The sequence below is a fragment of the Xenopus laevis genome, chromosome 2S (genome assembly GCF_017654675.1).
Source record: "Xenopus laevis strain J_2021 chromosome 2S, Xenopus_laevis_v10.1, whole genome shotgun sequence".
Lineage (NCBI taxonomy): Eukaryota > Metazoa > Chordata > Amphibia > Anura > Pipidae > Xenopus > Xenopus laevis.
In genome coordinates this window covers 125821926-125966104 of record NC_054374.1, presented here as the reverse complement: position 1 = coordinate 125966104, position 144179 = coordinate 125821926, and the positions used below count along the sequence as shown (strand labels likewise).

General features: G+C 38.8%; 3 protein-coding genes and 1 pseudogene across 4 annotated transcripts; 3 read left to right on the top strand and 1 right to left on the bottom strand.

Annotated features, from left to right (window-relative positions):
- The first annotated feature begins 26324 nt into the window (after window positions 1–26324).
- On the top strand, window positions 26325–65575 carry rubcnl.S (RUN and cysteine rich domain containing beclin 1 interacting protein like S homeolog). 2 transcript variants are annotated; one of them, XM_018249958.2, is made up of 16 exons: window positions 26325–26515; window positions 39371–39455; window positions 41463–41565; window positions 42730–43323; window positions 44165–44250; window positions 44513–44720; window positions 45787–46131; window positions 47963–48023; window positions 48114–48246; window positions 49545–49681; window positions 51378–51442; window positions 53181–53419; window positions 54031–54092; window positions 55148–55301; window positions 57084–57174; window positions 64391–65575. In XM_018249958.2, the coding sequence occupies exons 3-16, from the start codon at window positions 41493–41495 to the stop codon at window positions 64525–64527; spliced, it is 2385 nt and encodes a 794-aa protein (XP_018105447.1). In that variant the 5' UTR covers window positions 26325–26515; window positions 39371–39455; window positions 41463–41492; the 3' UTR covers window positions 64528–65575. The 2 variants fall into 2 exon arrangements, with proteins under 2 accessions (XP_018105447.1, XP_018105449.1); XM_018249960.2 differs by having other exon boundaries at window positions 26326–26515; window positions 45787–46020.
- Window positions 65576–80624: 15049 nt separating this feature from the next.
- Window positions 80625–109323, top strand: lcp1.S (lymphocyte cytosolic protein 1 (L-plastin) S homeolog). The gene is given in 16 exon segments (NM_001086750.1): window positions 80625–80679; window positions 86808–86897; window positions 89549–89712; window positions 91788–91917; window positions 92832–92964; window positions 95420–95501; window positions 97660–97825; window positions 98135–98277; window positions 100840–100935; window positions 103322–103517; window positions 104299–104377; window positions 104602–104716; window positions 105583–105716; window positions 106367–106490; window positions 106936–107060; window positions 108845–109323. Coding segments are annotated over 15 exon segments (1884 nt in total). The 5' UTR covers window positions 80625–80679; window positions 86808–86830; the 3' UTR covers window positions 108975–109323.
- On the bottom strand, window positions 95699–97167 carry LOC108709799 (annotated as a pseudogene).
- A 10552-nt stretch (window positions 109324–119875) lies between the features above and the next one.
- Window positions 119876–140633, top strand: cpb2.S (carboxypeptidase B2 S homeolog). The gene is made up of 11 exons (XM_018249956.2): window positions 119876–120012; window positions 124995–125070; window positions 125338–125462; window positions 125559–125667; window positions 127325–127426; window positions 127521–127625; window positions 128746–128859; window positions 131613–131703; window positions 133272–133474; window positions 138003–138087; window positions 140309–140633. The coding sequence occupies exons 1-11, from the start codon at window positions 119942–119944 to the stop codon at window positions 140491–140493; spliced, it is 1266 nt and encodes a 421-aa protein (XP_018105445.1). The 5' UTR covers window positions 119876–119941; the 3' UTR covers window positions 140494–140633.
- The last annotated feature ends 3546 nt before the right edge of the window (window positions 140634–144179 follow it).

Below are 144179 nucleotides of genomic sequence, written 5' to 3'. Positions count from 1 at the left end.
AGGGCTCGCAAACCTTCAGAAGGATTTATTTCTATCAGGTTTGGAATCCTTCTTAACCTGAAAGGGCTGAGGCTTAGTCTTCCAGGATTGCCTCTGAAAATTTCTGCCTGGGCGGTAAGCTTTGACATCTTTAAATGAAGGTCTGTTACCCCTGAAAGTTGTTCTTCTCTCTTTCTTATCTTGGGGTAGAAAGGCTGATTTGCCAGCCGACGCCTTAGAGATAATATTCTCCAATTTTGGACCAAAAAGAAGATCTCCTTCAAAGGGGAGGGAGCAAAGGTTATGCTTAGATGGTGTATCAGCAAACCAATGTCTGAGCCATAGGGATCTACGAGCTGCCACCACCAGACTCATATCCTTAGCCGCCAACTTGAGGATATCCATAGAAGCTTCAGCACAAAAATCATTTACTAATTGAATCTCATGAAGGGAATTTAGAATTTCCTCTCTGCTGACCTTTTGCTGTAAGGCTTCAACAACGTTATTTAACCAGATCTTATTAGCTCTAGCTAAGGAGGTAATAGCCACACACGGTTTACAAATAGATCCTGAAACACTATAGGCTTTTTTAAGGATGGAGTCCTGCCGTCTTTCCATAGGATCCTTTAGGGAGACCCCTTCATCTACAGGCAAGGTTGTTCTTCTTGCCACCCTGGTGATCGAAGCGTCAACCTTAGGGGGTAATACCCATTGTTTAACTTGATCCTCAGGAAAAGGATACATCTTTTTCATCCTTTTAGACAGAAAAAATCTTTTATCAGGAACATCCCATTCAGATTTAATTGTGGCTTTGACAACATCATGAATATGAAAGACACTGCTTTTTTTGGAAGATTTGAACATCAGGTCTGGTTGGGAAGAAGGTTCACAAGGAACATCCAAATTAAGGGTTTTCCTCATGGCCAGAATTAAAGGCTCTATGAAAGATGTATTAAACAACTCATCATCTGAATCCACTTCCCCTTCCTCTTGTGAATCAGAGGAGACACTATCGTCAGGAATGTGAACAGCTAAATCTGCTGTAGCATATGAAGTGGATGGTTGATTGGCAGAAACTTTAGCAAGTACATTATCTGTAACTTTTTCAACCATGTCAGACATAGATTTATTAAAGGAATCCTTCATCCATGACATGAAACTCAGAAGACTGGGAGGTATTATTTTGATCAAAACAGCTCTGACAAACTTTTTTATCCTGAAGTGCAGGCAAAGAGCAGAAAATACATTCCTTTCTACAAGACTTCTCCCTCCCACGATCATCATCTCTTCTTCTATCAGAATGCCTATGATGTGGACTCCTTAAAATAAACAAAAATATTCATAATGAATACCAAACATATGAAAAGTGCAACAGCACTCAGATAGGGGGAGACCCCTTTGCAACTCACCCACTGGCAGCGGATCTAGATCATCTAGAACTCATGGGTCAGCTAAAACATAAGCAGAATACACCCATAAGTAAAGGTAATACATACCAAACATCCCCAGAAGGCAGATTACTTACTGCAGTTGTGGAGGCAAATAGTAGCAGGCTCAGGGCATAAACAGCCAAAACAGCGTCTGGATAACAGGCAGCAAGATGGGGAACACAGACGCTGATTTAAAAACGCTGGCGCCAAAACACAGCGTGATGACGTCACCGGCGCGTATCCAAGCAACGCGTCCAGGAAGAGCTCTGCAACCGTCTTACTGCGCATGCGCCTAACGGCTTCGCGTCTTACTGCAGCTATGGGCAACGAAAGGCCATTATCTCCTAATGGAGATCTCTCCTAAAGACAAGGCTCCGGAGACTTTGAGGCAAACCCCCTCTGGTGCCAGTAAAAGGTGATAAAACACTTCCTTCACTTCCTTCGTCGAGGACAGGAAAGAGAATGGAGGTGAGGGGGGGAGGCATGGAATTTATTAGCTCATTTCCTGTCCTTCAGGTGTCGAGAGGGATTAACCCATTAGTGTCCACTGCCATGTGAAGTACAGGAAATTAAATGTTAACTTAGAAGGCAAAATAATACAACAGACCAAACAAAACTTCCCATTTAAATGGGCAAAGCATTCAATAAAATATCTGGGAGTGAAGTTGAGTGGAGAGTTGGATAGAGCATATGTAGATAATTTTATACCTTTATTAGATGCTTTGCAACATACAATAGATAATTGGAAAAATATTAAAATATCTTGGTTCGGTAGAATCCAAGCCATAAAAATGGTACTAATGCCAAAAGCATTGTACCTTCTTCAGGTGCTCCCGGTGGAAATACCTAACTCCTTTTTCTTAGCAATTAAATCTATGTTTTCCAGATTTATATGGAATGGCAAGAAACCGAGGCTAAAATATGATCTACTAACTGCCCCTAAAGAAAAGGGGGGTTTGAAAGTACCGGACCCATATCTGTATTATGTGGCTATCCACCTGGTTCGGATATTAGGGTGGGCAAGGAAGAGTGGGGAAAAAAAGGATTGGTGTATACTAGAACAAAGTTGGGGAAATCTCCCATTAGAATGTGTATTATGGGAAGATTGGGGTGGAAAGACTAAGCTGCTACAGGACCCGCATTTACTAATCACGCCGACTCTTAAAATATGGCATAAAAACAAGCAGCGTTTGAATCTGACAAAGACACCATATATACTACAGCCATTAATAGGTAACCGGAATTTTCCCCCGAGTTTGGAAAAAGGGGCTTTTGAGAGATGGGGGAGAAAGGATGCAAATCTGACTAGAATGGGTGAATTTATTAGGTCAGGAAAAGCGATCTCACTTCTTGACTTTACTTCTTCTTTAAAGAGATACTGACACTAGAAATTAACCTTTTTTCTGAAATATTCAAGTAATCCTTCACTGTTCTCTTCTCAGGAATATGTCTCTCTACATGCAGACTTGTGTTAGGGCCAGGGCTGCCATTAGAAATTACAGGGCCCCGTACAACAAAATTTTTGGGGCCCCCTTTGCCCCGCCCACCCTCACACCCAAGCCCCACCCCATGCCCCACCCCATATCCCACCCACTCCACATCACAGTTAAAAGACCACACAGACATCAGCTCCTAAAAAAGTAACCCCCCACACACACAAGTTATAAAAAGCTATTGATGGGCAGGGCCCCCTTATAAGTTTAAAAAATTGGGGCCCCAAAAAAAATTTAAAAAAATGTTTTAAATTTTAATTTAAAAACATTGGTGGCAGGGGCCCCCTTACAAGTTAAAAAAAATTGGGGCCCTCAAAAAACTTTAAAAAAACATTGGTGGCAGGGGCCTATAGAATATTAAAATAATACATTGGTGGCCAGGAGATTAAAAAAAAAACACACACACAAACTGGTGTTCAGTAGAATTGAACTCAAGGCTTCAGGACTTCAACTTCGCCTCCTTTCTTGACTTTGGATCTTTTTGCCACTTCAGGACTTTAATTTCGGCTCCTTTCGTGACTTCGGGTCTTTTCGCCGCTTCAGGACTTCAATTTCGCCTGCTTTCATGACTTCGAGTCTTTTCGCCGCTTCGGAACTTCGGCTTCGGCTGTTTCCGTGACTCCGGGTCTTTTTGCCGCTTCGGGACTTTGGCTGTTCGGCTTTTAGGCACGTCCACATTCTACAACCTGGGAAATGCCCGCACGGCTCGGGCACTCGTAAAGGGGGCCTGGCTCTTTCAAAAATGCAGCACTGCCGGGCCCCCCCAGGACACTTGTCCCCCCTGTCCCCCCCTGATGGCGGCCCTGGTTATGGCTGATCATTTTGAAAAATAGTTAGCTCTAATGTCTAGTCAGAGGAAGCCCAATCCCATTCCTCAATCCCTGCATGAAGAGAGACAGATTTTATAACTTTATCTGGAGCGCTGGTTCTTGTATCAACACTATATGACCAAGAGTATCTGGATACCCCCTCTAAAAATTTAATAGAGGCAATGTCGGCAACAAAACTATTTGTCAGGAGTATGGGATTTGTAGTGGGTAAACATATATACACAAACCTAACATAACATGCAAGTCTGTATGCCAGAATTGGTATACATTTCAATTGTACAGCAACTTCTCTCATTTTATAGTATGCTTGCCACTTTATACCATGTGCTGATGGTCAAAGTACAACCAGGGTGATTTGCATGTGTTTTTGCTGCTTTGCCTACTAAAAGTATCAAAAACAGCCAGTAGATGTCACCCTGTCGGTAGTTGTTGACAAATTATTTCAGTGCAATTGAGAAGAAGATTCTTTAAATTGAAAACCTTTCTGCATTTGGCAGGGTTGTACATGCCAGATCTTCCAACGTATCTGTATTGGAAACAGACCACTACTGATTTCATGCACAGTAGGGTGCATATGTGGATATCACCGATATACTGTAACAAATTTCTGCCCACAAATCTCTGCCCACTTATATTACATCACTGATCCCCTTCATTCATTTCATGGACCTGGAGAAATAGTGTTAACTCTAGTGGGAGATGAGCACACACATACTGTATAACTGTACATACACTGTACATTAGTTGCGACACATGAAGGGATGTCTACATGTACAACTCTAGAGGACCACTGTTAATTCTAGGGATTATTTGCATCTATGTATCTTGTACTTTGCACCTTGTCCCTTATTCAGCAGAGCAGAAGCATCTAGTGTTGTGCATCAATGCACAGTTATAGAGAAGGGTGTAGCACTGTAATGGATGTGGTTTTGCCTGCATTTTGGTGTTGCACTTGTGTTTGCATTTGAAAATTAGTCTTTCATATATTTGAATGTTTGCACATCAGTTTTAGCTCAATTTTTTGACCAACCATTAACATTACAGATGCTTTGCATAATTTACTTTTTAAATGCGGTCATTATATTGTGTAGTTATACGAGGCCTATCCTCTTAATAGGCAGCATGAGAACTGTTTTGCTGCAGTTAGTTATGAAACTTGCATCCATTTCCTCTGTCTTTTAAAACTGACGCTTTGAATGGACCAATATTGGCTGCCCGTATAGTCCTGAGAAGAACTACAGTATGTGTGCTGACCAAGGCTATACCATACACTGACCCTGAGGAGCTTATATGTACTGCATTTCTGTTTGATTCTGACCATGCCTGCCTTGGTCTTTCCTATGAATCCAGTCTTGAGACCTTGCTGCCTTTTATGTTGACCTTTGTTTTTGCTTGTCATGTAATTTATCTGTGTGTATGATCTTTTTGTCTGTGATGGGAGCATACTGCAGTTTCCAGAGCAAAGATGGCTTCTACAGGCAGAAGAATATGAGAAGCAGAGAGGGCTGATGAACATAGACAACGACATATTTGATATGCTGGCTCTTGGAATACACAATATGCAGTGTATTTATTGTTTGTGGCATAAGAGTCAAACTCATTTAGAACTTTGCATTTGGAATCTAATGCAATTCTACCAAATCAGAGGGGGTTACACAGAATTTACTGGTTATTTATAGACAAAGGAGAGCTGGCTTCTGTGGGGAGGCCAACCTAAGCAGGAGATAGAGAAGAGGGGGGTTCTGATAATTCAGAAAGACTGGTTCCCCATCTGAATGAGAGTACATTACTTTATAAAGTAGACATACCTAGCCTTACCCAAACTCTCTTCAAAACCTAGAATTGTCAGTTGGATTTAAGAACAGTCAGAGGGCCACATGATGAACATAACTGATGTATATGCTGAAAATACCAGCTCTTTTTTTGTAAAATAATATATCTTTTGTACCCAACAATCCTGGACTTGCAAACTTTAAAGGAAAAAACTTTTTTTCTCAAAATGCACACGTTAATAGTGCTGCTCCAGCAGACTTCTGCACTGAAATCCATTTCTAAAAAGAGCAAGCAGATTCTTTATATTTAATTCTGAAATCTGACATGGGTGTCCTCAGTCAAGTGATTTGATAAAATTCAGTCATTCTTTACTGCTGCACTATAAAGCTCCCCATAGACGCGGCGATTCTTCTTGCCGAACGACCGATTTTAGGGAAGCCCGACCAATCCTTCGAAATTATCGTGCGGTTAGTGGTATTCGAACGATCGTACATCTTACGATTTTTCGGCCGACATCTGTCAGGAAATTGATCGGCCAGCTCAAAAAATCTTTGTCGGTCCAAGTGCAATCTATCTATTTTTGCAGGGCCAAGCAGGCAGCTCCCCCTTTGTTTTCCTGCCAAATTGGTCTTTTTAGTTGATGGTCAATTCGTACGATCGTACGATCGTTCTGAGAAGATCGTGGTCTCACGATCAGGATCTGATCTATTAAAAATTTCAACATCTATGGCCAGCTATAGTTGTAAAGCTATCACCCCTCTCCCCCCTTCAGAACAATGTGAAGGTAAACAGATAACAGCTCCCTGACACCTGAAATTACTAGGTGTAGATATGCTAATAGCATAATCAGCCATTAACTAACTGCATTTGGTTTGAACTGATTTGATTGTGTGAATGGGGTAGCTGTTCCCTTATCTCTGAACCATGCAACATGGGTAAATAAAGGTAACAATAAAGATAAATGAAGGACCATGTGGCTTGACACATGCTGCAATGGATAAATCAAATTTGCATTCATTCTGCTTGTTGTGTTTTCGTCTCTATGTCCGGATGTGGTTTATTTGTATTGGAGGAGCCAGACAGAGATGCAGCTCCACATTTTCAGTCCTTGTGGGCTCTGGTTTATCCATAGTCCTCTGTGTGCAGTGAACAATAACCACCTTTTAGCCATACTTGCCCAAATACCCTGACCATAAAAACATTAAAGATCAAAAGATCACGTCCTAATTAGCATTACATTGCCTACACTTGCACAAGCATTATACCACAATCTTTCTTTTCCTGTGCCACCATGCTGCTTGTCTCCCCGTGACTAGCTAAAACTCCTGTAAAAAAATATTAAAGATGTGCATTCCACAGTACAAATGTACAGCCATCTTTGATTTTCTCCCTGTCTGGACTGTGGGTTCTGAAGTGAAAATTGGGACTGTGCCACAGCAATTGGGACAGTTTGGAGGTATAGGTAGTTAGTTGAAAGTCCTACTGTAAAGGAGAAGACATAGAGAAAGTAACATTGAGTGAGATTGACATGGGGAAAAGAGACTGACAAGTGGGGAGGGAGGGAGGAAGCTAGATTACAGGAGCAGAGAATGGACATAAGTAAGGGCAGAGTCTGTTATATGCTAGAGTACATTACATAGGAAATTAAGGAGAGAGTGGACAAGAGGAAGCAAAGGCATCAAGCACCAAGAAGCAAAGTTATAGTAGATAAGGACAGAAAGGAGGCAGAGACAGACAAAAAGAAAAAGAGTGGCGACAGAGAAGAGAAAATTCTACATTAATAAAGAAGAAATCAAGAAGATAGAAACAGGAAAAGGAGAGGAAAATGTAGAAGGACCAGAGGTTGAAAGGTAGGAGAGGCACCTACACCCATCACTGGCAGATGCAATTAATTCATCTCAGGCTGAGATGGGTGGGTGATGTGTGCGCTGATGTATTTAGTGGATCCTTGAGTTGAGGTTCTCAGGTGAGCCCCAGATACCTCAGTCAGACACTACTCCCGTCTTGCCCCATATCTCTGTGTATAAATAAATCCCATTATCGTTTCTCATTTGTAATGTTCTGGAGGAAAATACACTAATCTTTTTCTTGTTTCATGTGTGATTAACACAATACAATGTGACTTCTGTCTAAAGTGCCTTATAGTCAGCATGTGACTGACAGTTTCAATTAGTCCAGTGAAGACATATTTATGTCTTGCCAGTCATGACCTAAAGGCAAGTAAAAATAAGACCACATGTTTAAGCTTGGAGACTATTACATTTTTCTTTTTTCTTTTCATTCAAGAACTGTGTTCATTTGGGAGTGGTGACTCAATAGGATATGGCAAATGGGTAATTTTGACTGATGCACTTTAATACTGTAACTGAGAAAATTAAACTGAATTTCTGAACCTCTAACAACTAACTATCAAAGGAAGAAATACAATGGGCCCATGTCCCACAATCATCTAATGCCAATAAATACAGGTGCATTTTCTACTAATATTCAGAGGCCATGGGCTGCTTTCAATCAGTAGGACTCTGTACAGATTTATATGTGGATATAAATCATATTTGCATCACAAATTGTGGGTTAATTGGTTATAGTTAGCTGTTTGCCAATTATCATATTAAATGGTACATTTTTAATGTTTCCATTAATAGTAAGGATTGTGCCCAATCAACTATGCCTGCGTCGGTCCCATAGCTTTGTGCCACTTCTTTCTACTTTCATGACAGATCCCATCAGGATATCACCACATTATTCTGGTTAAAGGACCAGTAACATGATTTTTTTTAATTCGTTAGTATAGAACGAAAAAAAAAAACACAAAGACAAATGAAAGTTTGAAATCGCTAAGTCTTTATTAAGAAATAACTTATTTATTTATATATTTTTTATTTTCATAATGAAAGTTGACATCATTTGTGTGTGCACACCGGGAACACCCCGGGGCACAGTTAGCATTGTCACAGATAGTACTGATAAATACACAAGGTAAACATAAATGCATATCCAGCACATTGTCAACCAAAAAGAAAAATAATAAAAATAACAGAAAAAAAAAATAAGAATAAAAAACATGAATGCAAGTTATTCACTAAAGAGTATAAGAGCAGATGGTTAGAACAGTATGGCCACACATCACTAGCTAGCAACAGAGAGGTCTAAGTCAACAGGCCTTGGGAAATATGTCGGTAGGAGAGCCAGAGAGACCAGGTTTTATTATAAGCCTTGGATTGGCCGGTTTCGATACTTGTAAGTCTTTCCATTAACAGTAGATTGTCCAGCCTCTTTTTTACCTCTTGTATGTCCAGGGTGTTAGTTTTCCAGGCTTTCGCTATTGTTTGCTTAGCTGCAGAAAAAATATATGTGATCAGTCGCCTGGAGTATTTATTGCCACTTGGAATATGCTTATTTAGTAGGGCCTCAGCCGGGTTTTTAGGGAGAGTGATACCCGTAACACTATTAATAAGAGTATATACCCTAATCCAGAAACGGGTAGCCACAGGGCAGTTCCACCACGTGTGGAGGAATGAGCCGGTTTGGTTACAAGCTCTGAAGCATAACTTGGAGGATGTAGGATACCATCGTGCAATCTTCTCTGGGACCAGGTACCATTGGTGTAGCACCTTCTGCGAGGTCTCCTGTATTAGGACGTTAACCGAACACTTAATAGTATTTTTAAAGATGTCTGACCAAGTATCCTCATCCAGACAGAGCCTTAGATCCTTCTCCCAGTATTGGACGAACGTCAGGTCTTTTATGGGAGTGATATGGATTATATTGTCGTATAGGTACGATAGTGCACCTTTAGTGGAGACTAAGTGTAGGCAAAGTCGTTCGAAAGCTGTCGGAGGCGGGAAAGTAGTACCCACTCGTATAGATTTTATGAAGTGCTCAATCTGGTGGTATCGTAGCCATTCCCTCTGGGGAGCTTTGTATGTATCCTGAAGTTGGGAAAACGATAGCAGTTTCTTAGTACGAGTGAGGGAGTAGATTGTCGACAGATGAGATTGGTCCCACCAAGCGAAGGCTACAGATGACTTACCAGGGGGGAAGTCTTCATTATTAAGGAAAGAGGTAGCAGGTTTATGTGGAGAATATAAGCCATAGGTATCCTTGGTGTGGGCCCACACTTTCATTGAATGTGCCACTATAGGGTTAGTCAACAGATTATTAGTAGAGTTTGTAATCCACAGTATATTACGCAAATTAACGTCCTGAAGGGAATGTTGTTCAATATGAACCCAAAGTGGGGTATCGTGTGTTTGATGCCAAGAGGCTATTTGAGACAGTTGAGCGGCAAAAAAGTAACATTTTAAATTTGGGATTCCAAGGCCTCCTTTGTAGCGACTGCGGCAAGCCGTAGTGAAATTCAATCTGGCTCTCCTGCCGCCCCATACAAACTTATTAAAAGCCTTCTGTAAAGTATCCATCAAACCTTTTGGAGGGTAGGTTGGCAGAGTAGGGAAAACATACAAAAGGAGTGGGAGAGCAGACATTTTCATAGCCGTAACTCTCCCTAGCCAAGACAGATTAAGTTTACCCCACGATGTTATCAAGGCTAAAATTTTACGACCAATTTTAGTATAATTGTCCGAGACTAGAGTTGAATAGTGGGAAGATATCTGTGTCCCTAAATATTTAATGGTTTTCGGCTGCCAATGGAACCCAAAATTGATTTCCAGGAGCTTCCTATGATGGTCAGGGAGGCTAATATTCAGAGCCTCTGATTTAGAGGAGTTCACCACCAGGCCGGACAGTTTAGCATATGAGGAGAGCGTATCATACAGAAAGGGTAGAGAAGACATGGGTTTGGTCAGGGTTAAAATAATATCATCCGCATACAGGGCGCATTTATATTCTGTCTCCCCCACCGTCACCCCCAAAATTTGGTTATTGGCCCTAATAGCCTGTGCAAGCGGTTCAATCGTCAAGGCGAACAGCAGGGGGGACAGGGGACATCCCTGCTGAGTGCCTCTCAGAATAGGAAACTCTGTGGAACTGAAACCCATATAGTTGACTCTAGCTCAGGGATCCCCAACCTTTTGAAGCCGTGAGCAACATTCAGAAGTAAAAGGAGTTGGGGAGCAACACTAGCATGAAAAATGTTCTTGGGGTACCAAATAAGTGCTGTGATTGGCCATTTAGTAGCCCCTATGTGGATTGTCAGCCTACATTGAGACTCTGTTTGGCAGTACACCTGGTTTTTATACAACTAAAACTTGCCTCCAAGCCCAGAATACAAAAATAAGCTCCTGCTTTAAGGCCACTGAGAGCAACATCCAAGGGGTTGGAGAGCAACATGTTGCTCACGAGCTACTGGTTGGGGACCACTGCTCTAGCTCTACGGCGGCAGTAAAGTGCCGAGATGACTCGGGAAAAGGAAGGGGGGAAATTCCAATCAACTATGCCTGCGTCGGTCCCATAGCTTTGTGCCACTTCTTTTCTACTTTCATGACAGATCCCATCAGGATATCACCACATTATTCTGGTTAAAGGACCAGTAACATGATTTTTTTTTAATTCGTTAGTATAGAACGAAAAAAAAAAACACAAAGACAAATGAAAGTTTGAAATCGCTAAGTCTTTATTAAGAAATAACTTACCAAAGCTCTGCTTGCGCTCCTCTTCAGAAAAAGCGATCCATTGTGCAGTGCTCGCTTTCTCCTCCCTGCATTCCTTATAGGATATAGCCAGGGAAGAGAAATCGAGCGCCGCACGATAGATTGTCGCCCTGACGCCTTTTCTGAAGAGGAGCGCAAGTGGAGTTTCGGTCGTTATTTCTTAATAAAGACTTAGTGATTTCAAAGTTTCATTTTGTACACATGTCTTTGTGTTTTTTTTTCGTTGTAAACTAACAAATTTAAAAAATTTGATGTTACTAGTCCTTTAAGAATAATCGTTTAAGAGGCTGTTAGATCAGAACTCTCCTCTAAGAATACGGGGATGTTCGGGGAAGCACCAAGCTAACAGCGCTCATGTTTTCAAAAAAAAAAAAATTGTTAAAAAATGGAGGGTGCCCCCACTAGGAAGTGCTAGGAAACATGTATCTTAAAGAAAAACTAAGTTGGGACCACTGAACAATTCGTTGTTGTTACCTCAAAGGTGTCAAGGTGAGTTTCTACACTTCCAGTGTTAACAGAAAAAATTTAATTTTTTTCCTACAGCTCAGTGTCCAAATATTGATTTCACCTGATTCGTTAAACACTAATAAAGTTAGTTATCTGATCAACTACCAATAATACTATAGTTTGGTATACAAGTACAGGGAACCCAGTATTGGTTTTTATCTCATATACAATGAGTTAGCAGCAATCTTTGCTGATTGCAAAATAGACCTGTAGTTTTTTAATGTTTAAATATGTTTTAGTATCAACAAATATCCATATAAATGTACAATAGGCAATGTGCTGTCATTCTATGTATATAATGAGTATAGGAATTGCAGCCATATTATGCATATAAAGTCAGAACAGAGAATGCTCACATAGGGAATGGCACACTTATGAGATGTATGACCAAGTACAACATCCCCTTTCAAAATCAAAATGCAGAGTATTTTTTCCATAAAGTTGAACTGGGGAAATTACATTTGTGAATATAAAAAGTATGTGGGATATTAACATGGAAAATATAATGTAGATAATGCTAAGCTGGCTGCTGCGTCTTTATACTGGTAGTTTTCTAGCTGTGATATATTTATTTTTGGAGAAAAATTGCCATGATGCACAAAATTAATTGGCTTAATCACCCCTGGGGAAAAAATGCAAATGTTTGTCAGTGCATATTTAATACACCAAATCATATTATGCTCTGGGTCCATTTGCCGCTGTAACTCCTGCTCCACGCTTAAAAATCTGTGCCAGAGCAGGTCAAAGGGGAGCAGCATCTCTAATGCTCTTAAAAGGATAATTCAACCCCCCCACTATAAAACCCCCTACCCTACATAGTCCCCCCTTCCTGTTCCCCCCGCACAGGTGATACCTGTAAATGCCCCTTATCACGTGTGCGGGGGGGGGAGCAGGGAGGGGGGGACTATGTAGGGTAGGGGTTTTTATAGAGGGGGGTTGAATTCTCCTTTAAAGTTACAAGAGGAACTTTTTGATGCCCCTTGTAACTGGCCACTCGCTGCCGCTGGAGGCACGGTTCTCACCATGCTTTTGGTAAACCAATAACATCCTGGCAAATTTTTGTTTTTGGAAAACATTGTATCACTATACCCAAGGTACACACAAGAGGTCATTTATTTACCTAAGTGCAGTGTGCAAAGTGCAATTTTATATGTAATTTGCCATGTTTTTTTTACCCAGAATTCATTTTTTTTCTCACAATTGCTGCATTCAACACTTTGATATATTCAAATTCTGTACCATCCCAAACCAGCTATTATGAGGGACAATCTGTGCCATTAAGATGCCCCCAGCAGCTCAGTGCTTTGGAAAATAAAATGTGCAGATCTGGAGGAATGCTCAAGAAAAAAAGAAATAGTAGGACTACCATAGAATATCAGCTCCGACTCTGCAAATATGCACAAGATCTCACTCTAATAGCTCTCCCTGAAAACTCTGCAGCCCACTATTATTGACAGGATTCACAGAATCCCCAAACCTGCACCCAAAAGGCCCCATGAGACATTATTCTTAGAATTCATTTTTATCATACTAAAAAAGATCTTCTGTGAGTCACGAGGTGACAAAAATTTCTCCTCAGTCTTATGACAAAATCCAAATTTTCTCAGACCTATCAGCGATCACCCTAACTGAACAACAAGAATTAAACGTAAAGGAGAACTAAAACCTAAAAATGAATATGGCTAGATATGCCTTATTTTAAATATTGAACTTATTGAACAAGCCTAAAGGTTCAGCAGTAGTAATAGTATTAGTAGTAACGATCCGGGACTTCAAAGTAGTCATAGGAGTTTTCCATCTTGGATTTTGTTAGGAGCAGTTGTGTAACTAGATATTACTGGGCCCCACAGCAAATTAATTTTAGAGACACCAACATATCCAGAGGTTGTCCTTTTTTACCAATATAAATTGAACTTGCTCATTAATTAGGGCCTCATGGGGCCCCCTGTACCTCCTGGGCCCCCCTGCTACCGCAGGGTCTGCTTCCTCTGTAGTTACGCCCCTGGTTAGGAGTGTCTGTGACACGCACATGCTCAGTGTGTTTTAAACAACTGTTGAGAAGCTAAGCTTAGGGGTCATTTCAAATCATCAAGCAGAAAATGAGATTTGCCTGTCCAATGAGCTGATCCTATAGGACTAAGTATTAAATCCTGATTTTAATTATACTGGTTTCTGAGCTGTCATATACTAATAATCATTTACTAATTGGCCTCAGCCTTATTATAAAGATTCAGTATATAGTGAGTCGCTCCCTAAGCTCAGTAACTGATGGCAGCACAGAGCATGTGCAGTGAATCAGTAAAGAAGATGGGGAGCTACTGGGGCATATTAGGAGGATCTTTACTGCTAAAGGGCTCAGGGCCGGATTTAAAAACTGTGTGCCCCTAAATCACTCAGGCCCCCATCCCTCCTCCTGGTGGGGGGATGGGGATAAGAGGGGGTTAGTGGCAGGGGGCCAACCCCAATCCAATCCAACTCTTGAGGAAGCAGATCCTTTGGTCTCAACCCCCTATACCCTACTCCACCCCTGCATCTGCTTCCTCTAAAGTTATCCCAGTGATTTGGTTCTAAGGGGTTAAATTTTGTCCATCATTAGAAAAAGAACCTTTGAAAATTCCCTTCATTGTTATGATTAATTAATGAGTTAATCATTTAAAAACGCTAGAATAAATAACCATTCTGAGTCAGATATTAAAATGAAACTGTGTTTACTTCTTCTTTTACTGCATAATCATAAGAAGTGGAATTTTGAGGGGAGGTTAATCAACCTTTAAAAACTTGAGGTTTGGTTTTAGTGTCCCACATGCTAAGGATTTTAAGATATTGCCGTTTAGATTTTCCTTAATACTAATTTCACTTTTGGATGATTAATGCGAGTCTTTGTTGAGAGGGGTTTGAGTTGTAGATGATGGGATGATATGAACTTTACTTATTTATAAGCATAGAGCTAATTTATGAATGAAAGTCTAAAGCCCTAAAATGCACACAAACTGTTTTTTTTTCTTTTTGTCTGTGATGCTGAAAAATGCTTCAGCCATATTAAGTGGTGTTGCATTAGGCCAACTGATAATGATAGGAAAGAATATGAATTGAAGGGGTCTGTATACTACAGAAGTTGTCTTTTTTGCTTTTGGTGCTTAAACCCCCCTTAATCCGAATAATCATCATAATATAGCTTTAGAAAAACATGTTTTGACAGTATCATACTATTTATTTTGATTAATTGATTTTTCCCATAGACTTCTGTTGAGTTTTCATGCAATAAAGTATGAGATAAATGTTTCGCTTTGAATTGCATCTGACCGAAAATGCGGTACTGATTACTGCGGGGAGACATCATGTGTGGCTCTAACACTGCACCAGAGTTATATACCCAGGGCTGCCATCAGAAATCACGGGGCCCTGTACAACACAGATTTGTGAGGCTCCGTCCAACACCACAGGCACTATAGTAGTGGCACTAGCCGTCTATTTAACCAGACACTTCAGTCAGTCAAATGTGCATCATATCAAGCTTTACACCATAACAGAGACCAAGTTCTTTGGCCACTGGTTTAAATAATGTTTTATATTGAGAAGATATTAAAATAGTTTAGAAGCAGGACTGGCAAACAGAAACAGAGCTGCTAATAAATGGGGGGCCAGAACACAGAAGACTTTAAGTGAAGTAAAAGTCTTATTCACACACATACACACTGGTAGAATTTGTCTATATATCTTGGTCAGCTTAGCAATGTTTTGGTGTGGGCCCATGTGTGGCTCTAACACTGCACCAGAGCCATATACCCAGGGCTGCCATCAGAAATCACGGGGCCCTGTACAACACAAATTTGTGAGGCCCCACCCAACACCACAGGCCCCACCCTAGACCCCACACACCCTTACACCATAATAAAAAAGTCACACAAACATGGGCACTAAAAACCTATTGGTGGTCAGGGTCTTCCCCCTACAAGGTAAAAAAAAATACATTGTTGGCCAGCCCCCCTTCCCTTACAAGTTAAAAAAACTATTGTTGGTCAAGGGCCCCATAGAATTTTTTTTAAAAAAAAATTGATGGCCAGAGGACACATAGAAAATTTGAAAAAAAGATTGGTGGTTCCCCTTCTCATCTCACGCACACACCGAATCATGTAACTCTGGCAGCAGCTGTCAGAGGAAACGGAAAGAATCAATAGAGATCTCCATCACCATTAAGGGGCCCTTGGGCACTTGTTCGTGCCCTGCTTGACGGTAAAACGTCAGAGTGAGAGCGTCCCCTTGGGACACCCATGCCTATTTGTGTATATACTTAAGTCTCACCAACAAAACTTTGTGATTTAAGCCACTTTTAAGCAAAGACATTTTGCTATTTTCATACTGGTATTTTTTTCTAATGAATATTTTGATCAGTGGCGGAACTACCGGGGGAGCAGGGGGTGCGAGCGGGCCAGGGCCCGCACCCCCTCAGGGCCCCCCCGGCAGTCCATTCGCTGCTGAAAATATGGCCAAATGCGGCGGTACGGAGGGGGTGGGGCCCGGCTGCGCGTCACGCTCCAGGGCCCGCCCCCCTCAATGAACGCTACTGATTTTGATGGCCAGTATACATATATATGGTGCCTGTAGGGACCTCATAATGAAAATTGTGCATATGATGAGGATGCAGAAATAATAAAGTGGAGGGATGCCACTATAAATGCAACACCTAAAACAGTGTTTACATTGTGTTACAATATTTGGCAACAGGGCTTTTTAGACATCCAGATAACTATCAGCTAAATTTCCCTTCAGAACATTGCACATATGAAAGAATACAGTTTATGTGCGTCCATCACTCTGATAGTGTTGAAACACGGTTATTCCACAATACCATTGTTACTTAATGCATGTCACATTGTAGTGTCTAAAGTTATGGGGAATTCTGCTTTGACATGCCAGTAAAGGTGCTTGGAGTGTGTGAGCAAAGCTATATCAGTGTAAGGAATTGAGATTTAATGAGTTCTAATACAGGTGATGCTCTGTACACCTCCTGTCACATGTTTTGTTTGCTATTCATCATGTATGGGGTTATTTACTAAAACTCGTTTTTTATCATATATGATATGATAAAAAACGATATGATAAAAAACAAGCTTTAGTAAATAACCCCATACATGATGAATAGCAAACAAAACATGTGACAGGAGGTGTACAGAGCATCACCTGTACACTCGACCATCCACAATTCTCATCCACAAACTTGCCTAATTTTCTTATAATTAAACTCGAGTTTTTATGAATATCTGGATTTTTTGAGTTTATAGGCATACAAACCTAGAATACCTCGGATGAATAAAGTTTTCGAGCAAACACCAGCAAACGCCCCAAAACGACCAAAATTTGTGAAAGTTAAATACATCTTCAAATGGTTAAAGGGACAGCTGCCTTTGACTTTTACATGAATTGGACAGGTTTTAGATGGAGTAATTTCTGATTTGAACTTTAAGCAGCTTCAGGACACAATACATCTTGAACATTTTGAGATTTTTTGTGAAAAAAAACTTGAATTTTTAGGGGCACATTTACTTAGCTCAAGTGACGGGATAGAATTAAAAATAACTTGGTATTTCGAAGTATTTTTTTGGCTACTTCGACCATCGAATTGGCTACTTCGAATCGAACGATTTTCTTTAAAAAAAACTTCAACCACCTACTTCGCCACCTAAAACCTACCGAGCATCAATGTTAGCCTATGGGGAAGGTCCCCATAGGCTTTCCTAGCTTTTTTTGATCGAAGGAAAATCGTTCGATCGATGGATTAAAATCCTTTGAATCCTTTGATTTACCGAATAGCGGTAAATCCTTCGACTTCGATATTCGAAGTCGAAGGATTTTACTTAGACGGTCGAATATCGAGGGTTAATTAACTCTCGATATTCGACCCTAAGTAAATGTGACCTTAAGAAAAAACAAAAAAATTTGTTTTAATAAATTACCTCCAAATTTTAGTTTAGTTTTCACTCTTTATAATCCCCTCTTTTAATAATCTACCCTTCTATCTAGTACCAGATAAAGCCTCTTGATAATACATTTCATTAATTCAGTTTAATGACCCCTTTTTCAATTAATTGCTTAATTACCACATCAAAAAATACCTTTGTGGGAGTTTGCTACTTTTGTGAAAACATTTCCATCATCCGTCTTATAAACCAAGCAAGGCTATTGCATTCTGGTTAAAAAAATTACAATTTACCATTTTGTAAAACAATATAATTCTAGCGGTACCTGCCGTGAATTCAGAATCTGCATTACGATTTCTGATACTTTTCATTGTGTCTGGTGCTGATGCATAAACTGAGTGGCCTGATCCATTACTTCCAATGGCCAGACTTGGGCTGTGTTCACATGGGATGGTCTTAGCATTCACAATATTATTGCATTATTGATCATTTATGGTAGATGTATGTCCATGTTATATCAGGGCTGGAACTAGGGGTAGGCAGCAGGGCAAGTGCCCAGGACGCAAAGCTTTAGTGGCACCTACCTCCTCTATCTGCCTGCCTACCCCAATCACTCCACTCCAACCCCCAGGCCCAGATTCAATTTAAGATGCAATTCAATTTAGAAAAACGTATCTCACAGTGTATCACGTACAAACTCTATTGAAGTCTATGGGAAAAACTGGAACTGAATTTGGAGAAAAGTTTTTTTTATCCTCAAATTGAATCTCATGAGTTTTTACATAATAAACTATGAGATAACTTTTTCTCACTGAATTGAATCTGGCCCATTAAGTGGTAAGTTGCCTTTTTTTAATCCAAAATTCATTTGAAAAGGAGGCTACTGTGTATGGAAGGGCCTTTTACATGTTTACATGTTTTAAACAATATGTGCTCTGTTGCAGGGTGTGAAATGTACAGTATATGCAACACTTTTTGTAATGGTGTTTGAAAATCTTATTCCATATGATGTATCTGAAGCTTGTTTATTGCTTCTATCTTACACTGCTATTGGGACGTGCATTCTGACTAATTTCCTACTTTTACTTACAAATGTTGCCAGAATTTTCATGTACCCACACAGCTTCAAAGAAAACCAGCAATACACAGAGCTAGGATACTTCCTCATATCTAACAGTGGTTTTTGCTTTCTTTCCAAACATACATTAAAACTATTGCACAAATGGTCGCCTAAAGAATTTGCACCAACAAAAATTGTCCATTCTGCAAAGACATCACCTTACTCAATGTTTTAGAGACAATGAGTGTCATGTACCTCTGTTGCAGAGGATCTGCACCTGTTGTGTGCAAAGTGCAAGCTTCAACACAATAGCCATATTGTTTCCCACAATCCAGCCTTTTTTCCAGAGATGTTGCAGTTGCAAGGGGGGGCTGCAACCAGAGCTGTTAAGTTACCCAATTTTGGGCTATGTCCCCAGTCACTCTTAAGCATTCCCCCAATTTCTGGCGATTTCCAACGATTTGTTGGCAAAAATATGATGTGCACATGTGCAGAATAATTTGAGAGGTTGTTCGCATGCGTGTGACGTCATTTCCACTGACATCACATCCACTGACATCACTGATTTGACCCACTGACCCTGGTGGCCCCAAAAGCCACTTTTAAAGGAGAAGGAAACCCTTTTAGCGCAAAACCCCTCCCCCCCCTCCTTCCTCCCCCCCAGGCAAATGCCCTTAACTTGTTAGTCACCCCTCCGTGCAGGTCCTCTCTTTCCGAGTTCATGGGTGCCATCTTCGTCCGAGCGCTCTTCTTCCTATAGTGATCGGCGTTTGGCAGGGCATTAGCAGTAGGAGGCATTTGCCGGTTGGATCTACTGTGCCCGAATTTTCACTAAGTTTCCGATTTCTTTTTTCATGACTTCCGGCGCATGCGAAGTAGATCCAACCGGCAAATGCCTCCTACTGCGCATGTGCCGCCAAATACAGGAAGAATAGCGATCGGACGAAGATGGTGCCCGTGAACTCGGCCCATAAACTAAAAGAGAAGATGCAGTTGCAAAGGCACAGCAGAAAGCACTTCCCTTATTTTTTTTTTTCCTCTTCTTTCTTGATATATATAATATTCTATTTTAAAAAGTGTAAATGCTGAATATATATGACAGAAGGGAAATCAGGAAGCTGCTTTAGGCAGGAGCCACATGGACTGCTAAGTCAACCAAACCAGCTCATGTTACACAACACTTTAAAGACACAGGACATTATTATAAGGACCTATTTATAAAGCACCAACATATTCTGCAGCTCTGTGCAATAAATGTGTGTATACATTGAACATACAGATTACATACGAAAGGCATCATTCCCATCAGTCTCGACCAAACACACTAATACTAGGGCTGGTTTAATCAGGAGTCAGTTACCCAGCATGCATGCTCTTACAATATGTAAGGTTAGGAGAAGAGAGGCAATGAATCCACTGCCCCACTGCTCCCATTAATTATTTTGGGTACTGCGGATTTTGGAATGAAATCCAAAGTGTCACATTTCAGCACAGAAATTTAGAGATTTTCATTTTCTTTAGGCTAGGGCCAGACAGTTGCGGAGGAACGCAGGCCAAGAATCCACTCCCAAGCTGCTCCTCCTCTCCTGCTCTGCCTGCACCCAGAACATAGGAACAAAGAAAACAGGTGGACAAAAAACAAGTGGACACCCTTTTACTTGTCCAGTAATAAACACTGTTTTTCCAAGGTCCCTCACCTTGATTACTAATAAAAACCCTGACACCCCCAAAATATGGACTGGCATTCAACAACCAATGGCTTCTCTAAGCAACTGAGTGAGGGTCTAAAATAAAGATAACTGGTGCCTACAAAACAAGGGAAGACTATAAAAAGATTGCAAAAACTCTTCCAGCTCACAGTTTTCTCTGTCTGTTATGTCATTAAGAAATTGCAGTTAAGTGGAAGTCAAGGCAAGATCCGGAAGATCTTTTAGAACCTTTACAGAGATCTGATCATATGCTGGCCAGAAAGGCAAAAACCCTCATATTACTGCAAAGGGCCTACGGGAGGTTTTTGTTGCAAAGGAGTGGTTGCATCATTGAATGCTGCAGTGTTGCTTTCACAAACATGGGGGCAAATTCACTAAGCGCCGAAGCATTTAACGCTATCGTGAATTCGCCAGCGTTGGGCATTTTCGTTACTTCGCCGATTCACTAACGGACGTTGGCTGTCAGGGCTCAGCAGAACAGCTCCGGGTTGAGCTGACGTCACCACGCGAATTGGCCGGTGTCTCTGCGCCAGCGCCTGTTGTTTGCGCGGACGCGTGTTCTGCTGCGCGCGCGTTCTAACGCCTGTGCACGTTCTGGCGTGCACGCAAGCATGCGTGCTGAGGTTAAAAGGACGCTCATGCCTAGGCTCAATGCGAGGTGATCGTCTCTACTGACACTGATTATCCCTGGATCTCTGTGATTGATACTTCTGATTTCGACCTTGGCTTCTCCTGACTACTCTGCTCGTTTATTCCCAAATCGGCTCCAGCTTTCTGATTGTCTCAAGTGTATGACCCGGCTTGTTCCTGACTTCGTCTCTTCATTTGCAGATAAGTGCTGAGTCCTTAGTCACAAACTGTTATTTCTGCGGGCTCAAGCGGCACTCCTGCTATTCCTTATCTGGGACCGTCCTGTACCAAGCCTCAGGCGCAGCTCAGTGGAAAGCGTGGGGGAGGCTTATACCTTCAGACTCGCCCTGATACCTGACATTGGCGTAACTTCGCTAGTGTTACTTCGCACCCTTACGCCTGGCGAATTTGCGCAATGGACGTAACTACACAAATTCAGTAACGTGCGCATTGTTCTGAATGCTACCTTTTACGCCAGACTTCCTTCGCCACCTCAAACCAGGCGAAGCGCAATAGAGTAGATAGGAATTGCTTCAAAAAAAGTTAAAATTTTTTATAAGTCCCAAAAAACGCTAGCGTTTTTTCTTTATTATGGTCTGATAGGCTGAAAAAGATCGAAAAATTTTTTGGGGCTCCCCTCCTTCCCCCCTACATTTCCTAACATATGGCAACTTAACTATACAGTGGGCACATGTGTAGGGCAAAATAAAAATGTTATTTGCTGTTTTGAAGGTTTCCCAGGCTTGTGTAGTGATGCTACATATACCTCCATTGTAACTTGAATTTGGCGCCGTATGCAAATTAACCATCGCTAGCGTAACTTCGCTTTGCTTGGCGGATTAACGCTAGCGCAACCTTATGCTACCCCTGAGCACAACTTCGGATTTTAGTGAATTTGTGGAGCGCAACTATGAATCTTAGTGAATGTCCCACATGATCTTTATGGAAGAGTAATGAGGAAGAACCAGTGCCGGGCCAACCCGGGCAGGCGCCCCAGGCAGCCTGGCCCGGTAAAGCGCCCAATGCCCGAGTACGCATGCGCGAAAAAATACGAGTGCGCATGCGCACTTCCGGTTTTTCGCGCATGCGCACTTGCGCAAACGCGCACACGCATACGCCGGCCAGAACAGGGACCGGACTAGGGGGATAGCAGAGACAGAGAAGGTGCGTGCCTGGCGCCCCTCCAGCTTTGCGCCCTAGGCACGTGCCTTCTCTGCCTACCCCTAGTTCCGGCCCTGGGAAGAACCTTTAAACATCAATGTCCAAGGAAACAAATACTGCAGACTGTTGTAGTCAGAATATCCAATAGTCTTTTGCTTCAATCACTAAAGATTTTTTTGGAGAAAAAAATAGGAGCAACATTTAGTAAAAAAACCATAGGACAGTAAGACTAATGGTGAGCAAGGTTTACAAAAGATTGTTAGGATCTTATATGATGTTCAAAAGCTTAGTTTAGGAACCACAACCTGTTTGTTTGTTCCACAAGGTTGATTACCAGCAACCTAGAAGCTGTTCGCACATATCCATGTGAAATCCATATGTGTGAAACATCCCTGTGTGGCATTAGCCTCAAAGGGAATAACAAATGTTTATGGTTCACTTTGATGCATTCCTACACTGGTCATATTGTTGTTTTGGAGTCAGGAAGAATTTTTGCTATCCCTCCTTTATGCAATCTAGAGATAGTAATCTTTTTTTTTTTTACTCTGGATCAAAGAAAGCCTGGCATCATGTGAGTGAGGAATTGAATTCATGTGTTTCTCCCCCCCCCCAAAGAACTGGCAGTGTTAGCGATAACAGTAAGAAAACACTAATAAATTGCTTTAAATGTCAAAAGAATAAATAAAAAACCTTAGGTCCCTTTGGGTATAGAATGTATATCTCGTTACACATTAAAATGTACCCTTTTTGTTTCCCAAATAATTACTTTATAATAAGATCATTCAGGATCAGAATTTGGTTGCCAGTTGTCAGTGCTATATAGATATATAAGGGGTGTTAGTATGTGGAAGCCATATGGACTCCTAACTGATATCTATTTAAGCTATTAAGGGGAGAATTAAGGGAAAATGTATCAGTGTGAAATTAGAGGCATTCACAGTAAAAATGTTTGCTCTTATATTCGATGCAATTTTTAGAGGCATATATATATCAGTGAGGAAAAATTAGAGTTCACTATGGATCACATCAGCTCTTTGTTGAGGCCCTTAATACACTTAACTTAAAAATAAAATGAAGTTAGATTACACAGGTATGGGACCTGGGGTTTTCCAGATAATGGGTCTTTCAGTAATTTGGATCTTCATACGTTAAGTCTACTAGAAAATCATGTAAACATTTAATAAACCCAATAACCTGAGTTTCCAAGGATTTATAATATCTTAGTTTGGATCAAGTACAAGGTATATATATTTGCACTTCCGGCAAACTACCTGGCTATATGGCAAGTCAGTACCGCTCCTGGTAACTTTAAGAGCCGTATTTCCAGTCATTAAACCAGAAATTTGGCTCTTCAAGTGCAGAGAGAGCAATTGCGCTCTCTGCACTAGCGATGCAGCCCCCTCTGGACCCGCTCCTGTGCAAAAAAAGCAAGTGAGAGGAAGCGGTATTGCAGGAGCAAGAGGCAAAGAATCGACCCCTGAATACATGGAATACCTGACTCATGGAAATCAGATGCTAATAATTCATACTAACAGATAATGATGTTTATAGGAATTACAAACATTATGCCACAGATTAGTCTTATCAGCAGAGCAGCAGATACTTATCTGCCCCGGAACAAGGCAAATGTTCCACTGCATGCCTGGGATGATAACAAGAGGGCATTTCAGCACCCAGAGAAACCAATGACAGTTCATGTTTGAGACAAAAATATAGCAGATCTTCTCTCTACCCCTTTCTCCACAGTGTCACCCGTCACTTTCTCTTCTCACTGCAATATTACAACAGCATGGGCCCCAAGCACTGTTTTCGATCTCCTGCAAGGTCCCACCACTGTCCACCATCTTGCTATCAGCAGTAACAGGCAGAGGTTGCTTGCCTTTCATTAATGGAAAGGGACTATGTAGACAGCAGTCACTAGACTAGAGGGATGAAGAGCAACTTTGAGCTTTCTTAAAGGAAAACAGCAGGGGGCACATTAATCTGGTTTTGCTATAATATCAGGACTGTCCTGCAAAAGTTGGGAGGCATGCTAAGGATTTCAGGGACTGACTGTAGTGTGCTTTATTGAGCATGCCAAACCAGGCCAGACCCTGTCTCCTCTGCTGCCCTAGTGCAGGGTCCCTATAGGAGCAGGGCCCTATTGTGTCCAATTGGTCCTATAGGCCTAAGGCTGGCCTTGAGTAGGGTTTTCAAAATTCCGATGATACATGGGAACTTGGCAGTTTTGTGTGAAAGTCCATATACTTGCCAATACTGCCTTTCTCAGGTTATGGACATTGTACTGATGTATCACAGAGGCAAAAGGCTGTAGTGTAGTGATTTGAGGAGAAAATTTTCGACCAGAGATGACCCTACACACACAGATTAGTGCTATAACACTGGTGAATGCACTGAATAATATCAATATTGCACTAGGTTCTGAACAAGTGCAAGGTACTGTTTTATTATTACAGAGATATCAATTACACAAAAATAAGTATTAAAAATTTAATTATTTGCTTACAATGGATTTAATTTTAGATAGCCTTTCTGTAATTGAGTGTTCTCATATTACATTTCAGAGATCCCAGAGCAGCAGTCGGTGTTCCATTTCATCCCAGTGGTGTTCAGTCGGACTGAGGGCTTTGTGTAATCACATTTTTTCTATTTTCAGCTCAGCAAACTAATTCTGTCGGGGCATCAATGCACACATGGCCATTGTTGTGCGGATACAGGAAACGGATTTCCACAAACTTTTGTCTCTAAGCAGGAAGCACAGAATTCCTCTAAATGATTTCATGGCTCCTAATCTCACCATACATACATAGCTCCAGATCATTATTCCTTCATTAAAACTAGAGATGCAACTCCCCTTTTTTTAAAATAAAAAATTTGGCAAATATAAAGTCTTCCACAAAGGATTTGGCCAAGTCCCAAACAAAACAATAGTATCATGAATAAAAATGCCAATTTCTGTAGTAATGCATAAAAATTAAATTTCGGAGGTTTCGGATTTGATTCTGCCAGCCACTTGGATTTGGTAAATTCTGCAAAGTCTCAAATCCAGCATGTTGTGCATTTCTGATAACAGCCCATTACAGTTGTAATGATTGTTGTTGCATCGTAATGTGTCTAATTACAATTTAATTCATTGTCAGTCACATGTGTGCAAACAGTCCCACACAGCCGGCAGAGCAAGGAGAAAGGGGGTCAGGGCCGGATTTACATAGTGGGCGTCCCTAGGCCCACTGCCATTCATCACCCCCGTCCCCTCCCCTTTATTCGTAGAAATTTTCATGGAGAATATATCTCCTGCGCATCCCCAGTGTTTTTGAACCGATGTGGGTGTGGTTGGGCAGCATGCCACCCCCATAAAATCCTGCCGCCCTAGGCCCGGGCCTAGGTGGCCTTTCCACAAATCCGGGCCTGAAGGGGACTGGACTAGAGGTAGGAAGCAGAGAAGGTATCCTGGCTTTGGTGCATCCCTACTTTATAATACACAAGAGCCATTTATATCCTGTAAATTATATCCTTATAAACAGTGAGTTCTGATGTCATCACTTATAAACGGTGAGTTCTGATGTCATTTCTGTCACATGACTCACTGAAATTTGTGTATTATTATAAATAAAGTACCCCCAGTTGTAAAATATGAGGATATTAGAAGTTACCTCGGAGTTCCATGACCTGTATAAAAACACTCGGCCTTCGGCCTTTTGTTTTTATATGGTCACGAAGCTCCTCGGTAACTTATAATATCCTTATATTTTACAAGATTAGGTACTTTATTCACTATATAAACAGTGCTTAGTGATGTCATCGGGTATAATCAGAGCTTAGTGATGTCATTTCTGTCACATGACTTACTGAAACTTGTGTAGTATAATAAATGACCTGTATAAAAACACTCGGCCAAAGACGGGGATGGAAGTCCTCCTTAACTTATAATATCCTTACATTTTACAAGAGGGGGTGCTTTATTGACTATATAATCGGTGCTCTGTTATGTAATTTCTGCCTCATCACTCAATAATAAAGTACTGCATTTATTTCATGTTGAGGTAAGCAACACGCCCAATTCTTCAGGTACAAAATGATGCATAAGTAAACACATCTTATAAAGTTCATTCCTCATAGAAATCGTCTGCCTGCGACCAGGCAGCCCGTGAACCCAATGCAAACTAAAAGACAACCCCAGCAGCAGCTGCTTTACCTTCCAGCGGGGCGGGGCCATGGGGGCGTGTCGGCCAGTTTTGAGGCGGGTTATATAACCTATAGTATAGTGCCGCCGGTTACAGAGGAATGTGATCTCACATACGAATTTAAGGCTCCAGTCTCTTTCAACGGGATACCGAGCTATAGTCTACTGTTGTAAATGTGGCACCTGCCGGAGTATGTACGGAGAAGCCGCCGGAGACCAGCCCCTGTGCGGTAAGTATAATAACAATCCAATAGAAAGCCCGTCCCTTTATTTATGCTTCTTGACACCTAGGCGTTGGGGAGGTATAAGGTCAGTGGCACGCGTTCTACTTATATAAAGGGGTGTTTGGGCACTTGCACAAGTTGTACAGGGGGGGGGTCACTGGACACTTGTATATGGGGAGTGTTGTAGGTCCCTCCAGCTAACTGCAACTGAATTTTTTTTGACCCCCCCCCCTCCATGTATATCTTTTAAGGCTCTTTCGTTCGGTGGGTTTGAAAATGTGCAACCCCGCCGCGGTCTCTTGGATTGGTACGCCCCTCTGCATCAGGCCCACGATCCAGGGTTTAGTTACCTGTAGTCTGCTCGCTGTCTGCAGCACTAATATAAAAATGAGTCTTAAAAGCCACCGTCCTGGATGCTAAACCTTTGGGAAGGAGCCAGATTCCTTGTGATTTGCAGATTATTTGCTTGGGCAGCCGTGAGGGAGGCGCAGAGCTTGTTCAGTAGGAGCCGCCGGGGGTGGGGTAGGGATTCTGAGCCTTCAGTTTAACTAACACCCTGTACCACAGCAGAGAAAAAATAAGGCATGAAAACAAACTATCGCTTTTATTTATAAACCTGCGCACACAGTACTTGTATCAGGAAGGAGACTGCAAACCGGTAGCAGTTTAAAGGAGAAGTTTACCTATTCATGTAGTTGCTGCATAGGGTTGTCATCTTAAACTACACCTCTAACTGCAATTAAAAAAAAAAAAATATTCAGTGGTTTTTACGTTCTTTTGATCTTCTGTTTGACACTTTATAATTGCTATCTGGTGGCCCTAGCCGTAGAGCAGAAAACGGAAAGCTTTTCCGAAGAGCTAACACTCACATTTTGCAATGCACTGGGTTAAAGGAGTTGTTAACCTTCCAAACATCTTTTTAAGGTCCGTTGTTTTCAGATAGTTTACCAAAAACAAATACTTTTTTCAATCGAAGTTTAAAGGGGTGGTTCACCTTTGCGTTAAAGGATCAGTAATGTCAAAAAAAAAATTGTTTGTATACATATTAAACTTTAAAATCGCAAAGTCTTTATTTAGAAATAACTCACTGAATTTGGTGATCCCATCGTACGGCGCTTGATTTCTAAATAAAGACTTTTCCATTTTAAAGTTTATTATGTGTTGGTGTTTTTTTTCATAGTATACCAACTAATCTTTTAAAAAAACATTTTGATGTTACTGGTCCTTTAACTTATAGTATATTGTAGAATGGCTAATTTTAAGCAACTTTTCAATTGGCTGTCCTTTTTTTATGTATAGTTTTTATTATTTGCCTTCTTCTTCAGACTCTTTCAAATAGGGGTCACGGACTCCATCAAAAAACAAATGCTCTGTAAGGCTTCACATGTATTGTTATTGCTACTTTTTATTGTTCATCTTTCTATGCAGGCCCTCTTCTATTCATATTTCAGTCTCTTATTCAAATCAGTGCATGGTTGCTAGGGTAATTTGGACCCTAGCCACTAGATTGCTAAAATTGTTTACTGGAGAGATACTGAATAAATATCTTAACTCAAAAACTACAAATAATAAAACATGAAAACAAATTGCAAAATGTCTTAGAATAATACTCATTACACCATACTAAAAGTTAATTTAAAGACAACACATCCCATTAAATGTTTCAGGCTGGCAGCTCCATTAGGGTGAAACTGGCTAAAAGGAGCCAAAAAGCCCTTCACAATGCTAGCTATGCAGCATGAAGCCTTCTGAAAACAGAAGGGATCTACATGACTCATGCTACACACATAGCACTGCCTAAATACTACACACATAGCACTGCCTAAATACCGATTTTAACTCTCACTTATGGACATAAAGCATTGATTTGCATGTCTCAGATAATGCCTTATGTGAGAGTTAAAGTCTCATTTTTGCTATTAAGACAGTTCTATGTGTGTAGCATGAAGCATGTAAAGACCTGTCTACATAAGTCTTTCCACTGCAATACACAATTTGATACATTTCTCAGCAGCATCTGTGCAATATTAACTATTGTATCAGAACGGTTGCCTTTAAAGGAACAGTAAACCAAAAAATGAAAGTGTTTTAAAGGAATGACAATATAATGTACTGTTGCCCTGCACTGGTTGCTTCAGAAACACTACTATAGTTTACAAGCTGCTGTGTAGCCATGGGGGCAACCATTCAAGCACAGGATATACAGTAGATAACAGAACAAATAAGTTCTGAAGAATCTCATTGTATACTACAGAACTTATTGGTTATCTGTTGTGTATCCTTGCGCCTTTTTTCCAGCTTGAATGGCTGCCCCTATGGCTACACAGCAGCTTGTTTATATAAATTATAGTAGAGCTTCTGAAGCAAACACACCAGTTTTTGTAGTGCAGGGCAACAGTACATTACATTGTCACACATATAAAACAATATATTGGTGTTAGTAATGTGCGGACCGGCGTGTTCCGGCCGACTTCACACGCTTCGCGGGCGGAGGGCGAGTGTGGGTTGATCTCTTCTCTAAAAGCAGCCCAGAAGCGCGGGTGTGAGCACAGGCTAAGGGAGGGCGGGTTTGGTTAGGGTCGGTGCAGGTCAGGGAAATCCCGACCCACACATCACTAATTGGTGTAACTATTCCTTTAATGTAATGCTTAGATTTTGTAGTTGAACTTCCCCTTTAAAGCAGCCATTGGCGATAATAGGAGTGCTTGTAGTGAAAGTAGTTATTACTGGGGTATAAGAATCAAGGTGTAGTGCTAGGTGTAGTACAAGAATCTAAATGTTAACCTGTAGGACACCCCATTGGAAAATGTTGGTTTATGTGCTCCCAGGTAGCTGCAGCATAAGGTAAGGTACTCACGTCAGACACACGCAGGAGCAGGGAGTTCTATGTTTGTACTTGTGGTGCAGGTACTAAGGCACCACTGTGGCTAACTGCAGGTACATTTTATTTTTGTCTTAAATGCACAGCAGCTCAGTCTAAGCACAATGCACATTTGTGCATGCCCTACAGTGTCCAGAAGACTAAAGCTAATGCTCATTCATTATCAGGATTTTGTTACACACAACACACCAGGTTGATTAAAATTCCTTTTGCATGTTGCTCATTGGTTACCCACAATCCATTATTGTTTAATTTCCTTCTTTTGGTTACTTTGTCACTTGCTTTACATTGCCCCTTGCTTCAATGATTGCTTTGTTGCTGTCAGTGTTAAAAACTGGTATGTAATTGTGGTTTGAAACTGCCACAAATAGATGCTTGGCAGTATTCGATATTTATGTAAATAGTTGAGGAAATCGGGAGGGAAATAAGTAAAGACACATTTAAATTGTTTTCCTACCACACCCAATACAACCTTGGTTTGTAATTAGTGACATGTTTTGCTTTACTGAACAAAAGTAAATGAAAACAACCTTTGACTTTCATTTGCACTAAATGAAATTATCTGTTGGTATAGAATAGATGTATTCTGGTTACATTTGTGAAGCTTATATGACACTTTATAAGTAGCAGTGTCCAGATTATGGCACTTACAGCTGCATGTGGTATGGCTATCAGGGGTCACTAACTCAGTCTCTCACACCTTGCACACAGGTTAGACTAACACAACAGCACCCAAAGATCAACCAACACCCACAAAGTTCATGCAAAGAACATGCTGCCACCAATCTTGACTCCAGACTTAAGATACACCTTCAATTGCTAAACAACAAACACTTGATTCCACAGCCACTAAAGGGTTAACAAGCATTTCAATCCAGCATGCAGAGGGCTAAGGCTTACAGTAACACACTTATTCAATCTTATATTTAATATTATAAAAGGCATAACGGAGCATATGTACAAAATATGTTACAAAAAGGGACATACATTAAAATATGGTAAAGTTTATAAAATAAAAAGGAAAACATGGAGAACCTATACTTAGCTCCAAATATAGAATTTTCTGGTCCTGTAGGCAAGGGGAAACAAACAGGATAAACCTCCACGCTGCATTCTGCGTCTGCATCCGACAGTCTTGTCTGATAAACGCTGCAACAAGACCCGACATTTGTATTTCTTACCTTATTTTCCGTCGCATCCGATTTGACGCCTGCATTTTGGCGCAGCATGTCGGATCCGCCAGAAACACCCTGAAGTCACCCATGTAGTTCTACCCTTACATCTATTGCCACCTTTTAGAGTAGAATTTAATTATCCTACCGCACACCTGTAGTTCACCAATCCTGCAAGCTGGTGGTGCGTTCCTTCCGTTGACCCGGCTCGGTCCCTTAGCAACCAATGTGTAAAAGAAACGGATCCACACACACACCGATTAGTGCAGTCGGGGATTATCCCCTTTTATTCAGCCACCAAACATCAACGTTTCGGGGGGGAACACCCACCCTTCATCCTGATGAAGGGTGGGTGTTCCCCCCCGAAACGTTGATGTTTGGTGGCTGAATAAGGTGTTCCCCCCCCCCCCCGAAACGTTGATGTTTGGTGGCTGAATAAAAGGGGATAATCCCCGACTGCACTAATCGGTGTGTGTGTGGATCCGTTTCTTTTACACCTTTTAGAGTAGGGCATCACAGGTTGTGATCCCTCGTTAACTGTTGCTGTTCGTGGCAGAATGTGTTTTCATGATACCTTGGCCTGCTTTATTAACTCTTACAGGCCTGTATCATGACAAGCAGTATATAGGGACAATGTTCATATTCCTACAGATAGCCCATGTTTGGCAAATTACATTGTGTCTCCTCCTCTACTGGCCATCTGGTTGTTGGCCTACAGGGTCGTCTTCTCTAGGTGATATTGTATGTACAGAATGCTCTGGACCTCGGGTTTTCTGGATATGGGCTCTTTGTGTAATTTGCATTTAATTACTTAATTAGAATCTTCATACCTTAAGTAAAAAAAAAAAAAAAAGCATAACTTAAGTCAACTAAAAAAAAAAAAATAATAATTTAATGGGCAAATCAACCCCAAAATAAAAAAATGCCTAAGAAAACGTTATTCTAAGCAACTTTGCAATATATACGTGCTCATTACAAATTTTCTATGGTTTTTAAGTTATTTGTGTATGTATCGTTATTGAAAGCAGTGTTTGTCTGTCCCTTTCTATTCTCTGCCCTGATGTCTAAAGGTGCCCATACATGGAGAGATCCGCTCGTTTGGCGATGTCGCAAAACGAGCGGATCTCCCTCCGATATGCCCACCATGAGGTGGGCAATATCGGGCTGATCCGATCGTGGGCCCTAGGGCCCAACGATCGGATCCTAGCGAACGCAAACGGGCGGTCGGATCGCGGGCCCACATCAACGAACAGATGCGGCCGCGATCCGATGGGATTTTTAATCCCATCCGATCGAGATCTGGCCGACTTTCGGCCAGATCTCGATCGGGGAAGCCCGTCGGGGGCCCCCATACACAGGCCAATAAGCTGCCGACTCGGTCTGTCGGCAGCTTTTATCGGCCCGTGTATGGCCACCTTAAAACCTGCCTTTGCTGGGGAACCAAGACTTGCAGCATTGTTTAAAAAGTAACAACTGGACGTTAAGCCAATGCTGCTTTCAATTGTTTTTACAAATAACTTTAAAAGCACTGAAAAATTGTAATGAATGTATATTGGAAAGTTGCTTAAAATTATTTTTTATTTTATTAGACAAATGTTTATTTTGAGGTTGACTTGCCCGTTAAACATTAACCATTAGGATTGTTTTGCATGCATTAAAAATTTCATTATATCTTGGTTAGAATGGAGTACAGGGTGCTATTTTGTTGCAGAGAAAAAGGAAATAATTTTTTAAAATTTTAATTATTTGATTAAAATGGAGTCTATGGGAAATGGCCTTCCCATAATTCAGAGCTTTGTGGATAATGGTTTTCTGGATAACAGATACGACACCTGTACCTGATTTGGCACAATCATCCAGTTATTTGCAGCCTGTGTTAAAATCTTTAGCTGTGCCATAGGCTTGCTGTAATAATGGAACAACTTGGGAGCCCAAGTGTCATTTGAACAGAGCAGTCAGTTGTTGGAGAAAACATTATCATTAATGTTATAAAGTAGTAGTGGCAGGGTTAATCACCATTTTCTCACTAATAATAAGAAAGCACACCCAGAAGGAGAATGTACTGAACTGCTGTCGGAACCACTGATCTCTCGTGGGCACTTGAATCATATGCTGATGAGTAGTTATTGGCATTATTAAAACTGCAAGGAGTTGCCCTGCTGCTCCATATCCTGTGTGCCAGTGAAGTTTTTCGTACCTAGTTCTTGGCTGTACATGCACAAATGGGTGCTGGTGTGTGGCTGGGCTGCTCCCTAAGATCAGTGGCTTAGAAATAACAAACTGCAATCACCTGTCACAAGACTGCTTAGCTCACCTGTTCCAGCAAGGATCAAAAACAAGTGAACACACACTGCAAACAGAGACGGTACAGAGTTGATTGAGTTCATATGCTCTGGAGCTTTTTTCATAACGCTTTTGTACCTAAGGCATCCTTTCATTGCAAGCAGTTTCCCCGTATTTCTTTTTCTATCCTGACTACAGTGAATCATTGACGGAATGTTGCTGGAAGCAAACTTGATGGTATCAGCTAGTTGATGCCTCTTTAACTTACATTGGCATGTGGGTCTGCTGGTTTGCCATAGTTGAAAGGCTGCTGATAGTTTCCAACTTTTGTCTAATGTCTGAAATAAATAAACACTGAAAAGTACAGCCTGCAAGTAAAACTGAGGCCCAAACAAGATATTGTATCCTTTTGGATATAACTTCTATGGCCAGTCGTATGGTACCTGTCTATTTAGGGCAGTGTCTTTTGGGATGTTTTTGTCATCTGCAGTAAGTCACTAGTTTCCTTCAACAGTGGTAATGTGACTCGCAGGTGGAAAACAAGTGTTGCTTCCACTTTGCAAAATTGCTTCACAAAATTTGGTCTACTTACAACAACCATATGTTATCCCATTGTCCATTCATGTTACTGCCATTGGGAAAGAAACCAGGGCCATTCTGTCACTCACAGTAACGCAAATTTAACGTGGACAACAAAGCATCCTGTATGCCATTGCCATTACCCAATGGGCCGATTGGTCTGATACTGTGGCTAGTTGGCCAGTGTGTGTGGCTTTCTGTTTCAATGTATTTCTAGTTGTTGTCTCTAAAGAACACCATAATGTTTATGATCTCGCCATGTGACACCCTTTGAAACAATATGTTTTTTACCAGTTATTTTAATAGCACCTACATGTTATGTTCTTTCACCTCCAACGGCCAAGAATCTCATGCATGCTCTAATCATATCCCGACTAGATTACTGTAACTTTCTACTTAACTGGCCTCCCTAACTCCTATCTCTCCCTTCTACAATCAGTATTAAATACTGCTGCCAGAATTCTCTTCCTCTCATCCAAAAGGACATATGCTCCTCCACTGCTGAAGTCCTTATCACGGCTTCCTATAAAACAAAGAATAACTTATAAATGCCTCCTCATAACCTTTCAAAGCCCTTCACTCCTCTGCACCTAACTACATCTCATCTCTTGTCTCTCTATATGTTCCTGGCCGAATCCTTCGCTCCTCTCAGTGCAACCACTTGGTTGTACCCCCCACTACTACTGCTGTTTCCCACATCAAACCCTTCTGTCTTACTGCACCTTATATTTGGAATGCCATTCCTGAATCCTCATTCAATGACTTTATAACTAAACTCAAAGACTACCTCTGGGAGCACCTGGATAACACTTGAACTGGGAACTGCAACTTATGTGGCAGTGTCACACACTGTAACCTACATGACGTTAATTCCCCTCCGAATTAAGTTACCCTCCTATTTAGACTGTAAGCCCTACAGGGTAGAGTCCTCCATCCTTTTGTCTCCTTGATACTGTTCACTGAATCTGTATTGTAATTATATTATATATTTGTGAATTGTATTTCTAATTATTTATTGTTATAATTACTTATTGTTACTTGTTAATGCAGTGACTGACCCCTTGTTTGTTACTACTAACTTATTGTTTTGCTGCAAAGTGCTTTGATCTCAAGGAGTGCTATACCAATAAAAACATGCAAAAAAAAAAAAATGCAAAATAATATATCAAGACCCTGTTCACAGTAAGCCCTCCATGATTAAATCATGATGAGATTTTTGGATTGTGTGTGTGTGTGTGTATATGTGTGTATATGTATATGTGTGTATATATATATATATATATACATACATACATACATACATACATACATACATACATACATACATACGTACAAGCTGCACACCTCGAGTGTAGATAAAGAGACCTGGGTGCTCAAGTAAATTTTTGAATTTGTATTTCTCGTAAAAGATTGTTATAGGTTCTGCTTACTGGATACATTTTCTGGGAGAGTCGTAGTGAGAGCTCTACAACATTCCATCTTTATACTTTTTCATTTAGTTGCAAAACACACTTGACTTCTATCTGTAAGGGAACCTTACCCTGGTGGTCTAGCAGGCAGCGGGGTCCAATGCCGCTCCTTCGGCATGGACGTCCGCTGCGCCTCTATGGTGCGCGTCGGCGCACTTCCTGGTTTATGCTCCGGCGTGATGCAGAGGTGTGAAATTCAAACAGTATAAAAGGAGAATTTAGTGTTCTGCTAACTGCTCGTTGTTAGGTTCAATTTGCCTTGTTCCTGGGTGCTTTTTACGTGTATTCTGATTGATCTACTGTGTTTTGACCATTGCCTGCCTGTTTGACTCTTCTGACCTCTCCAATCCTGACCTTGCCTGTTTGTGACTTTGTTGATCTCTCCAATCCTGAACCCTTAGCCTGTCCTCCGACTATTCTACGATCTCTAATCCTGATTCTGGCCTGTCTGACTATTCTAACTGCTTGTGCTGGCCTGGCCTGCTTGTTCCTGGTGGTGTTCTTCCATCAGTATCCTGGTGACACGATCGTGCCCCTTTGCTAGTCCAGAACCGTTAGCTTTGCTCCTCTCTCTGTTGAGACCTGGCGGCATCTGATTAGCCGAGGGCTCCTCCCGAGGTGAAAGGCGGCGGTTAAAGGCAGAAGTGAGAGCCGAGACAAGGGAGCTTAGCTTGGGTTCTGGATATAGGGTGCCGAACATGATACTATCTTAACCAGGGTTTAGTGATTTATTTAATGTGTGGCATTAAACAAAAGATTCTTCAGATTCTTTGATAGTTATATTAGTAAGTAGGGACACATGAGAGGCACAAGATGGAATACTACCAGACCCTAATGTACCTGTTTCACAGTACAGAGTGTATTTTGCTGGTGCTTGGTAGTGTATTTTGTGTTTTATAGTAAGTCAATCACAGTAAATAGCTGTGTTGTAAGAATGCTGCAGAAGCAGTCCCATGCTATATGAATAACCTTGTGACCAGTGTCGGACTGGGATGCCTGGGGCCCACCAGAAAACCTTTCCAAATTTTCCTTTTTTTCTTCACGTTTCTTCTTTCTTTTTCTTCTTTCTTTATCATTTTAATTACTTCTCCTTACATCATCATCCATTCTTCCCTCCATTTCCTCTTTTCTCTCTTAGAAATATGGGTAATGGCTGTGGTATAGACATACAAGGCAAATAATTGGGTGAGCAGAAGGGCCCACTTATATCTGGGCCCACCTGGAGTCTTCCTGGTATCCCAGTGGGCCAGTCCGACACTGCTTATGACATCTGAACCATTTTCCTTCGGCTTTATATAAGGAAATGAGATGCCACAAATTTTGTAATTTGTATATTTCCAGTACTGTTGTTGTTACTGAATTTTGAGGCATTCCTGCCCAGCATTGTTGTAGGGCTAGCTATGCAGTTGTATAAACAACTGATCCTCTATTCATAAAAAGGGTACTTTTATATCTAAAAAAGTTTATTCATTTGTGTTCATAATAATCACAAAACAATAGTCTACAGGTCATTAAATGGGTGAATACACCAGGCATACAGGTTTACATACAAAAATATAACCAGCACCAGAGAGAGAGAGTGGCTTACCCAAAAGAGCTTGTTCTAGTTGCCTATAATTTACAGTGGAGATATTTACAGGCACAACACAGTTACCTTCCCTAAATACTATGGACTATTTTACAGAATCCATGCCACCTGGAAACGACAGAATTTTTTTTTCGGTGTGTATTTCTCTTATTCTCTTGGGCTTTGAGCCAGTCTGGGCTCACTTGCACCTCCCAATAAGCTAGCTATTCATCACAGGAAAGGGTTGTTAGTATTTATCATCCCCCTGTTAGTATTGTTAGTATTTATCATCCCCCTGTTTTTGAGAAACCCTTGCATTTGTTGGCCATGTCCTCAACTTTAGTTTGGGAAACTTGCCAAAACCGTATACCGGGAATCTCTGGATTTTTTGTAGCTAGTGGGGACATTAAAACACATGCAGTACTATAATCTCCGAGTGACCTTTGTGTTCACAATTGGCACCTTACCTGTTGAAATGTTTGACAAGTTAGTTTGATACTGGGTCTAGATGGCCCTTGTGCACAGTTTAAACAGCCTTTTCCATGTGATATCTGCTCAGGCTCATGTAGATAAAGATTGGACAATGTGAAAAATCTGTGTAGCTAAAGCTACCTACACTGTATATGGTACAAACAAGTTTTCAGTATGCGCGTTGAGTCCCCTTTCTTGCTCATGAGTGTTGGCCTCCTAAAGAGTAAATGGTTCCATTACTGGCCCAATTAGCTTGTATGATCTACATGGCCAATAGCAGCCTGTTAAGATATTTAGCAGCCCCATACTAGTTTGGTGGTGTTAGCGGATACTGTTCTAAGGTAAACTTTGCCCATTTCAATAATATAATCTTACAAAGTGTTTTAATATCGTTCTTTCTGAAATACCTTTAGGCTATTGCCACATGATGAAGTCTCTGCAGGCCAAGAATCTGCTCCTACTATAAGAAAGAGGCATTGTTCTAACTACGACTTCTTCTATAGATACTGTCTGACATTAGCAGGTTTTTATTTGCAGAAGTAAACTCTCTATTTACCATGTAACTGATATAGTGTAGGTTGCTTTGTTTTCTGCAGATACGTTGTTTACTTATTGTTAAGTTGTTTTAGACATGTCCATAAGAAAAGTGACACAACTAAAGCAACAATAGCTTTGGAGGTTATTTGCAGACACCACAGTCCTAATTGGCAACTCCTGTAAAGGGGACATCTTCTCTAGCTGCTGTCTCAAATTCTTGCCCTATTGCTAGGCCTTCATCCTTTTCATCTCTGCTCCTTCCTGAGTCCAGTATACCAGAATTCTGCCAGCACCAGCTCCATATGAAGGAAGCAGACAAAGCCAATCACTGAATAGTGGATGGTATGCCCACAATTCTCTAGGACAGAACTTGCTTGAAAAGTGCAAGAATAATGTAGCTATGCCTTTCAAGTTATAAGTGCTCCCCTCTCTTGTTCAGGAAGTGTGCCTACCGCTCATTTTAAAAAAAATTGGTTGCAGAGGAGTGAGGAACTTTGCACAGCTTAGAATTTAGCATACTACATACAGATAAACTGATGCAAACATCATTTAGGGTCAGTCCACACAAGCAGATTCGGGGAGATTAGTAGTCTTTCTATAGCAGCTCTGGGAAGTGGGGTCACAGACTCTGTAACTGTCCAAAATTATACATTAGATCATACATGTATCTTTGTCCCTGCTGAGCAAAATCCCTGAGTTTCATTAAAGGCAGCTGTTAGAATTGATACAATAGTTGCCAAAATGCCACAGATATTGCTGAGAAATGTATCATTTAATGTAGCAAATTGTAACCGTTCATAATCTGCTCCTGGATCACTGAGCTGCCGGACTGAAACTCTAGACACGATCATTAATCTTTAATTTCAATAAAAACCGTACAAATAAAAAATGGAAAATAATTGAAAAAAGCAGGTGAACATTCTGAAAATAACTGATCTGAAAAAAAGTGTTTTGAATGTGAATACTTTGTGAACTAGTTCTTTTTTGGACTTCTTTCCAGTGATCTAAACAGTGCTTAGCAGGCGTGACATGGTACATAAATTACAGCTTTGGAAATATCCGCTCAGTGGTTATTGATTTAAAGAAGCAGTAATGCCAAAAATTTAAAGGGTTTTAAAGTAATAAAAATATCATGTACTGTTGCCCTACAATGGTGAAACTGAACTGTTTGCTTCAGAAACACTACTATAGTTTATATAAACGAGCTGCGTTGTAGCAAAGGTGGATATTAAGAAAGGGTTAAATGACACAGGGTATATTGTCGATAACCAATAATACCATTATGTTCTACAGCAGTGATCCCCAACCAGTAGCTTGTGAGCAACATGTTACTCAGTGTCCTCAAAGCAGGTGCTTGTTTTTGAATTCCAGGCTAGCATGAAAACTAAGTATAGTGCCAAGTAGAGCCTCCTGTAGGTTGCCAGTCCACATAGGGGGCTACCAAACCGCTAATCACAGCTGTTATTTGGCACCCAATGGACGTTTTCATGCTTGTGTTGCTCCCCAACTCTCTTAACATTTGAATGCGGCTCACGGGTAAAACAGGTTGGGGGACTCCTGTTCAACAGAGTTTATCTGCTGTGTAACCTGAGCCTTTTCTCCTTTGAATGGCTGCCTCCATTGCTACACAGTAACTTATTTATATAAACAATAGTAGTGTTTCTGAAGCAAACACAGCAGTTTTACCAGTGCAGGGCACCACTGCATAATATTTTTATTACTTTAATAATACATTCATACATTAATTTTTTTGATGTTACTGTCCCATTGCAAGAAATGTATGTTAAGAAGGGTATGAATAGTGTCAGGAATTGACAAATGCAAATATTTCATACATGATTACATTCTATAGGAACAATTTATTTAATTCTTCAGCTGTGACATTCACACCTTTTATTTTAGGTAATTGTTTGTCATGTCCCTTCATGCCCTTGCGTTGACTGTGTATTCAAGAGATAAAACTGAAGACTGAGAAGATGCCAGAAAGGTAAGGAAAGGCAATTTTTTTCAGTCTTTATATTTTAGTAAAATATCATAGATACTGTGATATAACATTCTCTGAAACTGAGCTTTATTGAAAGCATTTTTAGGTAATTGTGTGGTTTAATTATACTGGATCAAGGAATATTATCTCATACAGTATACAAAAATTGGGAGTCCACATCTGATTTAAATTTAGTTAAGCCCAAGGGACTCGCCCCAGTTCACAGGCGATGAACATATAGAAAATTCCTTTTATCCAAAGATAGCTGTCCCAAGGCTTTTTTTCATAAACATTTTTCTTTATTAAATTAGCATTAAAATTCAAATACAATCAGACCCCACCAGGCCCACCTTACGCGTTTCGCACCATCCGGCGCTTAGTCATAGGTGTATCTGTAAACAGCATAGCCTCTGCGGGATTTATACCCTATCAATCCCTCCCATTTTCCTTAAAACCAATCAAATTCTATGAGGGATTAACCCTATTTTGTTAATTGCTTACCAAACTTGCCTGTATGAGGTGTTTGTATTCCTTTACATATATCACTGTTTGTAAATTCAAATGTTATTTAAATATAATAATAATTATAAAGTACGTACAGCATATATCACAACAAAACAGTGTAATTACCAAAAATCAATTGCACTCACTTCTTTTGCACTTATTATTCATAAACCATCAATGGCTTCCTCTTTAGTCTAGATAACCCCATCTTAAACCCCTAAACCTTGTTAACCCTTTCAAGTATAGCAGGTAACATCGAATTCATGGTTGAGTCCTAAGGGCAAACGTGTGCCCAGATGGAATATCCATCCATTTTGGTTTAGGGGTTTAAGATGGGGTTATCTAGACTAAAGAGGAAGCCATTGATGGTTTATGAATAATAAGTGCAAAAGAAGTGAGTGCAATTGATTTTTGGTAATTACACTGTTTTGTTGTGATATATGCTGTACGTACTTTATAATTATTATATTTAAATAACATTTGAATTTACAAACCGTGATATATGTAAAGGAATACAAACACCTCATACAGGCAAGTTTGGTAAGCAATTAACAAAATAGGGTTAATCCCTCATAGAATTTGATTGGTTTTAAGGAAAATGGGAGGGATTGATAGGGTATAAATCCCGCAGAGGCTATGCTGTTTACAGATACACCTATGACTAAGCGCCGGATGGTGCGAAACGCTTAAGGTGGGCCTGGTGGGGTCTGTTTGTATTTGAATTTTAATGCTAATTTAATAAAGAAAAAATTTTATGAAAAAAAGCCTTGGGACAGCTATCTTTGGATAAAAGGAATTTTCTAAATCTCTATCATAGCCAGTGTGCCATGGCAATAGCAGTACTGTAGGCACAGTAGGTTAGAACCTTATTGAAGCTATTCCATATTTGGACCTTGTGATGCAGATTTGTAGGTTACCTGTTAATCCCACTGCACAATGGGTTCCTTCTTATCTGTGAACTACTAGTGTGAAGGACCGATCATCTTCAATTTCCACATTTAGTAATGAGCACTATTATTTCCCTGTGTGACTATAGTCTACCAATTCTATCTTCCAATATTATTGCTAAATACCACAGTTCTGCCATTCCCAAGAGCAGATTCTGTGTTACTAAAGCACAGCAGCCATAGGAGTTTTTTTTTTTATTGGGAGCTTGGCCAATTTAAGAGAACACTGTTAGCATTTCAGTAGTCTTGTGCTTTATTGCATAATCATAAAGTGACATAAACTGCCAATGCAGATAGAAGTAGAACAAAACCAAAACATTGTTTATAGTGCACAACATTGTACCTGCAAATTTCATATCTTTATGGATCTCTTTTAAAAACATGTACAAATGAGTTTCTTAGAATCTACCGTTGAATAGGTTTCATAACTGACATAATTTTATGTGTGTGTGACTCCTCGTCCTTCAGACAAGTGATTAACATATTTTCTTGAAACACCCTGAAGTCACACAAACATTGTACCAAATATAGAAAGATTTAAATTCTGTTTTCTTTTCAGTTAACACTCCTCAGTAACATCTGCACAGAGATGAAGACCATGGATATTCCAAGTTCTCCCTTCAACATTCTCCCAAGAATGGCATCAGTTCAATTTCCTTCAGGTATGGCTTCTTCTCTATTGATTTTTTTTAAGCCAGCATGTGGATATGTAGATGTTAAGAGCTTTCCTCAACAGACATGCCATCATGAACTGCATATACCCAATGTAGGGAATCAGAAGTTATTTGTTGATCTAGCCCCCCTAAACACAAGACTTCATTGCTACAACCTCATATAAAGACTTGCGCTATTCTGACACTAAGTGGGTTATTTATTAAAGTCTGATTTTTTTTTTTCTGGTGGGACATTTAAAGGGAAAACACAATTTTTTCATAGGGGAAAAAAACTAGAATTTTTGAAGATATATCGAACCCCGATGGTGTTAAGTCTGAATAAAACTCCAACTCCGACCAGCCGAATTCATGTAGAAGTCAATGGCAGATGTCCCGTTGACATTTTGAAGATATACTGATCTGCACTGGGTTTCATTCAATAATCCAAAGAGTTTGTGGTTTCGGGCAACAAATACGAAAAAGTCATATGATTCAGTTTTGTACACAATTTTATAGAATCTTCATGCAAATTTGGTTGGGGTGGTTTTCAGAAAATAGTGAGAAGACTTCAGATTTAGATAAATAACCCCAAAAAGGCTTTTATTAAAGGTAGAATTTTAGTGGTTTTGGAGGTTTTTTCGAACCACGACAAATTCATTAAATCTAAAACCCCAACTTTCATTGAATTTATTAAAAGTTCTGATTAAAAAAAAAAAAAAAAAAGTATGAACAAAAAAGTTTTTTTTTTTTTTTTTTAAAACAAAAAATCCGAAATACCACGAACAGCTATAACAATTTGAGTTTTTTGGACAATTTGAAAAAAAAAAATCATAAAACTTCTAACGTTCTGATTTAAAAATGGCCCAACAGGATCAGTGCTCTTCCCACTGACTTATACTGCACCTCAATAACAACTTTTACTTGACAAAGTTTGGCATGAAGGGCTTTCATGTTTTTTTTTTTCACTTGATAAATCTTGTATTTTTTTATTTTATTTTTTTTAAAAAAAAAAGGAAAACCATAATTTTATTATTTGTGGAAAAAATTTCAATTTGGTTTTTAGTAAATGGGCCTCATAGACTGTTTCTAGAATGTCATTTATCAATAATTGTATATTATGAAGAATAACAATTCTAAACGCAATACAAGAGTGTGGTTTATTCTTTCTTACAGATGAATTGCCCAGACCAGCAGTGATAGGATTATCAGGGAGTTGTGGCTCATACCCAGACAGTGCTACAGCAATCAAGGAAATTCTATCTTCTGTTTTAAACATCCCTAGTAGTATAAAATCTATATCTGCAGATCCACAGGATGACAGTGATCTAGAGGACTGGGAAGACAGCACTAGTGGTGACTTGAATGATGACTCTGACAGTGATTCTGACTGTGATCAATTTACTTGTAGTCTACTAAAGGACATGCAGTTTAAAAGGTCCAACATATCGTGGGACAACCTGCAGACAGAGGGTACTGAAGCTGTGCCAACTGATCTAATCACTGTGCCATCACATGTTGCTGCTGCGAATGCACTTCAAAATCTGCCTGATAAAACTCCACAAGTGAACTTTTCTGGTCAACAAAAGGATGCACGAAGATTTTCTTCACCAAATATTTCAAGCCTCCGTTTTGATCAAAGCACGATTAATTGTACATCTGCCATACCGGATTTGCCCATTAGTGTTGCTGTGTCAGGTGCTGACCTGTGCAGTAACGATGTTCAACTGTTACGTCGAAGGTCACAGTCCTTTTCCAGTATTCTAAAAGGTAATCACAACTTCTGTCTGTTTTTGTAATAGAGAAGATTTATGGTTTTTTTATATAAATGGTAATAAATACTATGATAATGTTAATAATTGGGGTAATAAATGTATAAACATGCCAGTTTTACCAGTGCAGCACAACAGTACATTCCATTTTAATTGCTTTAGGATACTTATTTTTTGTGTTACTGTTCCTTTAAAGGTGTTGGCAGATGGGGAGATTAGTTGCCCAGCTACAAATCTTCTCTACTGCGCGCGACTATTCTCCGCAAATGCCTTCTTGCCGGCAAGAATACGAATCGCTGGCAGGATGGCAAGAATCGCTTTGGATTTCCGAAGTCCCCAAAGATTCCTTGTGAGGCACCTTCGGAAATCCAAAGCGATTTGTATGCCATCCCACTGGCGATTTGTATTCTTGCCGGCGGGAAGGCATTTGGGGAGATTAGTCGCCCAAAGTAGAGCAGATATGTCGCTGGGCAACTAATCTTCCCTTCTGCCACCACCCTAAATCGCTGGGGTGTGCCAAATGTTGTGTACCCTTCAGTGATTATAATCACTTATCTGATACTCTGTGCCAGTTACCAGAAAACCGCACTAGCCCTAGGTAATTCTGTAGAAGCAGTCAACATTTGTCACCCCCCCCCCCCCCAGTGATTTCACCTTTTGTTTTGCTTTGAGGCTCTTTTTTTAAATAGGTGTTGCTCAGCTTCAAATTACTGTAAAGCTTTAGAAAAGCTGCATTAATGTTGCAGTGCCTTGATCACATCGACTTTTGTGTCACTTATCAGATTGCTTATTTACTTAAATTGTTGCACAGTTGCTCTTAACTGTTGTTTGTCTTTCAGCTCTAGATACGTCATTGACTGCAAGTACAGAAATACTGAACCAATCAACAGAAAATACATTTGAACCTACAGTGAACCTCGAAAATGTAATTTCTCTTCTAACTAGAGCTCATTTGTTTGAGCACATTAACCTACAGCAACCGCTCAAGTAGAAATAATAAAAGCAAACTTTGCCTGCTGGCTGTGGCACACTGCTATCGAACCATTCTGAACGTTGTAAATGAGCCAAGTTGTGTGCTAAGTGCTTCAGATTATTATAACCTTTTCTTTACATTTGTTTCTTTAACATTCATTAACTACTATAAATATTCTCAAACATTTTATTACCACTTCAATTTCTCCCCCAAGGAAAACGCTCATTTCTTGGTAGCGGACATATTTATATCAGTTGTCGAGAACCTGAAAAGCGGAATACAGAGCATGCATTATGAGCAGTTGATTGCGGATAGTAGAGCTGGGTGTTTGCACTCGTGTAAAAATCGCACCATGGACCTTGTCACCCCCAGACAGAAAAAACTTTCAGAATCTGCAGCATCTTTTGACAGCGGATATGAGGGTAAACATCAGTTTTAATGTGAATATTACCCTGACTATTCGGCTGAAACCCCTGAATCCTTCACGAAATTCAGTGAATACCGAACCGAATCCAAATTTGCATTTGCAAATTAGGGATGGGAAGGGGAAACCATTTTTTTACTACTTTGTTTTGTGACAGAAAGCCATGCGATTTCCCTCCCCGCCCCTAATTTGCACATGCAAATTAGCATTTGGTTCGACCTGGCAGAAGGATTCGACCGGATCCGAATCATGCTGAAAAAGACAGAATCCTGGCTAAATCCTGAACTGAATCCTGGATTCGGTGCATTCCTACTATTTATATTATTGGTATGGATTAGTTACTCGATATTATGGGGCAGATTTATCAAGGGTCGAATAGTAAATTCGAATTTTCACATTTCAAAATTCACATGCTTAAATTTTAAGACCCCTATTCGAATGTAAATTCTTATGTGGGATTTATCACATCTCGACCATGGAAACAGTCCTAATTCGAATATTCGCCACCTAAAACCTGCTAAGTTCATGTACAAGTCAATGACAGAAGTCTGTTGAGCCGAATGGAGATGTTAATATTTTTTTAAGAAGAAAATATGATTCGAGTTTTCGGGTTGGAACCATTCAATCGAATATTAGACATTTCAATTTTTTCTTAAATAACCTCCCAGTCAAATTGTGAGTATATTCGAATTAAAAAAAGTTAAATTACAGTGGGCACAGACTGTTTGATCACTGCAGTTCTTCCTGGGAGGTCCTAACAAATTTAAAATGGAGTGTGTCTTAGTCAAACTTTGCTTTTGTTTATGGTTACTCTTGCTGGCAGCTGTTCAACCCTCTGACGTTTTCCAATGTACTGCATGGCTTTCCCGTGCCATTATTGAGGTAGGATGCTGCACAAGATGATATGCTGGCTGAGACAAGCAAGACAAAACTGCTTTGAAAATAAATAAATAAATAACTTGGTAGTGTAAGGAAATTTTAGACATAATTACTGTTATTTATGTTGGTAAAAATTGGCATTGTAGGAATATATGTAATTCTCTCCTATTCTGTGTGTTCTTTAGGTTTATTTGCAATGCAGCACAATTTTCCTCCAGATTCCTTTACAGAACACAGCTCTAAGCTTTTTTGTGAATGGCCAAGCTTTACAGATACCGCAGTAGAAGAACTTGAACACCCTGCTCTATGGCACCATTCCTGTATGGATTATAGTTTAGAACCTGACTCTAAACATAGAGCTTTTTGGCAGAACCCCCCTGTTGATATGAGCACTACACACAATTCAAATCATGCTGCAGGTTCGCAAAATCCTCCTAGTGATGTTGTAGAAGAAAATACTGCTGATGATAATACCAAATGTTGCTTGGCATGTGAAGGCTGTAACGAATTTGACGAATTTGTTATTATTGGTAATTTTCTAATCTTTTCAAAAAGGTTGTTTAATGCGAAAAATGTTAACATATAAATATACATGTATGTCTGTTTCATAATGATGCCAAGCACAGAGAACATACAATTTCAGAATTATTATTTTTTTTTTTTTTTTTACAGACTGGCAACAAACTTTTTCTCACATAGTTGCAAGGGGTGTCGCCAAGTGGCCTGCAGGGATATGCAGTAATATGGGTTTAAATCCTTTCTGTAATTCGCTGGTACAGGTATGGGACCTGTTATCTGGAAACCGGTTATTCAGAAAGCTCTGAATTGCGGAAAGGCAGGCTTCCATAGACTCCATTTTATCCAAATAATCTGATTTTTTTTTTTTAAATTTTCTCTAATACTAAAACAGTACCTTGTACATGAACCAATCTAAGATATAATTAATGCTTATTGGAAGCAGAACCAGCCTGTTGGGTTTATTAAATGTTTACAGGATTTTCTAGTAGACTAGAAGATCCAAATTACTGAAAGATGGGATAACAGGTCCCATACCTGTAGTGGCAAATTTCCAAGCACGCAATAATCCCCTGGGAGGAAAATAGAAGGCACATTCATTTACTTCCATTTAACCAAACATATTCACTAAACAGATCACATGTTTGGCTCAGACAATATGTTAAAGGGACTCTGTCATGGGAAAACATGTTTTTTTCAAAACGTATCAGTTAATAGTAATGCTCCAGCAGAATTCTGCACTGTAATCCATTTTTCAAAAGAGCAGATTTTTTTTTTTATATTCAATTTTGAAATCTGACATGGGGCTAGACATATTGTCAGTTTCCCAGCTGCCCCCAGTCATGTGGCTTGTGCTCTGATAAACTTCAGTCACTCTTTAGTGCTGTAATGCAAGTTGGAGTGATATCACCCACCAGCAGCCTAAAGCTGGCCATAGACGCAAAGATCCGATCGTACGAATCGTGGATTCGTACGATTTTCGGACCATGTGTGGAGAGTCCCGACATTTGTCGGAGATCGGTCGATCGGACAGGTTAGAAAATTTCTGTCGCCTGCCGATAATATCTCTGCGTGTATTGCCGATCGTACGATTTTCAGTGGGAGACTGTCACTAGTGTTGTCAGACATAAGTATCGTACGATTGCTGTCAGGGGCAGAACATTGGGTGATCTGTTCTTATTTGATCGGAATGGTAGACTTTGATCTGAATGGTTAGTGGGGGGTCGGGAGATGGGAAAGTCCGATCGTACGCATCTTTGCGTCTATGGCCAGCTTAAAAACAATGGGAAGGTAACCAGATAGCAGCTCCCTAACACAAGATAACCGCTCCCTGGTAGTTCTAAAAACAACACTCAATAGTAAAAGCCACCCCACTGAGACTAGTTCAGTTACATTAAGGCTATGTCTACACCATGACTAGGGCAGCTGGGAAACTGACAATATGTCTATACCCATGTCAGATTTCAAAATTTAATATAAAAAATCTGTTTGCTCTTTTGAGAATTGGATTTCAGTGCAGAAATCTGCTGGAGTAACACTATTAACTGATGCATTTTGGGAAAAAGAATGACATGACCGTATCCCTTTAACAGGCATTTCCCCTCTGGATATTTTTCATTCCATGTTATGGTTTGAGTCACACTTATCCAATAAAGGTAGCTTTAACCTGCCTTTGTTCTGTTTCTGTGAATATGGAAAACATGGAAATTCTATAAGGCAAAATACACTGGTAAAACGTAATATTTTTATAGTCTAGCCTTCTTGCTAGATTTCCATTATTGTCGTGTCATAGTGAATATGGTTTATAAAGTTGTACAAACTGTATCTTTCCTCTTCTTCCTGCAGAAATGGTAGATGACAAATACCCTGGGGAAGCTGCTATGGAATCGGTTGACAAGACTGATCGGTACGCGCATGTCTCTGTGTACGTAAGAATATATTTTAATTGTCAACAATGTGCAAGTTACTGAAAATGCAGTTTATGTTTGTTTCTCAGGGAGAACCCTGCTCCAGGCTCCAACTCTGCAGAACAAACACTGAAAAAGCTTTACAGGGGTTTCCGTCGGCAGTGGCTTCAGTATGAAGCAGAAATTGCACTGGTTGACCCACCTGCCCTAAATACAGAGAATGTAAGTATGGCAAGATTGATGTGACATTGTTGACATGAATTTTTGCAAAAAAAGTGATTTATAATACCCCTGATATTAACTATCACCGTTTTAATCTTGCTACAGCTTTATAAAATGTATACATTTTGCATCCAACAAACTACAAACGGTTTATTGCTTTCATCTTTGGCCCAATTATTTCACAACTAATTTTTTTTGAGAATGCCTCAACAGTGAAAAGATAACCTCTACAAAAAATCTAAAAAAAATAATGTTCTGTTAAACGAACAATAACCCCAAAGAATAAGTGTTTTAAAATAACTCAAATGTACTGTTGCTATACAGAAAGTCTACTATAGTTTTTATAGATAGGCTGCTGTGTAGCCATGGGGCAGCCATTCAAGCTAAATAAGGAGTAGAGGCACAGGCTTCTTCGCACATATCGGATAAGCTTATAATTGAATACAATGGGATTTGCCTCTGTTCTCTACTATGTAACCTTTGCTTTGAATGGCTGCCCCCATGGCTACACAGCAGCTTATTTAAATAAACTATATTGGTGTTTCTAATGCAAACACACCAGTTGTACCAGTGCACGGCAACACTATGTTTTATTATAATTCATTTAAAACAATAAAAGAATTGTGGTTTTCTTTTAATGCATAATTTCTGGTGCCTTGAAGGCATAATAGATTCGAAAATGTTTACTAAGAGTATGTTTTGTGGAGTTCACGGGCACCATCTATTTCTCTTTGGTAATCTTCGGGAAGTAAGTGCGTATGGTCAGTTGGGAGCAACTTTCGCGACTGCACATGCGACAAAACTCACGGAAATTGCCGAAGTGCCTTGAGAAGACCCGAAGATTACTGAAGTGGCTAAAGATGGCCCCCATGAGCTCCACTGGACAGAATCTGCACCGAGGGGTATGTTAAGAATTAGGGGCATTTGCCCAGGACATCAGCTAGGCTGGGGGGGGGGAGAAGGGAGGGGGTCTATGAAGTGAAGGGGTTTTTCAAAGTTAGGGTTTTCTTCTCCTTTTAAATGGCAACTTTGCTTTAACTTTTACTTTTTGTGAGAGTTGATTTCCCTCAAGAAGCCAACAGGGAAAATGACCCAACAGTCCATTATTTAGCATTTCTGGTGCCGGCATTATCTACAGTAGTTCTGACAATATTAAATAGAATTATTGTTCAGCAGGTTTGATCATAGCTGCTAAAGGATGAGCCCTTTCTGTGACCATGAATACTGCTATTGACTATTGTGGTGAAACCTAATGTGGCTTTCTTTTTTTTTTTTTTAATTAATTAATTTTTTTACAGACTAAAGACTTTTTGCCAGAAGAGTTTGAGTCGAGTTTGACTTTGACAGAGGAGATAAGAAAGTTTAGGATGAGGGAAGCAGAAGAATGGGCCCCACCTCGCTTTCAGATAATAAATACCATTCACCCTTCCCCTAAGTAAGTAATAGTAATATGCTGTGTCCAGTTTGCTCACTGTTTTTCTTTTTAAATCTATAATTTGCCGCTGCTTTAAGGGTAATGTCATACGCCATTATTTGCAGACTTAAAGCAAAGGCATGTTTCAAAACAAATTAGACTGTAACAGGTTCATACACAGGGTGGTTTTTGCCGTGTGGTGGATGTTTGTGTTCTTTAATGCAACAGTGCAGGAGTTAATAGATTTCAGTCCCACTCATGGGAGTGCATTTACATTTTGAATTCAGATAATATTGGACAGAAGTATAGCATATTGCAATAGCAGAGGAGCCACTTTCTTGCAAGTAGCCTCGCTCATGTTTGCATATCTCTTGGTAATGTTTTGTCCATGTCCAAAACTAGCAGGTTTGTAGGCCAACAGACTTTCTGCTCGGCAAATCTTAAAATTGACACTGGCAGCTGAGTGTAACTTGACATCATTGCTAAAATGCTAAATACAGACAGGGTAGTTAATGGAATGTAAACTAGCCCCTTCGAAAAAATGTCGATGGGGCCTCTCTGACACCCAGTTCTGTCTAAACAAACAAAACAAAAGTAGCGTGATTTATGCATATATTATATATGTTATGAAAGTGTATTTCTGTGTCATCCTGTAGGTAGTGGGCATAATGAAAGTCCTTTGCAAATGAAACACGGGACACTAATTATTTTCATTAAGACATCCATACCTAAAGGTGTTTAAAGGAAAACTATACCCCCCAAACAATGTAGGTCTCTATAAAAAGATATTGCATAAAACAGCTCATATGTAAAATCCTGCTTCATGTAAATAAACCATTTTCATAATAATACACTTTTCTAGTAGTATGTGCCATTCGGTAATCATAAATAGAAAATTGCCATTTTAAAAAATAAGGGCCGCCCCCTGGGATCGTAGGATTCACTGTACTCGCACACAAACCAAACAAACCATACATGTTAGGTCACATGAGCCAATTAACAGACAGTTGTGTCTTTTGCTTCAGTTAGAGTTTAAGTATTTCTGGTCAGGTGATCTCTGAGACAGCACAGAGACCATCACGAAATGGTGGCTCAAGGCAAGAGATGTAAAAGGGCAAGATTTACTTAATTATATATTCCAGTTTGCTGAGATTCTTTAATATGCCACTTAATATATGAACTATCTGTTGCTTAAGTGTTCATTTTGTGGGTATAGTTTTCCTTTAAATATCTGAGCGGTCAATCAAATATTATCTGTCCCACCTCTAAGGGAATGCTGCAGTGCATAGTGGGAGTTCTGACGCCTATAAAAGGCTGGAGTGATGTGAAAGCATTTGTAAAGCACAAGTTGGAAGTGCTGGTTCTAACAAGTGTTGCTGTATGATGTAAATATCATTTTTTTTTTGTAACAGTCTGCAAGTCTTTGAACGGTTAAATAAGTGTCTTGCTTAAAGTTTTTTTAATGGAGATCTGGAAAATTAAATAAACCTCTGATTTTGCTCAACTAGCATGGTTGAAAATAATTTGGAATTATTTCTTAGGGAGAAGGGTCCCCTTTAATAATTGTCTCAAAATGGCGCAGTCTGCAATTCAGTACTTCAAGAAAAAGTTTTGACTTGGCTACCACTTAATGGGTTTTATTGAGTGTATTTGAGTGTTATGCTGCTTTTCTTTGAAAGTATTGCAACTAAATATAAATCTTCTGTTTTGATTTCAGGAGAGATGTAATTGTAGCATCCCAAAATAACATGTGCACTGGCTGTGGAACAAAGGTAGAGCCAAGTAAGTATGATTGCCCATTATTAATGCTTGGGTTTTTGAAAATTAACTGATTTTTCCTGTAGTTTGGGGAGGGTAAAGTTGTTTCTGATGTGTGTGTTTTCTGCATGGGTGCAGGTCTGTGAGACGGCTTATGCAGGTCTTTAGCTTCTGGTATAATACTCTGCATGGATTGGCCAAGTGGGCATTTAATAATCTTGCGTATAAACACTTTAAATATTGAGTAGAAGGCCAAATACATGACGTTAGTTTTAAAATAATGGTATATTTCCCTTCAAAGAGAAATTGCCTCAAAATGTGGAGGTATTGAATTCAACATTTTAAAGAAATTTTATTACATTGAGGGGAGGGGGGGCATTTTTTGCTTTCATTTTGGAGAATTCGTGATTTCCTATTGCATGAAGAAAAGCCTTTTTCTCCAGTCTTGCGACCACGTCAACAACATGCTTCAGTAAAACGCCGGCCCTGTTGTGCTTTTAGGGATATTCTAAGAATTCTAGAAACCTCATGACTACGTACTGACATAGGCCGGGTGACTTGTTGTATCTTCACATTCTACCACTAGGGGTATATCAATTATTTTATAGTACACACGTTTCAGTGAGTTGTGTGAAACAAATATGATTACTGTTCTGTTATGATGAGATTCACTTAATTTTTGCCATTAGCCGTTGGCAATGTATGAAATGCCCCAAGTAGCTGGCGGGGTACAATGAAATCCTTTCCTAAGCCCTGCTGGCTTACTTCCTGTGTGTTATAATTGTGTTCCCTGCTGGTGACTCTATAAACATGCATAGCAAGGTGCTGTCGTATGTATGTAGTACTATTACCACATGGAACCCATTTACTTGTGTAAATCGCCAGGTCAATGGTGTAGGAAAACAGGGAAGCAATCGTACAAGACCATCATCATTTATGTAGTGCATGCAAGTTATACAGCAGTTTACATTCATCTATCAGAAACAGGGCTTTTTTAATCATTTAAAGGGATACTGTCATGGGAAAACCTATTTTTTCCCCCCAAAATGCATCAGTTAATAGTACTGCTCCAGCACTGAAATCTGTTTTATTAAAAGAGTAAACCCATTTTTGTTATATTTATTTTGAAATCTGGCATGGGGCTAAACATATTGTCGGTTTCCCAGGTGTCCTCAGATCATGTGACTTTTGCTTTGATAAACTTCAGTCTCTTTACTGCTGCACTGCAAGTTGGAGTGATATTACCCCCTTCCTTCTCCCCAACCAGCAGCCCATCAGCAGAACAATGAGCAGCTAACCATATAAGCACCTTCTTGACACCTCTGCTGAAGTAGATTTGAGAATAGCACCCAAGCAGGAAAAACTGTTTTCCTGCTTGGGTGCTTTTCTCGTGTCTACCACTAGATGGGACTAAAGAGCAAGGCCTACGTCATGGTAAAATACAATGGGAAGGGAAGAAACAATAGCTGTTCCATCCTGAAATGCTGGCTCCTTGTCAAAGCTCAGAATTGGGCACAGTGCCCTAAGATGGCTTCCTACACACCAATATTACATTATACATTTGTTGGTCCAAGAATAACATTTTAAATGGTATATTATTTGCTGTGTAAACGGTGTAATTTAGAAATAAAAAGTAAACTGGAAAAAAAGTTGAATCCCTTCAACAAACCGGGGTTTCAGAATAGAAATATGATCAGAGGGCCCCGCTGTGCAAGCGCATACAATCAAATGCAATGTATGTTAATGCAATTTGTATTTTCAGGGTACAATAATAGGCTGCGGTATTGTGAATATCTTGGAAAGTATTTCTGCGACTGCTGTCACAGCAACTCTTTGAGTTTTATACCTGCTCAGATTCTGTTGAAATTCAACTTCGGCAAATACCACGTCAGCAACTTCTCGAAAAATGTTGTGGATAGTATATGGCAGAGCCACAAATTCAACGTTCTTACTGAAAACCCTGAAATCTACAAGAAAGTCAAAGATCTAAACAAAATTAAAGTAAGTTCTGGGCTTTTATTTATTTATTTTTTTAAAGAGAAGGAAAGTCTGTTTGCATTTAGGGGTGCCAAATGTAAGTCACCCAAAAATTATTGTATTGACTTACCTGAACCGGCCCTGGGTTTTTCTAGCGAGCACAACGGAGAGATCTTCTTCAGTCTTCTTCTTACTTCAAATTTCCACGGGCAAATGCATGCGCAGTAGAACGAAATAGCCGATTTTAGTTAAAGGTCAGCTTTTCATTCTACTGTGCATGGGCAACCGCTCGAAGAAAGAATAAGCAGGAATAAACAATCTGGGGAGTAACTAGGAACTGCCCTGTTACATTGCCCATGGGCTGTTTGCTCTCCACACTGAATCATCTATTGGTCTTGCAGTTTGCAGAGAGAGAGAGCGAGACAGATATTTAGCGGGCAGAGCTTACAAGCGCATACTTTAATGAAACAAAGCTTTTTTTTTTTTTTTTTTAACTTAGCTAAACCACTAAATGACCTGCACACCTCTAGTTACAAGAAAAGTGTGTAGTCAGTCTGGGTTCTAGAGTAGAAACTCTCTATTCAATCAGAGAGGAGAAATGGAAGTTTTCCTGATGTGCTTTTGTTCCCCCCCAGGAACTGCAGGAGAGACTGATTTCTATCAAGAGGCTTCTGTGTATTTGTAGATTTGCGAGAAGGTAATGCACCTTTTAACAACTTCTGATCTTTGTATGAGTAATTTGTGTAACTATTATTTATTATTCTAGTAATTCAGTCTAACTTATAATCAAACCAGTTCTTCTAGCAGTCCTTCACTATTGTTGTGCAAGTTGAATGGTCTATGATATAGACCATTGTATTCTGACAATTTTAAGTAGTTTTTTAATTTTTTTGTGCAATGCAACTGGAAGGCCTAGAACAGGGATCCCCAACCTCTTTTACTTGTGGGCCACATTCAATTGTAAAAGAGTTGGGGAGCAACACAAACATGCAAAAAGTTCCACATATGGGCTGTGATTGACCATTGATAGAGCCTATGCGGACTTGCAGCCTATAGGCTGTTTGGCAATACACATGGGGTTTAAGCAACTAAATCTTGCCTTTAAGCCAGGAATTTAAAAATAATCACCTACTTTAAGGCTACTGGGAGCAACATGTTGCTCATGAGCCACTGGTGGGGATCACTGGCATAGAGTTTTAACTGCATCTTCTATCTAGGGCTTAATTACCATAGCTACCATGGAGTAGCTAATAGTTCTATAGGGCCTTAATAGAAAGACAAAGATAAAATGAATCGTTTTTTGCGACCACAAGAATTTTCTGTTATAAAGAGGCAAAATAGGAAGACTAGTCATTTACCTTAGGTCCATCTACTGACTGTTTATTTAATAAAGAACTTCCCATTTTATAATGACTTGCAGAGAAGTTTGAAACACACTTGTTATACAATGATTTGGCGCCAGTAGATACTGCTTTACTTCTGTATACGCTAGAAACGAACATAATGGTCTCATTCTAGCACCTAGCTAACTGTCCCCCTGAGATTATCGGTTGTTAAATTTTTCTGAAAATGAACTGCTTAGTATTTGAATATGTGTCTGCCCATTTGCTGCTGCTGGAGCTATTTATTCCCAGCACCAGAAGGACCAAACTTTTTTTCATAATCCCAGGTCCAAAGTATTTTGCAATGACTTCATAAGATTTGGTGATAATGTAAAGGAAATGAAGTGGTTTTCTCATCTGATCCATACAGCTTGCTAAAGGAATTTAAAGACATCCCCTCTCACCTGACTGAAGAGCTCGATCTGTTCACATTAAGTGACCTGTTTAATGTTAAACAGAAGCTGCTTCTTCCAGCCCTTCGGGAGCTTATGGCCACCTCTGTCACTCATGTTGCTAATTGTGAGGTATGTGGGATGGAAAACAAAACTTGGTTCCATTTGATACCAGGGGGTTGTGTGTGAGTGTGGATGCATGTTTCTCTTCCAGAGATCTGTGGGACACATGGGGTATAGCATCCACCACCAGGAGGCAGGAATTTGTACATCCCTATTGTAAAGTATGTAGGAAATAATGTAGCCCTTAGTATAAACTATAAGGAGAGTAGAATTTAACATGCAGGTCTGTGACCAAGGAACCTGTCTACACAAGGCTGGAAGGAAACAAGTGTGATGATGTGCTTCTACAGTGATGTTTATACAACACTATATTTTATTGATTCATCACAAACTGCTTATTTATAAACAGTGATGCAAATTTGGTGAATTTTCTCTCTTGTAAGGATTTTACTGGCAAGTGAGTAACTGAACAGTTCAGTAAACTAGAGTTGTATGTGAAAAACAGATATATGTATATTCATACAACTTTAGTTAGATGCAAACATCAATTCTGTATGGGATATTTCCTACTTCACTATATTAGTCAGATTAGTGATGATTGGGCATTTGAAGACTCACACTAGATTTACAGTTGTGTTCAGAATAAAAGCAGTGTGTTTAAAAACAAAAAAAAGCGAATAAAGTTCAAATATCTTATAATAGCTTTTATTTCCACACACACAAATGCATTGGGAACACTGCACATTCTATTCCAGATCAAACAAATCAAATTTGTGTTATTCCTTTAGTGAAAGTGGAGAAAAGGGATTATTAGGCTGTTCAAAAAAAAAAAAAATAGCAGTGTCTGCATTCTTCTTTACAACTCAAACATTCACTGTATGAACTGAAAAATCTTTCAAGATTTCACTTTCCTTTGAATGACTGAACTAATATTTAGTTGTATAATCAGTGTTTCTGAGAACTGCTGCACATCTGTGTTACATGGAGTCCACCAACTTCTGGCACCTGTTACATTCCACAATTCTTCTGCCTTTCTTGGTTTTGTCTCAGAAACTGCATTGTTGATGTCACCCCACACATTTTCTATTGGATAAGGTCTGGGGATTTGGCTGGTCACTTCATAACGTCAACTGGTGTGTTTGGGGTCATTGTCTTGTTGATGTATTGAAACTGATCCATGTTCACATAGGCTTCTTCTAATTGTAACAGTATCACAGGTAACTTAGACCTTCTTTGATCTTCCTGGAGTTGATCATTGGCCGAGTCTTCTTCTATGCATTAGAATGATTGCTTTATCGTTTTCTTCCACGTCTTTCAGGTTTTGGTTACCATGTTAAAGCATTTGAGATATTTTCTGCACTTTATTATTACTCTGCTTTTCAGAGAGAAATGCACTATAACCAGCATGCACAACATTTGCTCCTTCCTTCCTTAAATAAGGGCCGTAATTAGGGTTGCCATCTTTTCTGGAAAAGAATACCGGCCTTCCTATATATTTAACTTTTTTCCCTATTAATAACATTGGGATCAGCCATCACTTTTACCGGCCAGATGGCAACCCTAGCCGTAATTGACCCCTGTTTTTTCACAGAATGAATGACCTCACTAATTGAACTCCACACGTATATTATTTGGAACAAGCCTCAATTCATGATTCAATTACACAATCAACAGTATGCCATGACTGTTCATTTTCTATTACTCTGCTATACCTACTAGTAAATTATTTGCCATGTAGAAATATAATTTTAACGAAAAATAGTGATTGATCAGGTTAGTGATGTCGAATTGCTATTATTCTGAACACTGTAAGTGTTAATATTGTAATTCATTGGTTGTTTTTATTTACAGCTGTGTCAAGCAAAGGGTTTTATTTGTGAGTTTTGCCATAGCCCTGATGTCCTCTTTCCCTTCCAGATGGAAATGTGTAGAAGATGTGAGGGTAAGTTTCTCTAACACATGCACCGTGTACCCCCCTAGAGAGCCAGTTGTAATGTTGTGGGTGATGCCTGATTGGTAAGTTACCCAGTGAGCCATTACAATTGCTTGGTTAAAGGCAGGTTCAATTCTAGCCAGTAACTTTTATCCTTTTCTGAAGCATAGCTTCTCAGTTTCTCATCTTGTGAGGTGCACCCAAATGAATGCAATTTGATTACCTTTGTACTGGAATGGTATGTTCAAAATGCAGTCACGCAACTTGCCCTGGGATGAGACAATAGGATATATGCTACAATTTCAGTTTATTTCTTGCCCTTTGCTGGTGTCCCAGATATCTCCAGCTGTGACTTTTCTTGACCTAAGGTCATGAATGTTATATATATATATATATATATATATATATATATATATATATATATATATATATACAATATCAAAACAGGGGGGTTGTGGGAGCACTCTAAAAGGCTTTAAAGTATATATAAGTATAATAAATGCTATTGCATATGTACCCAAAACAGGGGTTATTTTGTTACAAAGTTATGATCATAAAATTGATAAGCCACCATACCACGTCAAGGTAAACCCCGAATGGCGGTCCCTAACTTGTTTTATATTTTATGTGCATTTTAGCATTACCTGTAATCAATGTCCGTTGAACGCTGTTTTTTCACTAAGGGCTAAATCCTCCCCAGCCAGCAATCAGGCTTTTAAAGGAGAGATATTCCCAAAACAAACGCCCAATTTTAAAAGCATAGGATCACCACTAGTTTAAAGGGGGGGTATGGGGTGCTACAACCACTGAAGCTATGCCACAGCTCCTGGCTAAATATACAATATCAAAACAGGGGGGTTGTGGGAGCACTCTAAAAGGCTTTAAAGTATATATAAGTATAATAAATGCTATTGCATATGTACCCAAAACAGGGGTTATTTTGTTACAAAGTTATGATCATAAAATTGATAAGCCACCATACCACGTCAAGGTAAACCCCGAATGGCGGTCCCTAACTTGTTTTATATTTTATGTGCATTTTAGCATTACCTGTAATCAATGTCCGTTGAACGCTGTTTTTTCACTAAGGGCTAAATCCTCCCCAGCCAGCAATCAGGCTTTTAAAGGAGAGATATTCCCAAAACAAACGCCCAATTTTAAAAGCATAGGATCACCACTAGTTTAAAGGGGGGGTATGGGGTGCTACAACCACTGAAGCTATGCCACAGCTCCTGGCTAAATATACAATATCAAAACAGGGGGGTTGTGGGAGCACTCTAAAAGGCTTTAAAGTATATATAAGTATAATAAATGCTATTGCATATGTACCCAAAACAGGGGTTATTTTGTTACAAAGTTATGATCATAAAATTGATAAGCCACCATACCACGTCAAGGTAAACCCCGAATGGCGGTCCCTAACTTGTTTTATATTTTATGTGCATTTTAGCATTACCTGTAATCAATGTCCGTTGAACGCTGTTTTTTCACTAAGGGCTAAATCCTCCCCAGCCAGCAATCAGGCTTTTAAAGGAGAGATATTCCCAAAACAAACGCCCAATTTTAAAAGCATAGGATCACCACTAGTTTAAAGGGGGGGTATGGGGTGCTACAACCACTGAAGCTATGCCACAGCTCCTGGCTAAATATACAATATCAAAACAGGGGGGTTGTGGGAGCACTCTAAAAGGCTTTAAAGTATATATAAGTATAATAAATGCTATTGCATATGTACCCAAAACAGGGGTTATTTTGTTACAAAGTTATGATCATAAAATTGATAAGCCACCATACCACGTCAAGGTAAACCCCGAATGGCGGTCCCTAACTTGTTTTATATTTTATGTGCATTTTAGCATTACCTGTAATCAATGTCCGTTGAACGCTGTTTTTTCACTAAGGGCTAAATCCTCCCCAGCCAGCAATCAGGCTTTTAAAGGAGAGATATTCCCAAAACAAACGCCCAATTTTAAAAGCATAGGATCACCACTAGTTTAAAGGGGGGGTATGGGGTGCTACAACCACTGAAGCTATGCCACAGCTCCTGGCTAAATATACAATATCAAAACAGGGGGGTTGTGGGAGCACTCTAAAAGGCTTTAAAGTATATATAAGTATAATAAATGCTATTGCATATGTACCCAAAACAGGGGTTATTTTGTTACAAAGTTATGATCATAAAATTGATAAGCCACCATACCACGTCAAGGTAAACCCCGAATGGCGGTCCCTAACTTGTTTTATATTTTATGTGCATTTTAGCATTACCTGTAATCAATGTCCGTTGAACGCTGTTTTTTCACTAAGGGCTAAATCCTCCCCAGCCAGCAATCAGGCTTTTAAAGGAGAGATATTCCCAAAACAAACGCCCAATTTTAAAAGCATAGGATCACCACTAGTTTAAAGGGGGGGTATGGGGTGCTACAACCACTGAAGCTATGCCACAGCTCCTGGCTAAATATACAATATCAAAACAGGGGGGTTGTGGGAGCACTCTAAAAGGCTTTAAAGTATATATAAGTATAATAAATGCTATTGCATATGTACCCAAAACAGGGGTTATTTTGTTACAAAGTTATGATCATAAAATTGATAAGCCACCATACCACGTCAAGGTAAACCCCGAATGGCGGTCCCTAACTTGTTTTATATTTTATGTGCATTTTAGCATTACCTGTAATCAATGTCCGTTGAACGCTGTTTTTTCACTAAGGGCTAAATCCTCCCCAGCCAGCAATCAGGCTTTTAAAGGAGAGATATTCCCAAAACAAACGCCCAATTTTAAAAGCATAGGATCACCACTAGTTTAAAGGGGGGGTATGGGGTGCTACAACCACTGAAGCTATGCCACAGCTCCTGGCTAAATATACAATATCAAAACAGGGGGGTTGTGGGAGCACTCTAAAAGGCTTTAAAGTATATATAAGTATAATAAATGCTATTGCATATGTACCCAAAACAGGGGTTATTTTGTTACAAAGTTATGATCATAAAATTGATAAGCCACCATACCACGTCAAGGTAAACCCCGAATGGCGGTCCCTAACTTGTTTTATATTTTATGTGCATTTTAGCATTACCTGTAATCAATGTCCGTTGAACGCTGTTTTTTCACTAAGGGCTAAATCCTCCCCAGCCAGCAATCAGGCTTTTAAAGGAGAGATATTCCCAAAACAAACGCCCAATTTTAAAAGCATAGGATCACCACTAGTTTAAAGGGGGGGTATGGGGTGCTACAACCACTGAAGCTATGCCACAGCTCCTGGCTAAATATACAATATCAAAACAGGGGGGTTGTGGGAGCACTCTAAAAGGCTTTAAAGTATATATAAGTATAATAAATGCTATTGCATATGTACCCAAAACAGGGGTTATTTTGTTACAAAGTTATGATCATAAAATTGATAAGCCACCATACCACGTCAAGGTAAACCCCGAATGGCGGTCCCTAACTTGTTTTATATTTTATGTGCATTTTAGCATTACCTGTAATCAATGTCCGTTGAACGCTGTTTTTTCACTAAGGGCTAAATCCTCCCCAGCCAGCAATCAGGCTTTTAAAGGAGAGATATTCCCCAAAACAAACGCCCAATTTTAAAAGCATAGGATCACCACTAGTTTAAAGGGGGGGTATGGGGTGCTACAACCACTGAAGCTATGCCACAGCTCCTGGCTAAATATACAATATCAAAACAGGGGGGTTGTGGGAGCACTCTAAAAGGCTTTAAAGTATATATAAGTATAATAAATGCTATTGCATATGTACCCAAAACAGGGGTTATTTTGTTACAAAGTTATGATCATAAAATTGATAAGCCACCATACCACGTCAAGGTAAACCCCGAATGGCGGTCCCTAACTTGTTTTATATTTTATGTGCATTTTAGCATTACCTGTAATCAATGTCCGTTGAACGCTGTTTTTTCACTAAGGGCTAATAGCATTTATTATACTTATATATATACTTTAAAGCCTTTAGAGTGCTCCCACAACCCCCCTGTTTTGATATTGTATATTTAGCCAGGAGCTGTGGCATAGCTTCAGTGGTTGTAGCACCCCATACCCCCCTTTAAACTAGTGGTGATCCTATGCTTTTAAAATTGGGCGTTTGTTTTGGGAATATCTCTCCTTTAAAAGCCCGATTGCTGGCTGGGGAGGATTTAGCCTTTAGTGAAAAAACAGCGTTCAACGGACATTGATTACAGGTAATGCTAAAATGCACATAAAACATAAAACAAGTTAGGGACCGCCATTCGGGGTTTACCTTGACGTGGTATGGTGGCTTATCAATTTTATGATCATAACTTTGTAACAAAATAACCCCTGTTTTGGGTACATATGCAATAGCATTTATTATACTTATATATATACTTTAAAGCCTTTAGAGTGCTCCCACAACCCCCCTGTTTTGATATTGTATATTTAGCCAGGAGCTGTGGCATAGCTTCAGTGGTTGTAGCACCCCATACCCCCCCTTTAAACTAGTGGTGATCCTATGCTTTTAAAATTGGGCGTTTGTTTTGGGAATATCTCTCCTTTAAAAGCCCGATTGCTGGCTGGGGAGGATTTAGCCTTTAGTGAAAAAACAGCGTTCAACGGACATTGATTACAGGTAATGCTAAAATGCACATAAAACATAAAACAAGTTAGGGACCGCCATTCGGGGTTTACCTTGACGTGGTATGGTGGCTTATCAATTTTATGATCATAACTTTGTAACAAAATAACCCCTGTTTTGGGTACATATGCAATAGCATTTATTATACTTATATATATACTTTAAAGCCTTTAGAGTGCTCCCACAACCCCCCTGTTTTGATATTGTATATTTAGCCAGGAGCTGTGGCATAGCTTCAGTGGTTGTAGCACCCCATACCCCCCCTTTAAACTAGTGGTGATCCTATGCTTTTAAAATTGGGCGTTTGTTTTGGGAATATCTCTCCTTTAAAAGCCCGATTGCTGGCTGGGGAGGATTTAGCCTTTAGTGAAAAAACAGCGTTCAACGGACATTGATTACAGGTAATGCTAAAATGCACATAAAACATAAAACAAGTTAGGGACCGCCATTCGGGGTTTACCTTGACGTGGTATGGTGGCTTATCAATTTTATGATCATAACTTTGTAACAAAATAACCCCTGTTTTGGGTACATATGCAATAGCATTTATTATACTTATATATATACTTTAAAGCCTTTAGAGTGCTCCCACAACCCCCCTGTTTTGATATTATATATATATATATATATATATAGTGTTTTTTATATGTTGTTAGTCTTGTAGGATTAAGTAGATGGACTGTATGGCAATACTACTTGTTAGGACCACTAGATATGACTCGCTATATTCAGATTCCAATATGATGGGCCAGTGCTGTCCAACTTCTGTGGTACTGAGGGCCAAAATTTTACTGGCCTATGTGGTGGAGGACCGATAATAGAAGTCAGCATTGGCCACTCCCCCTTTTAAACCACACCCACTGTAAACCATACTCCTGTTACCACAAGAACTTTTAAGATCATATCCACATTAACGGTGGTAGCACACCAAAAAACCAAATGGTTGGTGCTCACTGCAGGGAAATCCCTCATCACTCATATGTGAAAAATTGAAGTCGTGTTAAAACATACCATAGTTCCATATGCCGCATCCTCCCCTGTGGATAATACAACAACCCCCCAACACATGATTAAACACCTTAGGGGTCCTTAACAACAATTTCCAAATGCTAACAAACCCCTAACAGGCTTACATTCCATAGGTAGCGTAGGGCAAGCAGAGAATGGAACAAGATGAGGTAGAGCACACTCTTAAATCACTTTCCGTGTAATAGCCTGGTGCACAGTGTAGAGAGCATGGCAACCCCTTAAGTGTCAGTAAAGTAGAGATACAGTGGCACACAAGGCAATTGAAATGCAGGGTTACCCCATTCTATTTATTTTTGTGCGGACATGCAACGTTTTGGGGCAAACCCCTTTATCAAGCAGAGAATGGCACACACAAGCAGCACTGGGCAAGCAGAGAATGGCACACACAAGCAGCACTGGGCAAGCTGAGAATGGCGCACACAAGCAGCACTGGGCAAGCAGAGAATGGCACACACAAGCAGCACTGGGCAAGCAGAGAATGGCACACACAAGCAGCACTGGGCAAGCAGAGAATGGCACACACAAGCCGCACTGGGCAAGCAGAGAATGGCACACACAAGCAGCACTGAGTAAGCAGAGAATGGCACACACAAGCAGCACTGGGCAAGCAGAGAATAACACACACAAGCAGCACTGGGTAAGCAGAGAATGGCACACACAGGGAGGGAAGGCAGAACAGAGCAGGAAACAGGGAAAGCTCTCATTCTAATATGTACTACATACAGTGACACAGTGCTGGTGCACCATTAGCATTTTGAATAAAGTGTGAACAGGTGAACAATGTGGGCAGTTTCAGTCTGGATCTCAGGTGTGAACAGTACAGGCCTTTAGGATATAAACAATAGAGGTGTTACAGGTAGGGGGGATCACAGGTGTGAACAATACAGGGGATTAGTCTGAATTTGAGGTTTAAACAATGCAGGGGCCAGTTTCTCTGTAGTGATACCTTTTTAAAGTTTACATATGGTAAACAGACACAGCATGTGGGGGCCACCGAAGGGGGGGGGCACGGGCCGCGGGCCGCCAGTTGGACAGCCCTGGGCCATATGGTGGAAATAGCAGGAAGTGAACTGTAGCTGCTGCTTCTCTGCACTTTCTTAACGGATACACTGACACATGGGCAATCTGCAAACTGACTGATGGACAATGGTTGGTTAATGGTTGATGGTCAGCCTGCTATACACTTTCTGAAAATGATACAAAACAGACATTCCATCCATACACGTACCAATGTATTAATAGCTAATGTTGAGATATGATCATATTAGCTGTAATAGATTGCAATGGTGTTTCTATGGAAAGTAAAGCTGCACACGTGTCTGTCTACAGTATTCAATATTGGGGTTTGTCACACTTCATGTGAATCTGCACATCATGCCATGTGGATAGGCACAGCTTTCCAGAATGTGGAATTCTCTTCCCCTGGATTCATTTTTATTTTAATATCGTCCTGCCAAATATTTTGAGGCTTTTTTTCATATTTCATTTAATTTGAATGTTGTTAATGCTGTAATAAGTATAGATAGCGGTGTGTGCAAGCACCCCTTTATATCTGTTGCCTGTTTCTCTCTTGTCTAGTTTGCAAAACCTGCTATCACAAGAAATGCTTCTACACCGGGGATTGCCCTAAGTGCTGCAGAATGGAAAGGAGAAAAGCCCTAAAGAGAAGTCCGTCGCCAAGTCTACAGCAGAGTGAAAGGAAACCAGTGCAATGATGTGTTGCTGCAGGGTTTTTATACCTCAATCTGTATATTATGCACAGTTTATTTAAGAAATCAACAGAATTTTTGTAAGCTCCTTTTATTTTGTAGAAGTTTTAGGGTTTATTTTTTTTATTCATATTTTAACAGCCTTTTTTAATGTCTCAGATGCTGAATATTTTTAAGAATGACCACTAGCTTATACTTTTATCACCTACCAGCTCTGCTAGTACTGCCTGATTCTACTGGATACTACACCATAAGGATTAGGGCATCTGAGTAGAACTAAATCCTAAAATCATTTTTTTTAAAGTTTTCAATGTTACACGCAGAGTGGGGAATTGGAAAAATCTAAACTTCTGCTTTGCTTCTGAACTGCACTGATTATATAGGCGTTTTACCAAAGGTCTCCCCACCTGTTACGTTTTCTAATCATTTAAGTCAGGTGACCATATGAGACCATTGGGACATCCATTCACGTGACCCACTATTCATGTTGCAAACTTCACACCTTTTGCACTTCTTTCCTATATTAACTTCCAAGAGACTGTCATAGCTGCCCGCTGCTCTGACTTCATGGGATCTGGTCCAAGCAATAATTTAGGAAGTTATCTTATTTGACCCCTTCTGACATTATACTGACTCAGTCAATGACATGACTTGGGAAGGCACTTTAATTTCCTTGTACCTGATCTAAAGGAGCACACATGAAGCAAGTGAAGCAGCAGCAGTGATACTCTAATGGAAGCTTACAGCAGCCACCGGGCAGCATAGGAAACTATTATCATATCTGTCTAACCTTTGTTTAAAAAATAATCTTTGTTTTCTGTGGGGTTTTTTTTACATTTGTATTTGCACTTTGACTTGTCTTGTGCCAAATCACCATGACATCACCTATATTTTTTTTTACATGGATGCCCCAAGTATTTACAGTAGAAGAGGGTTTCCCCAACTATATTTATGTAGGAACATTCTTATTTTTCATTAGTTGTTTTTTTTTTTCTTTAAACAAATGTCCTAGTTTTGCAGCTTTGCATTATTAAAATAAAGAATGCAAAGAAAATGTCTGGACTTCTGGATGTTGTGTATTACATTTATAATAATGAATTCCTTTAAAAAAAATCAAGGAAGAAAGAACAAGCTGTTTTGCATTTGCATATCTTACCCAAGGGATAAAATGGATTCCCTTATCGAGAAAGCTCTAAGTTACAGCTCTAAGCTCTAAGAGTCGATGATCCTTTATCCAGAGAATCCCAGGTCCCAAGTATTCTGCATAATTGATCCCATACCTGTATTTGGTGCAGAGATCATACATGGGATTGAAGCAATTGAGGCAAGTTTACACTGCTCTGGTTGTCCCAAAGGAAGGTCACAAGTGTGACTGGTGTACTGGATCTGTTGTGAGATACACTTAGGGGGTTATTTACTAAACTCCAAATGCAAAAATTACGAAAAAATGTATTTATTCTTTTACAAAATCAGAATTTATTAAACCCAGAGGATGGGAAAAGTCAGAATCTGAAAATCCTGCATCTCCGACCTGTTGAGTTTGCATATAAGTCAATGGGAGAAGTCCCAATGATTTTTTGATGTGCGCTGGGGTTTCGTGCAATACCCCAAAGTTTTCTGCATTTTTGGGTGAAATTCTGAAAAAATCCTGAAAATCAGATTTTTTTTTATTTATTTTTTTCCTGCAAAGCAAATTTTCGGGAAAATATAATAATAAATGAGCATAAAAACCCGAGTGGGTTTGATTGGAGTTTGTAGCAGAAAATAAAGGACAGAAAATAAATTAGGACTTTGATAAATAACCCCCTTAATATTTGCCCCCATACCGTGCTTATTTGTTTGAAGGAGTACTTCATGTTCTACTGCAAGCTTTAGTTTTAGCAGTTGCTTTGTGTCTCTTGCATCAAGGCTCTTGAAAGAAAATAAAGCTTATCACGTAATTGGGTTTGAATTGTAGAATATAATGCCCGGATAAGCACATCAGCTTTTTTTTCCTGATGACCTGAGCTTAGGGGCCAACTCACACTTTACTGTGTATATACAATATAAAATTCAGAATAAAAGGCTTAAAGGACCAGTAACATCAAAAATTTTTACAAAAAAATTTGTTACAATACAACGAAAAAATACATCAAGACCAAGTAAAATTTAAAATAGAAAATCCTTTATTAAGATATAACTTACAGAAACTCCACTTCCTGTCTTCTACAGAAACGGCGAAAGGGCGACCATCCATGCTGCTGTGCTTGATTGCTCTTCTCTGGCTCTTCACTGACAGCGTGTCGATCTCCTCCAGCTCTTCAGAAGGCCGCAGCGGTGTTATTATGCCTGTCCCCACTGTAACATAGCAGACCGCCAGCATACCAGGGTAACCCAGAACCCCTTGCCCCTGCATTATTTTAACCCTCCTGGCACCGAGAATATTCCTTCTGCCTGCTGCTGTGGGCTGTTGGGGAGACGCGCAATCAATGTATGGACCAGTAAAGGGAGCAGCGTTTCTTCAGAGTCGGAAGGTGAACCAGCTGCCCGGCATGTTTGAATGGCAGACCCCTGTCCAATGCTATCCGGCTCTCTCCGCACATCCCCAAGGCGAACTGCTGTCTTTGCGATGGCAATCACCTAGCAGCCTAGTTCCCTCTGCAGCTCCCGCCTCTCGTTTCCGGGTTCCTCCCGAGCGGTTACATCAGTAACAAAACCGGAGTGATTCCAGCACCAAAAGGAGAGCGTTGCACACAATAAGGAAGCCCGAGAGGGGCAAAAGGTTGAGGATCGTATAACCTCCACTCTGGAGGAATCAGGAAACGAGTGGCAGGAGTCTTGGCGCTGCTAGGTGATTGGAGCCATCGTGAAGGCAGCAGTTCGCCTTGGGGATGCGTTCACAAACGCGCCGGCCAGCTGGTTCACTTTCCGAAGGCAGGCTCTGCAGAGATGCAGCTCTTGCGCGTCTCCACAGCAGCAGGCAGAAGGAATCCTCCCGGTGCCAGGAGGGTTGAAATAATGCAGGGGCAGGGGGTTCTGGGTTACCCTGGTATGCTGGCGGTCTGCTATGTTACAGTGGGGACAGGCATAATAACACCGCTGCGGCCTTCTGAAGAGCTGGAGGAGATCGACACGCTGTCAGTGAAGAGCCAGAGAAGAGCAATCAAGCACAGCAGCATGGATGGTCGCCCTTTCGCCGTTTCTGTTGAAGACAGGAAGTGGAGTTTCTGTAAGTTATATCTTAATAAAGGATTTGCTATTTTAAATTTTAATTGGTCTTGATGTTTTTTTTCGTTGTATTGTAACGAATATTTTTGTAAAAATTTTTGATGTTACTGGTCCTTTAAATTTACATTACATAGCAGATATAACCTCATTTTTTTTTTTTTTTTGCTGATGATTTCCCTCAACGCTTTAGCTTAGCTTCTCAATCGCAACACTGAGCATGTGCAGTGCCACTGGCATTCAAAGATGTGGAGCTGCTGTGATTAAACTTGCATGCATGTTTTATTTCTTTATAAGGCTGCTGAAATTCTGGGCTGGAGGAGAAAGTTTTCAATATAGACTGCAGCATTTACTTTTGTAGGCTTTGGGTTTTTTTTGGTTAAGTATGTCAATCTAGAAGAGTGTTTGTTTGTGATTAGGGTAAATAAAGTCTGTGGCTGAAATCAAATTTGTCAAAAGGTTCCTTAACATAGACTAGCATTGACTAGGAGATATAGGCTTCAGTAATAGTGATCAGCAAGCTGACCCTAACCTCTGCCAGTCCAACTTGACACACTACAATTCCTTAAATAACCTGCACCTGCAATCACCAAAGAAAGCTGGGAGGGGGAGCCACAAATATAAATTCAATGTGGCAGGAGTCTTAGACCAGGGCAGTTTTTCAGAGACCGCTGAAGAAGAAAAGCAGTGTGGAGGATCCTGATCCTCTACCCAGTAAAGAGTCAGTCCAAAGCATTCCAACCTATGCACTCTCCTGACTGGAATCTTGCAGCACATTACATGTTGGGTATTGAGAGAGCCCTCTACAAAGCTGACCCTGGCCATATTTAATGCTGCACGCAGGACTTTCTGGGAGAGATGCTATTGTAGGGAGATATGTGGACTACAGAGAGCCAGAACAGCATGAAGTGATCCGTTTCCATATAGTTGTTCCACAAGTATCTCTATATATTTGTAAACAGACTTTTTAGGATGTGCTCTAACCCCTCAGCTAATAATTTTAATACAATGAGGTAACACACAGAAATCCTTCTTATGATCAATCACCCTATAACTGGGTGAGTCCAGGTGCAAATGCCCCGGCCAGTTGCTTAAATTGTTACTCTCATAGGCATTCACTTCAGGTTACCGCTCCACAACTCTGGCTCGGGTGCGATGCCCCGAACCCGTAGCTTAGGGAGGCCTGGCCGACAATTGCTTCACAAGTGTATCTATCTGACTCAAGAAGGTTTTATAACAGGTTGGTGAGCAGCATCGGAACATCAATGGGAGATTGCGGATGCCAAAGATTTTCTTGCCAGGCCGAATAGCGAAGTCCTTCACTGTACAGTGGTCCTCTGCAGCAATCACACGCTAGAGACAAGGAAGAAACTCTGAAACTAGAGACAAGGAAGAAAATGTTTTGTACTAGCACGCTGTACCTTGTATATGAGTATATTTGTGGTTTCCTATATTATTCCTTTTTAAAAATTATATATAATATGGATAAAGCCAATGGCACATGGCGATACTTTGGGTGTTTGTGTTGCTGCAATTTCTAGTAAGTGGTCACCTAAATTCCCAAAGCAGCCCCCTTACATACAGTATGACTGTACATTGCCTGACAAGGCTGAAATCACAGTATTGTAACCTGATAAATTGTAGTGAGACAATTCCTGACAATAGTGACAAAAGTGGTTGTCATGATGATTTACACATACAGTTGTGTTCAGAATAATAGCAGTCCAACATCACTTACCTCATCAATCACTGGTTTTGGTAGAACATACATTTCTACATGGCAAATCATTTACTAGTAGGTGTAGTGTAGAGTAATAGAAAACCCACAGACCCAACAGTCATGACATGCTGCTGATTCTGTGTAATTGAATCATTAATTGAGGCTTGTTCCAAATAATATCTTGTTCCAAATAATATCTTGTTCCAAATAATAGCAGTGTTCAATTAGTGAGATCATTCATTCTGTGAAAAAACAGGTGTCAACTAGTGATGGGAGAATTTATTCGCCGGGAGCGAATTTGCAGCAAATTTGCCCGTTTCACCGCCAGCTAATAAATTCGCAAATTTGACGGCCGTTTTATGAATTTTCCACCGGTTTCACGAATTTCACAGGAAATTCACAAAATTCATGCAAAACGGGACAAATTCGCCAATTAATAGTGTCAATTATGGCCCTTATTTAAGGAAGGAAAGAGCAAATGTTGTGCATGCTGGTTATAGTGCATTTCTCTCTGAAAATGGGTTGTTCCAGAGGGGAAAACATATAAAGAAGTGCAGAAAATGACAGGCTGCTCAGCTAAAATGATCTCAAATGCCTTAAAATTGCAACAAAAACCTGAAAGATGTGGAAGAAAACAGAAAACTACCATTAGAATGGATAGAAGAATAGCCATTGTGATAATGTTACATCTTTGAAGTGCCTTTTGAAAAACCCTTTAAAATGGAATTACTGCTATACTGACCCATACTAAAATCAGTAGAAACTTCAGCATTTACAGTACTTATAATGAATACCACAAGTTTAAATATGAAATAAAGCAAGGATCCAATTCCACCCCAGCCCAGTATTACTTACCCCTCCCAACATCCCAACCAGGTTTAGTGCAGACTTCCTATTCTGTCCCTCCCTTTGGACTGGTGGCAGGAAGATCATTCAATGCTGTTGCCCTACAGTCTATAGAAGGACTGTACAGCCTATAGAAGGATTATACAGCCCATATAAGGATTGTACAGCCTATAGAAGGATTGTATAGCCTATAGAAGGATTATACAGCCCATAGAAGGATTATACAGCCCATAGAAGGATTGTACAGTCTATAGAAGGATTGTGCAGTCTATAGAAGGATTGTATAGCCTATAGAAGGATTATACAGCCCATAGAAGGATTATATAGCCCATAGAAGGATTATACAGCCCATAGAAGGATTATACAGCCCATATAAGGATTGTACAGCCCATAGAAGGATTGTACAGCCCATAGAAGGATTGTATAGCCTATAGAAGGACTGTACAGCCCACAGCAGTTTTGGGGCATTTTTCAAATAACAGGTCGCAAACTTTCATTACAATATAGAAACATTCCAACAGATTATAGGAATGTATTTGTATGAATTAACAAATGTTGCATCCATATCAAATCACTGACTGTAGCAATAGGGAAAAGCTGTGCTCACCACAAGCTTGTAACCACAAAATTCATACAGTATGGACACTCACCCATTATCAATATATTTATGACAGACATTTTATACATAAAGTTACCATAAAAATGTCCTTCTCTTTAAACAAATCAGCCATTATTTGTCCATATATTGAAATATATTTAAGATGGCCAACTACATCACTGCCATCTCTGCTCACACCACAAATGATTTTCCTTCAGCTGTTGAGACTGAATATACTGTGATATACTGCAAACAAATCTCTGCCATTACTGAGGTTCTCCTAGTGCTGTGCTTTCCTTGGGAAGCTGCTCATTCCCTCCAGAGTCTAGCAGTGACAAAACACATGAGCCCCCCATACCCCATTATCATTATCACTGATTTATAAAACACAATCTATTTATGCTGTACTTTTTAAATAAAATTAAAACAAACAAGAATGACAATCAAGGAGGATTAAAGGGCTTGCATGCACTTACAAGCTAAAGGGAGGGAAACAACGACAAGGGTTATGCCCCTGAGTGCTTGTACCCTTTCACGCTACTTGTTGCCAGTAAATATGAATTGTGCTATAGGCCATAAAATAACTGGAAATGTAGAATTTTTTACTGCTGTAGAGTTTAATTCAAAAAGGCATGTAGTTAGACACAGTTACAGCAGGAAAAATAAGCACTAAACATGTCAATGTTTTTCTCAGTAAATATATTTCTAATGGGGCTATTGACATGAAATTTACACCAGGGGGCCCATTTACTAAGGGTCGAAGTGAATTTTTGAATTAAAAAAACTTTGAATTTTGAAATAATTTTTGGGTACTTCAACTGTCGAATAGGCCAAATTCGACTTCAATTCGAATTGAAAATACTTCACAAATTCGACCATACGAAAATCGAAGTACTGTCTCTTTTAAAAAACTTCGACTTTGACACTTCACCTACCGAATTGCAATGTTAGCCTATGGGGACCAGTCTTTTCCTTGTTTCAAAGTGTTTCCTTGTAGGGCATTATAAGAACTCTATTTTCTAAGATTCCCTGGACTAGTGTAATGGAATGGAATGTAAATGTGTAATGTATTTGCTGCAACATATACGTTCATGTAACTTTATAATTTCCCGGCATATGCAAATTAGCCAACGCTAGCACATCTTCGGTTTAAATTGCTGAAGCAACGCTAGCGAAACTTCGCCAGCGGTCGGCGCCCTGGACGCAACTTTGTTTTTTTAGTAAATTAGCATTGTCCTATCAAATTTACGCTGGGCAAAGTGTTATGATGGCTGAGAACCCGTCGCTGGCGAATTTTTCGCCGGTTTGTAAACTTGCCCCCTAGTCTCAAGGTGGCCATAAATGGCTAGAAAAAGCTACCGATATCTGTGCATCCTTGCTGACATCCTCCAGCAAGGTTTTTCTATGTTAGGGATGGAAGGAGACAGAATTGAAACTGCACAGCAAGTGAGTAATTGAGCAAGTGATAAAGGAGTAGACTATACCATTGAACTTAATATGCTGTAGCAAAGCCATACATTAACGCCTAATGAAGACCAAATTAGGTGGCCTTATTCGTACAGAAACGACTTTTTATTACAACTATTGGTTGAGGTCTGACAAAGCTCTTTAGCGAAAGCGGTCTAAGGGGCCGGGGGTTTGTGGCTTTTTAGGGTTACTTAGCCTCTCTAAACATCTAGGGCAAGTTAAATACCAAGGCCACAGCCCCGGTTACCCTGTCCTGCCTTATCTTTGTGGTGTCCCAGGATCTAGAAAAAAATCAGGCAGCTAGTTTACGGGACAACTCCACCATCTATTTTTGCAATTTCTATTAACTATCTGATGGATTGTGACTACAGATTTTTTTAACCCACTCTCAATTATGGTCATTTTTATACTATTTAATTAGCCAATGAATTATCTAGGTCATACACATTCATTTATTGCACTGCACTTTATTTGATAATCAATTGTGAGCTCTGAAATAGTAAGTGAAATATCCTAATTTTTTTTTGTATAAAATTACTTAATGAATTATACTCAATTAGCTAATTCCTGGATGAATTTGTGAAGTATTACTAATTTATAGATGAATTTAGCTTCATAGAAATTGATTATTCTTATCAATTTTTTCAGGATAACTTAACTAGTAGAACAATAACTGCACTAGCACTTTATTTCAACTGCACAGCACTTTATTTTTTTATATAGGTATGGTTGAACACTTATTAGTACTTTCTTTTAAACCTGGTAATTATATAACAGTAACTATTGGCAGGGTTTCTTTTTCTATCTAAATTTCTTGCAAGCATAAATTAATGGTAGTGTATATATATATATATATATATATATATATATATATATATATATCTCTCCCTTTATCGGCACGCACCACTCTATGCAATAGTTACCGGGTGCTCACCAAAAATCCTCATATTCCACCAGATGAAAGCACTCACGGGTCAGTCATATGAATAAAAGTAGCAAACTTTATTCCAACAACCACATCCAGTGGGATCGAAACGCGTAGATATGTGGTTGTTGGAATAAAGTTTGCTACTTTTATTCATATGACTGACCCGTGAGTGCTTTCATCTGGTGGAATATATATATATATATATATATATATATATACTGTTGCTAGCAGCTGAGTGCTCGGTGACGCACACGGACATGGGTTGCCTATCAACGGTACGACGCCGCTCACTGTGGGTTTCCAGTGTATTTCCGGCCCATCTATACAGGGCATAGGACGGGTAGCTCCCTAAACATCAGAATAATGTGACGGAGTGGGGTAACAGTAGGACGCACCCTGTGTATAAGCAGAACTCTCCCATACAAAGGGGCACACCTAACATGGATAACAACATTTGCCTTTGTATCCACATGTATATACTGCTTTGCATAACAAATGATGAGTGACAGGCATCGTATACAGGTGTCTTGGAGCCATTTTTTACACTATTTAAACCCCCAAACACTTGTGCACTGCTTTTCTTTCCCTGACGAAGGCTCCTGTGCGGAGCCGAAACGTTGGATCACCAATAAATCTCCACTTTCATTTGAATTATTGACTTGATGTATTTCCTTGGAGTGCTGTCAATCCCTGCATTTTGTCTACATACTTCTCAGACTAGAACCCAGGTTTCTTCATACTAATGGTTGTGCATTCCATTATGTTTGATTTTATATATATATATATATATCTATATCTATATATATATATATATATATAGAGTTCATGGGTTGAGTTTGTGGGTGAATTGAACAATGCGGCATCCCCCATCAGGTTCACGATGCATAAGAGCGCACATAGCATTGACTTCTTAGATGTAACGGTGTACAAGGATCCAAGTACTAACCGGTTGCACACAAAAATATTCCGTAAGCCCACGGATAGAAATTCCCTTTTGCACTTTTCCAGTAGTCATCCACGTCACCTATTGAACTCCTTACCCAGGTCACAAATGATCAGGGTAGTTCGTATCACAAGTAAGGAGGAGGAAAAACGTGAGGCCTTGGATGTGATGGCCAAGCATTTCCTGGAAAGAGGGTACCCTTACAAGCTCATTTTGGACACAAGGGAGTGGGCGGAGACATTAGACCGTGAGGCTATGCTAAAAGGGTCTGTACGGGTCAAAAACACTAGAGATGATGTCCTTAACTATATGACTGTGTATGATGCGCGCACACCAGTGATCAAAAAATCTATTTTACAGCACTGGCCCATTGTGAAATCGGACGCTGATTTAACAGCGATCAACCGCAGGAGCATTACATTTGGACATAGGAGACACAGGAACCTGAAAGAGCTCCTTTCGCCTACGGATCCGGTAAGCAAATATATGCCAGCTGCTAAAGTGAACAGAATGGGGGTCTTCAAATGTGGCAACTGTGTCATGTGTAACTGTCTAATTGTGGGTGATTCATTTTCTCATCCACACACCGGAAAGAGATACTCCATTAGGCACAGGCTTACTTGCACTTCCCGTAATGTAGTGTACATTATAAAGTGTCCCTGTGGACTACTATACTGCGGGAAGACATGCAGACAATTAAAGGAGAGGATCAGTATGCATCGTGCAACCATAAGAGCAGCCTTAGACCCTAAGCCTAAGATAGAGGGAAAACAGGACATTTCAAGACAACCTGTGGCACAACATTGGCTTCAAGAAAAGCACCCGGCATCTTCCTTCAAATGTATGCCCATAGACTGGATTGCCGACCCACCCAGAGGGGGGGATACAGATCGTATCTTACTACAGAGGGAGGCGTTTTGGACATACGAATTGAATTGTGTGGCCCCCAAAGGCTTAAATAGTTCTTTATCTTTAAATTGTTTTCTGTGAGATAGTTTGCCACTAGTCGCATGAATGATTGCTAAATTCTGATAAGCAATGTACTGATAGACCTTATATACAATATATTTAACTGTGGGAACAAAAACGGGGTACTAGAGGTTGTATCACGTAAGTCTGTAGTGGTAACACTCTCTTGGAAATAGTGATGTAACGACAGGACTGGGACCCTAAAAAAATTTTTTTGTAAGCAAGAGCAATTGCAGTGATTGAAAAGTATATGGGGATATAACCTGATAGGTCCACTGCAGTCTGTTACGTTATTGGAATAATCTAACCACTGTTTTTTAAATTTTAAATTTTATTAAACGTTCACTGGGGCACATGTAATTGTTTCGGCCGACACACACATGTATAACACATGCTAGATAAATTTAACCTGTTATTATACCATGCACATGATGCACTTTAACCATAACTTATGTGAAGTCTTATTTATCTAGGTGGACACGGGACACAAGCAGATGTTCATTCTTATTGAGTGACCGTATGGACATCGTTTTAACACTATTTTATATTTTATTATAATCACTATTTCTTGCACTTTGATGTGATGATGTCATTTCCTATTGACAAAGGGGGTTGGGGTATTTAAACTGATTGGTGTTATAGGCATGGTTGCCTTGAGAAAGGTCCCTGTGAGGACCGAAACTTCACGTTGGCTGTACATGCATTTTCAATACATTTGAATTTTTTGCACAAGATATATCGGTGTTGCTGGTCTTTTTTATGATATATATATATATATATATATATATTACCAAGGAAAGCCGGCACACTTGAATAGAAAGTTCATATGACTGGGAGCAGTATCCATAATTTTACCAACAAGAAATCCAAGAAGATCCGCACTCACAGGTCTTACTACTTAAATAAAAATGTTTTTATTGCAGAGCTTACAGCCTGCAGATCTTCTAGGATTTCTTATATATATACTGTATATATATATACTACATATATGTATCAAGCTAATTGTTTTTAATAGTAAATCATGATGTACCCCTATTTTGAAATATAATGATATTATAAGTTACCAAGGAGTTCCATGACGAGGCCAAAGTCTGAGCGCTTTTATACAGATCATGGAACTGCAAGGTGACTTCAATATCCTCACATTTTTCAACATATTGGCATATTAACTGCACAAGTTTCATATTACAACACTGAGTTTTGTATTATAATTCGATATTGCCTTCATATAAAAGTTCCTATGCAACATAAATTCAGTGTTAGGAGTTTATTGGCAGGGCAAGCCAAGTAATGTAAAAAAAAGCTGTAATTATCTTGAAAGATAAACACAGTATATCATTTATTACTTTGTGCACAGTTGTCATTATTTAGTAATTATAAAAATTAGCAGCTGTCATACAATTGTCAATTTGTCTCATTAAGGAGATATTCTCATCATGTAAAAGGATGTACAATATTAGAAAGGCAGTTGAATATGAGAAAGCCAATGGTATTTTAACGTAGCATTTTTCATTTATAATGTCTCTCTATTCTGTGATCCATGAATCTACAGTTGCAAAATTATTCCTTGTAAAATTATACAAAGGGGACATACGTATACTGTTATATTTGAGATTATCTGTCACTGTTTAAACAAGATCTAATGACTGCTCTACTTTTTCCCAGTTCTTTTCATGGTTTGACAAGTTGCAGATCCACGTGGATCATGATGGGAGTGCAAAGTGCAGGTACAGTTGGTTTCTTTACTTTTACATTGTTAAAACTGATGGATTCAAGTTTTATTCGTTAATTGTGAACATTAATATCTAAAATGATTTCAATAACGGGTGTTTCTTCTGTGCAAACTGGTGTCACACAAGGCATTTTTAGAAGAAGAAAAAAAACAAAGGCCAGCAAATTGGAATTGTTCTCATGTAGATAGTAATATGTTATCTGAAAGTTATGCAGTATTTGTGCTTAAGCTCAGGTTCCTGTTAATATAACTAAAGCATCACAAAATAAAATAACACTATGGATCAATAGAGAGGCTATAACTGATGCAGAAATGTATAGTAAACTTAATTGGGCTAGTGATTGAGTCACAAAAGACTTGCATCATAAATTCTTGCTCTTCTTTTGTTGATTTTCTACAGAAATGTGAAATTACTTGGCTGGGTTATGTTGAAGCTATCCTTTGCAATCCAAGTGTGTATACAATGGTGGTAATTTATCAACACTGGGCAAATTACCCATGGGCAGTTACCTATAGCGACCAATCAGTGATTAGCTTTTTGAAGCCAGCTGCAAGTAGAACAATGAGTGCAGCAATTTGATTGTTTGCCATGGGTTAATGGCCATGGACAAATTTGCCCAGTGTTGATAAATGACCCCCAATAACTTTTAACATCATTTAAGGGAAAATCAACCAATATTAACACAGTAAGCTTTATCACATTCACCATTCTTGTCTACTAATAGTATTTTCTTTTATTCATCCACAGTCAGAGTTTGTTGAGCTAGCAGAAAACATTCAGCAGAAACTCTTGTATTTTAATGAAGAAATATTTGAATGAACTCTCATATTTTAATGAAGAAATATTTGAATGAACTCTCATATTTAAATGAAGAAAATGTACTTGAGTTAATAACTGGTATAATATTTACACGTGTTTCATTGCAAAGATCACTTCATTACCTGTAAAACGACTTTTTTTAAATGAAATATAAATAACACAGACAAACATTTTTCCTCATTGAGATGAACCATGGTAGTCTGCCTCTTACTTGCTGTTTACTTTGATCTCCGAGTACTTATAAGTTTCAAAAACTGTTACATATTGATTGCTCCTTTGATAAATAGAGAGAGACATAACTGTTACTAGTAGTATATCTTCCTAATTGTACCACTGTGACTTTAACTGGAGATACTTCACATCTCATATAATTATTATTATTTATATTACATAAGAACAATATAATTGCAGGTAAAGTTGCTGTACCGTGTTAGCCAGTAAAAATGTTACAGGGCAACCCTTTTGAAATAAAAAAATAACAAAAGTGGTATAAAGGTGACACCTTTATTGGCTAACCTATATAATCATAGCAAGCTTTGAGAACATTTTAGTTCCTTTTTCAAACTAACACTGAAGCTGTGGTGTTCTCTGGTATATATAGAACATTCAGCTCATGGGTCAAATGACCAACAAAAAGGAATATCAATCTATGTGTAAGGTGTCAAAGTCATTTACGAGGGGATCTGCAGATAAGGTACAAGATAATATGGGTCAAAGAGGCTGAGTATAAACTAGGGCTGAATTATTGGAGTGTAGAATCAAAGGAATTCCATATGATCTCTTAGTCCATATCCAGATATGTTGGTATTTCTGACCTGGTGCAGTCCTTTCTTAGTCCACATAATCAGCCATAAATCCAAGGCCCAGGTTTAGTCCAATCTTTAGAGAATTGAAAGTTTCCATTGATTTGTAGTCCCACACTTTTCTTTCATTATCTGTTATAAAATTGCCCTTAAGTACCAAAACTCTTAAATCCTTTATGGAGTGATGAGGGCCATTGAAATGATTTCCTATTGGTGTGTCCAGTTTTTATTGGTTATAGTGAATCGGTGGTGTGTATTTCTCTTTCTCAGGCTTTGCCCAGTCTCTCCTTTATACAGTCCCCCTGTTATGCATTTAGTGCATTGTATTAAGTACACCACATTGGAAGAAGAACAGTTGTAGTGACCATGGATGCTGTATTCCTCTAATGTGTCTGGAATTGATATTTTGTCTGAAGTCAGGATGTTTGGGCAGGTTTTTCATTGTTTTTTGACACATGGATATGTTCCATTTTTGGTGGGTTGCAATAAGTCACTTCTTGTTATTAGTGACTTTAGGTTGGGAGGCTGTCTAAATGCTAGTGCTGGGTCTGGGAATATGCTTTTGAGCCTTTCATCCTTATGATGTGTACCTTGTACCTCGTCCTTATGAAGTGTACCTTGTACCTCGTAATTATAAAGTGTACCAGAGATCTTCAAGGAGTTCTAGGGCTGGGCAGCAAAAAGATCCTCTTAATTGTTTGAGGGAAAACTAAGCAGAACATCTGGATGAATGGCAAAAATCGGGAGCCTGCAAAATACTTATGCCGATAGTACTCATTATTTTCCTGAAAAGACAGTTTAAGGTATTTTAAAGTAATTGTTTACTAAATCATATTATCAAACTAGTTTTGTTCTGTTTTCCTCCTTCTGCTTTCTGATTTTGCAATATATAATTAGGAGAGTGATAGTTCCTCATCCACTGAATAATGAGGAAATACTGTTGTTGATGCTCAAATTCTGTCCTAATTGTATTTTCCCTGTATGATTATTTGATCACCCTACCAAAGCTATTTGAAACCAAGCATGATATAGCTTGATTATATATTTCCTGAGTTGAGAGGAAGAATATGATACATTGCCTGAAAAGTAGCTCCACTCCATGAGAATTGTCAATAAGCTTTGTCTTGTGGCTGATGAGTAGAGATGAGAATTGCCACCTGCCATACTTATGATAAAATGCTACATAAAAACGGATTTGGATTTGTAAGCTAGTCATATAACTGGAACTCATGCTAAACCTCTGCTTTATTGTAACACATTCTCACATACCTGGAGAACACCAGATGCAGCTCTGAAACATAAATATTATAGAGGTGCCCCTACAAATGCTTTACAGTAATCTTTTACTAGAATTCTCTCACTAGACAACCATTCTCTATTTCTCATCCCCTCATTATTGTGGACATGTCCTATTAGTATTTAGTACAACTTGCACACTATGCACCAACATACGCACAAACTATTGCTGATTTTTGTGACTTGCACTGAAGTTTTCAAAGTGTTGATGGTATCATAAGCGTGTAATGTGGTGCTCAGTAATTTTTGACCAGTATTATAGACTCAGCAGATCTTTTCATATATCATCAGGCTCATAAAACTATTAAAATAGATGGCCAATTGTCAAGCTTTTAAGTGTATTTATCAGAGTCACAGTTATACTCAAAAGGATCAGGCCAAAAACAAAACCAGCTGACCTTTATGAATCATCTAATTTCATTGCCAATAGTAATTTCCATTCTTTTATGCGCCGTTAGGCTCTACTACCTAATAATCCCTTCTAATAAGTGAAGAAATGACCATAGATTGTAATTGTACTTCATCCATGCACCACTTCATTTTTTATAATACGAACTTACCAAAGACCTCCACATTAGATCGCCTTAAGAAGCGGTAATGGTGTGAACATCTCTTTGACTAATCAGGTGGTGTTAGGAAAAAAATTAAAGGGTTAAATTTACATCTAACATTTCCTTATAAAGACATAACCGTTTTTCAGATATGTCACATTTGTCAGGCAAGTCACTTCCTTCTTCTAACCACAAGTTAAAGCTAAACTACAGTTTCAGCACAGAAGAGCGGCGCCAAGATACCTCTGGCTTGCCTTTCCACTTACAACAGCATAGTAAAGGTAAGAGAAAATGAGAAAACACTTTGTATTAGTATTATTGTATTGTGTCTTAAATAAGTTATATTTTGTATGCAAGTGGTGCCAGTTTATTGGTATTGATATAGGACATGGTAGAAGTCAAGTAGATTCAGGCTTTTCACTGCTCCCCTTGCTGGGTTTCAGCAGCTACACAGGAAATCTGTGATCAGTCAGTGCACCAGCAAAGAGTTAGTATAAATCTGAAGGCAAAATATCTACAATGTTTCATTCAATACAAATAATCAAGATATTACAAAGGGTATTATATAGCAAATGATTGTATGGACTGGATTCAACTAGACAAGAAGATAAAATAATTTCAGAGATTTTCTCATAGACTACTAGAAAACAATTTGTATGTCTGTCAAATGAGTTAGTTTCAATACCTATATAATTACACCCCATGGGATGGAATTATCTGCAAGCTATATAAGTAGCTGCCATAACTATAATATTAAGGGCTGGGTAGACCAGTAACTCAACATTTGAACCATTACCTCTTGTTGAATTACAACTGTTTCTTATTTTATATACATTTATAAATGTACTGTATATAATCAGTGTCGGACTGGCCCACAGGGATACCGGGAAAACTCCTATTTAGTAAATAAATTGTGAACTGAAGAAAGATGGGAATTTCCAGCCTCTCTGTGTATTCCAGCTCTCATTTTTATCTGAAAGGCTTCTGAAAAAAAGTATATTTTTTTACTCCCGGTTCAACCTAGGTTTATGTGGCCCTTACGGTCTACTGAAGCATTCTTCTTCTTCTTTACCCAACTAAAGCCTAATAGTGGATAAGGATACTGAATGTATTTTCCATTTTTCTAATTTGAGACTTTTTTTGTAACAGTTTAGTGCAGAAAACCTATTCATTCAACGGTCTAACACCCTGTACACACAATGCAGACAGGAACTTGTAGATAACTCATTACTTTTGTCTTCTGTGCAATACCATCACTAATCAGAGTAACAACCCATTAGATAAGTAACTAAAGATCTACATCAAGTTCACTGGCATTAGAGTAGGGAAAGTGAATTACTCACCACCCTACAGCTTCATAAAAATATACATTTGTGCAATATTTTCTCTAATCGTTTTGAACCTCTCAGGTGGCAGATTTTAGATACTGTTATTGTTATTAGATCTTTCTCTACCAATAGTATCCAGGAGTTAAAAAAGAGCTGCACTTCCATACCGCATCTTGTGTCCATATGTGCAACTAATTTAATTCATATTATTAATGCAATAGTCTGACCAGCTGGATGACACGGGATAACCTTAGAGTTAACTATATTGGGAGAGCATCTCTTAATTCCAAGAGAGATTGTTGTAATATAAAATTCTAGAATAGGCAATCTTGTCTCGTTTCAGGATGCATATTAGATTCCTGTGTTAACTAGTATTTTCATTTCTACATGAAACTCCAAAAGTAAAACTTGATATTTGATTTTCTGTCTGCTAAGGCACATTACCTAGAAACATGAATAGTGTTTGAATAAATCCATTTGTTAAAAAAAAAGACCAACCAATCCTTGATTGCCTTCATTTCCTCCAAACTTGTTCCTCTTACATAAACATTTAAATGTACAGTATCACTGCCTTAGAATGAAACGGAGAAGGAGGATTCAGAACAACAATAGGCAAGGGGTAGTGGGGTGCCGGCAGAAAGTCAGCTGGGATAACAGGCAGAGTTGGCAGAAATGCATCTAAACAATATTAAACCCAGCCAATGAATATTTCATCCCTAACTCCATTGGTGGGGAAGTCTTTATGTTGTCCCCTTTGAAATGTATTATGCCTATAAATAAATTTGAAATAAGAATAAACCTTAAAACCACTCATTCCCTAAATTGCAGCAGAAATCTGAGGATCTGAATTTGGAAAGTAATTACTCTCCTATAAAAAGGTTAACATTTTTACATTGTGCCCCTCTTCCTGTGATATCCTTCTCATTTATTCAGGGGTATGTCAATGGGTGGAAATAGAGTTCACCACAATTCACTAAAGGAGAACGCTACAACTCTCTATTCACTTGTATAGAGTTTTTAGGGGCATATTTATCAAGTTCATACAGAATACCTCCCAACATTTGAACAATGTAAAGAGGGAGAAACACATCATCAGCCTGTAGTGCAGATTTTTTGACCACGCCTATTTTATGCCCACACCCCCACTTGCTATTGTCTGTTTTACAAAATGTGACAGGTTATGAAGTTTGAATACATTTCTGGGAGTTTTAAGGTCACGTTTATGTGTTATAACAGTTTTGATAATGAAGCTGAATTTGCCCTTTAAGCTTTGAGTTACAGTTTCCTCAAGAGTCCTGCTTATCTTTATCGTTACATTTCTATCTTTGCTTATCTTAAATTGTTACAAATGTATTAAAGTGCAGCTGTTCTGGGCTCTGCCGAAAAGCCTATTATTTTAATTAAGTTTCAGAAACTTAGTATCTTTTTTCTGGCGTGAGTGCAGGACATTTTAGTAAGAAACGCGGGACTGCGAGCTGAGCTGTCAAAATCAGGACTGTCACGCAGAAAACAGGACAGTTGGGAGATATGAATATTCGGCCAGGATTCGGCCTTTTTCAGCAGGATTCGGCCTAAGCGTTCTGCCCGGCCGAACAGAAACCGAATCCTAATTTGCATATGCAAATTAGGGGCAGGGAGGGAAATTGCGTGGCTTTTTGTCACAAAACAAGGAAGTAAAAAATGTTTTCCCCTTCCCACCCCTAAGTTGCATATGCAAATTAGGATTCGGTTCGGTATTTGCTGAATTTCGTGAACGATTCAGGGGTTTCGCCGAATCCAAAATAGTGGATTTGGTGCATCCCTAGAATAAATATGCCCTTTTAAATCCTATTTTATGGATGAACGTTGAACAGTGGAGGTCCCCCTTTGCTGAACTGTGGTGAACTCTATTTGTATTCTAAGAATATTCAATATGTATATTGCAGCTGGAGTTGCAGTACTACTCTGTTCTGAGCAGCTTCAGACAATGTATTTTTATGTACAGAGTTGCAATGGAACAATACCAGACTCTGTATTATGGTGCATCTTAAACAATGTCTTTGACAGGATAACTTTAAGCCACTTCTAACATTCAAGGGCTTTACAAGATGTGTAGTCAAACGTATAATCTCAAATGCAGCTAAGCATGGTTGAGAACAGTTACATAGTAAGTGCATTTCGTACACACTTTCATAGTCTCCAAAAAGGAAGTGATTTTAAGACAAAGTAGTGAGTCAAAAAAAGCAGAAGCAGCCAAGAGGAAATGCAAGAAGTTCCTATTACAGGATGTGTACAAGGTATTCAGAACCGACACTACTCTGTTGTGCTACTGCTGCAAGTTCATCTTTTAAACATATGAACCTTGGCAATGGTTCATTACAATTAGTAAAGCAGTGCCATCCAACCCTTATTTCATACCCCAGTGTAAATCACATGTCAATGATCAGGAATGCTTGGATTTGTCCCTAAGAATAAGCATCAGCTGACTAGTATTTTATTGGCTTCTCTGGAAAAATTATACTTAAAGGGCCTCTGTCCAAAAATATTATCCCCAACCAAAAGTTTGGACTAATAGAGGTCACAATCCCATTGGGGGTAACAGTAGTTTTTTCTTTTTAATTGCCCCCCCACCACCAGTGATAGGCCACTCGCACTAGGAGGGAGCTCCCGGTATAAGCCACTATGTTGAGGCACAGGCATGTGCATAATGAGCGAGTGCCGCAACTTGCTTATTATGCTCATGTGCGTAACATCAGAACCGCATTTGCGTATGTGCTCCGACTCCGACTGACATGGCAGCTCATACTGGGAGCTTCCACCCAATGGGAGTATCCTAGCGCTGGTGGGGGATAATTTTAAAAAAAAACTACTGTTGCCCCCAACCAGAGTGCGAAACCTATTAGCTGTACCTTTGGTTACAGGTGCCCTTTAGTAAGGAAAAACGATAACTGGAATAGAAAGATTTATAAACAAAGGTAGCCTATTAAGAATGAATGTGGGTGATTCCTAAATTTTGGTGTCTACCTACCCTGCCCATATTGTCGTTGAGTAACAATTATAGATGTTTCGTACATGAGACCTGTTATCCGGAACAGGCCCAGAACTAGGGGTAGGCAGAGTAAGCATGTGCCTAGGGCGCAAAGCTGGGGGGCACCAAGCACGTACCTGCTCTGTCACCAACCCCATGTCTGGTCCCCTCTCTACCTGATGCGCACACTCAGCCAATGCCCCGGCCTAGGGCGCCTGGCCCGGCTCTGATTTGGAATGCTTGGGACTTGAGGTTTTCAGTACTTTAGATCTCAATACCTTAAAGGGGGTTAAATTGACTTTTTGTATGAAGCAGGGAGTGATATTCCGAGACAATTTGCAATTGATTTTCATTTTTTATTATTTGTGGTTTTTGACTTATTTGGTTTTTGTTTCAGCAACTCTCCAGTTTGCAATTTCAGCCATCTGGTTGCCATCCTAGCAACCATGTATTGATTTAAATGAGAGACTGGAATATGAATAGGAGAGGTCTGAATAGAAAGACAAGTAATAGCAAGTAGCAGTAACAATATATTTGTAGCCTTTCAGAGCGTTTTCAGAGCAATTAACTCGAAAACTATAAAAGATAAATAATGATGACTAATTGAAAAGTTGCTAAGACTTGGTCATTCTATAACATACTAAAAGTTAACTTTAAGGTGGACCACCTCTTTAAGTCTACTAAAAAAAACATCTAAACATTAAATAAACCCAATAGGATTGTTTGCCACCAAAATGGATTAATGTAGCTTAATTAGGATCAAGTACAAGCTACTGTTTTTCCATTACAAAAGAAAAAGGAAATTATTTTCCAAAAATTTGAATTATGTGCTTAAAATGCAGCCTATAAAGCATGCCCTTCCCATAATTCAGAGCTTTCTGGATTCTGGGTTTCCGGATAGTGTATCCAATACCTGTGTCTGGCAAAAGCTTCATGCAGTGGATATACTACATGCAGCTCTTCCTGATATAATGATATACAGAATTCATACACATGGAATCAGCAGATTGATTTTAGAAACTAAAAAACACAGAAACAGCATGTTGTGAAATCTAAATCAGAACTTCCTCAAACCATGAGACAGACGTGGCACAACTTAGCCAGAGTAGCCATTGGAAACTCACACAGAACTTCGTGAGCGGGACAATCCCGGTTTTGACAGCTCAACCCAGGTTTGTTACTGAAATGTCCCAACTTTCTCTTTGATCTCCTGCACTGAACATTCAGAAAAAGATACAAAGCTTCTAACTTAATTGGCTTTTGGCAGACATCCCAGAATAGATACTTTTGTAACAATTTAAGATAAGCAGGTCTCTTGGGAGAACTTAACTCACAACTTAAAGGGCAATTCCCCTTCATTAGCAAATCTGTAATAACGCAAAACCACAGAAATGTGTTCAAACTTTCATAACCTGCCAAATTTTGCAAAATGGACATGGTAATTAGGGGGTGTGGCCAAAAAATGGGCATGATCATTTCACGCAAATCTTTTTGTCCATCTTTCTATTTCCAAAATGTTGGGAGGTATGATTTATCAGTCTGTACTACTGCTTCAGCGAGAAAGGCTTTACAACTCTCGCTGTAAAAAAAAACCTTCCAAATATTTAGGCAGAACCTCCTTTCTTCTAATCAAAATGATACTGGGAGTGCGAGACTGCACAGTTACAGGGGGTGACCATGTAATGGAGGGAAAAACAGGCCGACTTCTGAAAAATCTGTGTGAGTTGACCTATCTCCAAACCAACTATTTATGCAAAATTACTTTTACCAAATTTATTTTGTGGCCCAGGGCCAGCATATTCCACCCAAGTGCCCATTACTGGCAGACACCAATGCCAACTACTGTAAATGTAAAATGTATTTTATGTAACATTTGTATGCAGACTGTGTAAAATAACAAACCTAGGCTAATACAACATAATCAGTAAACTGGTTGATTTGATACAGAGCATTTTCCATGGTAATAGTTTATTCTATTATTTTATTGGTGTTATGCTTCTGTCTGAATGTGACTGAGTTGCAGTTAGGTAATATATTGCTGGGATCATAAAATAATATGCCTCATTACTAACAGGTTGGATTGAATAATAACACAAGATGGCAGCACCCAGACATGTCACTGAAGAAGAGATGGAGGAGCTAAGGGAAGCCTTTAGCAAAGTTGGTATGTATATTGGTTCATACTTGTCAAGCAATAATGATCTTGTTTTACTGTGTGTACTGTAATTTACCAGCAACATTAAATCCTTTTCAAATTAAACATGAAATTGAATTTCTATTTTTTATTAAAGCATTCAAAGCTGTTGTAAACTCATTTAAAAATCTCAGCTGTCAATCAAATATTTTCTGCCCCTCCTCTATGCCTAGGCATAGAGGCGGGGCAGACAATTACTTTCACTTTCTATTCAGCACTTCCTAGATGTCACTGCTCTCCACACATTCCCCTGTTCTCTTTACCATTTAATTGTGTAGCCAGGACATGGGGATGGACATCGGGTCCCCCATTCTGGTGCACAAACAAGATTCTGAGATGATGCAAGGCTTGCCTTAATAACAGTGTCCACAAAATGGCTCCTGCCTGCTTGCTATAATTATGAATTCTCAGAACAAAGGAAACAAGATTCAAATAATTCATACAGTGTAATTAAAGTTCATTTTGCTTGACTAATGTGATAAAATAGGATTTTGAATAATTTTTTTGGGCGATGGGTCCCCTTTAAATATTGGTTCTTCAACTGTTCTTTGAAACCTCAGCTCTTTTACTTTTGTTTAGAAAATGAAATTTTTTTACGAGCCTTATCCTGCTGATTTATCGTCTGTCTCATCAATTCCATAATGCATTATTATTATTATTATTATTCTCACATGCTTCTCAGATAAACAAACAGAGGTAAAATGTTTATCACTCGAGTTGCCTCCTATTACAGTCACAGGGGGTCATTTAGAAAGTTTGCGCAGTGCATATTTAATCACAAATGGTTGTACTGCACATGTTTTTTCCTGAACGCTAATATATTGCACTGCTCTGTCCATCTTTTCCGTTTTTTGCGAATTTGCATTGTTAATAAATTTTTGCAGATGGCTCTCAGAAGAGACGAGTGTTTGCATGAGTACGCCCACTGTGCGAGGTTGTTGTGCGCGAAAATAGCATTGATAGTAATTTAAATTCGCAATTTGCAAAACTGTTTTAAAAGTTGTGGCGTAATTCAAATTCTATTTGTGATTTTTGACATATTTAAAAGCTTTTATAGACAAATTTGCAATTCTGTTTGCACACTTTATCAGCTTTATAAATGTAACCATGCACAGGACAAACATATTCACTGTGTGAACCAATGTGCCTTGCGCAAAGTTTATAAATGAGCCACAAATGTGCTAACTTCTAATATAAGGTACTTATATGTGAAGCCCCATGTTTTTGTTCAAACTTTGCACCTTGTTCTAAAGTAAGCACCCAAAGGCATAGGTCCATGCCCTCCAAAATTGAGAACAGCAACTTGCACGGGGGGAGGGGGGGTTTGGGGGAGGTGCATGCCTCTCCTGCCCCACTCACCCTCAATTTGAGGCTGGAGGCTGCAATGGAGGACTGTACTTACTGCCTATAGCAAACAGTAAGGACAGGGCACTGCACTCTGCACAGAAAAATGGTATGCCCTGGATTCAAGTGATTGTTAAATGAGTAATAAAGGGATGGATTTTGCTGCTCTTGCACTTGTGTCTTGGTTTCTGGAATTATAACAACTAGTGTGCAATAGCCTGTTTTGGCCAGCCAGATTAAGTCTTTGTGTCAGCGTTAGTTTATGTGCTATAATTTAATTGCTCTTTTCTAGTGAATACAGATGATGGTGAGCATGGGATCTGATGGTACTTTTAGTAGTACCATTTTGACCTCGTGTAAGACAAAACTCAGTAAAGGAACCTTTAGAAATAGTCAGGCAATTTATTCATACATAATACAACATAACAGTTTTGTCTGGGTAAGCTGTTGGAGTAACACACAGAATGTCAGCCAAGGACTTACCAAAGACCCACCTCTTGGTCCAGGCGTTATATATCTTTCAGAAGGAATTTTCAGTAATTGTGACAAGGGGTTCACGGAAATACCATACATAGTCTGACTCCTCCTTGTACAATTAATGTCTAAATGATTTACTTAGTCTTACATGTTAGAAAAGGAATGTTGTAACATACTGTGCCTAGCTCCAACGGTCCACAACCTCGCAATCAGCTATTGGCTAACCAAGGCCATTGTGGTATTTCCAGTAATTTGAGCAACACTTCAGCTAAAAGGGGCCCCATCAGACAGGCTGGCGTTATGCTGACACTCTGGAATTTAAGTAACAGAGTGATGATCTTTTGTTTGTATGGTCTAGTATAAGCTATATGAGTGACCATTGTCCACAGTAGACCATTAGCCCTTATAGTCCATCCTGCCTTGGGCCCTATAGCGTTATGGCGTCATAGAGGGCGGGGGTGACAAATATCAACCCTCTGACACTAGCCATTCGTCCGTCTTAGGATTTAGACCGTTCCAGATATATATTATATAAACAGATCTAATTTAGGGTTTAGGGACCAGTAGGTTAAAGAGAACTAGTCTCTAGGGTCCATGTAAGTCTCATATACAAATTAATGTATTTAAAATGCCTTAGTGATGATGATGATGATGATAATGAACAATGAAGGCATTCATTTTTTTTATATTTTACAGAAAATGAGATCTATATTCTTGACAGCCCTATTAGAAATGCATGCAACAGATTGTTACAACCCCTAAGGCGTCTCATGTTGATTTACAAATTTCATATTTTTCAGATGCTGATGGAAATGGTTTCATAAGCCTCGTTGAACTCAATGACATGTTTAAAGCTGCTAATTTACCTCTTCCTGGATACAGAGTGCGAGAAATTATCCAGAGTTTAATGGAAGTGGGTGATCAGAACAAAGATGGGAAGATTAGTTTTGATGAATTTATCACAGTAAGTTGACAAAGACTTGATGGAGAACAACAGTACCATTGTTTAAGGGGCAGATTTATCAGGGTCGAATTGAAAATCCGAAGTAAAAAAATTCGAATTTCAAAGTATTTTTGTATACTTCGACTAGGGCATAGTCCAAATTCTAATCGAATTTGAAGAAAATTTGAATATCGAAATTTATCATGTACGGTCTCTTTAAAACGTCGACTTCTACCATTCCCCATCTGAAACCTGCCGAATTGCTGTTTTAGCCTATGGGGGACCTCCTAGAACCAATTTGGAGTCAATCAGTGGACTTTGAAAAAACAATGTTTTTTTTTATTATTTAAAACTTCAAATCGAATATGATCATACTTCGATTAGAACAATTCTATTCTATTAGAACAGTCTATTCACCCGCAGAAAAAAACTTAGATTTTTTAAATAAATTTAGATTGGTCTTTTTTTATTCGATTTTTGAAGTTATTGAAGTTCAAGGAAACCCCCATTGCTTCGAAATTCAACCCTTGATAAATCTGCCCCTAATTGTATTAAGATGACACCATTACTAAAAGGAGTAAAGGGGGAGGGGTTTTGCGCCGAAATGGTTTCCTTCTCCTTTAAGCTCCACATACACAGTAAGATCCACTTGTTTGTCAAGGGAAACAAAGGAGTGGGCTTATCATTCAGTCAACAATCAGATAAAAGGAGGTGTCAGTGCAGACCTATTCCTTAAAGGGATACTGTCATGGAAAAACATGTTTTTTCCCAAAACTCATCAGTTAATAGTGCTGCTACAGCAGACTTCTGCACTGAAATCCATTTCTCAAAAGAGCAAAAAAAGATTTTTTTTATATTCAATTTTGAAATCTGACACGGGGCTAGACATTTTGTAAATTTTCCAGCTGCCCCATGTCATGTGACTTGTGCCTGCACTTTAGGAGAGAAATGCTTTCTGGCAGGCTGCTGTTTTTCCTTCTCAATGTAACTGAATAAGTCTCAGTGGGACTTAGCTTTTACTATTAAGTGCTGTTCTTAGATCTACCAGGCAGCTCCAGTGTTAGGGAGCTGCTATCTCGTTACCTTCCCATTGTTCTGTTGTTAGGCTTCTGGGGGGGGGGGTGATATCACTCCAACTTGCAGTACAGCAGTAAAGAGTGATTGAAGTTTATCAGAACACAAGTCACATGACTGGAGGCAGCTGGGAAATTGACAAAATATCTAGCACCATGTTAGATTTCAAAATTGAATATAACAAAATCTGTTTGCTCTTTTGAGAAATGGATTTCAGTGCAGAATTCTGCTGGAGCAGCACTATTAACTGATGCGTTTTGAAAAAAACATGTTTCCCATGACAGTATCCCTTTAAGAATGGCATCCATAGCAATATCAGTCAGGCCATTGTCAGGCCATTTGGCCCTGAAATATTAATGTAAATTAAAAAGTTGCCTATAAGTCGTGTTGAACGTTTGTCGCTGATAGATCTGCTTTTATAAATACGGAATTGTTACTTGAAGTTCCTAAACCTGAATGTTTTGCCAACCTGATTGTCCCTTCTCAAACTGTTAAGAGTTTCTAATGATAATGGACTACTTCTGCACAAATATGGCAGAGCCCTCACAGAGGAGCATGGGTCATGTAAAAGCTTCGGGCAAATACCTTTATGGCAAAATTATAAATAGCATGGGAAAACAATGTTATGATAGATGTAAAACAAATAATAGATGCAAAACCTGTATATTTCAGTCATTACGATCCTTGGAGTCCAGGCCTAGGTGATCTTTAACACTTTGCTTGTGCCTAGAAGCCCATGTGTACAAAGTTAGGTCTCTATACCAGCAGCTAAACACAAGATCCATATACAGGAAGAGCGACAACCTATAAAGAGGAATTCTGATCTGCAAGCTCTATTTATTGCAATGTCATTCCTAATTCAAATATTACTTCTAAAAAGATATTATATAGTAAGCACAAGTAATCTGAAGAGGAATGAATAAAGTCTATGTAAGACTAGTTCATTAGTTTAGTTATTAAGTTAAATTTATAGTCAAAAGTTATGATATTTTTGTATGTTCTTTGTTTCTTCCCTATCTTAGGTTTTTAATGACCTTAAAAGTGCTGATGTTGCAAAGACATTTAGAAAGGCTATAAACAAGAAAGAAGGCATTTGCGCCATTGGTGGTACCTCGGAACAATCAAGTGCTGGCACTCAACATTCTTATTCCGGTAAAGGTCCAGCATTGAATTTTGTTGAGGTTCAAAACTTTCTGAGTCTCATCAATTAACAAAGTAATGCTTTTATCTATAATTCCTGAGCAATTTAACCACTGCAAACGGGCCTAAATACATCCACTAGTTATCAGCTGTGCAGCAACATGGGTGCAAAACTTGTCTCTGTTTGTAAATGTTAAAAATAATGTTCTCAAGGCATTCTGGTCATTATACAGGTGGACAATGGAGTCCACCTACAAGAGCTTTGTAGCTGAGTATAAGGGCTCATTGACCATCATTAGACACAGCCTTAGGCCATTAAATGGGTGTTAACTTGACACACAAGAAAATACACAACTTAAGGGCTGAGACAGATGAGAAGATTCGGGGAGATTAGTCACCCGGCGACAAATCGGCTCTTCTTCAGACGACTAATCTCCCTGATCTGCCTCCCCGCTGGCTAGAATCGAAATCGTCGGCAGGATGGCACTTGGAGCACTTTGTTTTCCAAAGCACTCCAAGTGCCATCCCGCCAGCGATTTTGATTCTAACCGGTGGGGAGGCAGTTCAGGAAGATTAGTCGCCCGAAGAAGAGCCGATTTGTCGATAGGCGACTAAATCTTCTCGTCTATCACTGCCCTTAGAAATTCTGTTATTAGCATTTAAATAAGGTAAAGGTCTAAAACAAATCTTATATATGCCATTTACTGATTGCCACTATTGCCACTGCCACTATTTTAGCCATAAAACATTTTACACCATCAACTAGGCAGGTTGTATATAGATTTAAAAGGTTAAACTTGATGGATGTGTGTTTTTTTTTCAACCGAACTTACTGTATGTTACTATGTATTTTTTGTGTCAGAAATACATGTTGGAGTTCAGGTACCACACTTAAATCTCATAGTGATACTATGATCTGTTTGCAGAGGAGGAAAAATATGCCTTTGTAAACTGGGTCAACAAAGCCTTGGAGAAAGATCAGGACTGTAAACATGTTATTCCTATGAATCCAGATACAGATGACTTGTTTAAAGCTGTGGGTGATGGCATTGTTCTTTGGTAAGTTATGATTCTGTGCATTCCCATAGCTTCTCTGTCACAAACATCCCAAGCAGGACCTAATCTACAGTAGCAAGGATGGTATAAAGTTTAGTTGGCGCATTTCGGTTTGCTTGTTACTATTACTACAGGTATGGGACTCATTATCCAGAATGCTTGGGACTTGGGGCTTTCCGGATAACGGGTATTTCCGTAATTTGGATCTTCATACCTTAAGACTATTTGAAAATCATGTGAACATTAAATAAACCCAATAGCCTGGTTTTGCTTCCAATAAGGATTAAGTATGTCTTAGTTTGGACCAAGTACAAGGTACTGTTTTATGATAACAGAGAAAAAGGAAATAATTTTAAAAAATGTGGATTATCTTATTAAAATGGAGTCTATGGGAGATGGCCTTTCCATAATCAGGAACTTTCTGGATAATGGGTTTCCGCATAACAGATCCCAAACCTGTACTATGATTACACCCAGTTTGAGATTTGGTCAAATCGTGGTGCTTTTGGGAGCACTGGGATTTGAATTATTATTATTAGCATCATCATTAACAGGGGTTTATAAAGTGCCAAAATATTCTGCAGCGCTGTGCATTAGAAGGATTCATACACCAAACATACAGAGTACATACAAGTATTGACAAAGAAGGAAAATAGGGCACTGCTTGAACAACTGAACGCAACAATATTTTTAACAGTTGATGTGATTTTTACATTTGATATATACAAATTACGGTTTAGATTGAATTTACTATTCAGGTAAATCTCTTGTGGAGAATTCAGCTGAATCCCAGGTAAATGGATTTGGTGCATCCCTAGTCTATTTTGTGGCATAACTTAAGTGTATAAAGAAAACTGTAGAGTTTGGCCAGCAATCTTGTATGCCAGCTGCACTGCCAGCACAACTTGCATCACTGTACAATCTGGCAGGCTGGCAGAGTACTTACAGGCATCCAACCAACTGCTGCTGTTTGATTCATGTTACCACACTACTTATAGAAATTGGATCACACACTCTTAAACAGCAATTAACCCTTTGCAATCCAGGGACCTGTGTTCTTTTTGCGTAAATAAAAAGAACACTGGGAACTGGGATTTGCAGAGCAGTGCCTTCACCTAGTGAGCACTGAGGATCACACCTCAGGGGAATTCCACTAGAAAAATAAAACACAATGTTTGCAGTAAACCAGGAGAAACCTTATATAAAGAATAAAAGAAAGAATAGGTTAAAAATGTGCAATGCGATAATATTCCTACACTGGGGAACGTGGATCTGTCTAGTCTCTCTCCACTCCGGGTGGACAACACAGTTCATTTCACATGAAATGTCCATTTTCCCCAGAGCTCTTTATTCACCAGGTAGCGCTACCTGTCCCAATGTACCTCTCCTTTAGGATTTAGGCTGTAGCTCCCACATAGTAGGCTCACAAGAAACACCTGTCCTCATACCGGGGATACACCAGGGTTGCAACTGGCCTCCAACTGCTGAATGGAATGCAGGGCAACCTTTCCTTCTAGGCTGAAACTCAAATTTGTCCATCTGAGCTCAAACCACAATATCTCTTAGTACTGCAGCTCTTTCACATCAATGCTGCACTCTCCCTGTTGTTTCTCTGGCTGGCTGCAGCAGCATGGGCTCCTTATTTGAGCTCTGTCTGTAACCCTGTGCATTTGGCTCCAAGTAAGGCAGTCCCGTGGGTCCTCCTCCTCTCCCAGGGATGCCCTGGGGTGCCCAGCCAATCAATCAGATGGCTCTCCAGCCTGTAACCAGGCTGGATGATGTCACAGATATACAAGTTCCATTTCTAAAAACCATCTTGCCTTACTCAGAATGATTAGGTTTTTTTAAAATATCATATCAGTATCCCTTTTATTAGAAATATATATTACCAATATATATACAATAGTGAACAAGAAAAAGCTTGCAAAGATACAAAGTTACAAGATGACAGCCCCCTGCAGCCAACTTTGAAAACATAAATCATTTGTTTAATTAGGCTTGTGGTGCAGTAAGTTCATGTTTAGTATACAAAATACAGCATTTCTAGCATTATTCCATTTTAAACTTTAGTTCCCCTTTAAGCGAAAATTGGGAAAAAGATATCTGATACATAATTTTATAGGTAAAGAACAGTACACAGCAGGCTGCGATATGCTCTGTTATACATATTTGTTGTGCATATATTCTAATGCTTGGTATGGAGAATTCTGCTCCAATGTTCTGCATTCTAGACTATTCATTATCAGATAAAATAAAGGGATGGATTGGTTTGCTTGTTATCTTTTCAATGTCTATATATTGGTGGTGTGTTCACTAAAATATGCTGAATATGTCTGTATAGACAATTTATATATATATATATATATATATATATATATATATATATATATATATACATAAATAAAATGGAGATTGCTTCAATTGCATAAACTATATAATTATTTTAATTCATTTACAGCAAAATGATCAACCTTTCTGTAGCGGAGACCATTGACGAAAGAGCCATCAACAAAAAGAAGTTAACACCTTTCACTATCCAGGTACAGGTCATAAAAGAGTTTGCAGGGAACCCTAGTTCAGTCGTTTCCAATTTGTGCTTCCCGCTCCAGCATTTGGCCCCTTAGCCAAAACGGCGCTTATTTAATATGGCCTGAAAAGGGAAGCTTTTTCCACATACATGGCAGTGAAAAGGCTTATTTCCAGTATGCTTTTGGATATGATACTCCGGCTGATCTTTTCATGTATACTTCTTCCCACACATCCTGCAAACAAATGGAGTGATGCCCATGTGCAGTCTCATATGACGATCTAGACTGGCCTTGTGGTTAAAAGACTTTGCACAGTAGATGCACGTCAGCCATGGATTGTAACGGAACCACCGCTCTGACACCTCTTGCTCACGGAGGTATTCAACATATACACTCACTCCAACAACCCCTGCTTCATCTTCCTCTGAGCTGATTTGATTTGTTTCCGCCATCTTCCTTGGGGACTTGATCTTTGCTCTGTGCTAGTGATGGGCGAATCTGTCCCGTTTCACTTCGCCACGAATTTCACAAATTTCCAGTGAAATTCGCAAATCTGGCAAAAAATTTGCAATTCACCGGCGTCAAAATGGGCACCGGCGTCAAAGTTGAAAAAAAAAGTTGGTGCCGACGTTGGAACTTTGACGCCAGCATTGAAAATTCGCGCCGGCTGCAAAACAAGCAAATTCGCCGCGAATTTGCGCCTGCCAAATAAATTTGCCCATCACTACTCTGTGCCTATCTGTCATAGTAACCATGCTGCCAGAGGGGCTGAGCCTGTTGGTCTAGATACTTTTGTTCCAGATGACCCCAAACTGTAGTTTTCCTGTGCAGTTGCACTATGTCCTGTTGTATCAATCACCATGGCAGTCACTTCTTCTGCACTGCTTCCATCTTCACAAGAAGGCTGGTTCTCTGGCCCCAGCCACTCCTCAAGGTTCTCAGTCTTAATTTGCATTCCCCCCCATCACCCTGATTTCATCATCACTACGTTCTCCACGGTCTGCTATCCCTGTCTCCACATACCACTGACCTGCTTGGTTGATTCTCAGAATAGGCTCTTTGCTTTCCACATCAGATCCCTGCTCGACCATCTGAGGGCTTGTGGATTCTTCAGCTGGGCTCAATTCGCGAATGTCCCACACAGTGCTTACCTGACCCTTCCTACTCCCGAACTACGAGGAGTGCTGTATCTAGGACTTATGGAACGGCTCAGGCTCTGGGTAACACAATGAGCATCTTGTGCCTTTTCTGCATGTTTCGGTCAACACTGGCTTAATCCTTCCTCAGATTCTGGTGAACTAATTTTCAAGTGAATGCCCTCCAGTATTTGAGTGTACTTGTCTATTACGTGTTGCATCTGCAAGAAGCTGGCAGCTGTGAGATAACTAATAATATCAGCAATCTGCAAACAGATCTGTCCTGTATAGCAAAATGAAAACAATTGCTCGAAAACACCAGGATTCTTGATGACTGAAAGTGAGACTGCACTCATCTCGTTGAGGGACATGTGGTCACGAAAATAGGAGGAGCTAGCAGCTAGAACAACTTTGTGGGCCCGGAATGACGGTCCCTGTACATTGACAACAATGTCACACAGTCTGCCTTGCATTCGCAGTTGGTTTAGGTGACTCAGCACAGAGTCAGCTGTTTCTAGCTGTATATTACCTCCTTTCTCCATGGCTGCCCTCCATCTGCTACTCAACCCTCCGGGCTTGCAGGCTGGCCAGAACTGGGCCTTAAATACATTGCTTTATCAGCCAGCACAGCATATACATTATTCCCCAAATTACTTCTCTGCACCCCCTATAAGGGCTACAACTCTATTATTAATAGATTATTAATAGTTTCTGATAAATAAATCAAGTATTATGGTACAACTATAAGATAATTCTATAAAAAAAAAAACATTATTTTTTTGGCAGTTAAACCTAATTTAAATAAACACAGAAAGAACAATTATGGCAGTTGCTCCATAGAGGATAATTGGCAACATTTTGGGTGCTTTTTAATGATCACTTTTATACTGGCCACCTACTGTACTTAGTCTGCAGTAATGAAAAGCAGATTCTCATGTAAAAAAGTATAAAACATGTATCCAATTTGGTTACTTAGCTATGCAATTTTTTTAGCTGTTCCACAACAATGTGGTGTTGTTTATTTTTTTGTTTAGGAAAATCTGAATCTAGCGTTGAATTCAGCCTCTGCTATTGGCTGCCATGTAGTGAACATTGGTGCGCAGGATCTAAAGGAAGGGAAGCCTCATCTGGTGCTGGGACTCCTGTGGCAAGTCATCAAGATCGGATTGTTTGCGGACATTGAGCTCAGCAGGAATGAAGGTGAGAATGTTTAGCTATCAATATTAACCCTTTGACTGGCAGTAATGCAGAATCAACATCGCTGGCAAAAAAAACAAACAGAGTGCCAGTGGCAACTGTGTCAACATTTTATTCAAATGAATGGAAAACAGGTTGATAGTGAATGCTGAAGACAGTTTTCTGTAAATGAATAGTATACTTTGTATTAGACCCATATAAAGGTTGCATTTGTATTATTGTGTGCCTTCTATATAGTGATGAGCCATCTAAACTAAGGTAGATAGTGGGAAGCGTCTTATATCACTGATGTATATATTCTGGCACATGCAGCTTTAATTGCCCTCCTGAGGGATGGAGAGAGCCTGGAGGATCTAATGAAACTTTCCCCAGAAGAACTGCTGTTGCGTTGGGCCAACTACCATCTGGAGAATGCTGGCTGTAACAAAATCAACAACTTCAGCTCAGACATCAAGGTGGGCCTTGTGTACCTGCTTAAAGGGGTTGTTCACCTTTAGGGTAAGGCCACACGAGGAGATTCGAGCAGACTTTGTCGCCACGTCTTTTGCACGACTATCTCCCCGAACTGCCTCAGCGTTTTTCCTCATAGGCTACAGCGCAAAGTCGCCTGCACTAATGCACACGCGGCAATGCGTTTTCTGTAGTCGCCCGAAGTTGCCTCAGTGACTTTGCGCTGTAGCCTATGGGGAAAAACGCAGAGGCAGTTCGGGGAGATAGTCGCGCAAAAGACGTGGCGATTAGTCGCCAGGCGACAAAATCTCCCGAATCTCCTCATGTGGCCTTACCCTTAAAGTAACTTTTAGTACTGTGTTATGTAAAGAGTGATAGTCTGAAACAATCTGCATTTGGTTTTTATTTATATTATCTGCGGTTTTAAGGTTATATGGCTTTTCATTCAGCAGCTCTATTCTGCAATTTCGGCAATCTGGTTGCTAGGTTTTAAATTACCTGGGCAACCATGCATTGGTTTGAATAAGAGACTGGAATATTAATTGAAGAGGACCTGAATAGAATCCTAAGAAAAAAACAAGTAGCAATAATGATAAATGTGTAGCTTTACAGAGCTATTGTATTGTATGTTTTTTAGATAGGGTCAGTGACTCTCATTTAAAAGCTGGAAAGAGTCAGAAGATACAGGCAAATAACTTAAAAAAAACCTAACAATTAAATAATGAAGAACTATTGAAAAGTTTCTTAGCATTGGACATTCTATAACATATTAAAAGATAACTTAAAGGAGAACAACCCCTTTAGGGTGGGTACAGTCCGAATTTATCTCAATAATTTTCTGCTAAAACTCTGATCAAATACGCTCAGGTTTTTTATGCTTATTTATTACATTTTCCCGAAAATTTTCTTTGCGGGAAAAAAAAATCAAATTTTCAAGTTTTTTTTCGGATTTTTTCATGTGATTTTCACGATTTTTACTCCGAAAACTTTGGGGTATTGCACGAAACCCAGCGCACATCAAAAAATCATTGGAACTTCTCCCATTGACTTATATGCAACCTCTACAGGTCTGCAATGACGGATTTTCAGATTCAGACTTTTCCATCTTCGGGGTTTAATAAATTATGAATTGTTCGTGATTTTTGCATTCAGAGTTTAGTAAATAACCCCCTAAGTGAGTACAATAGGGAAACTTTCTCACTGCACTTGTAGCTATTTTACGCCAAGTCCTTTCCATTGCACACCCAAAGAGAAATACCTTGGGCTTCAGCAGTAGTTTACAATCAATATTAGGCCACTTGCGAAATCATATACCCTTATTCATATTATATAACATAAGACTATAATACCTAACTGCCCATTCAAAAAAGTACATCTTTACAAATTTACTAACTAATAAAAAAAATAGACAAAAGGTGCATATAACTACTATATTGCATTAATCTAGAAAGTCTTAATGGGACATACACTGTATTTTCTTTGTATAGTCTCACACAAAGATGATTGGAAATATAAGGGGCAGATTTACAAAGCTCGAGTGAAGGATTCGAATTAAAAAAACTTCGAATTTCGAAGTGTTTTTTTGGCTACTTCGACCATCGAATGGGCTAGTTCGACCTTCGACTACGACTTCGACTACGAATCGAACGATTCGTACTAAAAATCGTTCGACTATTCGACCATTCGATAATCGAAGTACTGTCTCTTTAAGAAAAACTTCGACCCCCTAGTTCGGCAGCTAAAAGCTACCGAACTCAATGTTAGCCTATGGGGAAGGTCCCCATAGGCTTGCCTGTGTTTTTTTGATCGAAGGATATTCCTTCGATCGTTGGATTAAAATCCTTCGAATCGTTCGATTCGAAGGATTTAATCGTTCGATCGAACGAATAATCCTTCGATCGTACGATCGTACGATTAGCGCTAAATCGTTCGACTTCGATATTCGAAGTCAAACGATTTTAGTTCCTAGTCGAATATCGAGGGTTAATTAACCCTCGATATTCGACCCTTAGTAAATCTGCCCCTAAGTGTTTTAGAAAACCTTCTAAAAAAAATAGCAACCTTCTATTTGTCTATTACTCTGTGAGCCCTTGCAAAGAATACTTGTGTTGGTGATGCTATGCCGTTGGTTGAATGAGCTCAGGGAAAGGAACAGAAAACAAACTAAGAAATATTGGGCATATTGGTTTCAAAGGTCAAAAAGAATATGTAATTTGAAATTTAAATTTGATAGGGGACACTGGCAGCAATAGAGCAAATAAAGAATGGAAAGATTTACTTCCTGCTTGTAACAACTCAACAGCAAAACATGACACAAGTTTCAGGGATCAACTCCTAGCGCAACCCCTTCTGTTGAACTTAAGATCTAAGCTCTTTGGAATAATTCCCTTTATTTAGTTTGCATTGCACCTTAATTTTCTGATGCTATAGAACAAGCTTTACAATTAATCAATAAACAATTATATTGCACAGCAGAGATACTCATCCTTATTGATTGAGTGGGGGGGTTACATTGGTTTACCACTATTGTAAATGAAAATTATATATTTTGATTTATTTCATTGCAGGACTCTAAAGCATATTACAATTTGATTAACCAAATAGCTCCGAAGGGGGATGAAGAAGGCATTCCTGCTATTGACATTGATATGACTGGATTAAGGGTAAGAATTGAACTCATCTAGGTGTCCTTTACATTTAGTAGGAATTAGTAATGAAAATAGGCAATCCATAGAAAGAAAAAAATGTCCATATAACTGCTGTTAGTTGGTGATTGTAGTATGCTCCTGGTTTGGATTCACCTTATCCAACACAATTAACATGTAAATAACAATAAATTCACTGGAGAGCAGATGCAGTTGCAAACCTTGTGTAATTTATTCAGAGCTGCATGGCACTACATGTTTCGCAAGGGTCCTTCTTCTGGTGAAGGGTCAGGGCACACACTCATATTCGGGATGATTAGTCGCCCGGAGACAAATCTCCTCTTCTTCGGGACGACTAATCTCCCTGAACTGCCTCCTGCCGGCTAGAATGTAAATGGCACTCGGAGCGCTTCCTTTTTCGAAGTCGCCCGAAGCTGCCTCGTGAGGAAACTTCAGGAAACTTCAGGCAACTTCGGAAAACGAAGCGATCCGAGTGCCATCCCGCCGGCGATTTACATTCTATCCTGCAGGGTGGGTATAGTCGCCCCGAAGAAGAGGAGATTTGTCGCCAGGCAACTAATCTCCCCGAATCTGAGAGTGTGCCCTGACCCTAAAGAACACTGAGTGGAGAAGCTTTAAAGCCATTCACCCTCACCCCACACCTAAGTCATGTGACCAAGAGTACCAGCTCCACTTAGTGGCCATGTATAGTTACAGCAACAAAGTATCCACATTGGACACTACTGATTAGTCTGTCCACACCAATCCGTCTGTAAAGAAATGTTAAATTATAATTTCACCAATTCTTCCAATTTCCAATTAACTTTACAAAGCACTTAACCCTTAGGCCAGTGTTCATTGTAAATAAGATGGAGACCGTACCAGAGAGGGGCTTCGGGCCATATCTTTTACACGTCTGACTGAAACACTTGGACTGCAGAGTACGTTTTGCGATCGATGTATCGCTAATCTTGTCGTTTGGATTATTTATTAATGTATGCCCAATGAAACTGCATGTAGCGCTCCCCCACTATTGACCAGACTCCAGCACGACTAGAATTTACTAATCCCCAGGAGCCATTTTATTTACACTGAACACTGGCCTAAGGGTTAAGAATACCCTATAATTATTCATAACACCCTTGAAATCATCGTGTTAATTTTGGTGAATGCGTGCACGCCATCTTGTTTTCTAACTGTGGGATTTCTCCTTCCCTTGTGGACCACTACGGATTTATTCAATTGAACACTAAACATCCATAAGAGATCACATTTGTGACGTTACACTTAGTACTCCTAAAAACTGGTCCTTTGTGCTATTGTATGAATATCCCTTTTTACACACTTGCATGCAGATTCTCCCATGTCTGATTAACATAATCAGCCAATGGGGTTAAATATCCACACATAAGGGATTTCCTCCCCCTTTCACATGCAGCGCTGCTTGTTTTTAAATGGTTTTAATAGGATAAATATGGCATGGTGGTGAATAAAAATTGCTTTTTATTTTACCTTTATATTTGATTACTTACATCATTATTAAATTGGTTTGGCCGTATGTATTGTGGAGTTAAAGTCCTCTTTTGGTTATTGTATTTAAAATTGTAAAACATATTGAACTAATGGGACTCCTTAAGGGTTCAACAAAAAAAAAAGACTTTCTGCTCTGAACCAAAACTAGTTACTGAGTTTGCAGCAAATCCCATTATTAAATTTAACGTACAAATAATGGTGGGAAAAGACTCACCCTCATAAAAGGATCACCTGTTTTTTTATTTCAGTTAAACAGGTACTAGGACTCAGTTATGCACTATTATTATAAAATGTAACTTTTAATAAATACGCTGATTAAAATCAATGTGAAAGAATTAGAAACATATCACTTTCCTGGGTGTGTAAATGTGTATTGGAGGAAGTGCACAGCCATAATAGTTAAGTTAAAGACCCATAAGACCTGGAAATAGTACAAAACACTCACAAAACACCAAATGTGCCTCCGAAAAAGTCTAATTTAAAGCAACCAAATAAAGGGTAAAGGGAAGAAAGCTCACTGTCTTAGAAACTACTCATTTGCACCCCAGTGTGCTTACAACCCACCCATCCTCTATCTATCTGTCAAGGCAATCACCAAATCGGTGCATAAACAAAAAATGTCCAGATCTGTGTTTAACATAGGACTCACCATCCAAAATCACAAACAAAAGTTCCAAAGTGACCTCAACATTCTACACATTCAACTAAAAAATTGCACAAGGCAAAGAGAATAAAACACCCGATGCACTTTTTGCTTCCTCTGTGAAGCTTTGTCAAAGGCAGTTTCCCAGTTTTAAATCTGCATTAAAAATAGTAATTTGTGTTATTTATTTTACCCCATTTAAGATATGTTTCTCCCATTTTTCTGTAGGAAAAAGAAGACTTGAAGCGAGCAGAATGCATGTTATTTCAAGTTGAAAGACTAGGTTGCCGCCAGTTTGTTACAGCCACAGATGTTGTGCGTGGAAATCCAAAGCTAAACTTGGCCTTTATAGCTAATCTTTTCAACAAATATCCTGCCCTACATAAACCAGAAAACCAAGACATTGATTGGAGTTCTATAGAAGGTATAAAGAAAGGGAAACTGGTGCTGGAATTGTTTTATAAACATCAGTGTAGCTGCACAAATGCAGTTTTAATTGTATTATATGTTTGTCCTGATACAAACTTTCCAGCTGTCCCTATTTTTGAGAACAATCTTAAATAGCAGCATATTGCAATCAAATAAAAACAGCTCTGACAACTATTCAGCTGACAACAATGCAGCCTTATTTACTGGAGCAGATATATACAGTTAGGCAGTGACTTTTTAAGTTCGTAAATTCCCAATCCTGAATGGTTGGTCCAAAATGATACTGTCTGAAAGTTGGGGGTGGGGGGTGAATCAAAAATGTGGCTGGGGGTAACTGAGCATGAATGGCTGCATAGACAATGGTGTGTGGCTCCGTTTTCAAACAAGAAATTAAAAAGATAAAGAAAAAAAGTGAAAAAGGAAAAAATTATGATAGTATAGTTTATAGAATGGTCTCTTACCAGGGTAACCCCCAGTCCAAGGGTTCGCCAATCAATTTTATGTAGAGATTTTGGATGTGGAGAGAGGCCATCAAAAATTAAAGTAGTAGATAAAATGTATAAAATGAAAAATGCTTTTTTTAGGACATACACAGGCCTAACGCATTTCGTGCCTGAAGTGGGCACTTACTCGTATTCTCATAGGTAACTGAGCATGGACTGGATAAGTGAGGACATGGTAAAAAAAATTGTTGTTTTTGAATCTGGAGTGTTGGATGTTATGTACAGTAGATGTGAGTTTTGTTTTCAAATTATTTTTCTGATTATACTGAAAAGGTGAAACAAGAGAAGAAAGGACATTTCGGAACTGGATGAACTCTTTGGGAGTTAACCCCAGAGTAAATCACTTGTATAGGTAAGAAGCCAATAATTAAGAAAAATATAGCTAGAATAAATATAGCTTGAATTTAGTATTATTTTTCTTATGCCCGGTTGCCAACTGTCAGATTAATACTAGTGTACTAGTGTATGGTCCAACAGTACTTCACATTTTTGTTTCTACTTTACACTTTTCCTTATTATTAAACATATTTGATCATCTGTTGCAATCTAACCCCATGCTGTTGGCTTCTTATTTAGTGACCTATCAGATGCCCTCATCATATTCCAGTTGTATGAAAAGATTAAGGTTCCAGTGGACTGGAACAGAGTAAACAAACCACCCTACTCTAAACTGGGTGAAAATATGAAAAAGGTACTTTGTTTTCCAGTTAACATGTCTTTATGGCCATGAAAACCAGTATTCTCTGTGTAAAATTCATCTGTTTAAAGCTCAGATCCTACATAGTTTAATACAGTGGTCACTGAGGTCATTCTGCATACACATTCTAATATTAGTGACTGTAGTTAGCTATACATAATATATAATGAAGAACTGGGACTATGTAATTCCACTCTTGCATTATTATGCATATTAAGATATCCTTTCAGATATTACGGACCGAACATTGCAAGAATTGTAGTAGTTCTCCAGGGTCATGCTGCACACTATCCCCTGTCTACAAGTGACCTGTCCCAGACAATACTAGCATGCTCAATATTTTTTGGATAGCCTTCCACTCATAGAAAAACCGCACATACGAATCTGCTTTCTGCTGTGGTTTCCAAAGGCTCTTTTCCATATAAGTACATCTTGTGATTTTTTTCAACAAGAAATAGGCAAGTTTGATACTGTTTGGTGTTTAAATTGGGAACAAAGAGATGTACACTAATGGGCTGTAAAAAATAAAAGACTTTGATGCTGTGTATATGTAGGAAACAACCTGATGCTACATGACAAAGAGTAAAAGAGCAAAGAAAATTTACTTACTCTTCTCCTAGCCTACTAACCCCCTACTAACCTACTAACCCCACTCAGGCTTACCACCAATAAGGTAGGCATTCACTTGTGGGAGCCTTGATAATATTGTAGTAAAAATCCACCTCATCACAACTGATATAATAAAAGCAATATATCCTCTTGTATGAGTTATGGAAATTAAATATAAACGTATATACTGTATAAATAAGACAAACAAAGAACAACAGTTGCTGATAATAATTACACTTTTTTTTATACAGCTAGAGAACTGCAATTATGCTGTCGAATTGGGAAAGAACAAGGCAAAATTCTCACTGGTCGGCATTGCTGGGCAAGATCTGAATGAAGGAAATCGTACCCTAACATTGGCTTTACTCTGGCAGTTGATGAGAAGGTAATAATCTGTATGTGACTAGGAACTAAAATAAGGCCATATCTGAATAGTATATTTATATATAATACTCAAAACAGGCAGTATTGCCGGCATATGTCTTAAAGGAGAAACAAGCCCTTAATAAAGAAAATCCTACCCCCCTACCCTACATAGACCCCCTCCCTCCTCCCCCCCAGCCTAGCTCTTTACTTACCCCCCGTGCAGATTCTGTCCAGCGGAGTTCATGGACACAATCTTCTTCTCTTCGCTAATCTTCGGAATGAGACCAGCGAATCGGCACAAACGCATTTAGAGTAATTTTCTGTTTTGCGAGAACTGTGCATTCGCCAAAACTCACGAAAATTGCTGGTCTCACTCTGAAGATTAATGAAGCGGCTGAAGATGGTGCCCGTGGGGTATGTAAAGAGTTAGGAGCATTTGCCCGGGGGTGCAGCTAGGGTAGGGTTTTTTTTAATTAAGAGTTTGTTTCTCCTTTAAAGAAATCTGCAGGGGTTAAGTTTAAAGGTTTAGTTACTCAAAATTTCAGAGCCATACTAGGGCCTTTGTCCACAGAAATCAAAGGTGCAAACTGACATAACGTGAAATATGTTTTCTGGACTTCAGGGTGAAACCAGCATTTACCTGCGAGGCTGACTTTGTTTTGTTTTTAGGTATACACTGAATATTCTTGAAGATATTGGAGGAGGGCAGAAGGTTAATGATGAAACAATTATCACTTGGGTAAATGAAACACTGAAGGAAGCTGGAAAATCCTCCTCCATATCCAGTTTCAAGGTAAAACATTGACTAAAGCATGAATGAGAAATGTATTTAATCCCTCAAAAAATATCAGTTTTGTAAAATAGTTTTAAAAAATCTTCTGATTTAAGGGCTAATTTACTAAAGACAGAAACAAGTGCTGTGTGTGCTAGATTACTTTTATATATTGCAGATGAAATGGAAAGTCATTCTAAGGGTTATAAATGACAGGAGTGCATATATATTTAGTTGTAGGACTATTAGTTTTTGTGTTACTCTGGATTATGTGTTTAAAACTTGTTTTCAAACTGCCACTCACATCCAGTCAAAATGGATAATTGAAAGAATATATATCAATAAATAAAAAGGAACAAAATGAAAAGTTCATTTGCAAATGGCTATAGCTACAGTACTATATTTTAGTAAATCTGTATCATTGTGTTTGATTCTCGCCATATTAACATTACTATTCTTTTCGAAGGATGGTAAAATCAGCACAAGTATGCCTGTTCTAGACTTAATCGATGCAATTCAGCCTGGCTGCATTAACTATGATCTTTTGAAAACCGAAGACCTGGACGAGACAGAGAAACTCAACAACGCTAAGTATGTGCTACATGTATACGATTCCTTAGAAATCTGTATCAGTATAGTATAAAATAAAATGCCCTTTCATTTTAGCCTTGCACCTGCAGAATTTGGTACAAACTATTAGGGGCCTATTTACGAAGCCTCACATTTTTTCTGGTTGAGTTTTAAAGGGTAAAAAAAACCCAGAATTTTTAGAGGAAAAAAAAACGAGTTTTTCAAGATTTATTTTGCCCTGAAGCTACTAAAAATCCGAAAATACTCCAGCTAAACCAAGTCGAAGTTATGTGATCCTCACATTTTTAACCTGCCTGAATACTGCATATTGCAAAAGAAAGTGGCTTGACTTATCAACAAAAATTATATATAACGGGCCAATCTGAAACTATTGGGGCTATTACTTTTTAACACAGGGACATTGGATGTTGGATGATTTTGTTAATATTAAAATATTTTAAATATAATTAAGGCAGAACATCCAAAACTGTAGCAGAACATCCTAAACTGTAGCAGCTATGGCTGTCATGAATCTCACATTTTTCAAGCCCCTGTATAACCAGTCTCAAACACATTGCCATTACAGTAATGGAGTGTTTTTTAAGCTGTTATGTATGGACATGTGTAGAGAAATATCATGAGCACCTTGGAATAACTGGCACTTTAAAATACATTACCTGGAACACCATGGGGCAGATTTACTAAAGGGCGAAGTGGCCATCGCTAGCGAAAATTTGCCAGAAATCTAATCCGCAGGGACATTGCCAATTTACTAACAGGTGTAGAGGACAATTCACTAGCGAAAGAGTATATTGCTAACGAAGTTTTGAACCTCTTTGTCAGGCGAATTTTCGCTCAGGCGAACAATTGTTACTTTGCAAATTTTACATTATATTACCCCTTTCCCCAGAGTTTCCTTCTCCAGCTTAGACCTGGCGAACTGATAAGATGAAGCTACATCCTCCCCAGTCTTATGTCAGTGACATCATATCCTGTATGGCGAAAAGTCATAAAAATGTTTTTTCATATTTTAAAGTGGGATTGTCTTTGAAAGTTGTAACTGTTAAACATTTTTCTTTTGAAAAAAAACAACTTTTCCAACCATTTAAGGGGCATGTCACATTTGTTTTAGGGTGGGCTCATGTCTAGGGCATTAGTGGATCTCTTTTGTCTTTATTTTGCTTTCTTGGACATTTTTAATAACAAGTGGCCACTTTAAGCATTTGCACCAACATCTCCAATAAAGAGGTCCATACGACCTATATGTACCATGCCCTATTCAAATTGACCTAAGCTTAAGTGTACTAATGAAGTTTTGCTAGGCAGAAACAAAAATTAGCGAAAGTTCCCTATGAAGTGCTTGCTCTGGAAAATTTATGCTAGTGAAACTTCGCCAGCGTTCGGCTTTTGAAGGTAAAAAAAAAAGGTAAATCAATAAGGTCCATCTTGCAGCCCTCCATCTTGAATTCTTGGTTTATGTAATTTTACCCTAGTCTTTTAGCGTTTCTCTCTGGCCCTGCAATAACTAGGAGATCTACAGCTTGTATTGCCACAATTCTTATATTTACAGGACTGAGATAAAATGAAACAGAGTAAATGTATATATAGTGGTATATACAGTATACTGGATGTTTTAGGAACCCTGGAGACATCAGAAAGGATGTTTGGATAATATAACAATAATAAAGATAATATGGAGTCTAGCTGTAAATTTCACTGCCCATAATAATACAACACATGCCACTTAATGAATATAGGTTTACTGCAGAACTAAGTGCAATAATCTTTTTTTTCTCTCCACACAGATACGCTATTTCCATGGCAAGGAAAGTTGGTGCAAGGGTTTATGCTCTTCCGGATGATCTGGTGGAAGTGAAACCAAAGATGGTTATGACAGTCTTTGCTTGCCTTATGGGACGTGGACTTAAAGTTTAAAAGGCTGGAAAGTTGTGACTCCTTCAGTGCACCGATTCTAAAATGTGTCTGGTTTCTTTATTCAAGAATTTGCTATTCAATATTAAGACAGAGGCTGAACTGGCTGCCTGATAAACAGCATCACACTAAGGATATCCTGCTGTTACCAACAATGTTATGCCTGATTACAGTTTTGCATAGCTTTTCTATTCCACTGTTTACTTGTGTAAGAATTTGATAGCTAGATGTTGCTTTGTGCTGCCGAAAAGCTATATTTAAGTAGCTTTTCATTTTGTTTTCATTAGACAGTACAGTATGAGGGCAAAACGTCTAATGTGCCTCAATAAAGACTTTCTATAGTTATACAACAGCACCTTTGGAATTGTACATTTATTGCATGGAAACAAATTGCAAATTGTCTCAGAATATTACTCTCTACATCATACTAAAAGTTATCTGAAAGGTGAACAACACCTTTAAGGACTGGAGCCCAAAACTGCATAAAGTACATTCAAGGTGAGGCCCTTACCAGGGATCTATAAAGAGGTGAAATTATATTTTCATCCCTCAAGTCAATGTACTTTTTATGCAAGACAGTACTTTATTTGCTTTAGTAGTGTCAGAAGCATACCTGGTGGTCCAGTGGGTGCTGCACCCAAGACGGGGAAGTCTGCCGTGGTCTTTCACTTCCCTGTGCGCTGATGTGCGCTCCCTCGCGTCCAAAGTGTAATGACGCGTGTCCTTTGCCACTTCTGGGTTTAAGCGGCGGTGCGTGTGACATCATCACGTGCCGGGGCGAAATTCATATATTTAAAGGGCTCCAAAGCTAATGTTCTTTGCCCAACATAGGTCTACTTTGCTAGTTCTTGGGTGTGATTTTCTGTGTGTTCATTTGTGTTTGACCTTGCCTGTCCCTGATCTTGTCCTGTTTGCTGCCTGCCCTGACCTTTGCCTGAATTTTTGACCATTCTCTCGGATGCTGTTTATTGCTGCTTATTGTGTAATGACGCGGCCTGTGACTCTGACTAAGCTCCTGCCTCCTTACTTTGTACTGCGCTTCCTGAATTGGTATCAACCCGGCCTGTCCCTGACCATGCTCCTATTCTCAGTTCCTGTTTGCACATACAGTTCCCTTGCTGCCTGGAAATCTCTCCTATGTCCACTCACATTAAGACCTGGCGGCATCTGAGTAGCAGAGGGCTCCTCCCAAAGTGAAAGGCAGAAAAGTGAGCCACAACCGGGACCATGGAGTCTGTTCTGGGTTTGGGATAGCTACGTCACAAATAGCCACTGAATGACACTGCCAAGTTACACAGTTTGTAATCCACAGAAATTCCCAGATCCTTCTCAGTTAAGGAGGCCCCCAACAGGCTACCATTTAGTGTATAACTACCATTTATTATTTCTACTAAAATGCATAACCTTGCATATATCAACAGTGAACCTCATTTGCTCCAGGTTGCTGCAAAGTTCTCCAATTTAGTCAATACACAGTAGTTCAAATGTATATGGTTTAACGAATAAGAGCAGGATTGCAAAGAGTCAATTTACTGTATTTGTGTGACAACATTGGGTTTAGTACTGATTTCAGATGTACCCACCTCTCTGCAGGTGTGCATGAAAGGTCATTTTTGCATACGCCACCCTCAAGAAATTAAGGACAAGCAGACACATAGAAATAATCAAGATCTGTCAAGCATCAAAATAAGCTACTTAATTGCATATTTTTATTGAATATTTTTATTGAATATACTGGAAACATGTTTGGGGCATTTAAAAAATATTCCTTAGGCACCCTGCTGTGTCTTGCTGTAATATCATCAGAACTAGCCCTCACTGTGTGCCAGAAGTAATTTCTTCTGTGTGCTGTAGGCTGTACAATGCAGCCAAAGCTTTATGCCTATAAAACTATACAAAAATTGTACATCCATTTGTGCATCAAATAGATAATTGCAGGTCATGGACTACACTTTGTGCTTCTAACTACATGCAACAAAAGGAAACTGTAGCTATGCCTAAAATGCTTCCACAATTACATTAGGTATGTGTTGGGTACGAAAAGGAAAAAGTACCCCACTAGCTTCAAACTCGCTCAGCAGTCTCTAGTAATTAAAAATACCTAATTAAGGTCTCAGTTGTATGCAATTTTACAAATTACTTTATATAACTCCCAAAAAAAGTGCTTGTGCTAAGATAAGACTGGTTAAATCCAGTGATTATAAATTTAAGTAATTGTGATACAGTTCATCTAATTATATATACAGGGGTTAAAAAATTGGGTACGCATATACCCTTAGCTGTGATCAATTCTTATTCCACGATAGTGTATATCCTTTTACTACAGGATATATAATAGTTAATAGTAACCCCCACCAATCACTTTAAGTTAAAAAACTTTAAAGTGCAAGTGCTTAATAATTAATGAAAAATAATTTCATCCGGACTGACCAAAATTCATAAAATTGAAAGTGCTCAATAGTGCTTAGCAATAAATAAATTAAATAGAGACCGCAATAAATAGGATAAATATTAAAAAACACACAATGCTCAAGTTCAGAAGATAAGTCAGAAATGGAAAAGAGGAGGAGGTGGAGTTGTCCCAAATCTACTACCTAATTGTTTCTATCCCTGGGACACCACAAAGTCAAAGAAGGCAGAGTACCCGGGACTGTGGTCTCAAATTTTAATCTAGTCCTAGACTGGAAGAATTCTATGTAGGCCTAAAAAAACACAAATCCACGGGCTCTTGTGAGGTTTAGTATCAGATAGATTAAGCAAAGAACCGAGCACTGGTTGAGGTTTGCAACCTCCCCACCCCCTCCACTACTTTGAAAACCCAATTGACTTTAAATAAATAGTTTAAGGTTAAAAAGGACTCAGAACGCCGACGCGCGTTTCGCAATACTGGCTTTGTCAAGGCGTAATGAGAAAGCTCCCCTGCCGTCGAGTTTAAAACACTTCCGTATGGTGAGTCACTATGAGGAGTTATCGCGAGACTTTGCCTGTCCTCGCCCACATACGTCTTAGCTTGTGCGCGTCGTCCTGGCAACCAGACAGCTTCACGCTATTATCCGACATGGGAAATCTATGACAGTGTAACTGCCCTCTGACACTTCTCCATACGTTTTGTTAATACGGTCATGATGCTTAAACAGTTGGGGAGCTTTCTACATGAAATTGTTCGATTAATTTAACCATCAACAAATTTATACTGTATATATATAATTAATTAAAAGGACATATTTATTGATTATTTATTAAAACATGAATTTAAAAATATGTTTTATATTTTTATTTATTTATACATTAATCATGTTTCTTTTAAAATTAGCTAAAAAATAGATCAAGTTTCTTTTCTCAGTTTCAGTACTAAGGTGAATAAATTAATATAATTTTTAAATAAAGGATGTAAATAAATTATTCTCATTTATTCCCTTCGGGGACACTGTGTTCATTCTAAAGATCCAATAACTCTCTCGTTTCAACAGGGCTTGTTCCAAATTTCCTCTGCGTATTCCTAATTCAACTTTTTCCAATGCCCAGAATTTCATTGTAGAGGGATCTTTATTGTGTGATTTTTTAAAATGTTGAGCTACCGTGGAAATTGTTTTATCATTCTTATTCTCATTTCCTGCTGTTCTAATCGTGCTGCAATGCTGTTGCATTCTTGTTTTTAACATTTGTGTAGTCATCCCTATATACCTCTTATTACAGGGACATTCAATACAGTATATTACACCTTGAGTTCGACAATTTATATAATTATTCACTTTATGATTATTACCAAATGGATCCTCAAAGTTAGTGATTTTTCGCATCTTAATGCACATATTGCAGTCACCACAGGGAAAGCACCCACCATTTTTGTGCTTACTGTTACGTGAGGTCTGAAAGTGACTCCTAGTGATTAGGTCCCTCAAGTTCGGACTCCTCTTATAACATATGGATGCTCTTTTCTGTAGTATCATTCCAAGGGTATCGTCTTCCAATAGTATAGGCCAATGTTTGTCCAAGATGGTTTGTATCTGTGAGCTGTCAGCATTATAAGTGGTTATGAATCTGACCACATTATGTGGTTCCTGTGTTTTTTCTTTGGTTACTAAGAGTTGACTTCTATCAGTAACTAATGCTCTATGATACGCTTTTTTCACTATCTTGCCTGAGTAACCTCTCTGGCTTTTAGTTCTATGGCCTGTTCTTTAAAATACTCAATAGAGGAACAGTTACGTTTGAGTCTTAAGAATTCACCAGTAGGAACCGATTTTTTTACTGAATGTGGATGGAAGCTTGAGAAACTTAGAAGTGAGTTAGTAGCTGTACTTTTTCTGAAGTTTTTTGTCACCAAATTACCTTCTTTTGTGACCTCTATATGGAGGTCAAGAAAGGAAATAGATTTTTCAGAGAGTTCCATGGTCAGCTTGATGTTACGGTCATTACCATTAAGTAAAGTAACAAATTCAAGAGCCTCTTCCCTAGTGCCATCCCATACCACCAGTATATCGTCGATATACCTAATCCATTTAATATTTTAGGTTGGTATGAGGGCTGGATGTTCTTAACAATAGTTTGTTCCCAATGCCCCAAAAATAGATTGGCATAGGAGGGAGCACATGATGTACCCATGGCTGTCCCTTGTGTTTGTAGGTAGAATTTGTTATTGAATGTAAAATAATTATAATTTAACACAAACCTCATCAATCTGCATAAAAAATCAATCATACATTCTTCCTCCCCAAGGTCTTTGACCAGAAAGTATCTTAAGGCTTCTTGTGGGTATTTTCCTAAATATGGTCATCCAAGATATTCTTAATATCCAATCTCATATTTATGAGAATAATACATCGGGAGATGAATATAAAGCTATTAAAGAGTTGAAAGGGTGGAATGATATACAGATTAAACCGTCCGATAAAGGTGGGAATATTGTATTGTGGCCTAATGATATGTACCTGAAAGAAGCGGAGAAACAGCTGTCCTCTATCAGTTATAAAGAGATTTTGGGGGATCCCTCGGATAATTTTAAAATAAGTTATGATAATATGTTGAAACAAGCTGTTAGGGATAATCTTATCACCAAGAAGGAATTAATATTTCTGACAATAGAGAGTCCCAGAATAGCTACTCTATATCTTCTTCCCAAGGTCCACAAAAATTTATCCAACCCTCCCGGAAGACCTATTGTATCGGGGAATGGAAATCTTACTGAAAAGGCCAGCCAATATCTTGATCTGAGAATAAGACCTATGGTTGAGAAATTGGAGTCTTATGCAAGAGACACACTGGATGTCTTATCCCAGATAGAAGAATTGGGCAACAAAAAATCTGTACTGCTCATGACTCTGGATGTGGAGTCCTTATATACATCCATCAGACATGATCTAGGAATAGAAGCCTTAAGATACTTTCTGGACTTTCAAGACCTTGGGGAGGAAGAATGTATGATTGATTTTTTATGCAGATTGATGAGGTTTGTGTTAAATTATAATTATTTTACATTCAATAACAAATTCTACCTACAAACACAAGGGACAGCCATGGGTACATCATGTGCTCCCTCCTATGCCAATCTATTTTTGGGGCATTGGGAACAAACTATTGTTAAGAACATCCAGCCCTCATACCAACCTAAAATATTAAAATGGATTAGGTATATCGACGATATACTGGTGGTATGGGATGGCACTAGGGAAGAGGCTCTTGAATTTGTTACTTTACTTAATGGTAATGACCGTAACATCAAGCTGACCATGGAACTCTCTGAAAAATCTATTTCCTTTCTTGACCTCCATATAGAGGTCACAAAAGAAGGGAATTTGGTGACAAAAAACTTCAGAAAAAGTACAGCTACTAACTCACTTCTAAGTTTCTCAAGCTTCCATCCACATTCAGTAAAAAAATCGGTTCCTACTGGTGAATTCTTAAGACTCAAACGTAACTGTTCCTCTATTGAGTATTTTAAAGAACAGGCCATAGAACTAAAAGCCAGACTTAAACAGAGAGGTTACTCAGGCAAGATAGTGAAAAAAGCGTATCATAGAGCATTAGTTACTGATAGAAGTCAACTCTTAGTAACCAAAGAAAAAACACAGGAACCACATAATGTGGTCAGATTCATAACCACTTATAATGCTGACAGCTCACAGATACAAAACATCTTGGACAAACATTGGCCTATACTATTGGAAGACGATACCCTTGGAATGATACTACAGAAAAGAGCATCCATATGTTATAAGAGGAGTCCGAACTTGAGGGACCTAATCACTAGGAGTCACTTTCAGACCTCACGTAACAGTAAGCACAAAAATGGTGGGTGCTTTCCCTGTGGTGACTGCAATATGTGCATTAAGATGCGAAAAATCACTAACTTTGAGGATCCATTTGGTAATAATCATAAAGTGAATAATTATATAAATTGTCGAACTCAAGGTGTAATATACTGTATTGAATGTCCCTGTAATAAGAGGTATATAGGGATGACTACACAAATGTTAAAAACAAGAATGCAACAGCATTGCAGCACGATTAGAACAGCAGGAAATGAGAATAAGAATAATAAAACAATTTCCACGGTAGCTCAACATTTTAAAAAATCACACAATAAAGATCCCTCTACAATGAAATTCTGGGCATTGGAAAAAGTTGAATTAGGAATACGCAGAGGAAATTTGGAACAAGCCCTGTTGAAACGAGAGAGTTATTGGATCTTTAGAATGAACACAGTGTCCCCGAAGGGAATAAATGAGAATAATTTATTTACATCCTTTATTTAAAAATTATATTAATTTATTCACCTTAGTACTGAAACTGAGAAAAGAAACTTGATCTATTTTTTTAGCTAATTTTAAAAGAAACATGATTAATGTATAAATAAATAAAAATATAAAACATATTTTTAAATTCATGTTTTAATAAATAATCAATAAATATGTCCTTTTAATTAATTATATATATACAGTATAAATTTGTTGATGGTTAAATTAATCGAACAATTTCATGTAGAAAGCTTCCCAACTGTTTAAGCATCATGACCATATTAACAAAACGTATGGAGAAGTGTCAGAGGGCAGTTACACTGTCATAGATTTCCCGTGTCGGATAATAGCGTGAAGCTGTCTGGTTGCCAGGACGACGCGCACAAGCTAAGACGTATGTGGGCGAGGACAGGCAAAGTCTCGCGATAACTCCTCATAGTGACGGACCATACGGAAGTGTTTTAAACCCGACGGCAGGGGAGCTTTCTCATTACGCCTTGACAAAGCCAGTATTGCGAAACGCGCGTCGGCGTTCTGAGTCCTTTTTAACCTTAAACTATTTATTTAAAGTCAATTGGGTTTTCAAAGTAGTGGAGGGGGTGGGGAGGTTGCAAACCTCAACCAGTGCTCGGTTCTTTGCTTAATCTATCTGATACTAAACCTCACAAGAGCCCGTGGATTTGTGTTTTTTTAGGCCTACATAGAATTCTTCCAGTCTAGGACTAGATTAAAATTTGAGACCACAGTCCCGGGTACTCTGCCTTCTTTGACTTTGTGGTGTCCCAGGGATAGAAACAATTAGGTAGTAGATTTGGGACAACTCCACCTCCTCCTCTTTTCCATTTCTGACTTATCTTCTGAACTTGAGCATTGTGTGTTTTTTAATATTTATCCTATTTATTGCGGTCTCTATTTAATTAATTTATTGCTAAGCACTATTGAGCACTTTCAATTTTATGAATTTTGGTCAGTCCGGATGAAATTATTTTTCATTAATTATTAAGGACTTGCACTTTAAAGTTTTTTAACTTAAAGTGATTGGTGGGGGTTACTATTAACTATTATATATCCTGTAGTAAAAGGATATACACTATCGTGGAATAAGAATTGATCACAGCTAAGGGTATATGCGTACCCAATTTTTTAACCCCTGTATATATAATTAGATGAACTGTATCACAATTACTTAATGAATTTATAATCACTGGATTTAACCAGTCTTATCTTAGCACAAGCACTTTTTTTGGGAGTTATATAAAGTAATTTGTAAAATTGCATACAACTGAGACCTTAATTAGGTATTTTTAATTACTAGAGACTGCTGAGCGAGTTTGAAGCTAGTGGGGTACTTTTTCCTTTTCAAATCATTAACTTGTACTGACGTAGGTCAGACCTCCGCTTCTACCGCAGGATAAATTTATTTAACAAGGGATCACCTTTTTGTTTGATTATGTGTTGGGTACATCATTGAACACTTGCTAGCATGGAGGAGATAAAGTTTAAGCCACACCAGCAATTTCCATTTAGGGATAACAATAAAATATTTCTGTTTTTGCAAACATTTAGGGGGTTATTTATTAAAGGTTGAATGCCAAAAATTCAAGAAATTTTAAAATTCTAGAAAATTTATGAAATCTGAATTTTTAATGCAAAATAACCCCTCAATTTTTTGTTTGGAAAAAGTCTGAATCTGAAAATCTGGCATCTCAGACCTACCGAGGTTGTATATACAGTAAGTCAATGGGAGAGGTCCCTATCCTATTTCAAATTTTATGTGGTCTTGGCTGGAATTAGCCCGAAAATCTGACTATTTCTGTCTTTTTGGGCTTTTCAGGGAAAAAGCCTGAAAAAAATTGAGCGAACTGGAAAAAAACTCTGAAAAAACTTCCACGATTCGGATTTTCACTCAATTTTTTTGGGTTTGTCCCTAATCCGATTAAATCGTGCTTTTTTAATAATAAGCTCCAATCATGGATTCTAGTTTGGTCAAACTTTTTAAATGACAATATTTTGATAAATATGCCTAAATTAGTAGTAATTATTTGTAATTTTATGCAGCTTAGGTGTCTACATTAACAATGGAACAATCAGAATAATACTGTATATCTCTATTTAGAGACTGACCCATACAGTTTATATATATATATATATATATATATATATAACTTATGAATGGTCTTGCTGAATGTAATTTCAGATGTAGTAATAGGAATGAAAAATAAAATTGCAGACTTTCTTAACAAAAACAGTTTTTTTTTGCCTATGACATAAAATCTGACATAAAAATGTTATTGAAATATTGTTAGTAGTCTTAAACTGATTTGTAAATATAACTGTCTGGTGGTGTATATTTTCTGCACACCTCACTCTTAATATAATGTAGCAGAAGGTAGCCAATAACAGACCTGTAGTAGAACATTGCTACAATGATTTAAGAACCTGAATGGCTAAGGAAATTCTGGTTTTAATAGAAATTACATTTACAAATAACTTTAAAACCATTACAAATGTTCTTAGTTGTTTCAAATTAATTTTTTTCTCATTAGGCAAAAAAAAAGTTTTTTTGTGTAGAGTTCCCTATAATCAAGTGAGTCCGTTTTCTAAATCTGTGGGTTCTGTGACTTCAGTTATGTATTTTGGTCTATATCAATGTACCATTCATAACCGCATAAGAGCTGCTCCTAAGATTTAATTGTTCAAATACATAGATGTGGTTTTAATACATTTACTAACACAATCTGAACATTCCAGGAGCACAGAGACTATGGATACCTCAGCATCGAACACATCCATTGGATCAATTATAATATAACCAGACTTGCATCTTCCTTAAAATCTCCCAGAAACCACTGTTCATCCATGCCAGATGATTTTAAATTTCTTTACATAATTGTTCCTATATTTTACATAATAATCTTTATAGTTGGGATTCTTGGCAATATGATCATAGTCATTGGACTTATTTTCTTCAGTCAAAAACTGTTGCAATTTTATATATTGTAAATTTAGCTATTGCAGACTTGACATTTGTTGCCACATTACCACTCTGAGCAGGGTCTATGGCAGCAAAATATGAATGGATGTTTGGCTCCTTTATGTGCAAATTCTGTGCCACAATGTCATCGGTTAATATGTATTCCAGTATTTTCCTACTTACATGCCTCAGTATAGATCGCTACTTTGGGATTGTCCATCCAATGAGATTGCTCAACTGTCAAATGCTGGCCAAATTTTGTGGACTTATGGAAAAACATATTTGGATTTGTGATAACATTTCTTGTCCAAGGATTTTTTTATTGTTTGATATATAAAAACATCTTAGAATCAAGAAAGAGCAGCATTAAGAAATCAGAAAGTGACAAGATTCTAGTTTTGGCAATGGTGTTTGCCTTAAAGGAGAAGTAAACCCCTACCCCCCCTTCCCTACACAATCCACACTTTACTGAATTTGTGGAGTAACGACCTTCTCCAGAGCGAATAGTCGCCTGGCGATAAGTGTGAACGAACACTAGTGACGGTCTCTTCCGCTAGCGAGTTGGCACCTGCACCTGTAAGTGAATTGGTGATGTCCCTAAAGGTGGCAACACTCGAATTGTCGCTAGCGTTAGCTACTTCGTCCCCATAGACTACATTTTATCCAAATAATCCAGAAATTATTTCCATTTTCTCTGTAATAATAAAACAGTAGCTTGTACTTGATCCAAACTAAGATATAATTAATCCTTATTGGAAGCAAAAACAGCCTATTGGGTTTATTTAATGTTTAAATTATTTTCTAGTAAACTTAAGGTATGAAGATCCAAATTACAAAAAGATTCATTATCCTGGAAAACCCCAGGTCCCGCACATTCTGTATAACAGGTCCCATACTTGTACTACTTTTTATTTCTGGTTGAAAGATTCCCTTTAATCTTGTGTGTAGCTATTATGTTAGGCATATTTAATACCTTGGACAGCTTGTAAACTATGGGTGATTTATAGATTCATTGCCCAGATTAGACTTGAGGGTCAGTGGGCTGTTTGAAAAATGATGTATTTATATTTGTGCCGTTTGTGTTTAAAAGCACTGATTGATTTGCTACTAGATCCTCTCTGTAGAACTCTGGACACTTTGTTTTAAAGTTTAACCATTGAGCAAACACTCCTACAGACCCCTCAGAGTAGGCTGGAGATTGTGAAAAGTTTGTGGCATTTTGTTTCCAGCTTCCCAAGTTACACAGACTTATACTGGAAATGATGAACTATTTAATCATTTTCATACTGGGTCTTTTTGTTGCGGATGGTCAGGTTTCTGCAGAAGACAGGTAAAGTATATTTTAGTATATTGCAAATATTGCTCACTTTGATTTAATGGCAAAAAGAGAAATGGAACTGACCATAGCTGCACCACTTTTTAGTGGCTTTTATAAATGTCTGGGCTTGTTTAAGATTTTTAATGCAGATTGTTCATTGTAATTAAAACTAGACTGGACTTTATTGCTTCTTGCAGTATCAGATTTAATCAAAGAGAATCCCAAAAGGTAAAAATAGTGCAATTTCACTGAAAGATTTAAATGAATTCCTATTGCATTCCCTGTCTCTATTTTCGATGTTCCCTTATGAGTAATGAAACCTAATCATGAGCAAATGTAACAGCAACTGGGCTACATACAAATCTCCACTGTGATTTAGCTCTTACTCTGAAATCAGCCAGCAAACACAATTTCATACACATATTGCTAAATTATTTTTGTAAACAAGATTTATAAATATAAAATAATAAAAGTATACAAGTAAAACTAAAAATTAAATACGAAAGAATCTAAAATAAATATAGGGTGTAGGAATTTGTAAAATGTATAGATCTATAAGTGACAGGAAATGTAACATTGTGGAGTAAATTTACTAAGCGACAAAAATTCGCTAGCAACGGCATCGCAGCTATCACAACACTTTTCCATAGACAAGTCTAATTTACTAAAATGCGAAGTTGCGTCTAGGGTGCCGGACGCTGGCGAATTTTCAATTCTGCCTAGCGCAACTTCATTAGAGGTCTTCACTCAGGCTAATTTGCATATGGCAGGAAATCTAAAGTTGAATGGACGTATATGTCCATGACGTATACATTACAAGTCCAGGGAACCTGAATTAAGAAAATAGAGTTGTTATAAATGCAAAAAGCAAAATGTTGATTTTTTCCATTATATTTGGACATGTCCACTTATTAAAGATTTATGGGAAAAAGTCAAATGTTATATTAAAGAAGTACTCAAATTAGACATAATACTGAATCCTCAATTTGGATTACTGGATCTTAAAGATTCGTTTCAGTTATCGTCTCAAGCGTCTATTATTAAGGTTACAAAGGAAATTTTATCTTTCTGCTGGATGGTGATGGCTGCAACTCGAAAATCTTTATTTCTATTTTGGATTAGAGATAGTCCCCCCTCTTTGAAAGACATACTTTCATACTTACATAGTCTATGTATGCAGGAGATAATTCGATTTAGGTTGGAGGATTCTATTCAGAGAAACAAAGTTCAATGTAGATGGTCTATTTATATCTCGTCATTAGATACTGCTAAGAGACAAGTTGTTCTAAAATTTATGAGGCAAGATGAATTTAATGAATGAATTTGATAACATTTTATTTATATTCTATTTTAAGCATATAGTATTTATAGTGCTTGGTTTTATTTATTTATTTATATAATTATTTATTTAAATGCTTTCTAGATAACTATAGGTCAATATGAATTTTTTTTTGTTTTTTTTTGTTTGTTTTGTTATGTACGGATATTTGATATTTGTCATTTGGTTTACATCAACCTTAATTTTATGAACATTGTTTATTTGTTCTTTATTGTATTGTATTTTTAAAATTCAATAAAAAGAATTTGAAAAGAAAAAGAATAGAGTTGTTATAATGCCCTACACATGAGCCCACTGTATAGTTAATGTTCCATATGTTACAAAATGTATGGGGGAATCCGGTTACCCAAAAAAAATTTAATTTATCACTCTAAAAAAAGGAAATGACACCAGCATTTTTTGGACTTTTGAAACTTTTTCCACTAAAAAATATGATGAAAGTAACAGAAGAATGAGGAAGATCTGAGCTGCACTGGTCTGAGCTGCACTGGTCTGAGCTGGCGAAGGCAAGTCTGGCGAAAGAGGTAGCGTTCAGTAAAATCCGCATCTTTGTGAATTTGCGGAGTAACATCCATTTGCCAGAGTGAAAATTCGCCTGGCGATAGAGTGCGAGTCACCGCTAGTGTCTATCTCCTTCTCTAGTGAAGTGACGCCTGCGTCCGTTAGTAAATCTGTGAAGTCCCTGAAAACGGTAACACTGGCGAATCTTCACCAGCATTAGTCACTTAGCCCTTCAGTAAATCTGCCCCTGAATGTTTTAAATACCTTGTTTTGGGAAGAAGAGTTAGTGTGAGTTAATATGTAAATATTTAACCAAATGATGTTTAGCAATTCTTAGTCCAGAGGATAAGCTGTCAAAACAGTAAACTGATATGGTTGATAAGAGTGTACAGTCATTCAGAAGTCACGACAAGTCAGTTATTCTGCAGTCACAGGAAATGGTAAATGTGCCCAGGACAACACCCCATTGTCGTTCCGTCCCCTTGTCCATCAGACCTCCGACCCACTTGTCTCCCCTAGCCCTCAAAATAAATATCCATGATTTCTCCCACTAGACTGATACCCCACACTGCAGAAGAGCGCAGTTCTATCAGGAGGAGGAGCAGTGAAGAGTCACCAGAATTCAGAGTGGGCAGGCAGAAGAGCAATATGCACAGCTCCCACCCCTCTGTTGCATCCTAGACACATGCCTTTAATGTCTATTCATGGTTCCAGTAACCATGAAATTGAACAGTTGATTTGGTTCTTAGCTAATACAATGTAAATAATGAAAGCGGACATCTAACCAGTTGCTATGTGTTGATGGACTGGGCCAAACATTGTCCAGGAATCTACATATGCCTGGGTTGCTCACTTCCATTGCAGATGATGTGACAGCTGACCTGACGTCTTATGCTTCTCGATTATTCACCAAAGGCATGTTTTTGTTTGTCACAGCAGAAGAGTCACAAGTTGACTGTCCCTGACAAACAGCTAGCTTTCTAAAAACTGTTTTATTGTATTTTTAATAAGCATAGGTCTGCCATTGTAGCTTGTTTTTCCTGATCAATGTCATTTGGATTCATCACTGTCAAATATTAAAATGTAGCAACATGTCAAAAACATTTAGAAGGGATTAAACAAAAAAAGAAAGAGGGATAGGTAGAAAAGAAAGAGAGGAAGGGTGGAGGTTATTGCATATCAGAGCAATTGTAGGTGCCAGAGAGCACTACATTATTCAAGTAGCGTTGGAGGAGGAAGCAAACTTATTATTGCTACATTTGATCCGTAGGCTGATAGGTAAACTCCCATAGATGTTACATTTTTGATCTTTCCGGCAACAATTGGTTCATTTGTTCATTTTCAATATGCGTCTATGGCCACCTTTAGAAAGGAGGCTTCTGCCCTTCATTTGGTCTATCGAAAATGAGCTAATAACTTATGTTGTTTCTGCACTTCTAGGGGCACATTTACTTAGGGTGAAGTGAATTCAAAGTGAATATTTGAATTAAAAAACGTAGAATTTCGAAGTAATTTTTGGGTACTTTGACCATCGAATAGGCCAAATTTGACTTGAATTCGAAGTCAAAATGCTTCAACTATTCGACCATTCGTTAATCGAAGTACTGTCTCTTTAACGCGCCACCTTAAACCTGCCGAATTGCTATGTTAGCCTATGGGGACCTCCTAGAACATATAGCCAACATTTGGCTACATTTTAGAAGTCGAAGTGAAATCGTACGATCGTACGATTAAATCGTTCAAATCGTTCGATTCGAAGTACGATCGTAGTACGATTGTACAATGTTAAAAATCCTACAAATTCGACTTCGAATGATGAACTAGCCTATTCGATGGTCGAATTTCGAAAGTTTTTTGTACTTCGAAATTCGACCCTTGATAAATCTGCCCCCTAGTGTGTATTTATTCAAATGTCACAGACATTGTCTTGTAGTGCCAAAACCCAATGGATTTGCATCATATACAGTAGTTTGTGTTTTAGGGGTGGCTGTGTGACAGTCCAAAATTCCAAGATGGTTTTAACAATTGTTAATTCCAGGATTTCTGTTCTAGTCTAATATTGTTTTTAGTAGCACTGTCAGTGAGTTTGGGATAAAGATAGATAGTCTTAATAGTATTTGTAGATTTGTTTAAGTCCCATAGATGCCTAAAAAATCTACAATTAGTGCTAAAACTACATTCCAAAGAGCATTTAATTTGGTGCATGAGCACAGGGCATGTTCAAATGTGCTATGTTTTATGCGCTATTTTTCTCTACCTTACTTTATCTTAAATTTGCCTAGACCAGCAGTGTCAGTGGCAGATGGTTTGACCAAGCATTTCATTGTGGTACACTAAACCTTAGCATAGAATCTGTGGCCTTTTAAGGGATCCTGTCATCAGTCAATAGTGCTACTCCAGTACACTTCTGCACTGAAATCCATTTCTCAAAAGAGCAAACAGATTTTTTTATATTCAGTTTTAAAATCTGACATGGGGCTAAACATTTTGTCAATTTCCCAGCTGCCCCTGGTCATGTGACTTGTGCCTGCACTTTAGGAGAGAAATGCTTTCTGGCAGGCTACTGTTTTTCCTTCTCAATGTAACTGAATGTGTCTCAGCGGGACATGGTTTTTTACTATTGAGTGTTGTTCTTAGATCTACCAGGCAGCTGTTATCTTGCGTTAGGGAGCTGCTATCTGGTTACCTTCCCATTGTTCTTTTGTTTGGCTGCTGAGGGGGAAAAGGGGGGGTGATATCACTCCAACTTGCAGTACAGCAGTAAAGAGAGATTGAAGTTTATCAGAGCACAAGTCACATGACTTGGGGAAGCTGGGAAATGGACAATATGTCTAGCCCCATGTCAGATTTCAAATTGAATATAAAAAAATCTGTTTGCTCTTTTGAGAAATGGATTTCAGTGCAGTTCTGCTGGAGCAGCACTATTAACTGATTAATTTTGAAAAGAAATTTTTTTCCCATGACAGTATCCCTTTAAGTATTAAGAGATGGCCCGTTAATAATATAAAGTTGATGATGATTTGGCAGTGAGATGCCAAATCATCCTAGGATGATGTTATTTTAAAAAATAAATAGTAAAATCTATGGCATATCCTATATCCTCCCCATTAAAATGTGTGCTTTAAATTACAGTTAAACATTTTTGTTTTTACAGTGACCAGGTGTTATATGTCCTTCCACGAACTGATCAACAGGCTGAAGTTCTGAAGAATATAACTTCTCAGCCAGAGGTAAATAATGTAATTATACTAGTGTCAAATGACATTTAACTTGCCCCCTTTTTCTTGGAGCTAGGGGGTCTGATGTCACACAAATATAGACCAATTACTTGTCTCTCTGAATAAGGGTGGAGTCAAGCAATAAAGGGTGGCTACCTCCCAGGAATTTAGTATTTTTGCATTAAGGTACAGCATAGAGAAGAAAATAACTGCTCAACATTTCTTAAAACGTAGGAAAAATATTTCATAGACGTTTGCACGCTAATCATATTATTTCAGGTTGTTCTGTGGAAGCCTGATTCTTATGAACACATAATGAAAAATAAAGAAGTTCACTTTTATGTGAATGTATCCTTCGTGGACACGGTGAAGGCACAGCTGAATCAATCTTCAATTATGTACACGTAAGTCATACATTGCTTCTCTTGTGGTTTAACCTTGTCATTGGATAGCTCTGATTCATAAGAATTCTTATAATTGTCTTTTGTTTTTGTCATTAGGGTTTTGGTTAAAGATGCCCAAGAACTTATTGAACAGCAGACATTTAATGATACTAGCAATCAACGCAGTTCTAAGTCTTTTTATGAGCAATACCACACACTGGATGATGTAAGAATAATATTTTTTATCTGCTTATTTGATATACACAGAGAATGCTTAACTGACCTCACTGGCAATTGAAGCATAATATCCAAGGCTATTGTGATTTTAATGGAGACATTTTGGGCCAGATTCAATTCAGTGAGGATACAATTCAAGAAGAATTTTTTTCTCCAAATTCAGTTCCAATTTTTTCCCATAGACTCCAGTAGAGTTTTCACGTGATAAATCGTTACGTTTTTTTTTTTAATTGAATTGCATCTCAAATTGAATCTCGTCCATGACTTTTCATGTGATAAACCTTTTTCTCGCTGAATTGAATCAGGCCAGCTTCAGGCAGGGATTGTTAGGACACGCCCACCCCTCATTTGAATCATGGACACGGGCTGTAGCAGATCTATAGTGAGTTCCAATAAAGGGACCATTTTTCAAAATAATATTCGTTTTTTACTCAAAGTAAAACCAGCCCCATATAATAATTATTATTATTGCCACAAGATTGGGTGGGGGAGGGTCACTAATCCTATATGTCTCCTTTACGATCTGAAGTCAGGTGTTACAGGTACTGGTATTCAGGTATGGGACATGGGTTTTCCAGATAAGGGGTATCTCCATAATTTCAATGTCCATACCTAAAGGGTGCTAAAATAATAATTAACTAAACCCAATAGGATTGTGTTGCCATCAATAAGGATTAAATATATCTTAGTTGAGATTATGTTCAACCTGGGAAAAAGGAAATCATTTTTAAAGATTTGAAGTATTTGATTAAAATGGAGTCTATAGGAGATGACCTTGCCATAATCATGACTCTTTCTGGATAACAGGTTTTCGGATAAAGGGTCCCATAATATATAATTTATATGAGTGTATGGATAGGTTGGTATAAGTATGTGTGTATATATGAACACTGAGGATCACATGGCGAGGTTAAACTTGATTGAATTTGTTTTCCAACCCAGCTTAAATATGTAACTATCATTTTAGAAACTGGAATGTCTCAGTTTCTGGATTGATACGGTAAAAGTTTTATAATAGAAAAAGAAAAAAAAATCTCCCAGTGATTAAATGAGACCACTAACTTGCGATCCTGTTCACCAAAAACTGCACCAATTCAGGGTACTACTGTAGGAGTGCCATGTTGTTATAGTCCTCCTCTTCATGGATCCTGTGTATGGTTTAGAATGGTGCTGTATAGATAAAGAGCCAAACAATAACTGGCTCTTTGCTTTACAGTGCATGCCTGGGGCCATACAAAGCCACTGATTGGTACTTTTTGTCTCATGTTCCAAAAAAGAGTGCAGTTATTAAAGCAGGGGAACCCTAAAGCTACAGGCCTCCGAACCACGAGGTAGCACCAGGGTTCCCAGAGCAGCCGGTGTATTGCAGTGTAGTTGCACCAAAAGACCAGAACTGTCACTTGCTGGCCAAATGCCAGAAATAACAGCAACCAGAATTCTCAAAGTGTCAAAATTGCACTTTTCTCACAGCATTTGCTGTCATATATGCTCCTTAACATCTTCAACCTCAACCCTTGCTAAATGTGCCCCTTAATCTGGCTCCCATCTGAGAAACATTGGTAAAGATATTTACCAACATATCCATAATACAGACTGAGAGTAAGCAAACCACAGAGAATTCCTACGCTGATTTGTTTTCTCATCAGATATACTACTGGACTGAACAAATTGTAGAGAAGCATTCAGACATGCTGCAAAGGATTAACATTGGATACTCATTCGAAAACCGTCCTCTTTATGTGTTGAAGGTACAGTTTTACCATGGTGTTAAAGATTGTAATTAAAAACGTGTATTTTTTTGCATAGTGATTCTTCTCTAACTATTTGTGAGTTAATTCTTAGGTGTCAGGTAAAGAGAAGACAGCAAAGCACGCGGTTTGGATTGACTGTGGGATACATGCACGGGAATGGATTTCTCCTGCATTCTGCTTATGGTTTGTTGGACATGTGCGTATCATCTAAACAAAAAAATAGCCTAATTTTAACTATTTTACAGCTATAAAAGCAGGCAATATATATGTCTTTAATTACCATGATTTTGTGCCATTGTCCAGTTCAATATTACCTGTCTGGGTTCAACAATCTGAAACCCAGACAAAAACCTTCCCCCATGATGTCACTGCCTGTCCCCCTATTTCCCTGCACTGGGCGGTATGAGATATAAAGGTGCAATCTATTAATGCTAAAGCATGTTCTTAAAGGGTAACTTTACATATTTTTATTTTTTCTATGCATAATGAAAAAAAAATATTCAATATACATAAATACAAATGTTTATGTTTTTTGTTATTATACACACATGCATATATATTTATATATATATATATATATATATATATACACACACACACACACAAATTTTATATAGTGAATAAAGTACCCCCTCTTGTAAAATATAAGGATATTATAAGTTACCGAGGAGTTTCATGACCATATAAAAACACGAGGCCGAAGGCCGAGTGTTTTTATACAGGTCATGAAACTCCGAGGTAACTTCTAATATCTTCATATTTTGCAACTGGGGGTACTTTATTTATTATAATACACACATTTCAGCAAGACATGTGACAGAAATGACATCAGAACTCCCCGTTTATAACTGATGACATCAGAACTCACCGTTTATAAGGATATAATTTACAGGATATTCATGGCTTTTGTGTATTATATAAATATTATTGCTATTTAGTCCCTTCATGTCCCATTTTGCAGTGCCGGTTATGACTCTTTAAACAGTGTAGCAGAAACCAGCACTTCTCCAGCCATAATTTCAATAACTACAAAGCCTTGATCGCTTTTTCACAGGCCTGTTAATCAGATTGTTCCTGCTACATTGTTTCATGGGTCAGAACCAACAGTGTAAAGAAAAAAAAAGGTAGAGACAAATACTTATTATAGTATAGCAAGTACATCCAATAATTAAAACCTTTAATTAATGCATACTGGACTGTAAAAAATATTTAAATATTACATTGTAAATCCAAGTTCCGATATCAAGGGTCTATTTGTTAATATTAATAATGTTAATATGTGATCATAACTGCCTATGTGTCTCTTTGCTACTAAGGCTGTTGAATACTATGGAGTGGACCTGTCCATGACAAAATTGCTCCACTATCTTGATTTCTATATCCTACCTGTGATGAATGTGGATGGGTATCACTTTTCTTGGTCAACAAAAGTGAGTGCAGAATGATGCCATTATAATTACACTGTATGTTGATATACATCTGGCTGAACTGGCAAGCTGTGGGTTCTGGCAAATAGCAGAGGGGCAGCTGTAAGATGCCATAGACTGGGCTGCTGGGGCTCTTTGGGCCTCTGTGTACTTGGAAAGCCAGGGACTATTTTGAATCCTAGTCCAGACCCAATATACGTTCAGGACAGCTGAACATATGCAATTTACTATAAATGCATAAAGGTGTAGGAGGAATATTTCTGGCCCAAACCAATTTATATTTGACCTTTATGTCATCAGACCAACATTTTACCTTTAATATACAGTACAATATGAAACAGAAGCTTAGGGGCCCATTTACTAAGGGTCAAAGTGAATTTTCGAATTCAAAAACTTCGAATTGGGTACTTCGACCATCGAATAGGCCAAAATTCGATTCAAATTGAAAAAGCTTCACAAATTCGACCATTCGAAAATCGAAGTACTGTCTCTTTAAAAAACGTAGATTTCGACACTTCGCCACCTAAAACCTGCCGAATTGCTGTTTAGCCTATGGGGGACCTCCAAGAACCTCTCTGAGTCTTTGGCTAAGTTTTTAGAAGTCAAAGTTTTTTTTTTGTACAATCCTTCGAAACAATTTTTACTTTGCTCAAAAACGTCTGTTTTCGATCTAAAAAATATTTAGACTATCGAAGTATCAAATTCAATGGTCGAATTTCGAACTTTTTTAACTTCCAAATTCGACCCTTAGTAAATGTGCCCCTTAGTGTGCCGATAGATTATTTTTAATTGTATTTTTCTATTTACTTGTTTACTACATCTCGGTTTAAGCTTCCATTTTGCTTGCTTTTATTTAGGAATTTACTGAAGACAAGAACAGTAAATCCAAGTGCTAAAATAGCAACCAATCAGACCATGGCATTTACTTGTAGAAGACTGTCCGTTTGTTATTGGTCTCTCTTTTAGTCCGTTTGCTCCAGCGGGGAGCATAGGGCCTCAACGACACTCCTCCAACGAACTCGGTTTGCAGCGGTCTTCTTCAGCTGAGCCCATGTCCATCCGGCTGCCTTCATTTCAGCCTCCATGCACCTCCTCCATGTCTGTCTTGGCCGGCCAACTTTTCTTTTCCCTTGTGGATTCCACTCAAGGGCTTGCCTTGTGATGTTGTCAGAACTTTTTCTGAGGGTGTGGCCTATCCAGCCCCACTTTCTTCTTCTGATTTCTCGGTCAATGGAGGTCTGTTTTGATCTTTTCCATAGGCTGATGTTGGAAGTTTTCTCTGGCCATCTGATGTGTAGGATGTGTCGTAGGCAGCGGTTGATGAAGGTTTGGAGCTTACTTGTGGTTGTCATGGTCAGTCTCCAGGTTTCCGAACCATAAAGCAAGACTGCTTTCACATTGGTGTTAAAAATACGAATTTTGGTTTGTTGTGAAAGGGCAGTGGAGTTCCAGATGGGACGTAAGGTGTTAAATGCATGTCTGGCTTTGTTGATACGGCTCCTGATGTCCTCATCTGCTCCTCCATCCTTGCTTACTACGCTGCCCAGGTAGACAAACTTGTCCACGTCCTTAATGTCAACTCCTTGCAGCTGGATTTGATCCTGCTGCTGGTTGTTAATCCTCATGGTTTCTGTTTTTGTGTTGATCTTGAGGCCAGTTTTTGCTGCTTCCTCTGATAGACGTGTGAGTTTCTGCTGTGCATCTTGTTGTCTGTGCGACAGGAGGCTGACATCATCTGCAAAGTCTAGGTCCTCCAAGATTTTAGTGAAGGACCAGTGGATTCCTGTGTTGGCATTTTGTGTAGAACTCTTCATAATCCAGTCTACTACCAACAGGAAGATGGTTGGTGACAACATGCAGCCCTGTCTCGCCCCCGTCCACACTTCAAAAGGCTCTGTCATTTTTCCTTTATGCACAACCTGGCATGTGGAGTTGTTGTAAAGTTGTTTGATAATGGAGATGAATTTTGGTGGTATCCCATAATGTGCCATAAGTTTCCAGACAACCTCTCTATCTACGCTATCAAAGTCCTTCTCAAAGTCTACAAAGATTGTGTAAAGTGGAGACTGCCATTCCACTGATTGTTCTATGATGATGCGCAATGTTGCAATGTGGTCCGTGCAAGATTTGTCCTGCCTGAAGCCAGCTTGCTCATCTCGCAGTCGTTAGAGCCTCCCTCAGTCTCAGCAGCATGATTCGTGTGAGTACCTTGCTAGGTACAGATAGGAGCATGATGCCTCGCCAGTTGTTGCAGTTGGAGAGGTCGCCTTTCTTGGGAAGTTTCACCAGATGCCCTTCCCTCCACTCTTTTGGCACGCTTTCCTGCTCCCAGACTTTCTGAAGCAGTGGGTATAGCATGTTCGTAGTTGTTATGACGTCCGCTTTTAGGGCTTCAGGTGGGACACCATCTGGACCTGCTGCTTTCCCAGCCTTGATTTCGTTTGTTATTGGTAACTGGTACAAATTAGCCCCATTACATATATATATATATATATGTATATATATATATATATATATATATATATATATATATATATATATATATATATATATATATATATATATATATATATATATATACTATCTGCATATATACAGATTGTGGGAAGTGCATCAGCCAAGGCAAAGAATTTACAGATATTCATTTTATGGGGTACATTTTGCACTGAATTATAAATAACCACCAAAAGCAGCTCTTCTAGTTTCATCTCCATGTTGCATACCTGATCCCTTTTTGCTTATTTTGATTCATGCAGAACCGAATGTGGAGGAAGAATCGCTCCAAATACACTACCAGTAACTGCATCGGAACTGATTTAAACAGGAACTTTGACGCTGGCTGGTGTGGTAAGTTGTTGTTAGATGCACTAAAGGCCAGTTATTTATTTCAGGCAAAAGCTAATTACAGAATTGTGTGCATCAAACAGAAAGCCACTTACAGTTAAAGGAAAACTATACCCCCCAAACAATGTAGGTCTCTATAAAAAGATATTGCATAAAACAGCTCATATGTAAAATCCTGCTTCAAGTAAATAAACCATTTTTATAATAATAATAATATACTTTTCTAGTAGTATGTGCCATTGGGTAATCATAAATAGAAAATTGCCATTTTAAAAAATAAGGGCCGCCCCCTGGGATCGTAGGATTCACTGTACTCACACATATACCAACAAACCATACAGTATTTTACTGGCCTGGCCAGTTAAGATTATGTCTACTGGCAGTGTCAAAAATAAGGAAGATACTGTAGATAAAAATATCGGAAGGTTGGCATTTATTTCCAGAAAAGGTGGCAACCCTACTTCCTGTAGCTATGATTGTTTGGATTGTAAGCCTGAACTAATGGAGCAATTTAAACAGACCTGGATTTAAGATTTGGGCGCCCTTAGGCCAGAGGGTCCTGCGACTGGTCCTAGCAGTTGCCCCCTCCACCCCTGCTTGCTTGTACAGGCGCTGGAGCACTGAGGATTAGGTATGCAGGTGGGCGGCATGCCGCCTGTAAAATCTTGCCACCTTAGGCCTGAATTTAAAGGCATTCTGTCATGGGAAAACCTGCTTTTTATCAAATGCACCAGTTTTAGCACTTTGGATTCCAGTAGAATCCTGCATTGAAATCCATTTTTCAATAGAGCAAACACATTTTTTTATATTGAATTTGAAATCTGACATGGGACTTAACATGTTCGTTTTCCAGGTACCCTCAGGTCATGTGACTTATGCGCTGATAAACTTCAGTCACTCTTTACTGCAGCATTGCAAGTTGGAGTGATAACACAACCCCCTACCTTTCCCCCAGCAGCTAGAAAAATGGGAAGATATCAAGAACACAGCTCCCTCACACCTGCATTGCTAAAATAGATATGAGAAAGCACTTAATAGTAAAAATCCAAGTCCAGCTAACCCTAATCGTGACAGCTTGAGTTACATAGAGTAGGAAAAGTAATAGCTTATCTGAAAGCAGTTCCATTGTGAAGTGCTACAGGAGCAGACACAATATAATAAATCTATTCATTCATAAATACAGTTTTAAATGTGTACAATGTACACAGTGTAATTTAGTAATAAAAACTATACAATAAAAATCATGACAGAATCACTTTAAGGTGGCCAATACCTGTGTGCAACTCGTAGGGCATCTGTCCTTTCAAACAAAAGGAATAACTCCAGCCTTACTTGCAGTCAAGTTGAAATTAATTTCCTTCTACTACAAGAAGGGTTATTGCAACATAGGAAAAGTGGCAGGAACAAAAGCAGACTCAGCAGCAGGATTTCATTCCTTGTCAGTTAGCATTTATTGTGCCATTTTACACAAGCAAAAACATCATACTTTACTGAGCCTCATTAATATTAATAAGACTACAATCATTATAGCAGCAAATATGTTCTTCAGTTTGGCTATTCTTGTTCCACAGGTCCTGGTGCTTCCAGTGATCCCTGCCAAGAAATATACTGTGGACCTTATCCTGAATCTGAGCCTGAAGTGGCAGCTGTTGTCAATTTTATAAAAAAACATAAAGATGTTGTCAAGGGCTATATAACTGTACACTCTTACTCCCAAATGGTGCTTTTTCCATATTCATACACAAATGAGAAATCAAAAGACCATGATGAGCTGGTAAGGAATTCATTATTTAATATTGTCCCTAGGAAAAAACTAGAAGCCGAGAAATACTGAATATATGGCAGGCAACAGTGCTTTCATTAGGTATGGGTTACCTGTAGCCTGAGTTTAGCGATAATAAAGGGAATAGAGGGATGTGCATTATGAAGCTAAGGTTGCCATTTTTCTCAGTGAAAAATTCTGGAGGTGTCTGTAGTGGAGGTGAGCGAGATTGTAAGTCTTGGGACAGTGACATTAAAGGGTCGGAGAGCTGATGCAACAAGCAAGGTTGATGTGATGGGGCAAATTTAGATCAATCTGGCAAAACTTTGGTGAGTTGGGAAGGAAAATAGGAGAAAGAGGAGAGAAGACGCAGACCGAGAAGCAGAATTGGGGATTGGCTGGGTGTGGAATGACAGGTAATTACAAATTTAATGGCAAGTAATTACAAATGTAATGGTAAAACACCAGCCTTCACTTGTGTTTTACTAGCTAAGCTGGTGAAATACTGCGGGCAAGGCTACCTGGCCGTGACCCACCCACAACTCCTGCATCCCATCATCAGCTGAAGGCTGCCAGGGGGTCTTGGGAGTTTAAAATATAGAGAGTTGCTAGGAGTTACTGCATAATTTACAATGTACAAAACGAAAAAGTACTTCTGACTATTTTATTATTTACAAAGTAGTAGATCGTTGTACCGTGTTAGCCATAGACCAAGAACTAGAAAATATAGAGTAGGTGATACCTTTTATTGGCTGAGTAGATAAAAAAAAAGGTGTTAAGTTTTTTTAAGGTTGGTGGTTGTCTGTATGCAAGTAGGAGAGGTTCTGGGAATATATTTTGCAGCCCATCATCCACCTGTATAATGGGTTGGAGTTCTTTTATGATTTTGCGTAGGTCCTCTTGGTGGGGATTGTATGTGACCACAAGGGGGACCCAGTCATTCTTTGTAGGTCTTTTGTACTGGAGCAGCTCATCCCTGGGTATGGCGGTCTGGGGTTGTATCCCTGTTTAATGGGGAACTCCACAAAAACATAACTTAAGCTTTTTGAAAAGTAAACATAATATCAAGCAACTTTGCAATGTACATCTTGTTAAAAATATGCAGATTTTTCATGATTTTTAATGGTTTCTGACAGTTTCCTAAGCCTAGCCCCCTGCTCTCTGACTACTTTGCTGAGCTGGCTGACTACTCTTACTTTGTATCAACAGCCATCTGTCCTCAGCCTGCATCCAAACCCCACAATTCCCTGCACACGTGATTTCAATTAGGAAAGGAACATCAGAGTGCAATGCATTGTGGGTTATGTAGTTCCTGCATGCTGTCTGTAAAGCTGGCCATAGACGCAAAGATCTGATTGTTCGAATAATCAAACAATCGGACTTCCCCATCTCCAGACCTGCCACTAACCTTTCAGATCAAATAAAGTAGTAAAAGAACAGATCAGCCGATGTTCTGCCCCTGACAGCAATGTCCGACAAAAGCTGGTGACAGTCTCCTACTGAAAATTGTCCGATCAGCAATACATGCAGAGAAATTATCGACAGCCAAAAGAAATCTTTTAACCTGTCTGATCGACTAAACGACTGATCTCCACTGGATGAAAAATGACGGGACTCTCCACACACGGTCCAAAAATCGTACGATCGGATCCTTGCGTCTTTGGCCAGCTTTAGCTGTGGAGAAGTTGTTACAATTTGTAACATCAGTATTTAGTTCCTCCTTCTCTGCCAGGATTTCAAATGATGCAGGAGGAGAACTGTTAGACAGCTGGATTTCAGCATAGAAAATGGCATTTATTCATACTTTTTGAAGTAGTGTAGTGTGGGCCTCTTTATCAAATTTTGGTTTGGAAGCCAGAGTTCCCCTTTAATGAAGTCACACCTAAGTTCTCTTAGGTGTTCATCTCTGTTGAAAGGGTCTGAGCAAATACGTACCTATATATCGTATTGCCTGGCTGTATATAATTGAACTGTTCTATTTGGGGTGGAAATTGTAATTCCTGAGGTACAGTATGTGCATTTTTCGGTTGTTTTTTTGTAAACCGAGGTGACAAGGTTCCTACCTTCTATTTCAATAGTGGTGTCCAGGAATTTTAGTTTTTGAGTGACTAAATTTGTGCTTTATGGTGGGGTGGAAAGTGTTGTAGCTATTGTAGAAGGAAAGGAGGTCCTCTTCACTTGCACTACAGATTAACAAAATGTTGTCCATGTAGCAGAGGTAATCCATAGTCTTAATAGTACATGATGATAAAAATTCCTCCTCTTATCTGGCCAAAAAATAGATTTGCATATTGTGGCGCAAAATAATAACCCATGGCACAGCCCATTTGTTGTAAGTAGATCTCCTGTCCAAATAAGCATTATGTGTCAGGGTGAAGGATGGATCTTGGGAATCCATAAAGAGGGTAACCCTGGAAGACCTAAAATCTCAGGAATAGGCAAGTTTATAGTAAGGGGTACATTTACTAAGCTTGAGTGAAGGATTCGAATATAAAAAACTTCGAATTTCGAAGGTTTTTTTTGGGTACTTCGACCATCGAATAGGCTACTTCGACCTTCGACTCGAACGATTCGAACTAAAAATCGCTCGACTATTCGACCATTCGATAGTCGAAGTACTTTCTCTTTAAAGGGATACTGTCATGGGAAAAAACATTTTTTCCAAAATGAATCAGTTAATAGTGCTGCTCCAGCAGAATTCTGCACTGAAATCCATTTTTTAAAAGAGCAAACAGATTTTTTTATATTCAATTTTGAAATCTGACATGGGGCTAGACATATTGTCAATTTCCCAGCTGCCCAAAGTCATGTGGATTTCAAAATTGAATGTAAAAAAATCTGTTTGCTCTTTTGAGAAATGGATTTCAGTGCAGAATTCTGCTGGAGCAGCGCTATTAACGGATTCATTTTGAATTTTTTTTTTCCCATGACAGTATCCCTTTAAAAAAAAACTTCGACTACATACTTTGCCACTTTAAACCTACCGAGCACCAATGTTAGCCTATGGGGACCTTCCCCATAAGTTTTGCAAGCTATTTTTGATCGAAGGAAAATCGTTCGATCGATTTTATCCTTCGAATCGTTCGATTCAAAGGATTTAATTGTTCAATCGATTTTTCCTTTGATCGATCGATCAAAGTATTTGCGGTAAATCCTTTGACTTCGATATTCGACCCTTAGTAAATGTGCCTCTAAATGTGTCTGGATGGATTTAAAATATCCTGAAACCACTGGCCTACAACACACCGAGCTACATTCCTTAACACACTTGCAGCCCTAGGTCCTATACTTATGCTAGTGTGTATACTGTAAATGTTATGATTTTTTAGTTTCTGTTTAAACCATACCTGAAGCAGGGACCTAAGTAGTCCTGAAAGTTTGCATTTTTTATCTACTCAGTTTGCCAATAAAAGGTATCATTTAATCTATATTTTCTGTTTCTCAAATTTACAAATCCTTTTTCATGATACTAGAAATCGGTAATAACATTGAAAATTATTTTTTTACCAAATCAATAAAGGACTTGTTCTAAAAAAAGAGCATATCTGTATATATTTGTTGAACGTGATGTGCTTTGGTTGGGGGAACAGTGCCCTTTTGATAAACAGGCTAAGGATATCTGGGCTTTATGTGTCCTTTAAGCACCTAATTACGTGCATTAAGTCTATGTTTCATAATTCAGTAAAATGTTTGAGATTAGTATTGCCACTGAATGCTGATGCTATACAGAACACGCTCCACTCAGGGGTTAACTTTGGGGTTGTGGGTTCTGCCCCTCTATAGTAGGCCACTGGTTCATGCAATGCATTCTGAAAAATTCACCAACTTATTTGCAAAAATAATAAATAATAACATTTTTCTTCATAAGATAAGACGGTAAAAATTACAGAAATTATTTAACTTTTTCAGCTCGAGCAATCTTAAATGGGGCTCTGGTGTTAGAGGCAATGCATTACTATCAGAGCCACTTCTATTGCTCTCCTTAGAGATGGTAGAAGAATCACACCACAAATGCACCAAAAAGTCCAAGGTTGATGGCCAGATTTTGCATTTACCATACAGCCAGTGACATAACTTGGTTTTGTTAGGCCACATACACACAGACAGGTATGGGACCTGTTAATGCTCGGGACCTGGGGTTTTCCAGATAATGGATCTTTCTGTAATATGGATTTTCATGCCTTAAGTCTACAAGAAAATCATGTAAACATTAAATAAACCCAATAGGCTGGTTTTCCTTCCAATAAGGATTAATTATATCTTAGTACAAGCTACTGTTTTATTATTACAGAGAAAAAGGAAATCATTTTTAAAAATCTGGATTATTTGATTATAATGCCCGATATGGGAGACAGCCTTTCCGTAATTTGGAGCTTTCTGGATATTGGGTTTTTTGGATAATGGATCCCATACCTGTACTGCACTTTCGTTAGAAACTGACAGAATTGAACAAATAATCTATGCATGTGTGACTAGCTTCATAGAAACAAGGTTTTCTTTTTTAATAGTAGAATTATAAAATTGTTTTTTTTTTCTTTAGCTACTCCTGTCAAAAAAAGTTGCTGAAGGAATTAGGTCAACATCTAGAAATAAATATATATACGGTCCAGGAGCAGAAACCATTTGTAAGTAATCCTTAAAAACATCGACATTTAACATTCATGTGCAAAAGTTTTTTTGATTTCAAGACAAAGCAACCCATACAGTGCCAAACTTGAAGGGGTGGTTCACCTTTAGGTTAACTTTAGATATTTTATAGAACGGTCATCATTTTTTATTTGCCTTCTTCTTCATCTTACCCTTTCCAACTTTCAAACGGGGGTCACTGACCCCATCTAAAGAAAATGTTCTGTAAGGCTACAAATGCATTGATATTTCTAATTTTTATTGCTCATCTTTCTATTCAGGCCTCTCCTATTCCATTTTCCAGTCTCTTATGCAAATCAATGCATGGTCGCTAGGGTAATTTGGACCCTAGCAACCACATTGCTGAGATTGCAACCTGAGCTGCTGAATAGAAAGCTAAATAACACAACAACCACAAATAATAAAAAATGAAAACCAATTGCAAATTGTCTCAGAATATCTTTATATCATACTAAAAGTTAACTCAAAGGTGAACAACCCCTTTAATAGTGGTTATTTTGAACCACAACCGCAGTTGTGGTCACACTAAAATGGATACAGTTTTTGTGCTCATTGATTACTCTTATTGAAGGAATTTGTTTCCAAACACCCTCGTTTCACCTCTCTATAGTTGCAAGGAGATGTCCCATATCCTGTCTAGTATCACATGTACGTGCCACTATTGATACAGTGAAGCTACTGTCAGCTTCAAGCTGGGACTGTGGGCTGCAACAATTTATGCAAAGAATCACACAGGTGTCACTCAATGCTGAGTACCAGAAATAAAACCATCCCAAAGCAGATCATTTTCAATTGGGGGGGGGGGTGCGGCATCTTCAGTACAAGGGCAGAGACACGTGAAGATTCAGGGAGATTTAGTCGGCGACAAATCGCCTCTTCTTTGGGTAACTAATCTCCCCAAACTGCCTTCCCGCCGGCTAGAATCTAAATCGCTGTCGTTTTCCGAAGTCCCCTCACAGGGAAACTTTAGGCAACTTCGGAAATCGAAACGCTCCGAGTGCCACCCCGCCGGCGATTTCGATTTTAGCCGCCGGGAAGGCAGTTCGGGGAGATTAGTCACCCAAAGAAGAGGCTATTTGTCGATGGACGACAATCTCCCCGAATCTTTGCATGTGTCTCTGCCTTAGAAGCAAAGCAAATTGTGAGCAAAAATGGATTTTGCCCAATGCACTTGCTTGTGTAAATCACTCTTAATGGAAACCTTAGTTGGCAGACCAAATTGGATGAATGACCAAAATTGGATCCTGATTTCAATTCAGACTATGGGATTATATGCAAGGAGTTCTCTATATAAGAATGTTCTCCCTATGTTTTCATGGATTTGCTCCGGGTTAAATGGGACCTGTCACCCTAAGAAATAATTCCAAATCCTTTCCTAACATGTGAGCAAAATTAGCAGTACATATATTATTTAAATTATTGTTCCTTCAGCCTTGGAATTACACATCAAAGGAAGCAGGCAGGAGCCATTTTGTGGTAACTGTTTTTAAGGCAACTTGTGTATCATCACAAAATCTTGTGTATGTGCCAGAATAGGAGACCTAATTTCCATGTGCAGTTTGCTACAAAATTATAGAGCGTGAGGAGAAAGGAACTGTGAGGAGTGCAGTGACATCTAGTGCTGTGCTGAGGCGGGGCAGGCAATATATGAATGACAGCTCAGATATTTAGGCTACTTTATAACAGGTATGGGTGTATTAATGAAAAAAGAATTTGGGTTTCATGTTTCATTTGCAAAGGACTTTCATTATACAGCTTTTTATGTGCGGGTGATAGGTCCACTTTAACTGCCGACTGATGAAGTTGAACAAGACCATGTTTACACAGACTATATTTCCCCAGAAGTTTAGGAAATGGAGAGGAAGAAAACAGAAAATAATAAACAAAAAACAAATATGTATGATCTAAAAGTATAAAGGTTAAAACAGGAGTAAATCCTGCACGTGCAATTAAGAATTCCTGCACTATTTCTTTCTGCACATGTGCCCTGCTTTAACTTTACTCACTATGTTATATGCTGTCTGCATAGTGGAAGAAACACAACTCTGCTTTTGTAATATACATTTTTATAAAATCTACAAATGGTTGCAATTTGAACCCATTATCATCTGGGTGATCAAATCAGGCAAAGATCTGCATGTTTTGCCAGTTTGCTTTTAGTAAAATATTCATTTAACTAACTCTCCTGAAATTTTACAGATTTGGCTCCAGGAGGCTCCGATGACTGGGCTTATGATTTGGGGATCAAGTATTCTTTCACGTTTGAACTACGGGACAAAGGGGCATATGGGTTTTTACTTCCTCCACAACTAATAAAGCCAACATGCAGCGAAGCTATTACTGCTGTTAAAATAGTTGCAGCCCATATTGTTAAGAATTTGTAATGCATAACCTTTCAGAATATATTCAGGAGTGTATAGCTTGTAATTTGATTCAAGGTATCAGTAAATTGTACTTCACACCAAAAGTCTGTATACTGAAATTATGAATACAATAAAAATACTGTACAAATTGTTGTAAACGATACCTGCTGGATTAATGACCTGTACAAGAAATATATTGATGATCAATTTGGAAAAATACAGGGTAAATTTACCACCAACTTTTTTTATGATCTGAGGCACGGAAGAGGAAAAGCTAACGCACACATGGGGGCCTATTTATTATGCTGTGTAAAACATTGTGTAAAAATTACCAGTGATGCCCATAGCAGCCAATCCGCAACAGTCACCTGCAAATTAGAAAAAACAGCATAGATCACACCGGTAATTTTTTACACAGCATCATACAGTAAATACTGTAAGCCCCTTGGTGTTTAGCCTGAGGCAACAGAGCTCAGCCATCCCCATCCCAGATCCCCTCTATAATACAGTGATGCTTCATTCAATAATGCCCCAGACAACTGGCCATCCTGTGCTCACTATAAATACTACAGGTCTCACCAACATAGGTTCTTACTTGCAAATGTGCATTTGCCAATAGAACGCAACGGAGGTATTCACTTTCATTTTCCACATTGTATTAGATTCAAAATGAATTGTTGATTGGTTGCCACAGGCAACTGCACTTGTGCAAACAGCACCTATACTTTAAAATCAGCTCATGTTCTAAAAAGCACACATAAAATGCAGGCATGTTTTTCAAGAGTGTTGTATAAGACTAAGCCAATGATCAGCTCCATGGTGGCACAAGCTTCAAGATATGGGTATGTTTCTCATACTATAGTGTTGGACCTATAATACATGAAGAGGTCATATTGCCTTATGCCAAAGAGGAAATGCCCTTGAAATGGGGGTTTCAACAAGACAAAGACCCCAAACACACCAGTAAATGAGCTTGGTTCCAGACCAACAAGATTGACGTTAAGGAGTGGCCAACGCGATCACTGGACCTTAATCCAATAGAAAATGTGTGGGGTGACATGAAAAATTATATTTCTGAGGCAAAACTAAGAAATGCAGAAGAATTGTGGAATGTAACAGGTGCCAGAAGTTGGTGGATAGTGATGGGCGAATTTGCCCCGTTTCGACGAAAAATTCGCGAATGCCCCTTTGTTCCGGAGGCCGTTTTTGACGTGTACAATCGTGCAAATTTGCCGCGAATTCGCGCCTGGCGAATAAATTCGCCCATCACTATTGGTGGACTCCATGCAACACAGATGTGTAGCAGTTCTCAGAAACACTGATTATACAACTAAATATTAGTTCATTTTTCAGTTTATACAGTGAATGTTTGAGTTTCTAAAGAAGAATGCAGACACTATTATTTTTTGGAACAGCCTAATATTCCTTTGCCTTCACTTTCTGTAAAGGAATAACACAAATTTGATTTTTCTTCATAATTTGATTTGGAATAGAATGTGCAGTGTTCCCAATGCATTTGTGTGTATGGAAATAAAAGCTATTGTAAGGAGTTTGAGCTTTATTCACTTTTTATTAACACTGCTATTATTCTGAACACAACTGTAGGCATCAATTTCATGAATTGTGCAACTAAGATAGTGAAAGCCCAAGCCAGAATATCCATGTTTCTGAGCAGGAGGTTCTTACTGCAGAAATTCCTACTAGCACAATTCTCTCACTTGCAAGTCACAATTTAACAAGGAGACGACCCCACTAGACCACCAAATCAATATACTTTGAGCTACCCACCTGGTTTGCTATACTATGACACATGGAATGTGATTGTCTCTGGTTTCCCAAGACGAATTGCCACCTAGAACCTTGTGTACAATTTTCGTTTTATCTTTTAATTATAACCTGTCAAGCTGGAATTTACTAGAAAAGTACAAAGTACATCTAGCCAACCTAAACTAGTAAAAAAAAAACACAAAAAAAAAAAACACACATGAAATGTTTAGTGCCTTTTTACTAATTGAGTTTAGAAAAAGCTGATCATTTGTACAGGGGTAGAGCTGTATTACATTGTAATTAGCATTGATACCTCTACAGAAATCACTATATATGGGCTGTTTTGTTGCAGAAAAACATAGGATAAACTATTATGTTTTATTTAAGCAAACTGAGTAAAGTGTAGCAAAGAATGTTGGAACTGCATAAATAAAAGATAATACAAATAAATATGCAATCATAATATATCAGATTTTTATGCATGCACTAAAAGAAAATCTACACAGAAGCTCTGTTCATGCCAATAGATGCTCCAATCTCTGCCAGAGTCTGCTTTCCCCTGGAATAAATGTCAGAGAAGGAGCTGGCAGGGAAATTGGTTTTCTGGCTGCTTTATTAAATATGGAGTTATAGTAATTTTGTGTTTCATTTGGTCCAATTTTTTTATGCACTGAGACAAATCAGAGACTTGGTTGCCAATGCGTCCTTTTCTGATGAATAGTGTGCAATTGTGCCTATGCATGCTGGCAACCCTGGCGCTGCCTCCATCCTGGACCTGGCGTGAGCTCCAGGGTTCCAACCGTTGGTTGCATCAGTAGGCCCGACAGACTTGCTCAAATGCTGCCAAACAACACTTTCATCACCTGTCAAATTCTCTAATGAATATTTTTACCACAACAATAAAGGTAGGACTACACAGACGTTTTCCGAAACACTGCAACAAAACACTGGGTCAAATTGCATGCGACGGAAATAAGGTAAGTAATGGAAATGTCGGATGAAGTCGCAGCGTTGATCGGATCGCGACGAAAACGTCCATTTAGTCCTACCCTAACATCTGACTTTATTGTCCAAGAACCAGCAGCATGTACTATTATCTTTAGACTGTTGATCATTACATGCTTCTTGATTGGTAAATTTAAGACTAAATAATAGCACCGGAAGTCTTTCATAGGTATATTGGGAACTAAAATAACAAGTAAATCAGGACTGAATTAGGAACCTAAGTAGGATACTGAGATTTGGTACATACCTACTGTCATGATGGTGGTTAGCCATGTTCAGTTTGGGACAGCAGGCTTGGATTTTGGCCTTGGGAGTCCCTAGGCTGCAGTTCCTAGGTAACCGATACAGGCAAACATCCCCAGTGCCCCTAAAATCTTACCGCCCTTGGCCCGGGCTTTTGTGGCCTTTGCACAAATCTGGCTTTGTATACTTGACTCCGCATATCAGATAATTCTTCAGCAGAATGTGAAATCATCTGAGAAAAGCAAGACAAAATGAAAATTCATGCTGGAACAGGACACTGCAGATCCAAATCATAAAGGTTTACAAAGATGGAGGTGGGGAATATTTGACAGCATCTGCAAATGTGACAAAGCTTTTACTCATTGCTAGTTCCTTATGTTTAATGAAATATTCATGAAAAAATGTGTTTCTCCTAGGAGATACAACAATGGCCAATGAAACCAGAGGTGCACTTAGATTAGTCACCTAATAAATGTAAGATATCCCAGTATTAAAAAAAGTAACTATTTCTAGTACAGGAGGGTCAGTTTGTATTTTGTTGCTGTGTTATCTTTAATGTTTGCAAGGTATTCAGGACTGTTTCCCATCAGGTACAGTATAAGACTAGCAGGGTCTTCAGTTTTAAGGAGGGAAGTGCAGAAATGTTTTTGTTTCCTAAACCAAACTTTTTAATGCTAAAAATTGAAATCACA

What these genes read in the sequence shown, in the direction of transcription:
- rubcnl.S (XM_018249958.2), top strand. Translation starts at nt 41,493, where the DNA reads ATGAAGACCATGGATATTCCAAGTTCTCCCTTCAACATTCTCCCAAGA. An exon ending in TTTTGACAGCGGATATGAGG is followed by an intron (nt 44,721 to 45,786) that starts GTAAACATCAGT and finishes TGTGTTCTTTAG; the next exon opens with GTTTATTTGCAATGCAGCAC. An exon ending in ACCATTCACCCTTCCCCTAA is followed by an intron (nt 49,682 to 51,377) that starts GTAAGTAATAGT and finishes TTTTGATTTCAG; the next exon opens with GAGAGATGTAATTGTAGCAT.
- cpb2.S (XM_018249956.2), top strand. Translation starts at nt 119,942, where the DNA reads ATGATGAACTATTTAATCATTTTCATACTGGGTCTTTTTGTTGCGGAT. An exon ending in CAATCTTCAATTATGTACAC is followed by an intron (nt 125,463 to 125,558) that starts GTAAGTCATACA and finishes TTTTGTCATTAG; the next exon opens with GGTTTTGGTTAAAGATGCCC. An exon ending in ACTTTTCTTGGTCAACAAAA is followed by an intron (nt 128,860 to 131,612) that starts GTGAGTGCAGAA and finishes TGATTCATGCAG; the next exon opens with AACCGAATGTGGAGGAAGAA.